Source organism: Salmo salar, chromosome 09 (genome assembly GCF_965601325.2).
Source record: "Salmo salar chromosome 09, fSalSal1, whole genome shotgun sequence".
Classification (NCBI taxonomy): domain Eukaryota; kingdom Metazoa; phylum Chordata; class Actinopteri; order Salmoniformes; family Salmonidae; genus Salmo; species Salmo salar.
Genome location: NC_138299.1, coordinates 21259166 through 21385000, shown reverse-complemented (window position 1 = coordinate 21385000; position 125835 = coordinate 21259166). Strand labels below are relative to the sequence as shown.

Here is a 125835-nt window from a genome sequence, read left to right as displayed (position 1 = left end):
TTGGTGAAGTAGGCTTTAATTCGATGATAAATTAACAGGCACCGCATTGATTATATGCAACGCAGGACAAGCTAGTTAACCTAGTAATATCATCAACCATGTGTAGTTAACTGGTGATTATGTTAAATTTGTTTTTTTATAAAATAAGTTTAATGCTAGCTAGCAACTTACTTTGGCTCCTTGCTGCACTCACGTAACAGGTGGTCAGCCTGCCATGCAGTTTCCTCGTGGAATGCAATGTAATCGGCCATAATCGGCGTCCAAAAATACCGATTGTTATGAAAACTTGAAATCGGCCCTAATTAATTGGCCATGCTGATTAATCGGTCGACCTCTAAATGATATGCTATGAGGTTCGTAAGGATAGTGTAGCCAACAGATTGTCATCCAACATAACGTGTAGCGTAACTTATTTGAAAGTCATTACTTTATTATATTGCTCAACATTTTCTTAACATTTGTCAGAATTAGTTAAAGCAATGAATTTGTATCCGCTCTCGTCGGACATCGGCTGGTTGTGAAGCCACGCCCCTTTCCTGAAGAATTGCATTATGGGCCCGAAAAGTACGGAAATGGTGTCCACTGTGTGTAAACTTCGTATTTTGGTGAATGTAGTACGACATCCGGGAACTTCTGGCATACCTATCTAAATCCATACTTTGACCAATAAGCATACTATATACTCCAATTTACATCACAAATAGTAGGGTTAGTGCGGTTTGTATGAGTATTCGAACACAGCTATGGATTGTGTATTATGTGTGCCATTCAGAGGGTGAATGGGCAAGACAAAGGATTTTTTTTTTTTTTTCAAGACAACTGCTTTTGAACAGGGTATGGTAGTAGGTGCCTGGCACAGGAGGTTGGTGGCCCCTTACTTAGGGAGGATGGGCTCACTGTAATGGCTGTAGTGGAATGGTATCAAATACAGCCAACATATGGTTTCTATCTGTTTGATGCCATTCAATACGCTCAGTTCCAGACATTATGAGTTGTCCAGCAGCCTCTTGTGTTGTCAGGTACATCGGTTTGTGTAAAGAACTGCAACGCTGCTGGGGTTTTCACACTCAACAGTTTCCTGTGTCTATAAAGAATGGTCCACTACCCAAAGGACATCCAGCCAACTTGACACAACTGTGGGAAGCATTGCAGTCAACATGGGCCAGCATCCCTGTAGAACCCTTTCAACACATTGTAGAGTCCATGCCCTGAGGAATTGAGGCTGTTCGGTAGGCAAAAGGGGTAAATGCCACTCAATATTAGAAAGGTGTTCCTAATGTTTGGTATACTCAGTGTAAATATACATGTTTTTTTTATGTCTTAACATAAATGTAATATGGGAGTATGTGAGTTTCAACATAGATAATATCAGTTTCAATCAGGGGTTTTCCAATTGTTTAGTTTTGAACAGTTAGTTCTGAGCTGGTTCAAAATTAAACAATATTCCGGTTTATATTGTCCCTTTCTGTTCCTTTTTAAACCTCAGAAATGTACTTTTAGCTTGACATTAAATTACTTCTCCAATCACTGCAGATAGAGCAGCTTGCTATAGGTTGCGAGATGTGACAGAAATTTTGCGAGTGAGGAGAGGGCGAGAATGATCAGCTTTACTATTGCAGATTGTGGGTTCTATCAATGTAATTGTGTGCATCATTCCATTCCCGCATATATTTTTTAAAACATTTTTTCCTTTATTATTTTCCCCTAACGCTACCACCCCTCCCCTAATTAGGCTTGTACTTTCAGCTTATACATACTATATACATTTTACGGACTCAGTATATTTTCTATGAGTTCTCTTTTTTCTTTTTTAGTCGCATCCTTCAGCTACCCTCAACACCTCCCATCTATCTCTGAAAACAATCCAGTTTTGATTTCTCATCGCCATATATTTTTCAACTGTGCTGTAATGTTTCACAAAAGTTCTGAACATTTCTATTCTCATAGTTTCTACAGATTGTAAATTAAAGATGAAAATGTTTACTAAGAGTATGATATTATTGATCAATTGACTATGGCTTTTTAAATCACCCAGCAGTGCTATTTGCAGAGTTAGCTCCAGGTAAATGTTGCAATACTTCAGCTGTTCCTGAACCTGCGACCAAAAACAAGCTGCAGTACCAAAACAAGTGATCTAATGATTCTGTCTCTTCGCAGCAAAATCTGCAAAACTGGGATGGTTGTATCCCAAAATTCTTGCAACCAATAGAATGATATATATATATATATATATATCATTCTATTGGTTGCAAGAATTTTGTATAGTATTACTGATGGTGACTCCTGATAGTGGCTAATATTTAACCTGATACAAATTGTAAAATAAATCTGAGAAAAGCCAGTTCTCTTTCATCCCTGCAAATGATCAAGACATACAATAATGCCACAGCTATTTATAGCCTACTTCACTGTGGAAAACAGGCCGCAATATGTCATGTTGATATGATTTCCAGTTTGCTTCCATATGACTGGTTTCACATTAGTGCCCAAGGATCATAAGGAAAAATCATAAAAAAATATAAAATATTGGGTCAAGAGCCATACGTCCTCCAAAACACAACCCTGCCCTGGATTCAACCCAGGGTCTGTAGTGACACCTCTCCTCCACTCAGGAGGTCCCAGTGCATGGAGAAAATATATGCTTTTTCGACCTTATTCATTTTCCTTGAGCTTGGAATTATTCGGGAATTAAGTCAAATACAGATACAAGGTATTCTGAAGACACACTTCTACCACACAATTTATTTTATCTCCACCCCAAACAAATAGCATAGCATGCTATTGTAACTGGTATGAAATGGATAGCTAGTTAGCGGGGGCGCGCTAATAGCGTTTCAATCGGTGACGTCACTCGCTCTGAGACCTTGAAGTAATTGTTCCCCTTGCTCTGCAAGGGCCGCGTTTTTTGTGGAGCGATGGGTAACGATGCTTCGAGGGTGACTGTTGTTGATGTGTGCAGAGGGTCCCTGGTTTGAGACCAGGTTGGGGGTGAGGAGAGGGACGGAAGCAAAACTGTTACATTGATGCTGTTGACCCGGATTACTGGTTGCTGCGGAAAAGGAGGAGGTAAAATGGGCATCAAAGGGTGGAGGGGGGGGGGGGGGTGAGTGTAACTGCTGTGAAATGGCTAGCTAGTTACCCGGGGTGCGCGCTAATAGCGTTTAAATTGGTGACGTCACTCTGAGACCTTGAAGTAGTTGTTTCCCTTGCTCTGTAAGGCAGGTAACGATGCTTCGTGGGAGACTGTCTGTGTGCAGAGGGTTTCTGGTTTGAGACCAGGTAGAGGGACGAAAGCAACACTGCTACACTATTCTCATGCTTAAATGCAAGGTCAGAGAAAAGTACATTAAAGACAATTATGTTCCATTTACGCACGCTTAACTCAGGTCGGAATTCCCCCCTAAGGGAATAGTATGGTCACATCAATATGAATGTGAAAAAAGAACAAACAGAAAAAACGAATTAACATAAAACAGTATTTATTCATCATGTACATATTCATATTAAGGATTTATGTTTGTGTATATTAAAATATTTGTAAGACATATAAGAAAACATTATTTTGAAGTTAAAATTACATTCTTTGCCAATATAAAAAACATATTTTTCCTAAACTGCTTTACACACTCCAGTCAGCAGATGGTGATGTGAGTCTTTCAGGTGCTTCTTGGATTTTTTTTATTTATTTTTATTTCACCTTTATTTAACCAGGTAGGCAAGTTGAGAACAAGTTCTCATTTACAATTGCGACCTGGCCAAGATAAAGCAAAGCAGTTCGACAACATACAAAAACACAGAGTTACACATGGAGTAAAACAACATACAATCAATGATGCAGTAGAAAAAAAAAAAAAAAATAAGACTATATACAATGTGAGCAAATGATGTGAGATAAGGGAGGTAAAGGCAAAAAAAATGCCATGGTGGCAAAGTAAATAAAGTATAGCAAGAAAAACACTGGAATGGTAGATTTGTAGTTTGAAGAAAGTTCAGAGATAAAATATAAATAATATGATGCAAAGGAGCAAAATAAATAAAATAAATAAATACAGTAGGGGATGAGGTAGTATTTTGGGCTAAATTATAGATGGGCTATGTACAGGTGCAGTGATCTGTGAGCTGCTCTGACATCTGGTGCTTAAAGCTAGTGAGGGAGATAAGTGTTTCCAGTTTCAGAGATTTTTGTAGTTCGTTCCAGTCATTGGCAGCAGAGAACTGGAAGGAGAGACGACCAAAGGAGGAGTTGGCTTTAGGGGTGACCAGAGAGATATACCTGCTGGAGCGCGTGCTACAGGTGGGTGCTGCTATGGTGACCAGTGAGCGGAGATAAGGGGGGACTTTACCTAGCAGGGTCTTGTAGATGACCTGGAGCCAATGTGTTTGGCGACGATTATGAAGCGAAGGCCAGCCAACGAGAGCGTACAGGTCGCAGTGGTGGGTAGTATATGGGGCTTTGGTGACAAAACGGATGGCACTGTGATAACAAGCTGGATGCAGTGCTGAGTAGGGTATTGGAAGCTATTTTGTAAATGACATCGCCGAAGTCGAGGATTGGTAGGATGGTCAGTTTTACGAGGGTATGTTTGGCAGCATGAGTGAAGGATGCTTTGTTGCGAAATAGGAAGCCAATTCGAGATTTCACTTTGGATTGGAGATGATTGATGTGAGTCTGGAAGGAGAGTTTACAGTCTAACCAGACACCTAGGTATTTGTAGTTGTCCACAAATTCTAAGTTAGAACCGTCCAGAGAAGTGATGCTGGACAGGCGGGCAGGTGCAGGCAGCGATCGGTTGAAGAGCATGCATTTAGTTTTACTTGTGTTTAGGAGCAGTTGGAGACCACGGAAGGAGAGTTGAATGGCATTGAAGCTCGTCTGGAGGGTTGTTAACACGTGTCCAAAGAAGGGCCAGAAGTGTACAGAATGGTGTTGTCTGCGTAGAGGTGGATCAGAGATTCACCAGCAGCAAGAGCGACATCATTTATGTATACAGAGAAAAGAGTTGGCCCAAGAATTGAACCCTGTGGTACCCCCATAGAGACTGCCAGAGGTCCAGACAGTAGGCCCTCCGATTTGACACACTGAACTCTGTCAGAGAAGTAGTTGGTGAACCAGGCGACGCAATCGTTTGAGAAACCAAGGCTACTGAGTCTGCCGATGAGGATGTGGTGATTAACAGAGTCAAAAGCTTTGGCCAGGTCAATGAATACGGCAGCACAGTATTGTTTCTTATCGATGGCGGTTACGATGTCATTTAGGACCTTGAGCGTGGCTGAGGTGCACCCATGACCAGCTCTGAAACCAGATTGCATAGCGGAGAGGGTGCGGTGGGATTCGAAATGGTCGGTAATCTGTTTGTTGACTTGGCTTTCGAAGACCTTAGAAAGGCAGGGTAGGATGGATATAGGTCTGTAGCAATTTGGGTCAAGAGTGTCACCTCCTTTGAAGAGGGGGATGACAGCAGCTGCTTTCCAATCTATGGGAATCTCAGACGACATGAAAGAGAGGTTGAACAGGCTAGTAATAGGGGTTGCAATAATTTCGGCAGATAATTTTAGAAAGAAAGGGTCCAGATTGTCAAGCCCAGCTGATTTGTAGGGGTCCAGATTTTGCAGCTCTTTCAGAACATCAGCTGAATGGATTTGGGAGAAGGAGAAATGGGGGAGGCTTGGGCGAGTAGCTGTGGGGGGTGCAGTGCTGTTGAATGCAGTAGGGGTAGTTAGGTGGAAAGCATGGCCAGCCGTAGAAAAATGCTTATTGAAATTCTCAATTATAGTGGGCTTATCGGTGGTGACAGAGTTTCCTATCCTCAGTGCAGTGGGCAGTTGGGAGGAGGTGTTCTTATTCTCCATGGACTTTACAATGTCCCAGAACTTTTTAGAGTTGGAGTTGCACGAAGCGAATTTCTGTTTGAAAAAGCTAGCCTTGGCGTTTCTAACTGCCTGTGTGTATTGGTTTCTAACTTCCCTAAAAAGTTGCATATCACGGGGGCAGTTCGATGCTAATGCAGAACGCCACAGGATATTTTTGTGTTGGTTAAGGGCAGTCAGGTCTGGGGAGAACCAAGGGCTATATCTGTTCCTGGTTCTAAATTTCTTGAAAGGGGCATGCTTATTTAAGATGGAGAGGAAGGCATTTTTAAAAAATAACCAGGCATCCTCTACTGACGGGATGAGGTCAATATCCTTCCAGGATACCAGGGCCAGGTCGAATAGAAAGGCTTGCTCATTGAAATGTTTCAGGGAGCGTTTGACAGTGATGAGTGGAGGTCGTTTGACCGCTGACCCATTACGGGTGCAGGCAATGAGGCAGTGATCGCTGAGATCTTGGTTGAAAACAGCAGAGGTGTATTTAGAGGGCACGTTGGTTAGGATGATATCTATGAGGGTGCCAGTGTTTGCGGCTTTGGGGTTGTACCTGGTGGGTTCATTAATAATTTGTGTGAGATTGAGGGCATCAAGCTTGGATTGTAGGATGGCTGGGGTGTTAAGCATGTCCCAGTTTAGGTCACCTAGTAGCACGAGCTCTGAAGATAGATGGGGGGCAATCAGTTCACATATGGTGTCCAGAGCACAACTAGGGGCCGAGGGGGGTCTATAGCAGGCGGCAACGGTGAGAGACTTGTTTTTGGAGAGGTGGATTTTTAAAAGTAGAAGTTCAAATTGTTTGGGTACAGACCTGGATAGCAGGACAGAACTCTGCAGGCTATCTCTGCAGTAGATTGCAACACCGCCCCCTTTGGTCGTTCTATCTTGTCTGAAAACGTTGTAGTTAGGGATGAAGATTTCAGAGTTTTTGGTGGACTTCCTAAGCCAAGATTCAGACACAGCTAGGACATCCGGGTTGGCAGAGTGTGCTAAAGCAGTGAATAAAACAAACTTAGGGAGGAGGCTTCTAATGTTAACATGCATGAAACCAAGGTTATTACGGTTACAGAAGTCATCAAAAGAGAGCGCCTGGGGAGTAGGAGTGGAGCCAGGCACTGCAGGGCCTGGATTCACCTCTACATCCCCAGAGGAGCAGAGAATAATAAGTATGAGGGTACGGCTAAAAGCTATAAGAATTGGTCGTCTGTGACGTCCAGAATAGAGAGAAAAAGGAGCCGGTTTCTGGGGGCGATAAAATAGCTTCAAGGTATAATGTACAGACAAAGGTATGGTGGGATGTGAGTACAGAGGAGGTAAACCTAGGCATTTAGTGATTATGAGAGAGTATTGTCTCTAGAAACATCATTGAAACCAGAAGATGTCATAGCATGTGTGGGTGGAGGAACTGAGAGGTTGGATAAGGTATAATGAGCAGGGCTAGAGGCTCTACAGTGAAATAAGCCAATAAACACTAACCAGAACAGCAATGGAGAAGGCATATTGACATTAAGGAGAGGCATGCTTAGCCGAGTGATCAAAGGGTCCAGTGAGATTCAGACAGCTAGCCGGGCCATAGGTAGCAAGCTGGTGGAAGATGGGAGGGAGGTCTGTTTTTAGCCACCTCGTGCGTTTCCGTCTGTGGGTTAGTGGGGTTCCGTGTGGAAGGGGGGACCAGTCCAAGTTGGCAAAATAGTTAGTTATAGTGGCCCAAGAAAAGTGTCCGATAGACCTATTCAGATCGCAGCCGAAAAGACAGCTAACGATTAGCGGGCCGCAGATGGGCGATCAGGTTACGTCGCGACGGAGGGGCCAGTTGGATAACTCCCTCGGGCAGATAACGTCGGTGGTCCAGTCGTGAAGACCCGATGGGGCTCCGCATCGGCAGTAAAACGGGTCAGGATAGGTGAGTTGTAGCCCAGGAGACACTTCAGCTGGCTAGCTCAGGAATAGCCAAGGAGTGGCTGACGGAACTCTTCAGCTGGCTAGCTGGCGCCCGTAATAATGTGTGTTAATTCCGTGACCGACGTTGCCAATAGTCACTCAGGTAGCAGCTAGTTAGCTGCAAGATCCAGGTGTAAATGTCCAGAGCCTGCGGTAGAAATCGGGGAAAGGAGAGAGAATAGGTCCGGTGTGCTCTGGTCTGAGTCGCGCTGTACAAAAACTGGCGATAGCTTTTCGAGCTAATGGATAGCTGAGGACAGCTAACCATGGCTAGCTGAACTTCAACGTTAGCCAGTGAAAATGGCTAAACACTTGCTAGCTTCTGTTGTGGAATTCAGATGAGGTAAATAATACTTTCTTTTTTTAAATTGGTGAGGCGGGTTGCAGGAGAGTGCTTTGAGGTTGAGTTTTTAGAATTAAAAAAATATATATATAAAAAGATAAGTGAAGAAAAAAAAAAAAATATATGTAAATATATATATACACGGGACACGACAAGAGGAGGGTAGAGGACGTCTGAACTGCTACGCCATCTTGGAAAAAAAGATGACGTAAAATCTAGTGGACGGGACGCTTCTTCAAGGCTCTGTGCTATCTGGGATCGCCATGAAAAATCTCCATTGAAGTTGAAATGTTTAGGGTAGGGATGTCCAAAGGAGACAGGATAGAACTGACCTTTCCTCAAGGCTTCCACTAGTTACCACAGCCACAAAGTCAAAATCGGCTATATTGTAAAAATTTAATAAAAACAAAAAATCGCTTTTTGGTCTTAATTTAAGATTAGGCATATGGTTAGCAGTGTGGTTAAGATTTAAAATCACATTTTAAGAAGATACATTTTATAAATGGGTGGGGTGTGTGACTGTGTGGCTGTGGTAATTAGTCATCCTGTTGTGTTTCATGTTAATTCATTTTGTGTTCCCGGTCCAAAATGACCGCCCCATTATAGCTGATTATAAATCCATAATAATACATATATAATCACCTAATGTTGTGTTAGATCTTTGTATCAAGTTCTTGTTAACATTACAAGTTTTGAACTTCTGTTTGCTATTTATGGCCTGTAGGCCTCATTGACCTGAGCTCATACAACTCGTTTTTGAGTAAAAAAAAGCATAATGTATGTATTATATATTGACTATAATAAATACTCAGATGAAATATATTGTGCTATTTATCACAGACTACTTTGTGTCAAAGTTTAACAAGGACTTTCACCTCACCAGTGTCATGATCAAAGATATGATCAAAAGCCTCACATACAGTATATCGTTTGGTCATTGTGCTGCCACAGAATGAATTGTGAGCAAGGCCTCAAAAAAGCTTTATATACCAGAGCTGCGAGAAAAGTTCTATATATTATTGAATTTTTTTTGCAATTGTTTGTGAGAATGTCAAATCAAATGTATTTATATAGCCCTTCTGATATCTCAAAGTGCCGTACAGAAACCCAGCCTAAAACCCCAAACAGCAAGCAATGCAGGTGTAGAAGCACGGTGGCTATGAAAAACTCCCTAGAAAGGCCAAAACCTAGGAAGAAACCTAGAGAGGAACCAGGCTATGAGGGGTGGCCAGTCTTCTTCTGGCTGTGCCGAGTGGAGATTATAACAGAACATGGCCAAGATCTTCAAATGTTCATAAATGACCAGCATGGTCAAATAATAATAATCACAGTAGTTGTCGAGGGTGCAACAAGTCAGCGCTTCAAGAGTAAATGTCAGTTGGCTTTTCATAGCCGATCATTGAGAGTATCTCTACCGCTCCTGCTGTCTCTAGAGAGTTGAAAACAGCAGGTCTGGGACAGGTAGCACGTCCGGTGAACAGGTCAGGGTTCCATAGCCGCAAGCAGAACAGTTAAAACTGGAGCAGCAGCACAGCCAGGTGGACTGGGGACAGCAAGGAGTCATCATGCCAGGTAGTCCTGAGGCATGGTCCTAGGGCTCAGGTCCTCCGAGAGAGAGAAAGAAAGAGAGAATTAGAGAGAGCATACTTAAATTCACACAGGACACCGGATAAGACAGGAGAAATATTCCAGATATAACAGACTGACCCTAGCCCCCCGACACATAAACTACTGCAGCATAAATACTGGAGACTGAGACAGGAGGGGTCAGGAGACACTGTGGCCCCATCCGATGATACCCCCGGACAAGGCCAACAGGTGTGGTTCCTGTGGGGGAAAGATTCTATTGGGGAAAGGTTCCCGTGGGGGTTGCCATGGAAGCCAAGAAGGGGAGTGACGTGTGTGTGTGTGCGTGCCAAACACACATGCATGTGGGGGTCTGGGAGAGGAAGTATGTCCATCTGATGAATGGGCATGTGCCTGAACTCAATTTTAAACACTAATTGTAGTCTCACCCATTCATTTCTAATGACTGGTCATTTTAGACTGGAACACCACAGGTGTACAAAAGTTAAATAAAACACCCACAATGTAATGAAAATCATCAAAATGTATTTTGTGTGTTCAGATGCCCTGTGTGGACAAAGTCATGGAACCTTATGACAATCAGATTAAATGAACTACATTTTTCAGAGAGAGAACTTGTAAATCAGTCCAATTTGACCGGAACACAGCAGTAGTGTTAACTACCCTTCAACAACAAAACAGCTTCTATTTCAGCCACCTCGGCAACTTGCTAGACAACATAAGCGAAACATTGAAGCTAAATGACTAAAATGTAAAAATGTATCTAAACTATTTTGTGTGTATTAACCTGTTTAAACACAGTCTGCGAATTTAACTACGAGTTAATCCATTTCATATGTACATTCTTAGTTAGTGATGCTAGCTGGTTAACATAGCACTAAGAAGCTAATCGCTAGTAATGCTAAATTACTAGCTAACATCCCAGACCATGAGCTCAATAAGCTACTCCCCCCTTGCTAATGAAGAGGAGGTCTGCTGGACAGAGGAAGACTCTTTAAAGAGAAGGAAGAGGAGGCTGTCACCGTTAAAAAAGAAGTAGCGGGTGAGGCTGTTACAGTGAAAGTGGAAGAGGAATACGTTACAGTGAAAGAGGAAGACGTTACAGTAAAATAAGAGGAAGAAACTTGCAGAGCGAGAGGTGGACGATTTTACGGTGAAATAAGTGCTCGTATCGTCGAATTTCACCTGATCGAGTTATATCATCACACCGGGACGGTCCTGGGAACTCACTTCACATTTACTGAAAAAATTAAATGACAAGACCCGGGAAATTACAAATCTTTCCCCCAATGTCGTACTAATGCAATTCCATAAAATACACAACATGTGCAGCAGTATATTAGCAAAAAATTAAATAGCACATTGTCGCTTGGAAGCCTAGTGTATTTACTTCACACAAAGTTGCCATAAATTCAAAGCACACACATAATTGACACTGCCGGACTGCACACTCGACCCAAATGCAGAGTTACACACGAGTACCCGTTTTATCAGCCTCGTCTCATAGACTAGACGTGACATAGTAAATGTAAATCCGGGACACTCAAATGATTATGATATGGTACGTTTGTTATGGTTACATAAGAGATGGTTACTTAAGGTGGGGTGGATAGGTGGGCGTATAACACAAACATCTAGCAATCTCATCATGGACAACTTTAGCAACTTTTCTACTACTTTTTAGCTACTTTGCATGTTAGCTAACCCTTCCCCTAACCTTAACCCTGACTCCTAAATTTAACCCTAATCCCCAGTTTAGCTAGCACTAGTTCAATTGCTAAATAGCTTTAGCGCAATGATTGGAAGTCAAGATGCCCATAAACTTCCAGTCATTGGATTAATGCTAGTTAGCATTGGGTCGCAAAACTACCTCTAACTTCATTCATACTGGACACAGATAAGAATGGTATCCACAAGTTCAGCTGACTCTGGGAATTAGATACTTCAGGATCGTTGCCAAAATCCTGAAGTATCCCTCTAACAAATCACATAAATTACAGTGCATTCAAAAAGTATTCAGACCGCTTGACTTTTTCCACATTTTGTTACGTTTGTATTAAAATGTTTTTTCCCCATCAATCTTCACACAATACCCCATAATGACAAAGCAAAAACTGTTTTTTAGGCCTTTGCAAATGTATTAAAACAAATCTGATATCACATTTACATAAGTAAATGTATCATTTAGGTGCCTTTTGGCAAACTACAAGCGGGCAGTCATGTGCATTTTACTGAGGAGTGGCTTCCGTCTGGCCACTCTATCATAAAGGCCTGATTGGTGGAGTGCTGCAGAGATGGTTGTCCTTCTGGAAGGTTCTCCCATCTCCACAGAGGAACTCTGGAGCTCTGTCAGAGTGAACATCGGGTTCTTGGTCACCTCCCTGACCAAGGGCCTTCTCCCCCGATTGCTCAGTTTGGCCAGGCGGCCAGCTCTAGGAAGAGTCTTGGTGGTTCCAAACTTCTTCCATTTAAGAATGAAGGAGGCAACTGTGTTCTTGGGGAACTTCAAGACTGCAGGAATTTTTTGGTACCCTTCCCCAGTTCTGTGCCTCGACACAATCCTGTCTCAGAGCTCTACAGACAATTCCTTCAACCTCATGGCTTGGTTTTTGCTCTGACATGCACTTTCAACTGTGGGACGTTATATAGACAGGTGTGTGCCTTTACAAATTGTCACGTTTGTCATAGGAATGAGCGGACCAAAGTGCAGCATGTGTGTCGTTCCACATTTTATTTTCAATGAGAAACTATGCGATACATAAACAATAAACTGAACTAACAAAAACAACAAACCGTGACGCAGAGGTGAAACATACACTACTCAAAAATAATCTCCCACAAACCCAGGTGGGAAAAAAAAAACTACTTAAGTATGATCTCCAATTAGAGACAACGAGAACCAGCTGCCTCTAATTGGAGATCATCCCAAACAAAACCAACATAGAAATACAAAACTAGAACATGAACATAGAAATACTAAACATAGAAAAACACCCCCTGTCACGCCCTGACCTACTCTACCATAGAAAATAACATCTTACTATGGTCAGGACGTGATACAAATCATGCCCAGTCAATTGAATATACCACAGGTGGACTCCAATCAAGTTCTAGAAACATCTCAAGGATGATCAATGGAAACAGGATAAACCTGAGCTCAATTTCGAGTCTCATAGCAAAGGGTCTGAATACTGTAAGTAAAGTATTTGTTTTTATTTTTAATACATTTGCAAAAATGTATTGAACATTTTTTGCTTTGTCATGGGTATTGTGTGTAGATTGAGGAAAAACAATTCAATCAATTTTAGAATAAGGCTGTAACGTAACAATGTGGATGAAGTTGAGGGGTCTGAATACTTTCCGAATGCACTGTATATGGACTCAGTGTGTGAAATGATACGGGTTGACATGATTTTTGAATTACCCCTTCCTCTGTCCCCCATACATACATACAGTTGAAATCGGAAGTTTACATACAACTTAGCCAAATACATTTAAACTCAGTTTTTCACAATTCCTGACATTTAATCCTAGTAAATATTCCCTGTTTAGGTCAATTAGGATCACCACTTTATTTTTAGAATGTGAAATGTCAGAATAATAGTACAGAGTATGATTTATTTCAGCTTTTATTTCTTTCATCACATTCCCAGTGGGTCAGAAGTTTACATACACTCAATTAGTATTTGGCAGCATTGCCTTTAAATTGCTTAACTTGGGTCAAACGTTTCGGGTAGCCTTCCACAAGCTTCCCACAAAAAGTTGGGTGAATTTTGGCCCATTCCTCCTGTCAGAGCAGGTGTAACTGAGTCAGGTTTGTAGGCCTCCTCGCTCGCACACGCTTTTTCAGTTCTGCCAACAAATGTTCTATTGGACTGAGGTCAGGGCTTTGTGATGGCCACTCCAATACCTTGACTTTGTTGTCCTTAAGCCATTTTGCCACAACTTTGGAAGTATGCTTGGGGTCATTGTCCATTTGGAAGACCCATTTGCGACCAAGCTTTAACTTCCTGACTGATGTCTTGAGATGTTGCTTCAATATATCCACAGCATTTTCCTGCCTCATGATGCCATCTATTTTGTGAAGTGCACCAGTCCCTCCTGCAGCAAAGCACCCCAAATACATGATGCTGCCACCCACGTGCTTCACAGTTGGGATGGTGTTCTTCGGCTTGCAAGCCTCCCCCTTTTTCCTACAAACATAACGATGTTCATTATGGCCAAACAGTTCTATTTTTGTTTCATCAGACCAGAGGACATTTTTCAAAAAAGTACGATCTTTGTCCCCATGTGCAATTGCAAACCGTAGTCTGGCTTTTTTATGGCGGTTTTGGAGCAGTGGCTCCTTCCTTTCTGAAACTGGAAACACTTATCTCCCTCACTAGCTTTAAGCACCCGATGTCAGAGCAGTTCACAGATCACTGCACCTGTACATAAGCCTATAACTTAGCCCAAACAACTACCTCCCATACTGTATTTATTTATTTATTTTCCTTCTTTGCACCCCATTATTTTTATTTCTACTACCAGTGTTTTACTTGCTATATTGTATTTACTTTGCCGCCATGGCATTTTTTGCCTTTACCTCCCTTATCTCACCTCATTTGCTCACATTGTATATAGACTTATTTTTCTACTGTATTATTGACTGTATGTTTGCTCCATGTGTAACTCTGTGTTGTTGTATGTGTCGAACTGCTTTGCTTTATCTTGGACAGGTCGCAATTGTAAATGAGAACTTGTTCTCAACTTGCCTACCTGGTTAAATAAAGGTTAAATAAAATAAATAAATACATTTGGACACTGTGTTAACAAACCTCCAGACGAGCTTCAATGCCGTACAACTCTCCTTCTGTGGCCTCCAACTGCTCTTAAATGCAAGTAAAACTAAATGCATGCTCTTCAACCGATCGCTGCATGCACCTGCCCGCCTGACTAGCAATCACTACTCTGGACGGTTCATATTTAGTACTGTGCACCTTCCATAGTCTGTTCTGGACTTTGGGACTGTGAAGAGACCTCTTGTGGCATGTCTTGTGGGGTATGCATGGGTGTCCAAGCTGTGCGCCAGTAGTTCAAACAGACACCACGGTGCATTCAACATGTCAATACCTCTCATAAATACAAGCAGTGATGAAGTCAATCTCTCCTCCACTTTGAGCCAGGAGAGATTGACCTGCATATTATTAACATTTGCGCTTTGTGTACATCCAAGGGCCAGTTGTGCTGCCCTGTTCTGAACCAATTGCAATTTTCCTAAATCCTTTTTTGGGGCACCTGACCACACGACTGAACAGTAGTCCAGGTGCGACAAAACTAGGGTAGGTAGGACCTGCCTTGTTGACAGTGCTGTCAAGAAAGTAGAGCCTTATCATGGACATATTTCTCCCCATCTTAGCTACTGTTGTATCAATATGTTTGACCATGACAGTTTACAATCCAGGGTTACTCCAAGCAGTTTAGTCACCTCAACTTGCTCAATTTCCAGATTATTTATTACAAGATTTAGTTCAGGTTTAGGGTTTAGTGAATGATTTGTCCCAAATACAATGCTTTCAGTTGTAGAAATATTTAGGACAAACTTATTCCTTGCCATCCACTCTGAAACTAACTGCAACTCTTTGTTAAATGTTGCAGTCATTTCAGTCGCTGTAGTAGCTGACATGTATAGTGTTGAGTCATCTGCATACATTGACACTCTGGCTTTCCTCAAAGCCAGTGGAAATTCATTAGTAAAGATTGAAAAAGTAAAGGGCCTAGACAGCTGCCTTAGGGATTTCCTGATTTTACCTGGATTATGTTGGAGAGGCTTCCATTAAAAGAAAACCCTCTGTGTTCTGTTAGACAGGTAATGCATTATCATATCACCTCCACCTTACCTGACACCCTAGACCCACATCAATTTGTATACCGCCCCAAAAGATCCACAGATGATGCAATAGCCCTATCCCATCTGGACAAGAGGAATACCTATGTAAGAATGCTGTTCATTGACTATAGCTCAGCCTTCAACACCATAGTACCCTCCAAGCTCATCATTAAGCTTGGGGCCCTGGGTCTGAACCCCGCCCTGTGCAACTGGGTCCTGAACTTCCTGATGGGCTGCCCCCAGGTGGTGAAGGTAGGAAACACCTCTTCGCTGATCCTCAACACTAGGGCCACACAAGGGTGCGTGCTCATCCCCCTCCTATTCACCCATGACAGTGTGGCCACGCACGCCTCCAACTCAATCAGCAAGTTTGTAGATTACACAACAGTAGTAGGCCTGATCACCAACAATGACGAGACAGCCTACAGGGAGGAGGTGAGGGCCCTGGCGGAGTGGTGCCAGGAAAATAACCTCAACAAAACGAAGGAGCTTTTCGTGGACTTCAAATCAAAGTTTATTTGTCACGTGCGCTGAATACAACAGGTGTAGACCTTACAGTGAAATGCTTACTTACAGGCTCTAACCAATAGTGCAAAAAGGTATTAGGTGAACAATAGGTAGGTAAAGAAATAAAACAACAGTAAAAAGCGAGGCTATAACAGTAGCGAGGCTACATACAGACACCGGTTAGTCAGACTGATTGAGGTAGTATGTACATGTAGATATGGTTAAAGTGACTATGCATATATGATGAACAGAGAGTAGCAGTAGCGTAAAAGAGGGGTTGGCGGGTGGTGGGTGGGACACAATACAGATAGCCCGGTTAGCCAATGTGCGGGAGCACTGGTTGGTCGGCCCAATTGAGGTAGTATGTACATGAATGTATAGTTAAAGTGACTATGCATATATGATAAACAGAGAGTAGCAGCAGCGTAAAAAGAGGGGTTGGGGGGTGGGGTTGGGGGTTGGGGGGGGCACACAATGCAAATAGTCCGGTTAGCCATTTGATTACCTGTTCAGGAGTCTTATGGCTTGGGGGTAAAAACTGTTGAGAAGCCTTTTTGTCCTAGACTTGGCACTCCGGTACCGCTTGCCATGCGGTAGTAGAGAGAATATTCTATGACTGGGGTGGCTGGGGTCTTTGACAATTTTTAAGGCCTTCCTCTGACACCGCCTGGTGTAGAGGTCCTGGATGGCAGGCAGCTTAGCTCCAGTGATGTACTGGGCCGTACGCACTACCCTGTGTAGTGCTTGCGGTCAGAGGCCAAGAAATTGCCGTACCAGGCAGGTTGTGTCGACTTCAGAAGACAACAGAGAGAGCATGGCCCTTTTCACATTGACAGGACCAAAGTAGAGAAGGTGAAAAGCTTCAAGTTCCTCTGCGTACACATAAATGACAATCTGAAATGGTCCACCCACACAGACAGTGTGGTGAAGAAGGCGCAACAAGGTAGAATTGAGAGTATCCTGTCGGGCTGTATCACCGCCTGGTACGACAACTGCACAACCCGCCACTGCAGGGGTCTCCAGAGGGTGGTACGGTTTGCCCAACGCATCACCGGGGGCATACTACCTGCCTTCCAGGACACCTACAGCACCCGATGTCACAGGAAGGCCAAAAAGATCATCAAGGACATCCACCACCTGAGCCACGGCCTGTTCACCCCGCTCTCATCCAGAAGGCGAGGTCAGTACAGGTGCATCAAAGCTGGGACCGAGAGACTGAAAAACAGCTTCTATCTCAAGGCCATCAGACTGTTAAATAGCCATCACTAGCCGGCTTCCACCCGGTTACTCAACCCTGCACCTTTGAGGCTGCTGCCCTATGTACATAGACATGGAATGACTGGTCACTTTTAATGGAACACTAGTCACTTTAATAATGTTTACATACTGTTTAACTCATTTCATATGTATATACTGTACTCTACTGTATTTTAGTCAATGCTACTCTGACATTGCGCATCCTAATATTTATATACTTCTTAATTCCATTCTTTTACTTTTAGATTAGTGTGTATTGTTGTGAATTGTTTGATACTACTGCACTGTTGGAGCTAGGAACGCAAGCATTTCGCTACACCCACAATATCATCTGCTAAATATGTCTATGTGACCAAAAAATTGGAATTGATACCTAGCTTTTGGTTTTTTTGTATTCTAGGGAGTCTCGTGAGTAGACTGGACCCTGGTTTTATGGATACAAAATCAATCGTTTTTCCTGTACAGTGAAATTTGTTTGTGCCACACAACAGAAATAAAGACTTTTCTTAAACATTACATCTGTAAATTAAGAATAATTACACAATCAAAATAATGATTTCTTATTTTTTAATTGTATATTTTCTGTCAGTAGGCTAATGTACCTAACCTTCATTTACTTAAGCTACATCCGTTTCTCAATGTGCTCCACCTTATTTAAAAAATCTATATGTAATTTAACTAGACAAGTCAGTAAAGAACAAATTCTTAATTACAATGACGGCCTACCCCGGATGACGCTGGGCCAATTGTGCACTGCCCTGTGGGACTCCCAATCATGGCCAGATGTGATACAGTCTGGATTCGAACCAGACTCCTCTTGCACAGTGACACCTCTTGCATTGAGATGTAATGCCTTAGACCGCGGCGCCACTCGGGGAGCCCTTATTATATTCTTTATCTTATATGAAGTAGAAATGCTCGTAAACATTTTCCCTGATTTGGATATACTTTTTTTTAACCACATTTTTACATTACGCACTATGCAATGCTGCAAAAAAGATTGATTTCGTTTCATACACATAGCGTTTTACCTCGGACTTGTATTTTGAAGGCAAAATCTGAAAACGGGAAGTCATGTGGACAGATGCTTCTACGTGTTGCGTCTGTGAAGCTAATGTTAGTGCAATCTGCAATCCTTGGGACGTCCCTACTCTAAACCCATATACCCTAACTATAACCATAACCTAACCCTACCATTTTAAATGTCAACTTCCCAAGGATTCCAGATTGCACCAACCGTGATACTAATAATACATATGGCTAGTATTCAAAGTTTGTAGTTACCACATCCGGGTCTTTTGCGTCCTTAGATACCACTCCGAAAGAAAAACATTACCACGCCTGCCTACACCGCTATCAGGTATCTAGACTATATTTATCATTTAACGAAAAATACAAAAGAACATTTGATTTATTTACCTATATACTTATTGCAAAATGCTCTATTCTAATATTGGGTTGCGTTAACGTTACCAGAGCACCCATGGATATTACGAGAGGCAGTTTAGATGATATCTCCCGCCCGGCATACAACGAGCGTTCTCGCCCGGGTAGCCGTGTATCAACTGTGTCACTGCCTGAAGTCGGGAGAGTTTTTCATCCCAGCCCGACGTCCCTGGTGGTCCTGAGCGATGATGCCCCCAACAATAAGCAGGTAATGTACTTGCATGCACACTTTGTGTGTGTAGAACAAGATGACCTAACATATGCTCCTCAAGAAGTAAAGGGTCAAGTCAAGAAAACACATTTGGAATAATGTGTCAAGAAGGGGACACAGTTTGAACCTGATAGTATTTGGTCAATGTTTCACAATTTCCTTTGGGTGGTGGACCATTCTGGATACACACAGGAAACTGTTGAGCGTGAAAAACCCAGCAGCATTGCAGTTCTTGACACAAATCTACTACCATACCCGGTTCAAAGGCACTTAAAGTTTTTGTCTTGCCCATTCACCCTCTGAATGAGACACATACACAATTCATTCAAAGGTTAAAGAATGATTTTTAAGCCATCGCCTCCCCTTCAGCTACACTGATTTTAAGTCGATGTAACAAGTGACATCAATAAGGGATCATACTGTAGCTTTCACCTGGTCAGCCTATGTCATGGAAAGAGCAGGCTTTCTTAATGTTTTGTATACTCAGTGTATAAAAGCACCACCGTATTTGGTTCTGTTAGCTAACTGTCCAGGTGGGAGCTTTGTACCTGAAGGTCCCATGTGTAGAGGCTGTGTTGTGTGGTTGCTGTGCATGTTTGTTCAAGAACCATTTGAGGACCTTAGAATAATTTGGTGTGGTGGAGTTTCTTACACTTTTGTACTGTGTTTGGAGGCTTTGATGATGGCTTTTGGGTCTGGGTAGACAAAAATATCCACAGGAAGGGATTATTAAACCGACTTCAACACACAAGTCTCAGTGTGTGGTGAATATATGTTTGCTCGAGACCTAAGACACATGCATGTAATTCATGCATATTAACTGAAGTCTTGCAGCTGTTTTACATGGTTTTGTGCATGTGACAGAAATTTAAACAGCAGTACTTTAAATAATACTTTCCTATGGATAATTTGGCAAAAATGTTGACCCACTGAAGGACCAACCGCACACAGACAACCGGTAGAGTAAGTTCAAATGTAACCTCATCCCCAGGCTATTGCGCATATAAGCCTGGGATATCAATGATTCAGTGTTGGCCTTAGTGGGAGTGACCATAGAAGTCTATGGAAGTGACCTACTGAGTAAAGTATTTGAATCACAACATTTTTGTGAATCACACAACTGCGAGGCGTGTTGTGGGAGATGATTGGTTGGCAGATTAAGCCAAAGGCAATATGTCCAGGTCTTTCTGTTTTGGCAAACAAAGGCCAAGTTTGATACGTTGGATCATCAGACATTTGGGTGGAAGTGTCTGGGAACGAGATTAGTTCAAATGTAATTCGATTCAACATTCTGGCTTGTAAGGAAACTTTCCACGTTTTTGCAGTGCTCTGTTTCAGACTGTATACCAATAATTGGTATCACAGTCTGATTTATTACATTTTAGTCGATGCTCTTATCCAGAGCAACTTACAGGAGTAATTAGGGTTAAGTGCCTTGCTCAAGGGCACAATCCCTGCTCAGGGAATCGAATCAGCAACCTTTCAGTTACTGGCCAAATGCTCTTAACCGCTAGGCTACCTGCCGCCCTTATTATTAGGCAAGGGTCCGAGCAGTTTGAGAGCAGTGTAGCCTATATTCAACCAGTAGAAAATGAATGGTGGCAGAAGGCGGTAAACTAACGCTTTGGAAACTTTGATACCTTTCTGAACTATACAGAAATAGTAAGAGCATCTTGGTGTGTTCTCTTAACTTGTCTTTTTGTCTTTTACTGTTACCTAGTCCTTACAAGGCAAGCCAACCCTAACCTTTATCCTAAACGTTGCTTTAAATATACTACCATTCAAAAGTTGAGAGAATGTCAAGAGTGTGCAAAGCTGTCATCAAGTCAAAGGGTGGCTACTTTGAAGAATCTCAAATATTACATATATTTTGATTTGTTTAACACTTTTTTTGCTTGGTTCCATGTGTTATTTCATAGTTTTGATGCCTTCACCATTATTCTACAATGTAGAAATATAGTAAAAATAAAGAAAAATCCTTGAATGAGTAGGTGTGTCCAAACTTTTGACTGGTACTGCATATATATCTGCCTGTAGTAAGGTTTCTTATTGTAACATATATCCACCTTGCTGGTTATTTCTTGATCCGTGCCTGTTTGGCAACACTTTTCCCACCTCCGAAGGTACAGTATATCCATAATCGGTAGACTTTTCTGATTTGAAAAGTCGTCATTTGCGTCACCAAGGTGTGCCCAAGAAAGATTTAAATAATATTGAGTAGTTATTTATGATGCAAGGTGATTTGTAGATGAGTCAGTTTCGACTCGCCTTTAAAGCCGGCTGCAATGTTGAAAGCGCAAAAGCGAAATTCATGGGAAACTCTGCCTCCGCTTCTTGTCTGGAAAGCCCTTAAGACGGCATGTTAATGTTAAAATAAATATACTGTTTTTAACTGTAAACATGACTGCCTCTTGACTTTCCCCATCAACGGGCCTAGAACCTGTGGTTTGAATAGATGTTACATTTACTTTCCTAGGATCACAGCAACTCACATGAAAACCTCAAGTCTCCAGATGAAAGTCTTCCTGAGAAAGGTAGGCATAAGTACATATCACTATGACATTTTAGGAAGTAGAATACTGAAAAGAAAACGGATGAACATATTTGTATGCATGCATTTCTTTGAATGAATTTCCAGATCACTCCATTGGAGATGTATTTGATGAGCTGAACGAAGATCCAGAACTCCAGAAGGCCATCAAGAAAATGAAAATACTTGACACAATCTTGGCTTCAAGGATCTCAAATGAAAAAGAGGTCAAGAGAAAAGGAAAGGAGCTCCGTCAAAAACTATGGCAGGAACTATTGGTAAGCACAGGGATATGCAGAATACACACATTAAATTACATTTTAAGAATGTCTATATGTTAAAGGATATTTCCTACCTATTTCTGTGCAGCAGATAAAGCCCAACAGCTCTTCAGAATGGGCAGATGAAGCAGAAAATACAAGTATGTTTTTGGCCCTGGCTCCTTCCAGTAGTAAGTGAAATATTAAACAGTAATTCCAGAACGCAGATCAATGTGGATACTGTTTACAATGCACATTAGCTGGAGCTTTGAGGACAATGTAGTCATATGCCAAATTACTATTCCAAGATATACAGTATAAATCACTTTTTTTTTTGGTTTTATCACCATTTTTGATCAGCTTTTTTTGTATGGAATATGTCACCGCAAATTGATAACATTATTTAGATTCAGTCTCAGAATTTGAATATGGTAATTTACTATGCATATACCGGCTATGTGTAATAATCCATTTTCATTCACCCTAGCTCACGGATCCAGTGAAGAATTGGACTTTGCTCCTGTGTTTGGGACTCAAGTGCCTGACAAAGAGTATGAAAGACACAACAGACAAGTGGAGGAAAGTGAGTTTGTTTAAAAATGCTGGAACACAATTATACACTTTACATCATTAAGTTGCTCATATATGTGTATGTAGGCCAATGTACACTGTAACTAGTCCTGTAACAACGTTAGAATAATAAAACTACATTGCAATATAGTCCTACGCTAGATGGCAGTATAACCCTAGGAAACAAATGTAACTATTTTGTACTTTCACTGTGTATTCAGTTTTCTTGGTGCTTTCATTCCTGAAAACACTGCATAGGCTACATCTTTCCCTCCAAACTATCCATGAACAACTTTTCCCATCTTTTGAATTTGCTGTTTGCTGGATGACATGTCACAGTCATAGTTTGAGAGCCATGAACATTGTGGAGTGGGCCCTTTTCAATTGCATGTATTTCAGTGGTCCAGAAACATAACATGCATCAAGTTTAATTGATACATGGTCATTTGGAATACTTCCTTAGATTGTTGACAATGTCTCTCCAAAACTTCTCAGGATGATATTAGACAGAGCCTTCTAATGGTTCTTAAACTCCTAAGTTTACACGTTTACCTGCTGGAATTCAAAAATGCATGAACAGCTCCCAGCAGTGGAGGATCCTCAGAAGAGGAAGGGGAGGACCATCCTTAGTAAATTTAATAAAAATAGTGAAACATTTAAAAAAGTAATCCTTTTTAGATAAAACTATACTAAATACAGTGCATTCACAATGTATTCAGACCCCTTGACTTTTTCCACATTTTGTTATGTTACAGCCTTATTTTAAAATTGAGAAATTGTTTATTTCTCCTCGTAAATCAACACAAAATATCCCATAATGACAAAGCAAAACCAGGTTTTTAGAAATGTTTGCAAATGTATTAAAAATAAACTCAAATATCACTTTACATCAGTATTCAGACCCTTTACTCACTATTTTGTTGAAGCACCTTTGGCAGCGATTACAGCCTCAAGTCTTCTTGGGTATGAAGCTACAAGCTTGGCACACCTGTATTTGGGGATTTTCTCCCATTCTTCTCTGCAGATCCTCTCAAGCTCTGTCAGGTTGGATGGGGAGCGTCACTGCACAGCTATTTTCAGGTCTCTCCAGAGATGCTCGATTGGGTTCAAGTCTTGGCTCTGGCTGGGCCACTCAAGGACATTCAGAGACTTGTCCCGAAGCCACTCCTGCGTTGTCTTTGCTGTGCGCTTAGTGTCGTTGTCCCAGTCTGAGGTCCTGAGCGCTCTGGAGCAGGTTTTCAACAAGGATCTCTCTGTACTTTGCTCCATTCATCTTTCCCTCAATCCTAACTAGTCTCCCAGCCCCTGCCGCTGAAAAACATCCCCACAGCATGATGCTGCCACCACCATGCTTCACCGTAGATATGGTGCCAGATTTCCTCCAGACGTGACGCTTGGCATTCAGGCCAAAGAGTTCAATCTTGGTTTCATCAGACCAGAAAATCTTGTTTCTCATGGTCAGAGTCCTTTAGGGGCCTTTTGGCAAACTCCAAGCGGGCTGTCATGTGCCTTTTACTGAGGCGTGGCTTCTGTCTGGCCACTCTACCATAAAGGCCTGATTGGTGGAATGCTGCAGAGATGGTTGTCCTTCTGGAAGGTTCTCCCATCTCCACAGAGGAACTCTGGAGCTCTGTCAGAGGGACCATCGGGTTCTTGGTCACCTCCCTTCTCCCCTGATTTCTCAGTTTGGCCAGGCAGCCAGCTCTAGGAAGATTTTTGGTGGTTCCAAACTTCTTCCATTTAAGAATGATGGAGGCCACTGTGTTCTTGGGGACCTTCAATGCTGCACAAATGTTTTGGTACCCTTCCCGAGATCTGTGCCTCGACACAATCAGGTCTCGGAGCTCTATGGACAATTCCTTCGACCTCATGGCTTGGTTTTTGCTCTGACATGCACTGTCAACTGTGGGACATACATACATACATACATACATACATACATACATACATACATACACAGGTGTGTGCCTTTCCAAATCCTGTCCAATCAATTGAATTTTCCCCAGGTGGACTCCAATCAAGTTGTAGAAACATCTCAAGGATGATCAATTGAAACAGGATGAGCTCAATTTTTCGAGTCTCATAGCAAAGGGCCTGAATACTTATGTAAATATATATATTTTTTTATATTAAAACCAGTTTTTACTTTCTCATTATGGGGTATTGTGTGTAGATTGATGAGGACTTTTTATTTATTTAATCCATTTGAGAATTAGGCTGTAACGTAACAATGTGGAAAAAGTGAAGGGTTCTGAATACTTTCCGAATGCACTGTATAACCACATGTCACCAAATAATTGATTTAAACACACTGTTTTGCAATGAAGTTCTACAGTAGCTTCAACAGCACTCTGTAGGGTAGCACCGTGGTGTACTTCCGTCCTCCTCTGGGTACATTTACTTCAATACAAAACCTAGGAGGCTCATGGTTCTCACCCCCTTCCATAGACTTACACAGTAATTATGACAAAATCCTGAGGACGGCCTCCAACCTATCAGAGCTCTTGCAGCATGAACTGACATGTTGTCCACCCAATCAAAGGATCAGAGAATTAATCTAGTATTGAAAGCATAAGCTACAGCTAGCTAGCACTGCAGTGTATAAAATGTGGTCAGTAGTTGACTGAAAGAGAGAGAAAGACAATAGTTGAACAATTTCAAACAAATTAATTTCTTTAAAAAATGAAGGAGAAGCGAGAGAGAGCGAAAGAAAGGGGACATAGCTATATTTCATCATTTTTTTCCCACTTACTTAGCTAGCAAATGCAGCTAACTAGTTTAGCCTACTCAAACACCCGGCTGAAACGAAGGGATACTATGTTAGCTAGCTGGCTATAACTATCCAACACAACACTGGAACTCTTCCAAGTTAAGGTAAGCTTTTGGTTTTACTAATTTATTGCCACCGGGGACTGACTGTGAAACTGCTTACTGACTGTACACTGTACTACATGATTGTAGCGGGTTTACTAACGCATTAGTTATATTAACTATGTTGACTATGACGTTACTTTAGCTAATATGGTGACAACAATGTAGGCTGTTTGTAGCTGTTATTTGGTTTGGTTTGGCTTGGAATGTTTTTCTCGCCTGGTCATATACAGCTGATGTGTTGTGTATTGAAGTCCGCAAGCGAAGGGAAAAGGTGAGAGGAGGAGAACGCATAGATGCGAGAAGGAATACAACCTGGCTGCTATGAAAGTGAACTGTGTTTATGTGTGGTCAGGGGTCTATTCATTCCCCCGATTCTGTTAAAAACATTTCTAAAACGGAAGCAAATGGAACAAAACGGGGATAAACATACTTGAATTTGTCCACCATCAGCTAGATGCAGGCAAAATGTTCTCTTGACCTGTGTGCATCTACATTGTAAACTTTCATTCATAGGCTAGGTTGTAGCAACCTCATGATGGGTATATGGAAAATTTGAGTATCATTCATGTAGTAGCCTATCAATGTTACATTGAACTGGGTGAATGGAATATGAATGACAGTCATCCAATATGCTGTAATAGAAATAAGGCCATGCTCATGAAAAAAACAACAACATCCTCCTTCAACTAAAACTGTACCAACCGCCACTGACTCCCACACAGGTGAAAAGGACACAGCAGCAGACTTGGCTGAAGTGGGTCACGAAGAGAGGGCAGACGAGTCAGAAGGCAGCCAGAGTGGGGTTCCCAGGGGCAAAAATAAACAAGACTTTGTGAAGAAAAATATTGAGGTATGTCAAAGTTCATGTTGGGCAAAGTGCAGTGTCAGACTGTCACATGACTTTAGAGTCTCACATTACTCATGTTATTCTTTTTTCAATGGGAAATATATATAGTTCTTCAACTCAAAGACTCGGGCCTTATTTGAAAGTAACTACAATCTGATCTGATGAATGATTGTTGTCACTACTTTGTCAAACATGACAGTTGGCGAGTGGTGCTGGAGGCCCAGTGCAGATGACACAGGAGGAGAAGTATCGTCTCGAGGAGCTGCTCAGAGACATGGAGGAAGGGGACAATGCTGGGAAGGCAGGCTGTGAGGTAGGCCAAAATACAGCGCTGATGGTGAGCATGTGGTGTAGGAGGACTCATGTTTTCAAGTGTCTAAATATGTCAAACAGAGTTCATCTAGACTGCACCATTTGTCTCTCTCGCACAGCACTAGGTCTACACACAAACATTTCACTTATTATGTTTAGGGTAGTAGTAGCCAGTAATCACTCGTTATCATGGTGTGAATAGTTTGTAATGTATTGAGCAACATCTTTCAAGCACTGTGTTACTCACATAGCTGTTATGGTTGTTGCTATGGCCATTACTCATGAGTACACAGAGAAACTGTTTAAATGATCTACCGTTTTGAAGTAATTTGCTAGTCAAATTGAAGTGGCCTAACTAAACTGGCCTAAACGCTGACCTACTTTACAATTACAGCATATGTTGTAATATACCCTACCGTTCAAAAGTTTGGGGTCACTTAGAATGTCCTTGTTTTTGAAAGAAAAGCACAAAAAAAATGTCCATTAAAATAACGTAAAATTGATCAGAAATACAGTGAAGACATTGTTAATGTTGTAAATGACTATTGTAGCTGGAATATTTTATGGAATATCTACATAGGCGTACAGAGGCCCATTATCAGCAACCGTCACTCCTGTGTTCCAATGGCATGTTGTGTTTGCTAATCCAAGTTGATCACTGGCAGCTTCATTAAATAGTACCCGCAAAACACCACTCTCAACATCAACAGGGGGTGACACTCTAGACCCAAACTGCTACAGACCTATATCTATCCTACCCTGTCTTTCTAAGGTCTACGAAACCCAAGTTAACAAACAGATTACCGACCATTTCGAATCCCACCGTACCTTCTCCGCTATGCAATCTGGTTTCAGAGCTGGTCATGGGTGCACCTCAGCCACGCTCAAGGTCCTAAACGACATCATAACCGCCATCGATAAGAGACATTACTGTGCAGCCGTATTCATCAACCTGGCCAAGGCTTTCGACTCTGTCAATCACCACATTCTTATCGGCAGACTCAACAGCCTTGGTTTCTCAAATGATTGCCTCAAATTGGTTCACCAACTACTTCTCCGATAGAGTTCAGTATGTCAAATCGGAGGGCCTGTTGTCCGGACCTCTGGCAGTCTCTATGGGGGTGCCACAGGGTTCAATTCTCGGTCCGACTCTCTTCTCTGTGTACGTCAATGATGTTGCTCTTGCTGCTGGTGATTCGCTGATCCACCTCTACGCAGACGACACCATTCTGTATACTTCTGGCCCCTCTTTGGACACTGTGTTAACTAACCTCCAGACGAGCTTCAATGCCATACAACTCTCCTTCCGTGGCCTCCAACTGCTCTTAAACCCAAGTAAAACTAAATGCATGCTTCTCAATCGATCACTGCCCGCACCTGCTCGCCCATCTAGCATCACTACTCTGGACGGCTCTGACTTAGAATACGTGGACAACTACAAATACTTGGGTGTCTGGTTAGACTGTAAACTCTCCTTCCAGACTCACATTAAGCATCTCCAATCCAAAATTAAATCTAGAATCGGCTTCCTATATCGCAACAAAGCATCCTTCACTCATGCTGCCAAACATACCCTCGTAAAACTGACCATCCTACCGATCCTCGACTTCGGTGATGTCATCTATAAAATAGCCTCCAACACTCTACTCAACAAACTGGATGCAGTCTATCACAGTGCCATCCGTTTTGTCACCAAAGCCCCATACACTACCCACCATTGCGACCTGTACGCTCTCGTTGGTTGGCCCTCGCTTCATACTCGTCGCCAAACCCACTGGCTACAGGTTATCTACAAGTCTCTGCTAGATAAAGCCCCGACTTATCTCAGCTCACTGGTCACCATAGCAGCACCCACTCGTAGCACACGCTCCAGCAGGTATATCTCACTGGTCACCCCCAAAGCCAATTCCTCCTTTGGTTGTCTTTCCTTCCAGTTCTCTGCTGCCAATGACTGGAACGAACTGCAAAAATCTCTGAAGCTGGAGACTCATATCTCCCTCACTAGCTTTAAGCACCAGCTGTCAGAGCAGCTCACAGATCACTGCACCTGTACATCTGTAAATAGCCCATCCAACTACCTCATCCCCATACTGTATTTATTTATTTATCTTGCTCCTTTGCACCCCAGTATCTCTACTTGCACATTCATCTTCTGCACATCTACCATTCCAGTGTTTAATTGCTATATTGTAATTACTTCGCCACCATGGCCTATTTATTGCCTTAACTTACATCATTTGCACTTCCTGTATATAGACTTTTTGTTTTCTTTTGTTGTACTGTATTATTGACTGTATGTTTTGTCTATTCCATGTGTTGTTGAATGTGTCGAATTGCTATGCTTTATCTTGGCCAGGTCGCAGTTGCAAATGAGAACTTGTTCTCAACTAGCCTACCTGGTGAAATAAAAATAAATAAAAACAGTGAAGAGGCATCCCCGGGATGCTGGCCTTCTAGGCAGAGTTGCAAAGAAAAAGCAATATCTCAGACTGGCAAATAAAAAGAAAAGATTAAGATGGGCAAAAGAACACGGATACTGGACAGAGGAACTCTGCCTAGAAGGCCAGCATCCCGGAGTTGCCTCTTCACTGTTGACGTTGAGACTGTTGTTTTGCGGGTACTATGTTTAGGGTAGCTGCCAGTTGAGGACTTGTGAGGCTTCTGTTTCTCAAACTAGACACTCAAATGTACTTGTCCTCTTGCACAGTTGTGCACTGGGGCCTCCCACTCCTCTTTCTATTCTGGTTAGGGCCAGTTTGCGCTGTTCTGTGAATGGAGTAGTACACAGCATTGTACGAGATCTTCAGTTTCTTGGTAATTTCTCGCATGGAATAGCCTTCATTTCTCAGAACAAGAATAGACTGAGGACTTTCAGAAGAAAGTCCTTTGTTTCTGCCCATTTTGAGCCTGTAATCGAACCCACAAATGCTGATGCTCCAGATACTCAACTAGTCTAAAGGCCAGTTTTATTGCTTCTTTAATCAGAACAACAGTTTTCAGCTGTGCTAACAATTGTAAAAGGGTTTTCTAATTATCAATTAGCCTTTTAAAGTGATAAACTGGGATTAGCTAACACAACGTGCCATTGGAACACAGGAGTGATGGTTGCTGATAATGGGCCTCTGTACGCCTATGTAGATATTCCATAAAAAATCTGCTGCTTCCAGCTGCAATAGTAATTTACTACATTAACAATGTCTACACTGTATTTCTGATCAATTTGATGTTATTTTAATGGACCAAAAAAATTGCTTTTCTTTCAAAAACAAGGACATTTCTAAGTCACCCAAAACTTTTGAATGGTAGTGAATGTCAGAGCGGCATTGGACTTAGTCATAGTGGCATAGTATAGAATACAGTATATACATATGAGATGGATGATGCATATTTACCAGCAATTAAAGTGACTAAGATACCATAGAATAGTATAGAGGACATATGAGATGAGTAATGCAAGATACAGAGGCATTATTAAAGTGGCTAGTGTTTCATTTCCTTAAAGTGTCTACACTGTATTTCTGATCAATTTGATGTTATTTTAATGGGCAAAAAATGTGCTGTTTTTTCAAAAACAAGGACATTTCTAAGTAACCCCAAATTTTTTAATGGTAGTGTAGTTTAGATTTGGGCAAATCCACGGTAACAGAGTGATGCTGAGACTGAGATTTTTCACTTTAAAATGTATGTCAAACTAAACACAATGGTTGCAAAGTTAAACAAGCCAAAGTGAAATATCTGAGTCTCTGCATCACTCTGTTACTGTGCCCATATGCATGTTTTGAAACAATGACTACTTGGCAGCTACGGTAGCTGATTTTGACTCCCCATAGTCGTTATTTACCAGATGCCCTGTGCCATGCAAAGGTCACAGGGATTGCCACCTCTTCTGAATATTAGACAGCAATCTTATTCAGTATTATGGTTTATTCGTATGTGCAGAACATTTGTGCTTATGCAGTGCCAGGTGCATTTGAATAACCCCCTGTATTCCTATGTTTAATATAATTTGTGAGAGTGTTTGCCACCTGGAGCAGACAGTTTTCTGTTCTGCAGCCACCCACTGACCCACACCCTGTAAACTTCAAATGGTTGATTTTCAGGTGCAATTTTCCACAATTGGCTTAGCTGGCAGCTGTGGCTGCAAAGCCTGAATTTTGAGGTCAGTTATGATGAACCTTGCCCGTCTGGTGAGAGGACCTAGACTAGCACTTCTCTCACATACGGTACCATTTAGTCTGACCTGGACTGCCATGCATCCCTGGAACATCTTGCCAACGTTTTGAAGTCTGGCTGCTGTATTTATGATGGTTTCCTTTACTTTTTAGAACAATACTGCTGTAATTACGTGGCGGATATCAAACCGAGAGGAGCATACATGTAGATGCTGGGGTCTTTTATTGGTTAGAATTAGACTTCCTGTTATTGCGTGGCGTGCTGTTATGAATGGCTGTTGAATAGGGAGCACGTATTTCATGTTGATTGTCAGGAATCCACAGTGACCATGCGGGCAAGTGCACCGACAGGGAACTTGGCAGGGCCAAGTAGGACTCATAATCAGTTACAGGCCATAGCGCTGCGTCTGTGTCTCTCTTCCTGAAACACTTTCATGATGGCCTTGCCTCCATTACTAGTACGATCCTCAACTGCGTATTGTACTAGAAACCTGGGGTGATAAACATGGCATCACACTGAGTGCTCTTTGAAAGGCTGCCTTTCCATAAACACAGGAAGACTTCTCTCTTTAGAAAGTGAATCGCTTAGGCCTACCTCAGGTACCACTGTGTTTTCAGTGTAGGACAGGACACAATGTTCCTCAGATTTGGCTGTAGTTTTTCCTTAAATTAATCTTACAGATCATAGGTACAGTAATACAGTATATAGGCCTTTCAATACAGGGTGTTGAAGAACAACTTTGTGCGTCATTCTCTATGCCTCAACAGTATAAATAAATGAAGTGTGTCCAAGACCCTGGATAGCTCTGTTTCATCATGTCTCTTCCTAGATCAATCCTGTTGTGCTGCACATCCAGTAGCTGACCGATTTGTCTGTTAATGTGTCAATTTGTGCTCCTAGCAATTAGACTGTCCTCTTTTTACATTCACATTCTATCATTATACTGTATTCACATTCGATTGGTCAACTATATTACTACATATTTTTATCACGAAGTAATCACACACAAAAAACAACTAACTGGGCATATAACTAATGGGTTATAATTTTATTCAGATGGGTCATTTTGAAGTCCTTGGTTTGTGCTAGGTGGTAGTGGAAGCTTTATGGCTCTGTTTGTTGATAAAATATTATCCTGTTCACTCCTCTTAATGCACTGAGATCATAGCGTGAAAGGGTTTGGCTCTCTCTGTGGAGCCGCTACTGAGATCTCTGAGCTTAGCAGTAGGGCTGCTGGACAAGTCTTAGCTCATTACTGGGCCCAAAATGAGCTCACCATCCATCTGCTGTTTCATATGATATAATGTAAGCCTTACGAGACAGTCCCTCATTGTGAGGCAGAGGCAATTGTTAAATATTTGGCATTTTGAGGAGTTCTTGGCAAGACCCATGGAGCAGAGTGACCAGTAGTCTGTCTTCTCTCCAAAAGCGAATTCTGGGTGCAAGAAAGAGTTGTATTTAGAGTACCTTTTGTAAAGAGTGTAATTTGTGACAGTAGTTTGGATGGGAGGTCAAGTAGTCCAATTTTGTATTTGAATAATAACCGGAGGGTAGATTTAACTTGGACATGGCTTCGGTCCAGTTTTGAAGATATAGGGTTTGCCAAGTATTTCTGACAGAATTCTCAGTTGGGAGTCTGTTTTTTGTGCTCAACCTTTTTTCTTTTGTTGTTATTTGGGGGACATTTTTGTGCCCTTTCTACTTGGAGGGAGGGACCGCTTGTCATATACTACAGCCTATATGTTGTCTTCTTCCTAGGGAGACCTGTGGGCCGCTCCAGTACAAGCGGGTGAGGGTTACACCCCCGAACCAACAGAACGAGACCAGCTAATTCACATTGACTCCAGACTGCAGCTTCTCCTTCCTGTTGAAGACTTCCTGTCTGTGCGAAGCCCCTACCCTGACCACAGTCTGCCCCAGGCCCAGGTATGTACTGTACAGCCCAAATGTCTACTGCCTAATAGGCCTGGGTTCACAAAGGTGCCATTAACTACTCAAAACACCATCTCTACCTGCAAAGAGCCAAGATCATTAACATGGTCAACACAGTGGGACATCAACTACAGACTCTTGTAAAAGCTTTGTTCATTGGACCTCAGGCAGACCCACTTTCATAAAATGGGAAAATTTGTGATTTTGTGTTGTTAGTTTGCACCCTAACTTTAGTACTCACATGTTGAGTCATATTACCCCAACACCCATGCTAAATGCAACAGAATTGCATAGTTTACCCCTTGTAAATTGTAAAAAAATAAAATTACAAAATTTGTCTGAACATTAGCAAATTGTAGGCTACTTTAAGTTTCTGCGAGGCTGAGCTTGAGAATTGCCCAATAAATGTTCATTCACTTTTCTTATGTTGCATGCACAAATCTATCTGGCTCTTACCCATACTAATGCAGTACAGCAAAGTACTGTAAATTCCGGACTATAAGCCGCAACTTTTTTCCCAGGCTTGGAACCTCGCGGCTTAAACAATGACGCGGCTAATATATGGATTTTTCCCGCTTTCAAAAAGATTTTTCTCCAAAAAAACACATTCTGTGACATGCTCAGTTTTTTTGGCGGCATGAAGCTTTCATTAGACCAATGAAATTGCCGAACGGGTTAAGGTCAAACAACTTTTTTGTTTACTGTTTAGATTAAATCGAGCGCTCTCAAACTTCCCATCATTCTGATTACGGTAGTCATTTTGTCACCCTCATCATGGCAAAGACACGGAGAAATGCATATGATGCAGCTTTCAAGTTGAAGGCGATTGATCTGGCTGTTGGAAAAGGAAATAGAGCTGCTGCCCGGGAGCTTGGTCTTAATGAGTCGATGATAAGACGTTGGAAACAGCAGCGTGAAGAATTGACTCAGTGCAAAAAGACAACTAAAGCTTACTGCTAATTTTTTATTTTTTGTTACAAGCCGTGTTTCGTTAAAGCCTGTGTAAAGTTCATTTGTTTAAATGTACTGGTAGGCACCTGTGGCTTATAGACATGTGCGGCTTATTTATGTTCAAAATAATTATCATTTTTAAATTCAGTGGGTGCGGCTTATATTCAGGTGCGCTTAATAGTCCGGAAATTACGGTATATGCAAAATCTACAAAAATCAGGGTTTGAGGCGAAGGATGATGGGAACGATTTCCCTTCTTAAAACTACCACAATGGAAGAGGAACATTGTGTCCATTGATGCACATGAGGATTCCAACATCTCCTTGTGTGCTGTTTGAACGTACTGTTCTGGAGTGGCATGGTCATTTATCTGCTCATTGAAACCCTATGTGCTACTTGAAAGTCAACTCTCAACTGTTTACCATTTCATCACTGAATATATCATTTATCTTAGATTTGAATTTCAATGACAGAATAATAAGGCTAATTTATTCAGCTTCTACATTAGGAAAGCAGAAGCTGTACTTTTTCTTCAGGTTAGGTAGTTGAGACAGCTTGTTGAGGAGCCTAGATAAGACTTGGCAAGGCATGACTCCTGTGGCTCTCCTCGTTTACTGGGTCTTTGCAGAAGAGGAATCAACACAATAAAAGACAACAATAGTCATAATCAGTATTGATACCCCTTCCGTAAAGACCATTTTTGAGGACATTTAAGTTCATTGTATTGGCACCAGATTATCTTTTGTCCTCACTTTAGTGACTTCTCCCAGACATGAGCTCACTCAGAATTATCTCAGAACCTTATTGCTAAATTCACTAGGCCAGATGGCATCCTCATTAGTGTCTTCTGTTGAGGCTGTGTTCCTGGGGAAGATGTTTTTGAAGTCATAAAATGTTTTGGGATAAGAATTTTGAGCATCTAGGGTATCATTTCATTCTGTCACTGATTGGATCAGTTTGGAAAAAGAATGGCCATGGAATCCCAGCCTTTCAATGTCAAGTTCACGTTGTATTTCGTAATGTCCTGAGTATTTATTGTGCTGGAGAAGAGTAGATGAATCTCTGCCTGTCCGATTTGACTTTTTCTCATGCTCCCACCAGAGGCCTAGATCTTTTCAACCATTCAAAGAATATTAGTAACAGAATGTGACACTGAAGGGACCATACAAAGTTTGATTTCGAAAGGCAAAAATAATATATGCGGTGCGATGTTGCAAGCGGCTGTGCCCATAAAAGAGTTTTTAGCAGTTTGATTGCCATGTCTGAGGGGGCAGGGACTTGAAGCTATGGTCACAGTTATGGCATGCGCATTAAAGCTGGACTACATTGTCAATAAACCAAGAGCTTGGGACTATAAGGTTCTGTCAGCATTTTTGTCCAATTTTTGCTATTGACCTGTTCAATGTTCTCGACCTATATAGTACTCTGAATACCCCAATTTAGTGTTGTTAAGTTCAAAAGAATACAATATAAAAATTGATGACACCATTCAAACTAATGAGGGTTTGGAACTTTAAAGCCAATTATATCAGAATCATCTTTTGGCAGATAGAACGTTATAGTCCCAAGCTCTCTAAATCACTATATACACCAGCCCTTCATTCTGCCTCAGTGGCGGTAAATCCAAGGGTGGTCGTAAAATGATATGCTTTTGTTTTGTGGTTGCCTTTCTTCTCGGCAGTAGCTTGCACAAGTCTGACTCCTAATTGAAACCGTTTGGATGCACTGTAGTAACCTGCTTACGTGCCGTACACACACCGCCAAGTTATCGGAAAAAGTTATTTATTGGAAAGTTCTTCCTTGCTCACACTATACAAAATGAAACATAGTGTGTCTTTTTAAGCAGCACATGTTAACCTTCAACTAACAGATTGCTGTTGGAACAATCTCATTTCAGATCGATGACCTTCTACATTTGACATGGAAGAGGCAACTGTTTTAACACCCCATCATGCCCAGAGCTTAATGACAGGGCTGCTCAACATAGAGGCATCAGGGCATACAGTTACAGCATACTACATGTAGATGATGTGGAATAGTGTCTCCTTAATAGTATTCTTAATCTCATCATACCGCAGTGATATTTTTTACTATTTTGGAGTCCGGTGTCTCAGACCAAGGCAGAAGATACATTTTAAATGCCTTTTTTTGTTACTGAGACGTTCTACCATGCACACATATCTTTAGTTAGGGTGTGGTCTTGTCTACATCCTGTTTTTTAGCCAGACATGCAGCCTTTGGTTTAGTGGTGGACCTAGCCCAAGTTGAGTTACTTGAGGCTGACGTTTGATTTTGAAGTTCTCTTTTATACATACCTCCACTCTATTGTAAAACACTGGCATGCAGGCCTTGGTGGATATTGCACTGATTTAAATGAAAGATGCATGGATTCCTGAAAAATCAATTTTGTTAAATGGACCTGATTCTAAGAAACATCCGTCAAATGGCCCTTTCACGGCAAGGGTGTCTCAGGTGGAGGGCTTACATAAGAGAGGCCCTGAACTCTTTCCCCTTCCATTTTTTGCTCTTTATTCTAGGAAGTGGCCATGTATCATATCAATCTCATACCTGTGTTATAAACATATAGTTAACCTCACCTTGTTGCAAATAGGATGTGGTACTAAGAAGTTGTGGACATGGTTGTCTATCATTACTGTATATGCACCAGCCCCTTACAGTGTGTTTGTGTGGGAATGTGTGTACCACCCAAAGGTAAAATCTAGAGGTGGGGACTCAGTTATGAGCATCAGCTGTTGAGTGGTGCAGCTTTTACATTTCCTTATGACACATGCTATTCCTGCAAGAGGTGGCTGGTAGGGAATGTAGTGGTCAAAAGGGGTGGTCACCATGGCAGCAGATGCAGTGGGATTTGACTATGGAACAGTTTCCTTAGTGACCATTGCGATTGCACCTGATCTTTCCCCCAAGAATATCAAGGCCTTGTTAACGTTTGCCTCCTAACTCCAGCATTGCTATTGTTGTGTGCTGGCAGGCTATTTCTGCTATAAGGCTATGAGGTCACTTTCTGGGTTTTGAAGAAACCTATGGTTTCACTGCACTGAATGGTGAGTCAGAGACCAACACAGAAAACGCCCTGCTGACCACCACATGAGCAGAGTGTTTACTAGGCCTATACTTTGCAAACTCAGCTTATTTGATATCTTAAAACCCGTTAGCAGCTTTGGCAATGTGTACTAGCCCGTCTTGCCATGCCATCGCTACAGGAGTAACAAATCCCACCGAGGCTTTGGAGATAGTGTCATCTCTCAAGCAATCACAGATATTCCTTAGTCCTAGAATGACTTAGAACGTTGTATGAGGAGGTGTTTTGTTCCACGTTTTGAGCACTTCTGTTTGTTTTTCTTTCCCAAGACCCACTGTGTGCCTTGCCCTCAATAGGACTAAAGTAATTGATATGACAAAATGGGGCCGGTGTAGATTTCAACAGAACAATATCAGTTCCTCTAATCCTTTGCCAATAGGAAGATGGGAGTAGAATTCTTTGCCTTAATATTAGAAGAAAATGTCCTCCTTGATATATTAAAAACACTACCAAAGGCAACAATACAAAAGGTATGTTCTGTTTCTGGACAACTGCTTTAGTTTTAAAGTCCAACTTGTAGTACATTGCACATTGTTAAACCAATCTGACACAGTTGAGCACCAAGCCATTTAGACTAGCACGACCAAGGCAAGAGATGACAAGGCGGTCAACCTATGGTCTGGTATCAACCTTAATTTGAGGATAAAGTACAAAACAGGACGGTAAAGAGAGCTTGGCCTTGGGAGCAGTGAGATGTCATCTGGTGGCACTTTAATGTTTCTTGCCTGGGTAAAGAGACCGTAATCCACACCCTTCCCTTCCCTGTAATTCCCATGAAACAGGTTTATAGGCTCTTTATAAACACGTTTCCCATTGGTGTTATCCACAGGAACACTGGTGTTTATTTATTTGGTTAACTTTCTTTGTTTTCTTTTTTATTCCGATGTTAAGACTCATGAGTTTGATATAGGCCTGGGCCTATACTAGTGATACAATGATACATGGATTTAAGAAACAAAGGCACTGCAAGCCATTTAAAATATGCCTTCTAATAGCCTAAAGCAGGCAATCCTTTCCTTTCCCTAGTTACTTGCACATTTACATTTACGTCATTTAGCAGACGCTCTTATCCAGAGCGACTTACAGTAGTGAATGCATGCATTTTTTTATTTTTATTTGTTTTTGTACTGGCCCCCCGTGGGAATCGAACCCACAACCCTGGCGTTGCACACGCCATGCTGGAGTTGCAAACACCATGCTCTACCAACTGAGCCACAGGGAAGACTTGCCTTGCCTGATACAGTTGTAATAATATTATAGATATAGCTGTTCATTCAGCAGTAGGACAGGAAATGATGACAGGAAATTATCACATTCCCCTGCAGTCACTACTTGTCTGAATGTATGGCCCTGGCCAGCTATACATTAACTACTGGCACTGCTCCCCTGTTCAGCAATCTGTGTCCTTTAATAAACGTCATTGTATAATTAAGCAATGAGGCCCAACGGGGTGCGGTATATGGCCAATATACCACTGCTAAGGGCTGTTCTTAAGCCCTGAATGCTGATTGGCTGACAAAACATTTATTTTTACTGCTAAAATTACGTTTGTAACCAGTTTATAATAGCAATAAGGCACCTCAGGGATTGGCCAATATACCACGGCTAAGGGCTGTATCCAGACACTCGTTGCATCCTGTGTAAGAACAGCCTATTGGCAATATTCCACAAACCCCCGAGGTGCCTTATAAGTTTCTCAATTTATTCATGTGCGTCATTCTTTGGCTAAAGTTATCTCTACTTCATATTGTTGAAGGGTCTAAAGGGGGGATGTCGTTGGTTAGTGGTCTCCAATGTATCCCTATGCTTTAGCTGAAGTGTTGTGATGTGTTGGTGAGAGAATAGCGTAAACACAGAGGCAATTTCTGGATGTTAGTATAGGTCCTCCTTTGCCGAGAAATGTGTAGAACATATTACCCATGCAAGACTTCAAAAAGATTGCACACTAATTTCCTCCAAGCTTTACATATGGTTTAATTGTATTGCATGCCTGTTATAAGACATAATATTTGTGCAATATTGTATTCCATGTTCTTTTTGGGTAGTAGATAAGCCATGAGGTTTTGATCTACGGAACAATGATTGCTCCAGACCACCCTCAGTTCCCCAGGAAGGAACTATAAAGTCCAGATGACCCACGAGTACATCTTCTAATACCTCAGGAATGTCCAGCAATCAGAATGTCATCTGCTGATGATCCAGCATGCTGTTGTAAAAGCTGAACTCTTGTGTGAGGGAAGGAAAAGGTCAACTTCGACACAAGCTAATATAGAAACTAGGACATTTGAAAGATGTAAATATATACTGATCAAAAAATATAAACGCAACATGTAAATTGTTGGTTTCATGAGCTGAAATAAAAGATCACAGAAATTTTCCATACGCACAAAAAGCTAATTTGCCATGATAATCTATCCACCTGACAGGTATAGCATATCAAGAAGCTGATTAAATAGCATGATCATTACACAGGTACACCTTGTGCTGGAGACAATAAAAGGCCACTCGAAAATGTGCAGTTTTGTCACACAACACAATACCACAAATGTCTCAAAGTTTTATGGATCATGAAATTGTCATGCTGACTGCAGTAATGTCCACCAGAGCTTTTGCCAGAGAATGTAATGTTAATTTCTCTACCATAAGCCGCCTCCAACGTCGTTTTAGAGAATTTGGCAGTACGTCCAACCGGTCTCACAACCGCAGACCACGTGTAACCACGCCAGCCCAGGACCTTCACATCCGGCTTCTTCACTTGCGGGATCATTTGAGGGGGTGCTGAGGAGTATTTCTGTTTGTAATAAAGCCCTTTTGTGGGGAAAAACTCATTCTGATTGGCTTGGCCTGGCTCCCAAGTGGGTGGGCCCTTGCCCAGTCATGTGAAATCCATAGATTAGGGCCTAATGAATGTATTTCAATTGACTGATTTCCTTATATGAACTGTAACTCAGTCAGATCTTTGAAATTGTTGCATGTTGCGTTTATATTTTTGTTCACTCAGTATATGATCCGACATTGTCCTCTTTTTATTATTTTTTTATATTAAGTGTATATGTTTTTCTATATGAGTCAGGTCTCTAGTAAGTAGAGGGATACTGAGAGAGATCAGTGTGGGCTGCAGTGTATGTCTTTGTAGGTTGATTAGTGTGGGGTTATGGGGTTGTTGCTGTTGGATTGACCTCCATGTCCAGGCATCACTGTGCAGGTGGTGCTGACAGGCCACATCTGCATTTCACACCTCTGTCTGTGAGGCCGGGAGAAGGATTATGGGTCATGGCTGGGCAAAGCATCAGTCTGACAAAGGATCTCAGCCAGTGCTTCCGCACGGCAGACCCCAGAGCTCTCGCAGCGCAGAGCTCTTGGCGAGGCATGTGGAAAGACCTTGGCAGATAGCCAGAGTCCACGTGGCACAGCCCAAATACGAAGCTCCGCTGTAGCCTAGCCTGAGAGGGGAGCATGCTTTTCTAAGAAACAACCGCTCTGAATGAGTCAGACAGGCTACGTCCTGTTTTCATTAGTACACATTCATCTTTCACTGCTTACAATGAAGAGCCCTGTCAGGTCACCTGCAAGACAACACAATGTTGTTAATTTATTAGATATGCAAAACAGTGAATATACTTTTTCAAGCTAGACATGGTCGATCATGGTTAGCACTAGGATGAGAGTTTAAGCCTCTGCAAGAGCATTAGTCCTATAATTGTATGATATGTATGCATTCACTACTGTAAGTCGCTCTGGATAAGAGCGTCTGCTAAATGACTAAAATGTAAATGTAAATGTATCATGAGTATTGTTTTTAGCATTATCAGTGATCAGAATGCACTGTGGTCCTTACTGCATTATTGCTGCATTATTGGTTATTGGGCAGCGTGCCATGTCTTTGTTTATCTTATTTCCTACTATGTTCGGAAAAAAACAGGCCCTGTTTGGCTCCTCTTCAGTCTGTTGACAAGGGAATGGTGCAGTTTCGGTGGCTCTTGTTATTCTTACCTGAATCTGGACTCCTGTAGTCAAGAATAAATCTACCATCAATATGCTTTCAAGCTGCTGCCATGTATCGACTGTAAGAATAAATATATGGCTCCTATGTGAATACACGTGCTGACAGATAGTAAGTGCAAATGTGACCTAATTAGTTGTCTTGTTGCAGTGGGTGGGCTATGCAGTGGTGTCTGTATCAATAGGGATCCAGCTGTTGATCTAACCTGGCAAGCAGCAGGACAGATGGGACCCACATTGGACTCTTGCAGGCACTGCTCAGTATCAGTCGCAGTGGCTGTTCTTCACTCCTGAAAAATAAAACATTCGCACAACGACATGTCACTTGTTCAGGTACAGGACCTAAAAAATATGAAAAATGTCCACACCTCTGATATGATGCCAGGAGTTATCTTTACTCGTACCACTCTGATTGATTGTATTTTAATTTTGTCTTGAGTAGGGCTGTGGCGGTCATGAAATTTGGTCGGCCGGTTATTGTCATGAAAAAGTCTACTGGTCTCATTGTAACTGACCGTTAATGAACTGAAACACCTTTAGCATCTCCAGGCCTCCATGCATACAAGCTGCGTACAAGCCTCAGATGCACGCCTTTGGAACATCAATTTAATATCCATTATTTATTTTAGTCAGGGCTAAAGAAACATTATAATATGAAGAAAATGTGTTTCAGAAAATGAGTTGGCCTAACCTCTACCCTATGTTATCTGGCTATGCTCCATGCCATAGGCTGTAGGCTTTTTCATTTATCTGACAAGATATGCTTAAGTCCTGTGCCATTTTTATATTATATGATTGTAAAGAAAGAATAATATAATTTAATATTAATATAGTATCATATAATAAGGATATTTTTCCCATTCGGGAGTGACTGCACATATGAAGTGGCTCTGTTGAGCGTAAAAGTTATCATTTGAAATAACTCTAAATCTAGCATATAGGACCTATTTGGCAACTTTAGTTGTGAATGATACAAACCTTAGAATGTCTAAGAAATCAAAACATAGATGGGCTGCATGATACGACTATAGGCTATTCATGATTTGAGAAAGTTGGGGAAAAAAGCTTGCGCTCTGTTCCTTGCCTCAGGCTGGAAAGCTGTTCTCTCTTCAAATGATCATATTTTCACCCATCAGACTATTCTCAATTGAATCTTGTCTTCACTAATATGTCAAATTAGTTTGGATTTAGAATGGCCCATTATAAAGTCGGCAGGAACAGGGGTGGGGGAACAGGGGCAGGAACAGGGCTGGGGCGAAAAAAGACATGGCATCTGTATGCACTCAAATAGCAAATGGAGGCCGAGCGCTTTCCCGCCGATATGTTTTTCTATGATGCCGGGTAGGCTACTTCGGTTTTATAGTGGAGCTGTGCTTAATATGAGCTGCTGAGAAATAAATATAACTTATTGCACTCCATGCATCAACCACTGAGGAAAATGCGCTCGCCGCACAAACTGTGTATGCCATGGGCTCTCCAATCCTTTTCCTGCAGCTTCCCAGTGCTTCATTTGGGAAACCAAGTGAAATCTGTTCGGGAACATCAATAGGAACATGTTTTCGCGACTGTTGACAGCCCCTCTGCACACTTGAGAAAGGAATAAAGGAGAGCGAGGAAGAAGCCACCCAATCTACCTACCTCATCCCCATACTGTTTTTATTTTATTTACTTTTCTGCTCTTTTGCACACCAGTATTTCTACTTGCGCTTCATCATATGCTCATTTATCGCTCCAGTGTTAATCTGCTAAATTGTAGTTATTCGCTCCTACGGCCTATTTATTGCCTACCTCCTCATGCCTTTTGCACACACTGTATATAGACTTTCTTTTTTTTCTAATGTGACATTGACTTGTTTATTGTATAATTGGCTTGTTTATTGTTTACTCCATGTGTAACTCTGTGTTGTTGTCTGTGTCACACTGCTTTGCTTTATCTTGGCCAGGTCGCAGTTGTAAATGAGAACTTGTTCTCAACTTGCCTACCTGGTTAAATAAAGGTGAAATATAAAAAATAAATAGAAACGCATGGTGGTGAGATATTCTGTATAGCTAAAGGTAATGTGTCACCCAATTTAGTTATGGAAATTGAAAAAAAATCCCTATTACTAGACTATTGAAAACAAAATAAAATTTCACTATACTTGTAGGCTAACTGGAAGCCGCCCTGCACAATCAATGAACCAACAGCATTGCCTAGGGCTCTGCGTTCTCTCCCAGAGTCGTGGATAGACATTTTGGAGTGTAGCATAAGGTAACCGGTTCATCCAGTATGCATAATAATACAGTCCACACTCAAAGGTGATTTACTCAAATTTGTTTAATTTTAGAGTATAGGCTAGACCAGTGGTTTTCAAATGTTTTATAGTCCCGTACCCCTTCAAATATTCAACCTCCAGCTTCGTACCCCCTCCAGCACCAGGGTCAGCGCACTCTCAAATGTTTTTTGCCACCATTGTAAGCCTGCCACACACACACTATATGATACACTCATTCTTATGTTTAATAAATGTGAGTTTTTGGCACAACCCGGCTCATGGGAAGTGACAAAGAGCTTTTATAGGACCAGGGCACAAATAATAATAATAATCAATAATGTTGCTCTTTATTTAGCCATCTTACATATGAAACATTATTTGTTCATCAAAAATTGTGAATAACTCACCACAGGTTAATGAGAAGGACGTACTTGAAAGGATGCACATAACTCTGCAATGTTGTATTGGAGAGAGTCTCAGTCTTAAATCATTTTCCACACACAGTCTGTGCCTGTATTTAGTTTTCATGCTAGTGAGGACCGAGAATCCACTCTCACATAGGTACGTGGTTGCAAAGAGCATCAGTGTCTTAACAGCGTGAAACTCTGAGCACAGCCCTATCCAGAAATCTGGCAGCGGCTTCTGATTAAATTCAATTTTCACAGAACCGCTTGTTGCAATCTCGATGAGGCTCTCTTGTTCAGATATCGGTAAGGGGACTGGAGGTAGGGCATGAAAGGGATAATGAATCCAGTTGTTTCGGGGAAAGTACCTGTGTAATTGCCCACCCAGATCACTCAGGTGCTTCGCAATATATCACATTTGACATTGTCAGTAAGCTTGAATTCATTTGCACACAAAAAAATCATACAATGATGGAAAGACCTGTGTGTTGTCCTTGTTATTGCAGACAGAGAAGAGCTCCAGCTTCTTAATCATAGCCTCAATTTTGTCCCGCACATTGAATATAGTTGCAGAGAGTCTCTGTAATCCTAGATTCAGATCATTCAGGTGTGAAAAAACATCACCCACATAGGCCAGTCGTGTGAGAAACTCGTCATGATGCAAGCAGTCAGACAAGTGAAAATTGTCAGTAAAGAAAACTAAGCTAGTCTCTCAACTTAAAAATCATGTCAATACTTTGCCACTTGATAACCAGCGCACTTCTGTATGTTGTAAAAGCGTTACAAGGTCGCTGACCATATCATTGCATAATACACGAGAGTTCAGGAGCCTTGCTTTCACAAAGTTAACCATTTTCACTAGTGTCCAAAACATCTTTCAAGCTGTCAGGCATTCCCTTGGCAGCAAGGGCCTCTCGGTGGATGCTGCAGTGTACCCAAGTGGCGTCGGGAGCAACTGCTTGCACGCGCGTTACCACTCCACTATGTCTCCCTGTCATGGCTTTTGCGCCATCAGTACAGACACCAACACATCTTGACCACCAAAGTCCATTTGATGTCACAAAGCTGTCCAGTACTTAAAAAATATGTTGTCTCTCATGTTGTCCTGGTTTCCAGTGGTTTGCAGAAAAGGATGTCTTCCTTAATTGACCCCCCCATAAACATAACGGACATATGCCGTTGAAGTCGGAAGTTTACATACACTTATGTTGGACTCATTGAAACTCGTTTTTCAACCACTCCACAAATTTCTTGTTAACCTCTCTAGGGTCGGCGGGACGAAATCGTCCCACCTACTCAACAGCCAGTTGAATCCCGTGGCGCGTTATTCAAATACCTTAGAAATGCTATTACTTCAATTTCTCAAACATATTACTATTTTACACCATTTTAAAGACAAGACTCTCGTTAATCTAACCACACTGTCCGATTTCAAAAAGGCTTTACAACGAAAGCAAAACATTAGATTATGTCAGCAGAGTACCCACCCATTTTTCAAGCTAGCATATAATGTCACATAAACCCAAACCACAGCTAAATGCAGCACTAACCTTTGATGATCTTCATCAGATGACACACCTAGGACATTATGTTATACAATACATGCATGTTTTGTTCAATCAAGTTCATATTTATATCAAAAACCAGCTTTTTACATTAGCATGTGACGTTCAGAACTAGCAAACTTCCGGTGAATTTACTAAATTACTCACGATAAACGTTCACAAAAAACATAATTATTTTAAGAATTATAGATACAGAACTCCTCTATGCACTCACTATGTCCGGGCTATCTACTGAGAATATTGCTTTCACCGAAAAGCTATTTTGCAATATTCTCAGTAGATAGCCCGGCATCACAGGGCTAGCTATTTAGACACCCAGCAAGTTTAGCCCTGACCAAAATCAGATTTACTATAAGAAAAATGTTATTACCTTTGCTGTCTTCGTCAGAATGCACTCCCAGGACTTCTACTTCAATAACAAATGTTGGTTTGGTTCAAAATAATCCATAGTTATATCCAAATATCCTCTGTTTTGTTCGTGCGTTCAAGACACTATCCGAATGGTAAAGAAGGGTGACGTGCACGACGCATTTCGTGACAAAAAAATTCTAAATATTCCATTACCGTACTTCGAAGCATGTCAACCGCTGTTTAAAATCAATTTTTATGCAATTTTTCTCGTAAAAAAGCGATAATATTCCGACCGGGAATCTGTGTTTAGGTTCAAAGACGATAGAAAATAAAAACATGGGGTCGACTCGTGCACGCGCCTCAGCCCATTGTCCTCTGATAGAGCACTTGCCAAAAGCGCTAATGTGTTTCAGCCTGGGGCTGGAATTACATCATTCAGCTTTTTCCCGCCTTCTGAGAGCCTATGGGAGCCGTAGGAAGTGTCACGTTACAGCAAAGATCCTCAGTCTTCAATAAACAGAGTCAAGAAGCTCAAGGAATGGTCAGAGAGGGCACTTCCTGTTTGGAATCTTCTCAGGTTTTTGCCTGCCATATGAGTTCTGTTATACTCACAGACACCATTCAAACAGTTTTAGAAACTTTAGGGTGTTTTCTATCCAAAGCCAATAATTATATGCATATTCTAGTTTCTGGGCAGTAGTAATAACCAGACTAAATCGGGTATGTTTTTTATCCGGCCGTGTAAATACTGCCCCCTACCCCCAACAGGTTAACAAACTATAGTTTTGTCAAGTCGAAGAAATTTGTCCAACAATTGTTTACAGACAGATTATTTCACTTATAATCCACTGATGTTTACATACACTAAGTTGACTGTGCCTTTAAACAGCTTGGAAAATTCCAGAAAATGATGTCATGGCTTTAGAAGCTTCTGATAGGCTAATTGACACAATTTGAGTCAATTGGAGGTGTACCTGTGGATGTAAGTCTGGTTCGTCCTTGGGAGCAATTTCCAAATGCCTGAAGGTACCACGTTCATCTGTACAAACAATAGTACGGAAGTATAAACACCATAGGACCACGCAGCCGTCATACCGCTCAGGAAGGAGACGCATTCTGTCTCCTAGAGATGAACGTACTTTCGTGCGAAAATAGCAAATCAATCCCATAACAACAGCAAAGGACCTTGTGAAGATGCTGGAGGAAACGGGTACAAAAGTATCTATATCCACAGTAAAACGAGTCCTATATCGTCATAACCTGAAAGGCAGCTCAGCAAGGAAAAAGCCACTGGTCCAAAACCGCCATAAAAAGGCTACCCAAAACGTTTGACCCAAGTTAAACAATTTAAAGGCAATGCTGCCAAATACTAATTGAGTGTATGTAAACTTCTGACCCACTGGGAATGTGATGAAAGAAATAAAAGCTGAAATAAATAATTCTCTCTACTATTATTTCACATTCTTAAAATATAGTGGTGATCCTAACTGACCTAAAACAGGGAATTCTTACTAGGATTGAATGTCAGGAATTGTGAAAAACTGAGTTTAAATGTATTTGGCTAAAGTGTATGTAAACTTCCGACTTCAACTGTACCAGGAGCTGTGCCAGGCCCGCCATGTCAGTTGACTCATCGAGCTGTAACGCATATAAATCACTGGCTTGTATGCCAAGCAGTAATTGTTTCAAAACATCTCCTGCCATGTCATTGATGCGTCATGAAACAGTGTTGTTTAATGAAGGCATTGTCTGTCTAGTTTTTTTGGCCTTTTCCCCCAGCATTGTCCCAGCCGTATCCGCGGCAGCTGGAAGAATGAAGTCCTCCACAATAGTATGGGGCTTGCCTGTCCTAGCCACTCACCATATAAGATGCTTCTAGACCCTTCTTATTAATGGTATCTGTATCTTTTATATATGTCTTACTACTCGAAAGTCGTCTTTATTCTCGCTCAAAAACCTCCCGTGGCTTATTTTTCAAATTGTCATGTTTCGTTTCTAAATGTCTGTACAAGAGTGAAGGTTTCCTGCGAGAAAGTAACGGTTAATGTGATTGGATGTTCATTATTTGACTAGGCTACCTGTATTTGACATTGTTATTTCGCTGAACACTAGATGGTTCAATTTTGTTTTTGGTAGTGAAATCGAGGCTACTCGGGCGAGAGAAAAAACCTCACCCAAATGTATAGCCTCGTTGGAAAATATAAATGTACTGTTTGAAAATGTGAAGAACATTTTTATTTTTCATATATATTCATTCTTTATAAAAAATTAATATATGTGAATCACATTTTAATTTGCCGTACCCCCGACGGCCAGGGGTACCCTAGTTTTGGAATACCTGGGCTAGACCAGTTATGTACCAAAGACATCTTAAATCAGTTTTGTTTTATGTTTTTCTGCCAATGCGTAATATGCGGTAGGCGAGCATATTACACATTGTATAATGGTGCAAGCATAATTTTAATGATGTTTTTTTTCGTGCTTGGGCTTATATGCATATGCATAAACACTCATTCTTCCAAACAAGCTATTGTCCAATAGATTGATGATCATATTATGAGCAAAAAAGCATGCTATTTTACTCTACAAATGGTGTCAGTAGAGGTGTTAAATCTATTGAAGTCATTACCCAATGGTAAATCTAAAGGTTATGATCTTATGACATTTTTTTTACTTTGCTTTGCTGCTCCCCAGATTGTAGCTCCACTGAAATACATATTTAATTGGTCACTGGAAAAGGGAACATTTGCAAATGAATGGAAGCATGCTAAACTGTGACCAATCCCGAAAGACTCCTGCCAATAGTCGACCAATTAGTCTACTCCCTTCACTCAGTAAGATATTGGAAGGTATTGTGAGTAGACACATATGGGAGTAATGGAAAAGAATGATCTGATTACAGCCAATCAGCATGCTTATCGCAAAAAACATTCCACCACCACTGCATTGGTTGACATGACTGACCAGAGGCTCAATGCTATGGATAATGGCAGGTTTGTGGAGTACTATTTTTACATTTTAGTGCAGCATTTGATTTAGTGGATCATGAAATAATTTTGACAAAATGATAACATTATGGGTTTAAAGAAGCAGCATTGAATTGGGTACAGTCATATCTAACTGACAGGAAACAGTCCCTATATCAATGGGTTGTTTTCTTCCCCTCGTGCTTTAAACTGTGGAATACCACAGGGCAGCTGCCAAGGGCCACTTATTTACGCTGCTCTGGCACCCCAATGGTGGAACAAGCTCCCTCACGACGCCAGGACAGCGGAGTCAATCACCACCTTCCGGAGACACCTGAAACCCCACCTCTTTAAGGAATACCTAGGATAGGATAAAGTAATCCTTCTAACCCCCCCCCCCCCCCTTAAAAGATTTAGATGCACTATTGTAAAGTGGTTGTTCCACTGGATATCATAAGGTGAATGCACCATTTTGTAAGTCGCTCTGGATAAGAGCGTCTGCTAAATGACTTAAATGTAAATGTAAAATTTACTTAATATATACCATCAACCTTCCTTATGCCTTATCTGAAACTCAAGCTGCTATATTTGCTGATGATACTACAATTTATACAGCAAGACAATCGGTTCAACAGATACAGCAAGCTCTACAAGTAGATCTGGGAAATATCAGGGATTTGCCGGAACAAACTTGTTTTGAACACCAAGAAAACCATGGTTATGTTGGTCTGTCCCACCAGGAAAATGCCAACACAGCATGGGATGCAATTAAGTATGGGGGAGTACAAATTGAGGAAGTGGCAGAAACCAAACTAGGGGTGCATCTAGACAACTGCTTATCATGGTCGTCTCAAATAACTAATCTATGTAAAAATAATTTAAACTGCATGCATGGTAAGAAGGATAGCTAAATATTTACCAGGAAAGATTCTTAAGCAAACAACCCAAGCATTAATTCAGTCAGGTAAACTACTGTTCTGTGGTCTGGGTAAATGCATCAGCAAGTGAAATTAGGAGGCTGCAGATTGAATAGAACAAAGCAGCAAGGATTGTTTTAAGGTGGAGATACGGTTCTTCTGTGTAGTCATGCTCAATGATCTTGGTTGGTCATCAATCAACAAGATAATTGACAAAAACATGCTTATTTTCACAACATTCTATTCCAAGATGGCGTAGCAGTCAGACGTCTTTGTCTTGTCTCGTCCCATGTATATATCTTTTTACATCTTTTTCTTTGCATTCTTTTGAATATTTTTCCTAAACCTCAACTTCAAAATACTCTCCTGAAACCCGCCTCACCCAATGTGGTGTGGATCTGTTTTTTTTCCTAAAGTATTTCGATTTACCTCCGAACTGGAATACCTCAACTGAAGCTAGCTAGCCAGCCCAACCACTCACTGGACCCATACGATCACTTGGCTACGCATGCCTCTCCCTAATATCAATATGCCTTATCCATTACTGTCCTGGCTAGTGATTGTCTTATTTCACTGTAGAGCCTCTATCCCTGCTCAATATGCCTTAACCAACCATGTTGTTCCACCTCCCACATATCGAATGACATCACCTGGTTTAAACGTCTCTAGAGACTATATCTCTCTCATCATTACTCAATGCCTAGGTTTACCTCCAATGTACTCGCTTCCTGCCATACCTTTGTCTGTACATTATGCCTTGAATCTATGCTATCGTGCCCAGAAACCTGCTCCCTTTACTCTCTGTTCCAAACGTGCTAGACGGCCAGTTCTTATAGCCTTTAGCCGTACCCTTATCCTACTTCTCCTCTGTTCCTCTGGTGATGTAGAGGTTAATCTAGGACCTTTTCAGTGCCTAGCTCCACGCCTACTCCCCAGGTGCTCTCATTTGTTGACTTCTGTAACCGTAAAAGCCTTGGTTTCATGCATGTTAACATTAGAAGCCTACTCCCTAAGTTTGCTTTATTCACTGCTTTAGCACATTCTGCCAACCCGGATGTCTTAGCCGTGTCTGAATCCTGGCTTAGGAAAACCACCAAAAATCCTGAAATTTCCATTCCTAACTATAACATTTCCCGCCAAGATAGAACTGCCAAAGGGGGCGGTGTTGCAATCTACTGCAGAGATAGCATGCAGAGTTCTGTCTTACTATCCACGTCTGTACCAAAACAATTCGAGCTTCTACTTCTAAAAATTCACCTTTCCAGAAACAAGTCTCTCACCGTTGCCGCTTGCTATAGACCACCCTCTGCCCCCAGCTGTGCCCTGGACACCATATGTGAATTGATTGCCCCCATCTATCTTCTGAGCTCGTGCTTCTAGGTGACCTAAACTGGGACATGCTTAACACCCCGGCCATCCTACAATCTAAGCTTGATGCCCTCAATCTCACACAAATTATCAATGAACCTACCAAGTACAACCCCAAATCCGTAAACACGGGCACCCTCATAGATATCATCTTAACTAACTCGCCCTCCAAATACACCTCTGCTGTTTTCAACCAAGATCTCAGTGATCACTGCCTCATTGCCTGCATCCGTAATGGGTCTGCGGTCAAACGACCACCCCTCATCACTGTCAAACGCTCCCTAAAGCACTTCAGCGAACAGGCCTTTCTTATCGGCCTGGCCGGGGTATCCTGGAATGACATTGACCTCATCCCGTCAGTAGAGGAAGCCTGGTTATTCTTTAAAAGTGCCTTCCCCACCATCTTAAATAAGCATGCTCCATTAAAAAAATGTAGAACTAGGAATAGATATAGCCCTTTGTCCACTCCAGACCTGTCTGCCCTTGACCAGCACAAAAACATCCTGTGGCGTTCTGCATTAGCATCGAATAGCCCCCGTGATATGCAACTTTTCAGGGACGTTAGGATCCAATATACACAGGCAGTTAGGAAAGCTAAGGCTAGCTTTTTCAAAGAGAAATTTTCATCCTGTAGTACAAACTCAAAAAAGTTCTGGGACACTGTAAACCCATGGAGAACAGTAGCACCTCCTCCCAGCTGCCTACTGCACTGAGGCTAGGAAACACTGTCACTACCGATAAACCACAATAATTGAGAATTTCAATAAGCATTTTTCTACGGCTGACCATGCTTTCCACCTGGCTACCCCTACCCCGGTCAACAGCCCTGCGCTCCCCACAGCAACTCGCCCAAACCTCCCCCACTTCTCCTTCACCCAAATCCAGATAGCTGATGTTCTGAAAGAGCTGCAAAATCTGGACCCCTATAAATCAGCCGGGCTAGACAATCTGGACCCTCTCTTTCTAAAATTGTCTGCTGAAATTATTGCATCCCCTATTACTATTGGCAGACTCAACAGCCTTGGTTTCTGAAATGATTGCCTCGCTTGGTTCACCAACTACTTCACCGGTAGACTTCAGTATGTCAAATCGGAGGGCCTGTTGTCCTGACCTCTGGCAGTCTCTATGGGGGTGCCACAGGGTTCAATTATCGTTCCGACTCTCTTCTCTGTATACATCAGTGATGTCGCTCTCGCTGCTGGTGATTCTCTGATCCACCTCTACAAGGACAACACCGTTCTGTATACCTCTGGCCATTCGTTGGACACTGTGTTAACTAACCTCCAGATGAGCTTCAATGCCATACAACTCTCCTTCTGTGGCCTCCAACTGCTCTTAAATGCAAGTAAAACTAAATGCATGCTCTTCAACCGATCGCTGCCTACACCTGCCCGCCCGTCCAGCATCACTACTCTGGACGGTTCTGACTTAGAATTTGTTGACAACTACAAATACCTAGGTGTCTGGTTAGACTGTAAACTCTCCTTCCAGACTCACATTAAACATCTCCAATCCAAAATTAAATCTAGAATCGGCTTCCTATTTCGCAACAAAGCATCCTTCACTCATGCTGCCAAACATACCCTCGTAAAACTGACCATCCTACCGATCCTCGACTTCGGCGATGTCATTTACAAAATAGCCTCCAACACTCCACTCAACAAATTGGATGCAGTCTATCACAGTGCCATCCGTTTTGTCACCAACGCCCCATATACTACCCACCATTGCGACCTGTATGCTCTCGTTAGCTGGCCCTCGCTTCATATTCGTCGCCAAACCCACTGGCTCCAGGTCATCTACAAGTCTCTGCTAGGTAAAGCCCTGCCTTATCTCAGCTCACTGGTCACCATAGCAGCACCCACTCGTACCACGTGCTCCAGCAGGTATATCTCACTGGTCACCCCCAAAAGCCAATTCTTCCTTTGGCCGCCTCTCCTTCCAGTTCTCTGCTGCCATTGACTGAAACAAACTGCAAAAAATCTCTGGAGCTGGAGACTCTTACCTCCCTCACTAGCTTTAAGCTCCAGCTCACAGATCACTGCACCTGTACATGGCTCATCTGTAAATAGCCCGTCCAATCTATCTCATCCCCATACTGTATTTATTTATTCATCTTGCTCCTTTGCACCCCAGTATCTGAACTTGCACATTCATCTTCTGCACATCCTACCATTCCAGTGTTTAATTGCTATATTGTAATTAATTTTCCACCATAACCTATTTATTGCCTTACCTCTCTTATCCTATCTCATTTGCACATACTGTATATAGACTTTTTCTACTGTGTTATTGACTGTACTTTTATTCCATGTGTAACTCTGTGTTGTTGTGTGTCGAACTGCTTTGCTTTATCTTGGCCAGGTCGCAGTTGCAAATGAGAACTTGTTCTCAACTAGCCTACCTGGTTAAATAAAGGTGAAATAAAACAATAAACAATGTACACCATTTAAAACAGCCAAACTCTATTCACAACAGTATTCAGTTGGTAAGAGACAGACATTTAGTAAATACTAGGAATATATTGTCCACCATCTGTGTTATCCAGACAGAAAAGAGAAATAGGCTAAATAACATTTAGATTTAGAGCAATAAAGACATTGAATCATTTATCTGAGCAAACCAGAAACATTTCGATATATACATTCAAACAATACTTTAGAACCATTTAAATATAATACATTTGAAGGTTGTGCTGGACTATGGTTGATGAAGTAATCAATCTATCTTTTCAGACTGTTAGAGTATTTATCTGGTCAATATATCAGTGTATTATTTCTGTTTGAAACAGTGTGTTATGTAAAAATGTGATCATATTATAAATTGTATTTGAATGTTTAAGGACTTTTGGAAGATTAGTCCGAATGAGGACTAAAAGAGATCATAATAAAATAAAACTATGCGCACCTGTGGCGGTCGGTGCCGTTTAAGATGAGGGAGGACGATTTGTATTTTTTTACGAACCTGGCCTCATTTCTGTTACAGCATATAGGATGACTGTCATTCATATTCCATTTACCCAGCTCAATGTAACATCAATAGATTTAGGCTACTACATGATACTAGAATTTTCCCTATACCCATCATGAGGTTGCTACAACAGGTCGAAAGAAATTTGATTAATCAAGGTGACTGACAGTGACATATTCAATACTGCCTTGCATACTTTTGCCTGCATCTAGCTGATCTAGGTGGTAATCATTAGTCCAACAGTTGCAAACAAGAGTTTCTATTGGACAAATTCAGGTATGTTTTTCCCCGTTCCGTTTGCTTCCGTTTAAGAAACGTTTTTTCAACAAAATCGGCGGAATGAATACACCCCTGATCACACACAAACAGAGCCACATACAGTGCATTCGGAAAGTATTCAGACCCCTTGACTTTTTCCACATTTTGTTACGTTACAGCCTTATTCTAAAATGGATTACATTTTTTCTTTTTTTCTCTCATCAATCTACACAGAATATCCCATAATGACAAAGCAAAAACAGGTTTTTAGAATTTCTTTCAAGAAAACAATACGAAAATATCACCTTACATAAGTATTCAGACACTTTACTCAGTACTTTGTTGAAGCACCTTTGACAGCGATTACAGCCTCAAGTCTTCTTGGGTATGACGCTACAAGCTTGGCAGTCTTGTATTTGGGGAGTTTCTCCCATTCTTCTCTGCAGATCCTCTCAAGCTCTGTCAGGTTGGATGGGGAGCTTCGCTGCACAGCTATTTTCAGGTCTCTCCAGAGATGTTCGCTCGGGTTCAAGTCTTGGCTCTGGCTGGGCCACTCAAGGACATTCAGAGACTTGTCCCGAAGTCACTTCTGCATTGTCTTGGTTGTGTGCCTAGGGTTGTTGTCTTGTTGGTAGGTGAACCTTCGCCCCAGTCTGAGGTCCTGAGTGCTCTGGAGCAGGTTTTCATCAAGGATTTCTCTGTACTTTGCTCCATTCATCTTTCCCTAAATACTGACTAGTCTCCCAGTCCCTGCTACTGAAAAACATCCCCACAGCATGATGCTACCACCACCATGCTTCACCGTAGGGATGGTGCCAGGTTTCCTCCAGACGTGACGCTTGACATTCAGGCCAAAGAGTTCCATCTTGGTTTCATCAGACTAGGTGAATCTTGTTTCTTACGGTCTGAGAGTCATTTTAGGGGCTTTTTGGCAAACTCCAAGCCGGCTGTCATATGCCTTTTACTGAGGAGTGGCTTCCATCTGGCCACTCTTCCATAAAGACCTGATTGGTAGAGTGCTGCAGAGATAGTTGTCCTTCTGGAAGGTTCTCTCATCTCCACAGAGAAACTCTGGAGCTCTGTCGGGGTGACCATTGGATTCTTGGTCACCTCCCTGACCAAGGCCCTTCTCCACCAATTGCTCAGTTTGGCTGGGCGGACAACTCTAGGAAGAGTCTTGGTGGTTCCAAACGTCTTCCATTTAAGAATGATGGAGGCCACTGTGTTCTTGTGGACCTTCGATGCTGCAGAAATGTTTTGGTACTCTTCTCGAGATCTGTGCCTCAACAGAATCCTATCTCGGAGCTCTACGGGCAATTCCTTCAAACTCATGGCTTGGTTTTTGCTCAGCCATGCACTGTCAACTGTGGGACCTTTTATATATACAGGTGTGTGTGCCTTTCCAAATCCTGTCCAATCAATTGAATTTACCACAGGTGTAAAACCATCTCAAGGATGATCAATGGAAATGGGATGCACCTGAGCTCAATTTCGAGTCTCATAGCAAAGGGTCTGAATACTAATGTAAGTAAGATGTTTCTGTTTTTTGCTTTTTTATACATTTGCAAACATTTCTTAACCTGTTTTTGCTTTGTCATTATGGGGTATTGTATGTAAATTAATGAGGATTTGTTTTATTTAATTCATTTTAGAATAAGGCTGTAACATAACAAAATGTGGAAAAAGGGAAAGGGTAAGAATTATTTCCCGAATGAACTGTATAAACAGCATGATCACTTTGCTCATTGTGTATATAATTCTTTCTCGCATTGACGCTCTCCTCCTCTCATCTATTCCCTTAATTTGTGGACTTCAGTGCACAATATAACAGCTGTCTGTGACCAGGCAACAAAAAAAAAACTTTCCAAGCCAAACTTTCATACCAAAACCGCTAACTGCTACACACAGCCTACATCGTTGTCACCATATTGATGTCATAGTCAACATAACTACTAGAACTAACACGTTAGTAAACCCGCTACAATCATGCAGTATAGTGTACAGCAATCAGTTTACCACTTACACCGGCGGGCCCTGGTGGCAATAAATTAATAAAACCAAAAGCTTACCTTGACTTGGAAGAGTTCCAGTGTTGGATAGCCATTGCCAGTTAGCTAACATAGCATTCCTCTCTGTTTGAACCGGGTGTTTGAGTAGGCTAAACTAGCTAGCTGCATTTGTTAGCTAAGTAAGTGAAAGTAAAAAAATACTGTGTGTACATGCATGCATACACACACACACACACACACACACACACACACACACACACACACACAGTACTGTGCAAAAGTTTTAGGCAGGTGTGAAAAAATGCTGTAAAGTAAGAATGCCTTCGAAACAGCATAATTTCTTGTAGATACACTTGCACAAAGTCAGGTCTATGATTAAACAATTATGCCAAACCGGTGCTAATGATCATCAATTCAATATGTAGGTTGAAGCACAATCATTAACTGAAACAGAAACAGCTGTGTAGGAGGAATAAACTGGGTGAGGAACAGCCAAACTCAGCTAACAAGGTGAGGTTGCTGAAGACAGTTTACTGTTAAAAGTCATACACCATGACAAGACTGAGCACAGCAACAAGACACAAGTTATACTGCATCAGCAAGGTCTCTCCCAGGTAGACATTTCAAGGCAGACAGGGGTTTCCAGATGTGCTGTCCAAGCTTTTGAAGAAGCACAAAGAAACGGGCAACGTTGAGGACCGTAGACGCAGTGGTCGGCCAAAGAAACTTACTGCAGCAGATGAAAGACACATCATGCTTACTTCCCTTTGCAATCGGAAGATGTCCAGCAGTGCCATCAGCTCAGAATTGGCAGAAAACAGTGGGACCCTGGTACACCCATCTACTGTCTGGAGAAGTCTGGTCAGAAGTGGCCTTCATGGAAGACTTGTGGCCAAAAAGCCATACCTCCGACGTGGAAACAAGGCCAAACAACTCAACTATGCACGAAAACACAGGAACTGGGGTGCAGAAAAATTTCAACAGGTGGTCTCGACTGACGAGTCTCCTCAGTTTTGTATAGAAATCAATGTACCCAGAGGTGGACGGAAGTTAGCTGTCCTCCGGCTACACCATGGTGCTACTCTACAGAGTGCTGTTGAGGCTACTGTAGAGCTTCTTTGAAAAACAATGTGTTTTAATCAAGTATTTGGTGACATGAATATATTTAAAAGGATAACTTTTTAATGTTTCACTTTTTATTTTTCTGAAATTCACTGAGGATGGTCCTCCCCTTCCTCCTCTGAGAAGCCTCCACTGGTGCACACTTCCTAAGTAATATCAATGCGCTTTTATTACTTCAACTATAACAGGGCTATTCAACTTAGAATTTAGAATGGCCTTTTGATCAATTCAGAACATCATTTTTTTAAATCAGCCTAACAATCCCTACAAAAATGCAGATGTTTAGTGCCAAAAGGAGCCCTCTTTCAATATTCTCCAATGGGAGAATATATTTCTTGTAGTCCCGCCCATTAAGTGCTGTCAATCAATATCACCCAACATTTCTTTTACAGCCAATCAGAGCTGCTAACAGGGGAACAGGGTCTGTCTGCCTACCTATCGGCTCTTTCATCTCAGAACATCATTTAACATAATGATGTTCGGTGGCAAAGCAAGGGTAATAACGCTCTCGAGGGCAGTCTATATGAGTTTATGGAGGAGATAGTTGCTTTTCTCCTCGATTGCCACCACAAGAAAGAAAACCCATATCTAGCAAAAATGCATGATGAGGAGTTGGTATCAGATGTGGGTTTTTTTTTTGTGACATCTTCAATCAATTCAGTGGACTTAATTTGGGACAACAGGGGAGGGATAAAACAGTTGTTGACATGATTGAAAAATGGACTTCTTTTAAAATAATGTTATTTTCTCCTTGAAACCAAACAAAACGCTCAATTGCTATACACTTCAACTATATTCAGTCATCATCAGTACAGATCACTCCCGTGATGTCAGAGTTTTTAGGTAACTGAAAGCTAACTTTCCAACGAGATTTTATGAACTGGGGGGGGGGGGGCATTTTGTTATAGGGACCCGTTCTTTACTGATGTGGGGGAGAGAGACTTCTCCGCAAAAGCTAGTCAACTGAGATATGCCTAAAACGGTTTCAATGTAAAAAATAATAATAATAACGTCAGAGAAATGAACAACATGATAAAGAAATAGAAAATAGAACAGAATATCATGCTGGTCAAATGAGATATGCCATGCATAAAATGTTGAAAAAATATAAAGTTATGTATGTAAAACAGACATTTTAATAAAATTGTATTAATGTGATGCAGATCAACTGTGTTATAAGTACAAATGTGTTCCATTATTTAAACAATTTGATGCATTGAATTAAGCTAATCTTAAAGAACTTAAAATGAACTTTTAACAATATGTCATGCATAAAAGGTTTCTATGTTTAAAAAAAACAACAAAGCAAGTTAGAGAAAATAATGAAGTAATAGAAAATACAGTGGCTTCAGAAAGTATTCATACCCCTTGAGTTATTGTTGAATTCAAAATTGATTGAATATATTTTTCTCAAGTGATTTTTTTTTTATAAAGAAAAATTACATTTTGGCACATTTATTGAAAATGAAATAGTGATGTACTGGGCCGTACGCACTACCCTCTGTAGTGCCATGAGGTCGGAGGCCGAGCAGTTGCTATATCAGGCGGTGATGCAACCGGTCAGGATGCTCTCGATGGTGCAGCTGTAGAACTTTGAGGATCTGGTGACCCATGCCAAATCTTTTCAGTCTCCTGAGGGGGAAAAGGTCTTGTCATGCCCTCTTTACGACTGTCTTGGTGTGTTTGAACCATGATAGTTTGTTGGTGATGTGGACACCAAGGAACTTGAAACTCTTGACCCGCTCCACTACAGCCCCGTCGATGTTAATGGCTTTTCCTGTTGTCCATGATCAGCTCCTTTGTCTTGCTGACATTGAGGGAGAGGTTGTTGTCCTGGCACTACACTGCCAGGTCTCTGACATCCTTAGAGGCTGTCTCATTGTTGTCGGTGACTAGGCCTACCACAGTTGTCGTCAGCAAACTTAATTATGCTGTTGGAGTCATGCTTCGCCACGCGGTCGTGGGTGAACAGGGAGTACAGGAGGGGAATAAGCATACACCCCTGAGGGGCCCCAGTGTTGAGGTTCACCGTGGCAGATGTGTTGTTGCCTACCATTACCACCTGGGGGCGGCCTGTCAGGAAGACCAGGATCCAGTTGCAGAAGATCTTTAGTCCCAGGGTCCTTAGCTTAGTGATGAGCTTTGTGGGCACTTTGGTGTTGAACACTGAGCTGCAGTCAATGAACAGCATTCTCACATAGGTGTTCCTTTTGTCCAGGTGGGAAAGGGCAGTGTGGAGTTCGATTGAGATTGCGTCATCTGTGGATCTGTTGGGGCGGTATGCGAATTGGAGTCGGTCTAGGGTTTCCGGGATGATGGCGTTGATGTGAGTCATGACCAGCCTTTCAAAGCACTTCAAGGCTACTGACGTGAGTGCTACGGGGCGGTAGTCATTTAGGCAGGTTACCTTTGCTTCCTTGGGTACAGGGACTATGGTGGTCTGCTTGAAACATATAGGAATTACAGACTCGGTCAGGGAAAGGTTGAAAATGTCAGTGAAGACACTTGCCAGTTGGTCCGCGCATGCTCTGAGTACACGTCCTGGTAATCCTTCTGGCCCCGCGGCCTTGTGAATGTAGACCTGTTTAAAGGTCTTGTTCACATCGGCTACGGAGAGCGTGATCAAACAGTCACCCGGAACAGCAGTTGCTCTCATGCATGCTTGAGTGTTGCTTGTCTCGAAGCAAGCAAAAAATGCATTTAGCTCGTCTGGTAGGTTCGCTTCAGTGGGCAGCTCTCGCCTGGGTTTCCCTTTGTAGACCATAATAGTTTGCAAGCCCTGCCACATATGACGAGCGTCAGAGACGGTTTAGTAGGATTCAATCTTAGTCCTGTATTGACCCTTTGCCTGTTTGATGGTTCGTCTGAGGTATAGTGACATTTCTTGTAAGCGTCCGGATTAGTGTCCCGCTCCTTGAAAGCAGCAGCTCTAGCCTTTAGCTCTTGCGGATGTTGCCTGCAATCCATGGCTTCTGGTTGGGATATGTACACACAGTAACTGTGGGGACGATGTTGTCAATGCACTTATTGATGCCGGTGGAATAAGCCGGTGACTGAGGGGGTATACTCCTCAATGCCATTGGTTGAATCCCGGAACATATTCCAGTCTGTGCTAGCAAAACAGTCTTGTAGCATAGCATCCGCGTCATCTGACCACTTTTGTATTGAGCAAGACACTGGTACTTCCTGGTTTAGTTTTTGCTTGAAAGCAGGAATCAGGAGGAAAGAATTATGGTCAGATTTGCCAAATGGAGGGCGAGGGAGAGCTTTGTATGCATCTCTGTGTGTGGAGCAAAGGTGGTCTAGAGGTTTTTTTTCTGGTTGCATATGTGAAATGCTGGTAGAAATTAGGTAAAACGGTTTTACGTTTGCCTGCATTAAAGTCCCCGGCCACTAGGAGCGCCACTTCTGGATGAGCATTTTCTTGTTTGCTTATGGCCTTGTACAGCTTGTTGAGTGCAGTCTTAGTGCCAGCATCAGTTTGTGGTGGTAAATGGATGGCTTCAAATAATGTAGATGAAAACTGTCTTGGTAGATAGTGTGTTCTACAGCTTATCATGAGGTACTCTACCTCAGGCGACCAATACCTCAAGACTTCTTTAATATTCGACATTGCGCACCAGCTGTTATTGACAAATAGAAGCACACACCCACCTACCTCTCGTCTTACCAGATGTAGCTGTTCTGTTCTGCCGATGCACGGAAAACCCAGCCAACTGTATATTATCCATGTCGTCGTTCAGCCACGACTCGTTTAAACATAAGATATTACAGTTTTTAATGTCCAGTTTGTAGGATAGTCTCGAACAGAGATCATCAAGTTTATTTTCCAACGATAGCACGTTCGCCAATAGAACGGATGGTAGAGGCGGGTTACTCACTCTCCGAAGAATTCTCACAAGGCACCCCGATATCCGTCCGCTGTATTTCTGTCTTTTCTTCACGTGAATGATATGTATTTGGGCCTGGTGTCGGGAAGCAGTATATCCTTCGCGTCGGACTCATTAAGTAAAAAATCTTCGTCCAGTTCGAGGTGAGTAATCGCTGTTCTGATATCCAGAAGATATTTTTGTTCCTAAGAGATGGTAGCAGCAACATTATGTACAAATAAGTTACAAACAATAGGGAAAAAAATTGCAGTCTGTTAGGAGCCCGTAAAACTGGAGTCATCCCCTCCGGTGCCATTACTCCAGTGACTTGCTGCAAGCAGGATAGATTTTAAAAATATATTTTATTCTGAACAGGCTTCCTTTTCACTCAATTAGGTTAGTATTGTGGAGTAACAACAATGTTGTTGTTCCATCCTCAGTTTTATCCTATCCACAGCTATTAAACTCTAACTGTTTTAAAGTCACCATTGGCCTTATGGTGAAATCCCTGAGCGGTTTCCTTTCTCTCCGGCACCTGAGTTAGGAAGGACACCTGTATCTTTGTAGTGGCTGGGTGTATTGATACACCATACAAAGTGTAATTAATAACTTCACCATGTTCAAAGGGATATTCAATGCATTTTCTATTTTTACCCATCTACCAATTGGTGCCCTTAGGGAGACATTGGAATACCTCCCTGGTCTTTGTTGTTGAATCTGTGTTTGAAATTCACTGCTCGACTGAGGGACCTTACAGATAATTGGGGTAGAGAGATGAGGTAGTCATTCAAAAATCACAAACACTATTGTTGCACACAGAGTGAGTCCATGCAACGTATTATGTGACTTGCTAACCCCAGCAAAGACACCTGTCGACAACTTCCGGTGAAATTGGAGGGCGCGCAATTCAAATATATAATCATACAAATGATGGATATTAAACATTTAGGTATATACAAGTGACTTATATCGGTTAAAAGCTTAAATTCTTGTTAATCTAACTGCATTGTCTGATTTACAATAGGCTTTACAGCGAAAGCATGAAATGCGATTGTTTGAGGACGCCCCACGTCAAAATATTTTTCAACCAGCACAGGATTCATAAATTCACAAATAGCGATTAAATATTCATGTACTTTTTGAAAATCTTCCTCTGATTGGCAATCCAAAGGGTCCCAGCTACAACATGTAGTGTCGTTTTGTTAGATAAAATCCTTCTTTATATCCCAAAAAGTCTGTTTAGTTGGCCCCAGCAATTTGAGTAATCCACTCGTTCAACATGCAGAGAAAGGAATCCAAAAATCTACCGCTAAACTTTATTAAAACAAGTCAAAATACGTTTCTATTTAATCCTCAGGTACCCTAAAATGTAATTAAACTAATATTTCATACGGAAAGAAGTATGTTCAATAAGAAAGTGATATTAGCCGGTACGCGTCCTCTTCATTGCGCGCGCACAGACTGATTTCCAACTCTGAGTCCCAGTACTAAAACTCATAATTCTTCCTCGTTTTGGAAGAAACAAGCCTGAAACCTTGAACAAAGACTGTTGACATCTAGTGGAAGCCATAGGAACTGCAATCTGGGAGCTGGATATTAATATGCCCCTATACTTTCCATTGTAAGCCATGGGCTCTCAAAAAAAAGAAAATTACGTTTGGTTTATCAATATATTGTGTTATAGTCTCATACATTATTTTAACATTTCTACAAACTTCAAAGTTTTTTCTATCCAATGGTACCAATTATATGCATATCCTGGCTTCTGGGCCTGAGTAACATGCAGTTTACTTTGGGCACATCAGTCAGGCGGAAATTGAGAAAAAAGAACCCTAGCCTGAAGAAGTTCTTGAATGTATTTAAGCTTGCCATAACAAAGCGGTTGAATACTTAATTATTATTATTTTTTTACATAATTCCACTTTAACATTATGGGGTATTGTGTGTAGGCCAGTGACCAGAAATGTCAATTTAATCCATTTTAAATTCAGGCTGTAACATAACAAAATGTGGAAAGGTCAAGGGGTGTGAATACTTTCTGAAGGCACTGTAGAAAATAATGTGATGCTGCTTGGTTAACTGAGATATTCCATGCAAAAAAGGTTTCATATGTGTAAATAAAAACAAAAGATGAAGCTATGTTCAGTTGAAGTCGGAACTTTACATACACTTTGGTTTTTCAACCACTCCACAAATTTCTTGTTAACAAAGTATAGTTTTGGCAAGTTGGTTAGGACATCTACTTTGTTCATGACACAAGTAATTTTTCCAACAATTGTTCACAGACAGATTATTTCACTTAACTCACTGTATCACAATTCCAGTGGGTCAGAAGTTTACATACACTATGTTGACTGTGCCTTTAAACAGCTTGGAACATTCCAGAAAATGATGTCATGGCTTTAGAAGCTTCCGATTGACATCATTTGATTCAATTGGAGGTGTACCTGTGGATGTATTTCAAGACCTGCCTTCAAACTCGGTGCCTCTTTTCTTGACATCATGGGAAAATCAAAAGAAATCAGCCAAGACCTCAGAAAAAAATTGTAGACCTCCACAAGTCTGGTTCATCCTTGGGAGCAATTTCCAAACGCATGAAGGCACCACGTTCATCTGTACAAACAATAGTACGCAAGTATAAACACCATGGGACCACGCAGCCGTCATACCGCTCAGGAAGGAGACGCGTTCTGTCTCCTAGAGATGAACGTACTTTGGTACGAAAAGTGCAAATCAATCCCAGAACAAGAGCAAAGGACCTTGTGAAGATGCTGGAGGAAACGGGTACGAAAGTATCTATATCCACAGTAAAACGAGTCCTATATCGACATAACCTGAAAGGCCGCTCAGCAAGGAAGAAGCCTCTGCTCCAAAACTGACATAAAAAAGCCAGACTACGGTTTGCAACTGCACATGGGGACAAAGATCGTACTTTTTTGAAAAATGTCCTCTGGTCTGATGAAACAAAAATAGAACTGTTTGGCCATAATGAACATCGTTATGTTTGGAGGAAAAAGGGGGAGGTTTGCAAGCCGAAGAACACCATCCCAACCGTGAAGCATGTGGGTGGCAGCATCATGTTTTTGGGGTGCTTTGCTGCAGGAGGGACTGGTGCACTTCACAAAATAGATCGCATTATGAGGTAGGAAAATTCTATGGATATATTGAAGCAACATCTCAAGACATCAGTCAGGAAGTTAAAGCTTGGTCACAAATGGGTCCTCCAAATGGACAATGACCCCAAGCATACTTCCAAAGTTGTGGCAAAATGACTTAAGGACAACAAAGTCAAGGTATTGGAGTGGCCATCACAAAGCCCTGACCTCAATCCCATAGAAAATTTGTTGTCAGAACTGAAAAGGCGTGTGTGAGCAAGGAGGCCTACAAACCTGACTCAGTTACACCAGCTCTGTCAGGAGGAGTGGGCCAAAATTCACCCAACTTATTGTGGGAAGCTTGTGGAAGTCTACCCGAAACATTTGACCCAAGTTAAACAATTGAAAGGCAATGCTACCAAATACTAATTGAGTGTATGTAAACTTCTGACCCACTGGGAATGTGATGAAAGAAATAAAAGCTGAAATAAATCATTCTCTCCACTATTATTCTGACATTTCACATTCTTAAAATAAAGTGGTGATCCTAACTGACCTCAGACAGGGAATTTTTACTAAGATTAAATGTCAGGAATTGTGAAAAACTGAGTTTTAATGTATTTGGCTAAGGTGAATGTGAACTTCCGACTTCAACTGTATGTAAAATGGACAGGAAAGTACAAATTAATGTGATGCAGATAAACTGTGTTAAAAATGTGTTCCATTATTTAAACAATTTGATGCACTGAATTAAGCTAATCTTAAAGCACTTAATATGAACTTTTAGCAACATTTAATTTTAATAAAAGTGCTTCATAAGATTATAATTGTGTTTGTGAATGTTTTCTTTCTACTGGTTTTAGGAATAGTAATCCCATGTAGAAAATATCTGCCCCCCTATAAATATCCTTTTTCATATCTGGCCCCCGTAAGAATCTAGTTGAATGGCCCTGAACTATAAGGTGTTTTTTTTTAATCTCCTAGCTGTGCCATTGAGGAACTAGAGCAAGCACATTTGTTTAGTTTGGAGCACAACCCTTCCTCCCCGCCATCACACAATTACTGGCGCAATTCAAAAGTGGCCCATTATAAATCGCAATCTGGGTCAGGTGGGCATCATTGGAAAGCTTGTTCTATTGCCAACATAACTAGCTAAGTTATAAAATATGATCTTACAGTGTTAGGCTTTCGAAAGGCAATTCAGAGAAACATATCGTTATTTTGGTGCGCATGGAAAGGAGTCATGATTCAGGTGCGTGCATTCACAATAGACAAACAGGCTCATTCTGTTCAGAACAACCCAGGGTATGATGACATGTCATCTATTAACTGTATATCAAACATAGTGGTCATAAACGTTGACACTGTATATGGCATGAGATTTATGATATGCACATTTGGACTCACGTCGCATCTTTCAAAATACATTGAGTCCTCTTAATTTACAGCATTTCCCTCACTCGGACAACAAAACATTTGCAAAGGTTGGCCAATTAGTGGGAGGGATGGGGGCAACTTATTGTTGCTTGCATTGCTCAAGCTCAAGTTCTGAATGTCTGACAGTCAAAACCTATACAGCGTTGTGGAGCGCAGAGCCTGAGCTCTGACGTCATGTATACATGTTACTGTACAGCCACTGTATTCCAATGTAGGCGCTTATCAGTGCCTAAATCTGCCATTCAACCCTTATGAGGGTACAAGTGTACAGGGCTACAGTGAGTTATGTTGCAACTGAAAATAATACTTAATAAATGAGAGATGGAATCTCTTGCTCAGGTTAGGCATATCTTAATCAGACACATGCTAAGTTGTCTTTCCACTGTGAAGAAATGCTGTTGAATGGATAAAATATGTGCACATGCTGTGGACTCCATAGTGTATATATTGATAGCTCTAGCCTTAATTACAGTACATGCAATAGAAATAGCACAGGATACCCATGTAGCCTATGTGGCTATTATAAGTGATAAAAAGTCAATGGTATTTGAAGCCTAAATGTATGTCTCATCTAGTCTTCTGACGATGGTTGTGATTTCTTGAAAGTAGGGCAGAATAAGCTGTCTTTTCCAAATTAATGGTCTGTCTTTCCCAACGATTTTTGAGAAAACATTTTTTAGAAACATGTAGTTAGTGGTGTGAATAAGGTAGTAAAACTAGACTTTAATTTGTATTTTGCCTAGTTGGGTCGGCGTGTTTCTCACTCAAGTGCACGAGAGCAACCTGATCCCACGGTGGTAGTCCGTTGTGAGTGAGTCTGAAGGGCTCTAATAACAACCACTTAAAAGAGACATCACACGGAGGTTGTCATCGTTTCCCTCAGGCTCAGGGAAACTACAGGGCATTTATAGGTGAAGCCACACACATGCCATGTGTTAAAAGAGGGCCTTTCTATGTTCAAATCTAAAATTGATCAAATAATCTCATAGTGCTTGATGATTTCGTGGACAGAAACGTGGATATCAATAGAATTGCGATTGACACTTATTCTGTTAAGTTTACTACTTATGGAAGTTGTTATGAGGTCTTATATCAGACATACATTTACAAAATGTGTGTAATGCGTCGTTACTGAGCTCTCAACTCTGAACTCAGCTTGTATATGAAATCATAAATGTGTCATAACAATTATTTACTTTTTTTGTTTTGTTGCAAAGAACAGTCCTCTCCCATAACCTACAATGAGCGAATCTCACTCAAAATGTCTATTTTTCATCATATTTCCATCAATTTCACATGATTAGATCATAAATAGTGCTGCATGTCAAGCTGACCAGAGGATATGGAGACTTTAACCGCGTATCACTGGTTAGACACACGAAGAACCCTGTGGTTGGCTACATCCTCTTAAAACCAACCATTATTTTACTTAGTTAGGTCTTAAATGTGCACTCATATATTTTAGGGGTTGGATTGTGACCTTACTACAGGTCATCTATTAGTCACTCAAAGCAGGAAAGAAAGACCTCTCCAGGACACCCTTTGGAACCTAAGTACAAGTGTATTTTCTGAAATATTTTGTACGATGTGTCAGAACCCATTGCTGTGAATCACCTTAATTATAATTTACAAGAAAGCACTGTAATGTAAACATTATAAACATATGTGATCTATGGATTTCTGGGGTAGATATCTGTCTCTATGGAGTCTAGACCTCATGATGATGCCTGCTCAGAGTTTCTCTCCTCTGTAACCAAGACCTACCTAGACCTATGTTCTACCCATGAAACAGATCCCATGGTCATGACAAGCTCTCGAGGCCTTCTCATTCATCAGCCCTGGATAGTCCTCCAGGCATGATTCATCCATTTCCTCCTGACCCATTTTCAACATTTGCTTTGGATGTAGCATACTGCAGTCTGTGTCCCCAGCTTACAAGTCCATGCCATAAATATGAGATTTATGTTGGACCCCATGAGAAGTGGAATGGGGTTATTCAGTTTCCTCAGCTCTTACGACGGTTTGGTTTCAACTCTCCTATGTCTCAGATTTTTTCCCATAAATCTAAAACATTGTACAGAAATCTGCCATTGGGATTCATTGCATTGTATTGTATTGATTACAGTGCATCATTACAGTGAAGTTCTACAGACAGACTAATTAGACTTTAGGATGATGGCATTTTTATACAATGTAGTTAGTTATTGGTTTAAGTGGAAGTCTTTTGATGGCTGTTTCCTCTGTGACAGTTTCAACTCTGCCTCATGGAAGTCCCCTCTGCTTTTATGGTCAAGTGAATGTCTCCTTCTACATGTGTGATGATTAGGGGTGTGTTCCTCATGAGAACATTACTGTCTGTTGTGTGTGTCAGGATCTGGAGGCTGGCTGGGACAGGTTACCAGGAGAGAAGGTCCTGCAGGATATAAGGGAGAAGAGAGGGCAGGAGAGGCGCCTCCAAGAGATCCAGCTGCAGCTAGAGCTGCTGGGCCAGGGCCAAGAAATGACTGTGAGTTCAAAGCAGCCACACACACACACCACAGCGCACACACACACACATTCATATACAGTCACTAATACACACATATGCTCAAAGTGGACAATTGACTCCACAGTGGGAATTCCACATGCAGAGATATGCATGCACACGCACTGACACAATTACATATAGTTTGTAGGGGAATTGAAAAGAGCCTTATCACTGCTGGCAAAAATGTCACAGGGCATTGGGCAATTAACCTTAGGTCAGATTAAGCATTACATTATACTGTAGGCAAGTCATTATTTTATTGCACTGTGCCTAGAGTTACAGGTAGCTGCCAAAATAAAGGAAACACTTGAGCCAATGAGGGATACCACACAGGTGTGGCCCCTGAGCAATTAAAACATCCCATCATGCTTAGGGTCATGTATAAAAATGCCCTGTTTCCCAATATTTTGGCTACCATGGCTAGAAGAGATCTCAGTGACTATAAAAGAGGGGTCTCAAAGGAGCATAGGAGGTTTAAAGGGTGTGTCAGTCACCAGATTTCAAACCAATTGAACACTTATGTGAGATTCTGGAGCGCCGCCTGAGAAAGCGGTTTCCACCACCATCAACAAAACACAAAATGATGGAATTGTTCGTGGAAGAATGGTGTCGCAGCCCTCCAATAGAGTTCCAGACACTTGTAGAATATATGCCAAGGTGCATTGAAGCTGTGCTGGAGGCTCGTGGTGCCCAACACCCTATTAAGACACTATGTTTTTTGTTTCCTTTATTTTGTCAGTTACCTGTAAATCCAATGACTTTACTTTTAATGCTGTATCACTTTTTAGGTCTTTAACGGCCTTATTTATGAATGCTGAACACATTTTACTCTTCATTTGGGAACTCGTTAATTCCATTGATTGTCTGTGCCCAAGGTTCCTTTTTAGTGTTTAATGGCTCACTGCAATTCTTCCCTCAAATTCTATTTCCCCAATGTCCCCTGGAAACAATTGAGCATGGCCTCGTTCTGGGACTCTGTAGAGTTACAACCACAACTATTACAAATGGCAAAAATGCTGGTTTCTAGGGGCAAAAACGCGTGAACACAGGAATGTCCCTGCAACAAAGGGTGATGGATTTGTTTCCTCCATCCACTGACGTTTGTGACTTTCATTTATTGTGTAGCAAAAGAGGGCATCAGCCGTCGATTCAGTGATTTTGCCATGTCATTTTTCAAAGTGGCAGCTCTTTACAACCCCACACATTATGGCTTTCAATGGTACCTGCCTTATCACCATTTGGTAGTATGGATGTTTATTGTAGGTGTTACTTTTGGAGTCTATGAAATATGCCTTGATCTCATTTAGGGCTACCACTTTACCAACTGGTTGTACACTTTGCCATGGTGAACCACAACTCAACTTATCCATGCTTAATTAAAGCATCAGTAGATACTATTATGCTAAACAATTAAAGGTCCAATGCAGCCATTTTTATCTCAATATCAAATCATTTCTGGGTAACAATTAAGTACCTTGCAGTGATTGTTTTCAATTAAAATTGTCAAAAATAAACAAAAATAGCTTCATACCATTTCTCTAGCAAGAATTTTGCTAGGAGTGGTCTGAGTAGGAAGTGGAAAACTGAAAATTTGCTGTTATTGGCAGAGAGGTTTGGAACTCTCTTTCTTATTGGTCTATTAACTCATTTATTGCATGGTGATGTCACCATGGAAGGCCAAAACTCCATCCAACCAAAATAGGTGGACATTTCAGGCGGTCTTTCAGCTCTTACACTAAAAGGGCATTATCATAATTTTAACAATTTCACAGTATTATTCCAACCTATAGTGTGGATATACAGTACCAGTCAAAAGTTTGGACACACCTACTCATTCCATGGTTTTTCTATATTTTTACTATTTTCTACATTGTAGAATAATAGTGGAGACATCAAAACTAGGAAATAACACATATGGAATCATGTAGTAACCAACAAAGTGTTAAACAAATCAAAATATATTTTATATTTAAGATTCTTTAAAGTAGCCACCCTTTGCCTTGATGACAGCTTTGTTTCATAGTTTTAATGTCTTCATTATTATTCTACAACGTAGAACATAGTACAAATACAGAAAACCCTGGAATGACTGGTACTGTATATATAACACAGGAAAATCACTTTTTGACTGCACTAGGCCTCTAAGTTAACCATACTCTAAATTATATTATAAGATACAAAGTCTGTTTTTAGCCTCATTTTTGAGGAACAAATAGGATTTTATGTTAGCTAATTAAGGCCAAATCTTCTGGAGGATACTCTCATTATGAAAACCACCACCTAAACAACGACATGATTCTGTTCTCAGACTAGATTTATGTGTTCTACCTCTAGATTTACCCCTAAACTAATCAGAACCCACTCATTTAGATCTTGTAAGAGTATGGTTCTAGAGTTTGATTGTATTGGTCAGAAATAGAAGCAAGCGTATAGGGAGACTAGGTTCACAGCATTGACATGGTGAGTTTGCTTGGTCCAAACTCAGCTGAGTGCTTCATGTTGATGTTCCTGCAGCCTGGTTACAGCTCTTTTGGTACCAGACAATTGTGTCTGTCCTTAGGTCTTTATTTTGCCATCCATTCTGCATAGTTATTGCCCTGGTTAATGTGCCAGGAACAAGCCTGTAAAGAGAGGCAACATAAGCTTCATCTAGGGGACTAGGGATCCTGTAAAAACTGGGATAAATCAAAAACATAATTCTGCGTATGCTGCAATGAACGGGAAAAGATCTGCCTTCCAGATCAATAGATCCTAAATAAATTGCTTATAACTACCTGGAGCAGTAGCAGTGGTTTCTCTCCCAAGACTTTGTAGAGGGAGGAAAAGAGGTATGCTCTCTCATATTGTTTAGTCTTGAGTCTCTGGAATTCAGCACTTTTTGGAGAGGAGGAAAATCTTAAAAGCTTTGGTGAACTAAATTGTTGATGTAACTCACAGATTAATGACCAGAGACGACCTGTGTCCCGTCACATCACATTTGATGGAATTCATTGTGGTTGACAGAATTTTAGGTGATTTAGTCTTATCTGTATGGATCATGGAAACACACATTCACCCATTTTACTCCAATACAGTGCTATGTACAGGTAACTGCCAAAGTAAAGGAAACGCAAACAAAAAGTGTCTTAATGGGGCGTTGGGTCAGAACAGCTTTAATACACATTGGCATAGATTCTACAAGTGTCTAGAACTTTATTGGAGGGATGCAAGCGACACCATTCTTACTCCCATAAGTGTTCAGTTGGGTTGAGATCTGGTGACTGAGACAGGCATATGGTTTACATCATTTTTATGCTCATAACACTATTTCATGACTACTCATGCCCTGTGGATGGGCCATTGCCATCCTAAGGGGGCATAGCTATGTTAGCAAAAATAATGGCCAAACTAATGCCCTGCCCAGCATTTTTATAGATAACCCTATGCATGATAGGATGTTAATTGCAGATTTAACTCAGGAACCACACCTGTGTGGAAGCACCTGCTTTCAATATACTTTGTATCGCTCATTTACTCAAGTGTTTCCATTATTTTGGCATTTACTTGTATATGTCATATTTTTGCTTCCTACTTTTTTCTGGAATCAGATCTGAGGTTAGCTTTATTGGCGTCAGTGAAGCTTCCCTGTTCCAAATTCTCCTGAACCCCCAACTCCTCTCTCATCGAAGTCTTTCATTTCTCCCACCTTTTGTTCCCAATCTTGCTGGAATGCCTCTGTATCATGTTGATATACATGCACCTTTAAATATCGTCTCATTCATTTATTATGACCATCTATTTGGTCCATTGTGTGATGACCCCCCCCCCTCTCTGAGTTTCTCAGTAACAAAAACATAAAAAGTATACTTGTTGAGAAGTGATAACCCTGCTCTTTAGCTGTCTGCAACAGGTCAAGCTAAAATGTTATTCCCACACCCTCTTCTGGCTCTGTCCCAATATCAACAGTATGAATAAGCACAATCACAGAATTTACAGTAAGACAGGATACATCCAATGGGGCACTCCTCATTTTATCACTAATACATCATTAATACTGTCATTAGCCATTGTCTCAGATTTTATAAATGACAATCCAAAGGCCATGTTTATACACACACTTACACTTTTGATAAAAAATATTACATGTTAGATCTCTGTGAAGTATTGTTGTAGTTGATATATTTTTCACACAGTAGTTGTTGACTGACTAGTACAGGCTCAGACTGTGCTGATTAGAAAATAAGCCTGTCTTATGTGGAATGTGTTTGCTCTGGGCAGGTGGAGGTATGAGGGAAGGGAGTAGCTAGAGGCTATGGCTCTGACACATCGTGGGTGGAAGGCTGGCTCTGCTGTCAGAGACCTGTTATGCTCAGTATTCAGGTGGTTTAGTATATGGGCTCTTTGTTCTGACAATCTGGTAGTTTCATAACAGTTTTCCACATAAGAGCGGTCAAGCTGTCCAGAAAGGCCTGTTTGTCTGTGTCTGTGGGGAGGAAAGCACAGGAATGTGAATGACGGGTGCTGCTGCACACTGCACTGCTACACACCCTGGATGAGTATAAAAAAATTATTTTATATATATATATATATATATGTAATGTATGTATGTATGTATGTATGTATGTATGTATGTATGTATGTATGTATGTATGTATGTATGTATGTATGTATGTATGTATGTATGTATGTATGTATGTATGTATGTATGTATGTATGTATGTATGTCCCACAGTTGACAGTGCATGTCAGAGCAAAAACCAAGCCAAAAACCAAGCCATATATATATATATGTGTATATATATGTGTAAATATTTGTATGAACAGAACAAGATTCAACAACTGAGACATAAACTGAACAAGTTCCACAGACATGTGACTAACAGAAAAGGAATAATGTGTCCTTGAACAAAGGGGGGGGGGGGGGGGTCAAAATCAAAAGTAACAGTCAGTATCTGGTGTGGCCACCAGCTGCATTAAGTACTGCAGTGCATCTCCTCCTCATGGACTGCACCAGATTTGCCAGTTCTTGCTGTGAGATGTTACCCCACTCTTCCACCAAGGTACCTGCAAGTTCCCGGACATTTCTGGGGGGAATGGCCCTAGCCCTCACCCTCCGATCCAGCAGGTTCCAGACGTGCTCAATGGGATTGAGATCCAGGTTCTTCGCTGGCCATGGCAGAACACTGACATTCCTGTCTTGCAGGAAATCACGCACAGAACGAGCAGTATGGCTGGTGGCATTGTCATGCTGGAGGGTCATGCCAGGATGAGCCTGCAGGAAGGTTACCACATGAGGGAGGAGGATGTCTTCCCTTTAACGCACAGTGTTGAGATTGCCTGCAATGACAACAAGCTCAGTCCGATGATGCTGTGACACCCCGCCCCAGACCATGACGGACCCTCCACCTCCAAATTGATCCCGCTCCAGAATACAGACCTTGGTGTAACACTCATTCCTTCGACGATAAACGCGAATCCAACCATCAGGCTAAACCGCGACTCGTCAGTGAAGAGCCCTTTTTGCCAGTCCTGTCTGGTCCAGTGACGGTGGGTTTGTGCCCATAGGTGACGTTGTTGCTGGTGATGTCGGGTGAGGACCTGCCTTACAACAGGCCTACAAGCCCTCAGTCCAGCCTCTCTCAGCCTATTGCGGACAGTCTGAGCATTGATGGAGGGATTGTGCGTTCCTGGTGTAACTCAGGCAGTTGTTTTTGCCATCCTGTACCTGTCCCGCAGGTGTGATGTTCAGATGTACCGATCCTGTGCAGTGTTGTTAAACGTGGTCTGCCACTGTGAGGACGATCAGCTGTCCGTCCTGTCTCCCTGTAGCGCTGTTTTAGGCGTCTCACAGTGCGGACATTGCAATTTATTGCCCTGGCCACATCTGCAAGTCCTCATGCCTCCTTGCAGGATGCCTAAGGCACGTTCACGCAGATGAGCAGGGACCCTGGGCATCTTTCTTTTGGTTTTTTTCAGAGTCAGTAGAAAGGCCTCTTTAGTGTCCTACGTTTTCATAACTGTGACCTTAATTGCATACCGTCTGTAAGCTGTTAGTGTCTTAACGACAATTCCACAGGTGCATGTTCATTAATTGTTTATGGTTCATTGAACAAGCATGGGAAACAGTGTTTAAACCCTTTACAATGAAGATATTTGGATTTTTACAAATTATCTTTGAAGGACAGAGTCCTGAAAATATATATAATTCTGTTGATGTGCCCTTGAGCAAGGCACCCTAATTGCTCCTGTAAGTTGCTCTGGATAGGAGCATCTGCTAAATTACTAAAATGTTGGAGGGGAGGATTCTCCCTGAATCTAATTCTGACTAAATCAGAGTGGGTTTGTTTTGGGCTCTGGCCAAGTGGCCACTGCCTGCCACTGGGCGAGACATCTAATGAAAGATTTAATGGAGCACTTTACCATTTAGCAGAAATTAATCATATTTCCATAAAGACTCTCCTGCCGGAGTGTGAATAAGGCTTACTCACCCTTGTATTCACACCCAAAATACTACAGTTCTATAGTTCAACCGTCCTTCTGGTCATTATGTATACCTGTAGCTGTAAACCCACTTGAAGCATTTCGCTACACTCGCAATAACATCTGCTAACCATTTGTATGTGACCAATAGAATTTGATTTGACATTTATCCAAGTCAGGTCAAAGTGCATGTGTCATAATCTCACTAAACGAGTGCCTTGTCATACTGAGCCATCCCTCAGCAGCCCTCTACTGATGAAGACCAGAAGAGGGCTCCCTGTTGTATCTTATCTGTTGGACTTACAGAAGCAAGTAGGGTTAAGTTCCTTGCTCAAGCGCACATCAACAGATTTTTCACCTAGTTGGCTTGGGGATTAAAATGGCTACCCAGACTATCCCCCCCCCCCCCCCCCCCCCCCCACACACACACATACACACTGCTGCTACTCTCTGTTATTGTCTATGCTTAGCCACTTTAATACCCTACCCTCATGTACATAGTTACCTCAGTTACCTCGACACCGGTACCGATACCCCCTGTATATAGCCCCGCTATTGTTATTTACTGCTGCTCTTTAATTATTTGTTTTTCTTATCTCTTACTTTATTATTATTTGTATTTTTAGGTATTTTTAGGTATTTTCTTAAAACTGCATTGTTGGTTAAGGGCTTGTAAGTAAGCATTTCACTGTAAGGTCTACACCTGTTTTATTCGGCGCATGTGACAATTATTTTGTTGATTTGATTCAAACCAGTTGACCTTTTGTTTACTGGCCCAACGCTATCCGCTAGGATATCCCAGACCTAACCTTATCCCCAGGCTAAGTTGGCCTTAGTGGGAGTGACCATATAATTATATGGGAGGGAACTTATTGAGTAAAGCATTTGTCCTCATTTAATTTTAGCGAGTCACACATCCCTCCCTTTATTAGAGTAGCATTGGCCACAGGTTACTTTGGCTGAAGAAAAAAGTGGAGGTTTGTGACTGAAGCCTGTGACCTTGTAACTTGAGCAGTCCACAATGTGGGAAGCTAGCACCGAACCCTGCGTGTACAGGATCTCAACAGTGAGCCCTCCGAGGTGATGTAGTCCAGGCTGGGATGGGGTGGGCTGGCCTGGGCTAGGTGAGGTTGGAGGTAGGGGGTGGCTGGAGAGTTTGAGGGGTGTTGAAAGATGCAACTCCAGTGGGCCACCTGTGTGAAGGGGAAGCTATGATCTGTTGACAGCTGACGTTGTTGTTTGTTTGAAAAACTTGAACGCAAGGAAGAATTTGACTTACCTGGATGGCGGATGACACATTGGTGGGTGCTTATATTTGTCCTGTTTGTCCAATGATCTTAGAGTTACAGTGCTATACAATACAAGTACATGGGGATGACTGATTTTACAGTGTATCAACTAGCCCTGTAAGGTAGAGCTTTGATATGTCTTTCACTTTCTTTTATAAAGTGTGAGAAAAAGAGTTGCGGATGGTATTTCACTGTGACAATGTTTAATGAGATAGAAATAGATATTATAACACCTATATCATTAGGAGAGGCAGTCACTAATCATCTGAATCCAGGGTCTCCTCTTACTCGCAATTCAAATTCGACAATAAACAAATTTACCACTTCCCGAATTTACCCTGCAAGTGTAATATATGCATGGCCAAGGTTCAGCTGGTGTTATATGGATTTTGTTATATGAATTTTGAAAGGTTTAGAATATTTGACTGTCTGAAATGAATTATATGGGTCTGTCTGGTGTGCATGTGGTGCAACCAGAGTTGGGAACATGGAGAGATGTCAGTCGGTCTGTCCGTCTCTCTGTCTGGCCCAGCCTCATTAGGATTCTGTAACAACCGCCAGACATATGGCCTGGATCTATACTCCATGTCTCGTTCTAATCCTTCAGACCTCCAAGTCTTCCCTTCTCTAGAATATAGTTGATCCTCGGCAGCATCACATTTATGTAGAAGTATTTTTGTTCTTCGTAGTTGATGTCTTTATAGCCCATACACTATCAGAATTTTGCAATTTTCTTTCCACAGTGTTACGTACAAATTGATTAGAAAGTTGTAGTTCATGTTTTTTTTTCATTGTGCCATTGGCAGCTTCAGTCAGAAACTAGATCAAGAAATCTGTCACCTCTGCCTTATATTTCACATGTCCGTGTGGAGGTTGTATCGCTGTGAGGAAGCTGACCACAACGGGTCCGCAATTGCCCACTTCCTGACTGGCTCAGAGTTGGTCAAAAGCAAACATGTATTATTAACTTTTATTTATTCAGGGTAGCCCAATTGAGACCAGGGTCTTATTCCCAGTGGTGCCCTGAGTTCATTTCTTATTTTTTTTACAAACAGGAAGAAACATCTGCATTACAAAAAAAAACAAGAAGAGTACAAATAACCACAAGGCACAACCTCAACAAAATGTCAGCAAATAAACCATTACAATCAATCAAAACAACTACAATCCTCACTGAGTTCATTCAACACCAGAGTCCTAAACTGCTCTAGCTGTCACGCCCTGACCTTAGAGAGACATTTTATTTCCTCTAGTTTGGTTAGGTCAGGGTGTGATGTGGGGTGGGCAATCTAGTTTTTGTATTTCTTTGTGTTTGGCCGAGTATGGTTCCTAATCAGAGGCAGCTGTCTATCGTTGTCTCTGATTGGGAATCATACTTAGGCAGCCTTTTCCCCACCTGTGTTTGTGGGTAATTATTATTTCTGTGAGTGTTTTGTGTGCACCACAGTTGCGTCACGTTTATTACTGTTTATTGTTTTGTTCGGTTATCTTCAAATAAAGAATGTGGAATTACCGGCACGCTGCGCCTTGGCTGATTTATGACAGGGAGTTTGAGGACAGTGAACGTGACACTAGCGGCACCAGGGAATCATGATGTAAGGAATTTTGTAGGTTATTCCAAAAATGGGGGGCACTAAAACTAAAGAGGGATTTACCTAAATTGGTCGAGACCAGAGAGACCTCAAGAGTTAAACAAACCTTTTGATACAAGATGTAGTGGTAATTATTAAATCTGTCACCTGTGATAAAGCGAAAGGTGCTATGGTAGACGCCATCGAAAGGTTTAAGAGTAGAGGCTGTTGTAATCTGGTACATGGTGTCACCATAGTCAAGAACTGGCAGGAAAGTTGACTGTACAATCTGCTTCCTGCTATTTAAGGAGAGGGGACAAGATCCATTTTTTAGAAAGAAGCCCCCTTCAAATCTTGGATTTTTAACTAGCTTATCCATATGTTTTTTAAACGTTGTCTTTATCAATCCAAATGCCCAGATATTTCTAGGCGGGAACCCGATCGATGAGAGAACCATCTAATGAATAAAGATGTAGTTCATCTGAAACATGTTTGAGAAATTAGAAAACAACATATATTTAGTCTTGCCCACCTTAAGTACAAGTTTTAAACTGACCAGGGCTTTCTGTAAGGCAACAAAGTCGCATTGCAGCTGTAACAGCCTGGTCAACATACATAATATTGTGCCATAAATGTTTCCCAGCTCACTCCCCAGAGCGTTCAAACGGATTGTCTCACAAAGACATTCATTCTCCAGGCTGTCCTTTTCCCAACGGAACCAGCGTTTGATTGCTTTGCTCTGCATTACAAATGCCCAAGCAGGCCTGACGGCCTTATTCCCCACTCAATGATAACCCTGTGAGAGAGTGCAGTCCCAAAACACAGCACCTCATTGAAACAAGTCACTTTTCATTTCTTTTGGATAGGGTTCCTCACTTTCCTGTCAACGCAGCACTTTCTCTGTTTGCTGGAATGTGGTCTCTGGGCTGCTGGACGGCATCCCAGAAGCCCCGGCTGCAGCACAGGCCTTAACGAGTGGGTGCTGTGGAGAGCAGACTGGGCAGAGACAGACTAGTTAGAGACACACTAGGCAGAGACAGACTGGGTACAGACTTGGCAAAGAGACTGGGCAGTGACAGACAGGGGAACATACATCAGTCACCCAGCAACACCACCGGCCCGCATGGCAGAGGGGCATCTAGGGTCAGCCGCTCCGTCGGATCAGAGCACTTTGTTATAGCCATTAAGGCTTCTCTCTCTCCATAGGGGAAGCTCACATGTGCTTCCCATGTCCAACGCACATGGTATTGGTAAGCCTAGAGCCAGAGGTACCCATTACTGCAGGCTGACCATGGAGTGTGTTTTATTGCCTCATCCATGAGCACTCAAACGCTAACGTGCTTGTAATTGACCGATGGCGATGTGTTTTAATTACAATGGTTTCAAGTTGAAGTAATGGCTCATTTACAGTCCAGCACATGTATTTCTAGTCACTGTCGTTCCCTCATGGCCCTTATCTTTTAGTGTGTGAGTCAAACACACCAGTCAAAAAATGATAGTGTAGACGGGTTGAGAGAAAGGTTAAGTGTGTAATGTTTTACTTAGTGTTATCACCATATATTCTGTACACACCATCAAGAGGCCCTAAGCCAGGGCCAGGAACATGCCCCATGCATCCTCGCCCCTCAGTGCAGGGGTTTCCTCAGGGCCCCTTAGCCATGCTAGGGTTGAAGGTCAAGTCCACAGGCGGAGCAGCATGGGGTGCTTAATGCATGGGGTAGGGCAGGAATGTGTCCGTGGAGTGTACACCTATGGCCGTTGTCAGCAGGGAAAAGACGATATGCTGTGCGGGTAATTACAGGGGTCGTAAATGAGTAACACCGCCCACCCTGTAATGGCCTAAAGCATTGGTATTCAAAGTTGGGGTCGTGGGGGAATGGCAGTGGTGTTGCCAAATAAAAATGAGGAGTACAGATTATTTTATGGGACAATATACAAACGTTTTGAGAAAGATAATTTGATTTTATTGAGTAAATGTATTTATTGGTTCTCTTCATTTTTATTTGAGAGATTCAAATGTAAGGAATTTAAGGTTATTTGTTGGTGTGAACATTTTTATTTGGCGATTTGTAAGGTTGTGTCATTAGATGTGGGGTGGGCAGAATTTCTAGTGAAAAAACAAATGGGGTCTCGGCTGAAAAAGTTTGAATACCACTGGCCTAAAGGGGGTCATTTAAGCAATAAGGCCTGAGGAGGTGTGGAACATGGCCAATCTACCACAGCTAAGGGCTGTTCTTATGCACAACGTAACGCGTAACGCGGAGTTGGCCATATACCACAAACCCCTGAGGTGCCTTATTGCTATAATAAACTGGTTACCAACGTAATTGGATCAGTAAATAGTAATTGTTTGTCATACCCGTGGTATACTTAAGCATTAAGGCACGAGGAGGTATGGTATATGGCCAAAATGCCACGTCTAAGGGCTGTTCTTAAGCACAACGCAACACAGAGCGCCTGGATACAGCACTTAGCCGTGGTATATTGGCTATATACCACAAATCCCTGAGGTGCCTTATTGCTATTATCAATTGGTTACCAACGTAATTAAAAATACATGTTTTGTCATACCTGTGGTATGCGATATACCATAGCTGTCAGCCAATCAGCATTCAGTACTCGAACCACCCAGTTTATAAAGTCTGATATACCACGGCTTTTAGCCAATGAGCATTCATGGCTCTAACCACCTGGTTTATAATACATTTTAGAGGACGTTCAACATACACAGGTAAGCTGAGGGAGAGACATCTAGCAAGCAACTGGGTCATGAGGGGCTGGTGAGTTTCAAAGGCTGGAAAGAGAAGGGACATTGATGAGCGATTAGGCCGTGTTCCCATTACGAGATATCAAGGAGAGTTTAAGGAGCGGGGTAGCGAAAGAGAATTCAACTTTTCAATTCGCATTACATTCTTGCCTTACCTATCATTGTGGCTAGACATTTTTGGTCCGCACCTCAAATTGAACTTAAATATCCCAGTAGCGAACTGCCAGTAAGCACAAACTGTTCAACAATGACAAAAACTTTTCTTCCAAAACATATTACATATTGAATAATGCAGCCAAACCATATTACTCTCTTGAATAATGCAAACAATTCACAAGCTGTACAGTTGAAGTCGGAAGTTTACATACACCTTAGCCAAATACATTTAAACTCAGTTTTTCACAATTCCTGACATTTAATCCTAGTAAAAATTCCCTGTCTTAGGTCAGTTAGGGTCACCACATTATTTAAATAATGTGAAATGTCAAAATAATAGTAGAGAGAATTATTTATTTCAGCTTTTATTTCTTTCATCACATTCCCAGTGGGTCAGAAGTTTACATACACTCAATTAGTATTTGGTAGCATTGCAATTCAATTGTTTAACTTGGGTCAAACGTTTCGAGTAGCCTTCCACAAGCTTCCCACAATAAGTTGGGTGAATTTTGGCCCATCTCTCCTGACAGAGCTGTTGTAACTGAGTCAGGTTTGTAGGCCTCCTTGCTCGCACAAGCTTTTTCAGATCTGCCCACAAATGTTCTATGGGATTGAGGTCAGGGCTTTGTGATGGCCACTCCAATACCTTGACTTTGTTGTCCTTAAGCCATTTTGCCACAACTTTGGAAGTATGCTTGGGGTCATTGTCCATTTGGAAGACCCATTCACGACCAAGCTTTAACTTCCTGACTGATGTCTTGAGATGTTGCTTCAATATATCCACATCATTTTCCTACCTCATGATGCCATCTATTTTGTGAAGTGCACCAGTCCCTCCTGCAGCAAAGCACCCCCACAACATGATGCTGCCACCCCTGTGCTTCACGGTTGGGATGGTGTTCTTCGGCTTGCAAGCCTCCCCCTTTTCCCTCCAAACATAATGATGGTCATTATGGCCAAACAGTTCTATTTTTGTTTCATCAGACCAGAGGACATTTCTCCAAAAAGTATGAAATTTGTCCCCATGTGCAGTTGCAAACCGTAGTCTGGCTTTTTTTATGGCGGTTTTGGAGCAGTGGCTTCTTCCTTGCTGAGCGGCCTTTCAGGTTATGTCGATATAGGACTCGTTTTACTGTGGATATATATACTTTTGTACCTGTTTCCTCCAGCATCTTCACATGGTCCTTTGCTGTTGTTCTGGGATTGATTTGCACTTTTCGCACCAAAGTACGTTCATCTCTAGGAGACAGAACGCGTCTCTTTCCTGAGCGGTATGACGGTGTCATACTTGCGTACTATTGTTTGTATAGATGAACGTGGTACCTTCAGGGGTTTGGAAATTGCTCCCAAGGATGAACCAGACATGTGGAGGTCTACAATTTTTTTGCTGAGGTCTTGGCTGATTTCTTTTGATTTTCCCATGATGTCAAGCAAAGAGGCACTGAGTTTGAAGGTAGGCCTTGAAATACATCCACAGGTACACCTCCAATTGACTCAAATGATGTCAATTAGCCTATCAGAAGCTTCTAAAGCCATGACATTTTCTGGAATTTTCCAAGCTGTTTAAAGGCACAGTCAACTTAGTGTATGTAAACTTCTGACCTACTGGAATTGTGAATTATAGTGAATTATAAGTGAAATAATCTGTCTGTAAACAATTGTTGGAAAAATTACTTGTGTCATGCACAAAGTAGATGTCCACAACTATAGTTTGTTAACAAGAAATGTGTGGAGTGGTTGAAAAGCGAGTTTTAATGACTCCAACCTAAGTATAAACTTCCGACTTCAACTGTACATGCATATGATACGTCTAACACAATACATTAATTCGACCTGGTGAAAATCAGTTTTTGGGACCTTACTTGCTTACCACTTTTTCCATGTGCTTTCGTCCTTCACAGAAAAGGATGACCTCTTCCTAAATATTTGGTCAAATTATGCATTTTTAAAGATGGTTTCCAAGAAATAAGGTTATCCTCAACTTACCCCTTTTGCTCAACTTACCCCACTTTGAAAATGAATCCTCATTGTTAAGTTAAGAAAAAGAGCCTTGCTAATACAGAAGTTGCCAAACAGTTGACATTTGATTTCTGTCATTTGTGTAACCCATTTCTGTGCATTGGCTATCTCCTTGAACGCCCTGCATTTCCAAAAGGCTCTTGAAAAACAACCTCTCGTCCAACTAGAAGTGTTTTAGGCAACTGGAAATTTGTTTAGTTGGATTGTCCAACTATTTTGTGGGACGCAGTCCCGCCAAGCACAGAGACGTCTGTGGCAGGTTCATTTATCATCTTGAAATACCACTGCTATCAATGGTAGAGCATTTTCATCAGAGCTTATCGGAACCAAGTCATCGGCCTATTGAACAATGACTGCAGTAGGAATACTGCTGGGAAGTGATCTTAGACATCTTCAGTGTTTCTTGTTCAGTATAGTATTTTGTCTCTCTGTCTTTGTCACTGTCTCTCTCTCTCTTGCCCTCTCTTTTTCTAGTTTGACAAACCAATACTACTGGAGGAGCAGCTAATGACTCTGTTGGAGGAGTATGAGATATCACAGAGCTGGGGACATGGTCTGGGGACAAGGGACACATCACCCAGGGACAACTCTGATACGGAGAGCCTGCCGGACAGCACCCCCCGTCTCTCTGACTATATCCTGTCAGAGTTGCTTAAAGATGCATACACCACCAGCTTTAGCCAGTTGGACAAAGCCACCACTATGTGTTCACCATAGGGTATTAATACATATGTTGGGTGTGACAAATATAGAAATGTGTATATTTACTGTGCATTCGGGAAAGTATTCAGAACCCCTTTTTCCACATTTTATTACATTACAGCCTTATACTAAAATGGATGAAATACGTGTCTTGCCTCATCAATCTACATACAATACCCCATAATGACAAAGCAAAAACAGTTTTTTTTTATTATTTTGCAAATGTATATTTATAAAAAAAATAAAACACATTTACATAAGTATGCAGACCCTTTACTCAGTACTTTGTTTAAGCACCTTTGGCAGCAATTACAGCCTCGAGTCTTCTTGGGTAGGACGCTACAAGCTTGGCACACCTGTATTTGGGGAGTTTCTCCTATTCTTCTCTGCAGATCCTCTCAAGCTCTTTCAGGTTGGATGGGTAGCGTTCCTGCACAGCTATTTTCAGGTCTCTCCAGAGATGTTCGCTCGGGTTCAAGTCCAGGCTCTGGCTGGGCCACCTAAGGACATTCAGAGACTTGTCCCGAAGCCTCTCCTGCGTTGTCTTGGCTGTGTGCTTAGTGTCATTGTCCTGTTGGAAGGTGAACCTTCGCCCCAGTCTGAGGTCCTGAGTGCTCTGGAGAAGGTTTTCATCAAGGATCTCTCTGTACTTTGGTCCTTTCATCTTTCCATCGATCCTGACTAGTCTCCCAGCCCCTGCCGCTGAAAAACATCCCCACAGCTTGATGCTGCCCCCACCATGCTTCACCGTAGGAATGGTGCCAGATTTCCTCCAGACTTGACGCTTGGCATTCAGGCCAAAGAGTTCAATCATCAGACCAGAGAATCTTGTTTCTCATGGTCTGAGAGTCCTTTAGGTGCCTTTTGGCCAACTCCAATCATGGAATGTGCCTTTTACTGAGGCGTGGCTTCCGTCTGGCCGCTCTACAATAAAGGCCTGATTCGTGGAGTGCTGCAGAGATGGTTGTCTTTATGGAAAGTTCTTCCATCTCCACAGAGGAACTCTGGAGCTCTGTCAGAGTGACCATCGGGTTCTTGGTCACCTCCCTGACCAAGGCTCTTCTCCCCGATTGCTCAGTTTGACCGGGCGGACAGCTCTAGGAAGAGTCTTGGTGGTTCCAAACGTCTTCCATTTAAGAATGATGGAGGCCACTGTGTTCTTGGGGACCTTCAATGCTGCATAACTATTTTGGTACCCTTCCCTAGACCTGTGGCTCGACACAATCCTGTCTCGGAGCGCTACGGACAATGCCTTCGACCTCATGGCTTGTTTTTTGCTCTGACCTGCACTGTCAACTGTGGGACCTTATATAGACAGGTGTGTGCCTTTCCAAATCATGTCCAATCAATTGAATTTACCACAGTTGGACTCCAAGTTGTAGAAACTTCTCAAGGATGATCAATGTAAACAGGATGCACCTGTGCTCAATTTCGAGTCTCATAGCAAAGGGTCTGAATATCTATGTAAATAAGATATTTCCGTTTTTTTTTAATTATACATTTGCCCAAATTTCTAAAAACATGTTTTCGCTTTGTCATTATGGGCTATTGTGAGTAGATTGAGGGCAAAAACAACATTTTAATTCATTTAAGAATAATGCTGTAACGTAACAAAATGTGGAAAAAGGAAGGGGTCTGAATACTTTCCGAATACGCTGTGTATGGTTATATGGTGCAAACAACCAGGCCTGCGGTCATGTCACCAGAAGGGCAGCAAAATGGATTTCTTCCAGACACTCTCCCACACCAACTAACACACAATGCCTGTATGAATCACTGAGTCTTGTTAAACTGTGTAGTGTATAATCATAAGAATATAGAGAAATAACCATATTATACAAGTATTTTGATGTTTGTCAAGGTTTTATACAATGTCTTAAGATTTCCTAAAAAGCGTGATACATTATGAAACATTTAAACCTGTAACAAATGTTTTAATCGCTCTATTGTGCCTTTTTACAATGATTGCTCCCCTAGGTCTGTATATTCTACTTGAGTATTTCCATTTATTTACACTTTCCTGTAGCTCCAAATGAGGTGTCAGAACAGTAGGAGAGCCCATTGTATTAACCCTGCTAATGTAGATGAGAACAGACCGTTTCTGGTCTCTTTAAACTTAACAACGGATTTATTTGACACAATGTACTACATGCATAACCATTTAGCTGTGAGCAGTTGGAGTGTGGGCCTGTTGGACAGACAGACCCCCAGGAACCAAACTGCCCAATGATTTCACTACAACAGTTTCACTCCAATTCACTTAGTCAATCTATATGTGCAGTTGAAGTCGGAAGTTTACATACACTTAGGTTGGAGTCATTAAAACTCGTTTTCAACCACTCCACAAATTTCTTGTTAACAAACTATAGTTTTGGCAAGTCGGTTAGGACATATACTTTGTGCATGACAAGTAATTTTGCCAACAATTGTTTACAGACACATTATTTCACTTATAATTCACTGTATCACAATTCCAGTTTGTCAGAAGTTTACATACACTATGTTGACTGTACTTTTAAACCGCTTGGAAAATTCCAGAAAATGATCTCATGGCTTTAGAAGCTTCTGATAGGCTAATTGACATCATTTGAGTCAGTTGGAGGTGTACCTGTGGATGTATTTCAAGGCCTACCTTCAAACTCAGTGCCTCTTTGCTTGATATCATGGGAAAATTAAAAGAAATCAGCCAAGACCTCAGCAAAAAAACTGTAGACCTCCACATGTCTAGTTCATCCTTGGGAGCAATTTTCAAACGCCTGAAGGCACCACGTTCATCTGTACAAACAATAGTACGCAAGTATAAACCCCATGGGACCACGCAGCCGTCATACCGCTCAGGAAGGAGACACGTTCTGTGTCCTAGAGATGAACGTATTTTGGTGCGAAATGTGCAAATCAATGCCAGAACAACAGCAAAGGACCTTGTGAAGATGCTGGAGGAAACAGGTACAAAAGTATCAATATCCACAGTGAAACGAGTCCTATATCGACATAACCTGAAAGGCCGCTCAGCAAGGAAGAATCCAAAACCGCCATAAAAAAGCCAGACTACGGTTTGAAACTGCACATGGGGACAAAAACACCATCCCAACCGTGAAGCACGTGGGTGGCAGCATCATGTTGTGGGTGTGCTTTGCTGCAGGAGGGACTGGTGCACTTCACAAAATACAGGGCATCATGAGGCAGGAAAATTCTGTGGATATATTGAAGCAACATCTCAAGACATCAGTCAGGAAGTTAAAGCTTGGTTGTGAATGGGTCTTCCAAATGGACAATGACCCCAAGCATACTTCCAAAGTTGTGGCAAAATGGCTTAAGGACAACAAAGTATTGGAGTGGCCATCACAAAGCCCTGACCTCAATCCCATAGAAAATTTGTGGGCAGAACTGAAAAAGCTTGTGCGAGCAAGGAGGCCTACAAACCTGACTCAGTTACACAAGCTCTGTCAGGAGGAATGGGCCAAAATTCACCCAACTTATTGTGGGAAGCTTGTGGAAGGCTACCCGAAATGTTTAACCCAAGTCAAACAATTTAAAGGCAATGCTACCAAATACTAATTGAGTGTATGTAAACTTCTGACCCACTGGGAATGTGATGAAAGAAATAAAAGCTGAAATAAATCATTCTCTCTACTATTATTCTGACATTTCACATTCTTAAAATAAAGTGGTGATCCTAACTGACCTAAGACAAGGAACTTTTACTAGGATTAAATGTCAGGAATTGTGAAAAACTGAGTTTTAATGTATTTGGCTATGGTGTATGTAAACTTCCGACTTCAACTGTATCTGCAGGGACACAGATGTTCTAATCTATCAAATCATTATTGCAGTTATTGGCAGAATACTACGGTTCAATCAGAGTGATTTGAGGAGCCAATGATGTCCTCTAGGTATGGTCTGTTTACCTTCATTCCATAACAATGAGGTCAACTCTGAGGTTAAGGGAGCAGTAGCAAGCTGGGGCTGTCTGGATTTGGATTTGGCATGAACTTGCAGTGTTGCCATTCGCTGTCAGAGATGTGCCCTGGTAAATGACTGAATCAACATTCTATTTGTAGACAATAGAAAGTACAAGCTCAGTGTCTCTTCTACAAAAGCCAAACAGCAAAGGCTGTAGGTCTGTGTGGAATGCCTCAGATAGGTGTGGCTGTAAGCTATTTGAGGTTTCATTCACTGGGCAATTCCAAGAAAAATAGACAGTGCTATGTGGGTTATATTGTGTAATAGCTCTACATTAGTAATAGTATTCTAATGGTGGCACACATTCCCATAACACAGTCATTTAGAAGGCTTTTGGTGCTAAAGTCCTATGGCTCCTGAGCAATGTTCACTCAAAAAAAAATTCAGCTTTGAGAAAATGTCAGGTCTGCTGAGTGCAAACTTGAACATTGTGAGCATTCTGTGTGGTGTTCAATGACTACATTCCATGAGACTTAAAAAATAGAAAATACATCCAGGGCTTGACATAAACCTGTTCAGGAGGTGACTTAAAATGTTATGTTTGATGCAATAAACCACTTTACAAAATAAATGCGTTATTATTCCCATATCATTATTACAGACAAATTATGCTACGCACTGCCTATTGGTTACTTACCTTATTCAAAACCGTCTCAAAATACAACACTTCCCCTAAGACATAAAATAGGTTTTTACCTGATTTGCCTTTCAAAAATGGATAGAAATACACACGTTTTGTGCTCTTGTTGGAAGCAACCACTCCCCTATTGTTGACACAAAATGAGCTATAACTTCTTACTACTCGAAAGTCATCTTTATTCTCGCTCAGAAAACTCCCATGGCTTATTTTTCAAATTGTCATGTTTCGTTTCTAAATGTCTGCGCAAGAGTGAAGGTTTCCTGCAAGAGAGTAACGGTTAATGTAATTTGATGTTAATTATTTGACTAGGCTACCTGTATTTGACATTGTTTTGTTATTTCGCTGAACACTAGATGGTTTAATTTTATTTTTGGCAGTGAAACGAGGCTACTCAGGCGAGAGAAAAAACTCACCCAAATGTATAGCCCAGTTGGAAAACTATTAATGTAGTGTTTAAAAAAAAGAATGGGAATCACATTTTTATTTGGCGTACGCCTGATGGCATTGCGCGTACCCCTGGGGGCTTGCATACCTCAGTGGCCAAGTCAATAAAAATAGCAGCACAACATTGCTTAGAATCAATGGCAATGGTGACATCATTAAGGACCTTTTAAGGTTGCAGTGACACATCCATAACCTGAGTGGGAACCAGAGTGCATACCAGAGAGAATACTATAGACATCAAGAAAGCCAGTCAGTTGATTATTAACAACACTTTTGATGAACAGGGCAAAATAGAAATAGGTCTATAACAGTTAGGATCAGCTTGATCTTCCCCTTTAAATAAAGGATGAACCGTGGCTGCCTTGCAAGCAATAGGAACCTCCCCAGGAAGGAGAGACAGGCTTGGCGATGATAGGGGCAGCAACCTTAAAGAAGAAAGGGTCTAAAATATCTGACCCAGATGGTTTTTTTGGGGTCAAGTTTTATGAGCTCGTTTTGCACCTCATGACTGCCTGCAGGGAGAAACTTTGTAGCGGGGTAGGGGAAAAAGAGGGAGAAGTATCGGGGATAGTCACATTAGAAGGAGTGGTAGATGAGGAAATATGGGACGGGCAAGGAGGCATGGCTGAGTCAAATAGGAATCATGACTTAAGAGCTCAGCTATGTGCTTCTTATCAGTAACAACCACATCATCAACATGAAGGGACATGGTTAGCTGTGATGAGGAGGTTTTATTATCCAGGTCTTTAACCGTTTCCAGAACTTCTTGTGAGAGAACTGCCCCTTAAAGTAACTAACGTTGGCCTTCCAGATAACCTGAGTGGACGTATTTCTCATTTGCCTGAACGAGAGCCAGTCAGCTTGAGTATGCGTGTGCCGAGCGTTTCGCCAAATGCAATTCTTGAGGTGGAGTAACTCTGGTCGAACCAGGGGCTGAACCTGTTTTTAATTCTCCTTTTCTTTATGGGGGCGTTTGTTAAAACCTGTTGGGGATCTTATCCCGATATCGGGATTCATTGTCAAGAGACCAGGGCGGGAAATTCAAAAACTGCAAGAATCTAATAATTTCAATTTCTCAAACAATCAACTATTTCTCACAATTTGAAAGATAAACATCTCCTAAATCCAACCACATTGTCCGATTTCAAAGAGGCTTTACGGCGAAAGCATAAAGTTAGGTTATGTTAGGAGAGTACATTGAAAATAGCTGTGTGTAATGTTTTGTCAATTCAAAGACAGGCGTCACCATAAGCGGATAACCAGCTAGAATTATGCACCAACCTTTGACAATCTTCCTCAGATGACACTCCTAAGACATTATGTTACACAATACATGCATTTTTTGTTCCATCAAGTTCATATTTATATCCAAAAACAGCATTTTACCGAAGCGGTGAAAATCAGATTTTTTTTTTCTCTCAAATGCTTCCGGTGAACAACGTTACAAATCACAAAATTACTATTCGATAACATTGGTAAATTATATTATTGTCATTCAAATATTCATAGTTTAACATTTCGTAAATGCTACTGCAATGCCAGATTTCAAAATAACTTTACTGGGAAATCACAATTTGCAATAAACCGGGTGCTGTGCTAAGAACAATAGGCTAGGCTATACAGGTTAGCACCATCTTGTACCCATGTAATATCAAAATTACTATTGTCAATATTCCCTTACCTTTGATTCTCTTCATCCATTGGCAATTCCACGCATCCCAGGTCCACTGCAAATGTGGTTTCTTTCAACAAAGTTCATAATTGATGTCCAAATAACTCCAAGTTGTTCCATGTTGTTAGCGCTTCGGTAGGCACCGGAGGCTCTGAACTGCCGACCGCCGCTGAAGACTCTGGGCTGCAGGCAGTCGCTGAAGACTCGGGGCTGCAGACCATCGCTGAAGACTCCGGACTGGACAGCGTCGCTGGAGGCACCGGACTGAATAGCGTCTCTGTAGGTTCCGGACTGGGGACCTTCACTGCAGGCTCCGCGCCATGGATCATCACTACTGGTTCCGCGCCATGGATCATCACTGGAGGCTTTGTGCCAGTGTACTACTCCAAATGCAGGAAACGCGCGAAAATGTCACGATGAAACATTTAAAAAAGTTCTATTTACGTTCGTAGAAATATGTCAAACGATGTATAGCATCAATCTTTAGGATGTTTTTAACATAAATCTTCAGTAATATTCCAACCGGACAATTCCAATGTCTTCAGAAAAGAAAAGGAACACTCACGTGAGCGTGCGCCTCTGAGCTCATGTCATTTCCTCACTCATCAACTTCCAGGCCCTCTTGTTCACTCCATATTCACAGTAGAAGTATGAAACAACGTTCTAAAGACTGTTGACATCTAGTGGAAGCCTTAGGAAGTGCAAAATGAACCCTAAGTCACTGTATACTGTATAGGCAATCACTTGAAAAAACTACAAACCTCAGATTTCCACACTTCCTGGTTGGATTTGTCTCAGGTTTTTGCCTGCCATATGAGTTCTGTTATACTCACAGACATCATTCAAACAGTTGTAGAAACTACAGAGTGTTTTCTATCGAAAACTACTAATAATATGCATATCCTACCGTCCGAGCCTGAGTAGCAGGCAGTTTAATTTGGGCACGCCTTTCATCCGGACGTCAAAATACTGCCCCCTACCCTAAAGAAGTTAAGCATGTCCCAATTTAGGTCACCTAGCAGGACAAATTCAGACTTAGTGTAAGGGGCCAGGAGAGAGCTTAAGGTAGGTAGGGTACAGGCCAGTGCTGCTGGAGGACAATAGCACCCAGCAACAGTCAACAAAGAGCTATTTGAAAGTTTAATGCTTTAAAACCAGCAAATCAAATTGTTTGGGGAACCGAGCACTGAAGGTGATCCTTGGTAAAGATTGCCACTACCCCACCTTTGGAAGATCTGTCTTGCCGAAAAAGCTTATAACCAGAAAGGTTAACATCAGTATTCAAAACACTCTTCCTTAACCACGTCTCAGTAATAAACAACACATCTGGATTGTAGCTGTGTTGGAGCATATAGGCCTACTTCAGCTCTGATTGGTAATTGTGCACTGGTCTGTGTAGAGTACTGCCTGTCCATGCAATAAAATCTTAGTCCAATGCGCTGTGCCTACAAGAAAAGCTCTTGCACACTTAGTTCTGCATACTAAATCTTGCATAGTTCGTTTTGTTTCAGTATATTACATTGAAAGTGGCTAATATTGCGTTGATTCGATCACAATTCCCACAGTAGAGCGAAACGTTGATAGTGTTAACTAAAGGGGAAAACTGTCAAGTTGAGTGAAGTTTGATCTCGTGCTTCTCTGCAGGGGCTCATGTTTCTTCTGTGTGGTCGTCCTAGGGGAGCTGTGTGCCCATGTGCAGCTTAAAGGGAACATTGCTCCTGTGATTGTTGAATGTGGATAATGTTCTAAAACTGGGCCTTAGTTCATCTTAAATTATCATGCTGTTGACTCTCAAGGATACTCCCTTTCTCACAGGGCTCCCAGGAATCAAGTAATAGATTCCAGCAGTTGACAGAATATGGCATCTTTCCCTGTAATGCTTTGTAATACTGTAGTTATTAAAACTGAGAATATATCCACAAGCAAGCAAAGGACACTCAAACTATTTTTTTCCCTCGTGTATTTATTGTTTGGTTGAGATTACAAAATAACTGACAGAAGTATAAACAACATTTGGGGAGTAAAAATATGGTAAAAATGTTTATAGACAAGCATCACTAACAGTAAAAAAAGAAAGGAAATATACAAAACAAAACAATATTCAAAGACATCCTCATGTCAGTGTGCAAACAAGTTTATACAAACAGAAACACAGGTCACGTTTCTTGATAAATTATTTAAATAGCATTTATCTACACATATGAAATAACCTCTTAACATAGAACAGACAATCCTAACAATAATTTATCCATTACAAATGCACAGGACATATATAAAACAAATCATATTTATGAAAACGTTTTTATCAATTGCTTTCTTGTTGAAGAATTTTCTGCTACAAAAATATCTTACAGCATACAAATTATTGTACTACAGTGAAACACACAAAAAAAGCCAACCAAATTCTGCTGCTAAAAGGTACTATCATGTTTTGTTGGTTTCAATAAAAAAAAGAATGAGGTAATATTTGTACATAAAGGTTTTCCTTTGTTTTTACCATCAGAAATGTACACACATTCTCAAGCACACAAGTCAGACATACTGTGCAAAAGAACAATGAGATTTAAATGACACCTAATTAGTCTATTTTGGAAGGTTGGAATGAGGGATAATACTGATAGTACTGAACACTGTTATTAGAGGACTTTTTAGAGGGATTTATCCCGGTTTCAAGATTTCAATTATTTAGAACAGGTTTCTATGAAAATAAGACACAGAGATGAATAAAGACAAGAGATATCCTAACTCTAGGATCATGTGTCAATACTCTCAAATGGTAACAAACAAAATATGTAATAAGTTATATACAACCTTAGTAACCATAGTCCTTTCTCTTTTCAAGGCAGGTTAGACTGACCCATGTGGTTTTTGTCTTTCCACTTATGTCTAAACTAAGATGAGAGAAAACCAAAAATATCTTCCTGGAATTCTGGCGAAATAGCAATTGTGTTGTTGTTCGCTAGTAGTCTATATTGGCTTTTGGTGCAACTCCTGGTTCTATGCTCCTTTCATATATCATCTAGAGTTCTTTCCTGAAAAGCCACTTGGCAAGCCTGGTCAAACCCTGAGGACATACTTCATACTGAGCTGAACTTCAAGGGTCTACTTAAAGCCAATTAGTTACCAAATATAACAATTTGTAGACTCGGGGGGAATTTAAAGTTATCTAGAATTTGAAATTGCTAATGCATTGACTACAACTGGCTTAGGTGCCTTTATCACAAAGCTCTTCATGGGTAGCATTCACTCTCTTTGATGGTAACAGTCAATCCATACTGTCAATGATGCCTCCACAGTTCCTTCAACAGGTATCTCTGGCCCATCTGTAGAACATCTACTGCTTTCTTCATTTGGAAACAACTCAAGTCATTTTGAGTCCACAGCAGATCTGAAGTAATGCTCAAAAATAAAGAAAATACTCTTCCCTTTGGACCTCCATCCAGAGAGGGATAACAACTAGTTCAGAAGTGCAGAGATGTCTGAGTACAGCTAGAGAAACAGAAACTTCAGAGACAGAGAGAGACCGATTTCTTCACTGAGCAAAGTTATGCTCAACCTGCTGTTAGTGCAGGGGTCTAGTCATCACAGGGCAGTCAGTTGGCCTATGTCCTGAGGTCAGTCTGCCTCAATGCTGCACACTCGCTCTCCATTATACCAATGTGCGCGTCACAAAGTAAAGAGTAATAAAGATATGGTCCCAGGTCATACGTTACATGTATATTTGAGCAGGTAGATACATTCTTCTAAAAGCCTCTGTCTGGTCTGATTTAAGAATCTGGAGGAAAAAGAGAAGAAAAAAATCTGTTAAATCCCTGTAAAAATGCAGACTCAAAGTACGTTTTTTGTTTGCCAAAACATTAATAAAAAGCATCTTACCTCTGCATTCGTATTTGAGGTCTGAGAAGTATGTCATCTCCTGAGAGAAGACATACATGCCTAGTCTTCCACCAGCATAAGTCTTGTCGTAGATATTTCCAGAATCCGCCATGATTCTCTTGCCTTCATACATCACAACTCTAAAAGGAGGGAAGATGACATGAGATCATTAGCTCATGAAAGCAGGAGTTTATGTGGCCTTGGTAAAGGCGGAGGACATTCAGAGCTAAAGGTAATCTGAGCTCACCTGATGAGTCCAGACTTGGGCCTGTGGACCAGGTGCCATCTGTAGGCGGTGTAGTCTTTCCAGCCAATGTTCTTGGGGTCGTGCCACAGAGTACGCACCTAAGAGGAGGAATAACAAAAATACATGAGACATGTTTCCTACCCAGTAGTTTTCTCTCTCACTGCTCTTAGATATGGCATGTGCTCTTAATGTGGAAGGAAGCTAAGCGTACCTGTTCAGCAGTGTCACCGGTGTGCCAAAGGGCGTTCCTCAGATGCTCCCCAGGTCCTGTGGTGGAGTTGACTACTTTGATGGACACTCCGGAGTAGCCCTGAGCTCTGGTCGGGGTGTGGGACCAGTAGGTCTGTGTGATCTGCTTCCACATCACCACATAGAACCTGGAGCTGGACTGGTAGCCAAACACAAAGCCAGCGTAGTCATCATCCCTGTCTGTGTTGATGAAGAACGTTCCACTGAAGTCCACTGCATTAAACTCATCGAACCCTATAGACAACAAAGAGAGATGATTAGGACTTTTCTCAATGGACCCATGATCTAGAAATGGTAGTTATTTTTGTAGTTGTTTTCCTTAGTTCCAAAGGTGTTATATTATTGGTGTAGTACATACCAACAGCGATGCCAGGGTCACAGTTGACAGTCTGCACCAGCTCTTTGCCCTGGTGGCGGACCACCCAGTTGGGGTCGATCTGGGAGGTGCCCTTGGGGTCCAGTGGTACCATCTGGAACCTGCGGAAGTCTGTCTCGCTGATGGCAAAGTTCTCAGGGCACACATCGTAGATATCAAGTATGTTGTCTTGGTCAAAGTCATCTTTGCAAACATCTCCACGACCATCACCTGACAGGAGGAGGCAGAGAAAAACACTTAGACACTTTGGCATGGAGACAACAGGCTGACCCTATGTTAATCTCTGTGACACTGCACTTCTGTAGCGAGTACTGTATCTTTCTAGATGAATCGTTCTATATGTCAGTTGAATCGAGCTACTGGAGAGTGTGACTCACCATCAGAGTCCACCTGGTCAGGGTTAAAGGCCAGCCTGCAGTTGTCCTTGTCGTCAGGGATACCGTCGTTGTCGTCATCGTGGTCGCAGGCGTCACCCTTGCCGTCTTTGTCGTGGTCGGCCTGGTTGGCGTTGGGGATATAGGGACAGTTGTCCAAGTTGTTCTGATGACCGTCCTCATCAATGTCCTGGTTGTTGTCGCACTTGTCTCCCACACGATCTGAGTCAGAGTCAATCTGGAGGACAACACAATTCATTTAGTCTTCACAAAAGCACATTCTTACACACTTGTATAAGAGAAACTTCTCTCTACTTCAATGCACTCAGACATGATGAATGTATTTCACCACTCATCTCCCTTAACATGAGGCCTACTCATCTTAAATGTACCCCATTGTCTTCAGGTATTCTAGCAATGCCTCTTCAAACAAGAATCCTGTGTCCTTGCACCTTGGCAAGACTACACACACATACACATTCATATCTCTTCAAAAAGGGGGAATGAATAAGGGGAGGAGGAGCATTGCACTCATTTGTCTCGCAGCTTTCTCATTCCTGTCTTTCATTAAAACTGACCACTGATGCAATATGTGGCTACTGTCCTAAAAGGCAGGGGGGCCTATGAAAGTTCTACATCCCTCTAAGGAAGATATTTGATAAGATTGGGTTCTTATGTATTAGAAGATGAAAGCTGCAGTTACCTGGTCTGGGTTGTGCTCAAGAGGGCAGTTGTCGCAGTGGTCTCCCACTCCGTCCCCGTCAGTGTCTCTCTGGTCCACATTGTAGACATAGGGGCAGTTATCCCTCTCATTTAGAATACCTGTGAAGTGAACACACACTTACATCAATCTATGATACCTTTTAATAAGGACTTTGATAATGACTGACAGCACTGAGAAATGTAATTGTCTGGTGCTGGAGGAATGATGATCTCTTACCATCACCGTCAATGTCAATAGCACAGGCATCTCCCTCTCCGTTGTTGTCTGTGTCGACTTGGTCAGGGTTGCTCTCATGCACACAGTTATCACAGCGATCACCAACGTCATCTGTGTCCACATCATACTGAGCGGGGTTGTAGACCATTGGGCAGTTGTCCTATTATTAAAATGTTTGTTAAAGAATACCATTAGTTCATTGAAAATACAGTATTAGAGAGGCTATTGTATTGGAAATGGGAAAAACTCTGACTTTACAGCTGGCTAGTGTGTAAGTGAGTGTGCTGGAATCTGATATTTCACTCTGAGAAAGCTAGTGTTTGCTTACCACACCATTTCTCCCTGGCCTATTTGCAGTATGCACACTATGAATTATGGGCATAAGGCCATGCTGTTTTGCACTTTTGGCCACAAGCCCAAAATGATATTATTTCTCACATTTCTCCCTGACTCCTCCACTTTCTCTAGCCTAGAAGAGAAATGCCTACTGATTGCTATGTTTAGTTTCTCTGTGGATACCAAAGTCCTGAGAGAGAGGATGTTTTGATGTCTCACCCTATCATCAGGGATCCCATCATTGTCATCATCGTGATCGCAAGCGTCACCAAGCCCATCTTTGTCATGGTCCTCCTGCCCAGAGTTGGGAAGGTTTGGACAGTTGTCCTGCAAAACAAAAGGGTTGGTTAGAGAGCCATAACCACAATAACACAGTGGAGAAGCTAGGAATAGACTGTGTGTAGTGGGGTCCTTCCTACTTTCTTGCAGTGGTAGGTGGCGTTCTCCACACACAGGAGGTCTTTGTTGGGCCATCCATCCAGGTCGGTGTCATCTCCACAGATGTGGCCATTGCCAGCGTAACCAGGTTTGCACTCACAGCGGAACATGGTGTCACTGAACTGACCCAGGTAGATACAGTTAGCATTCTTGTTGCAATCATGGCTGCCATCTTGGCAGGGGTTACGGGGTGTGCACACCTAGGGGGAAGGGAGAGATATGTAGGGTTAAGATGTGCTTCTGAGCTCCTAGCATCAGAATAAAAACGAATCCTCGCATTCTTGTATTTTGTCGCAGTAGTCAAAGGCTGTCTCACCTGTTTCTTGGCTGTGGCCTGCTCCACTCCCCTCCCGAAGGGCTGTGGTCCTGAGTAGCGGGAGGGGCAAGCAAGGCAGTTGTAGCCAGGCTCAGTGTTCTCACAGCGGTGGACTCCGTTGAGTGTGAAGCACGCGTCAGGGACCTCCTTGCACTCGTCGATGTCCTTGCAGTTGATGCCGTCTCCGGTGTAGCCCACTGGGCATGAGCCACACTTCCAGGAACCATCATCAAAGCTGGTACACTTAGCGCCAGCAAAGCACGGGTTGGACAGACAGCCATCTGTAGACAGAAGCATGTTGATTTTAAATACTGAACAATATTAGATTTGTACACTGTTAGGTAAAAAGAACAAATGCCATAATCTATTGATAAAAATGCTTACTGATAGGGCAGTCCTCTTTGCCACACAATTGGGATGTTTTGCTGTCACCCTGACATTCCTTCCCTTTGTACTTGGGGGCGGGGTTGTTACAGAGACGCTGGCGAGTCTGGAGTCCACCTCCACAGGTGACAGAGCAGGTGTCCCACAGAGACCAGGGTCCCCAGCCTCCGTTAACTAAAGGACAGAGAGAGAGAGATGAGTTACACCTGTATCTACAGACAGATGGATAGATATGTGCATGTGTTAAGATGCTGCTCTTCTGCTTACTTGGACAAGGTGATTCCTGGCAAACCTCTGTCTCTCGGCCCTGTCCTTGACAGTCTCTGCCTCCCATCTGGGGAGTGGGGGAGTTGCAGAGGCGGATGCGGGTGATGACTCCCTCACCACAGGTCACAGAGCAGGAGGACCAGGGAGACCAGTGGCTCCAGCCACCATCCTGCTTAACTGTAGAGGACAGACATGTAATTATTAATGAATGTGCTATTACAGTACATATGAGAAGGATGTTACTGAGAGAGACTGTAGAGTAGAAATGGTAGGTTTACTCACAGCGCTTGTCACATTCCTGAGGGTAGCAGTCGCGGGTCTGCACAGAAGTGCCTTCGCAGTTACTGTTGATGCGGTCGCAGGAGCGACCTCGCTGCTGGATTCCCCGTCCACAAGACACAGAACAATGGGTCCATTCAGACCAGGGGGACCAGCCATCCTCAGCATAGTTACTCGCTGGGGGCAGAGAGATAATGGGAGAGCTATTACCACAGCAGAGCTCAGCCAGGGGGGCAAAGGATTTGTGAAGAACAGTGCCTTTTTAGAATCAGTTTAACCCAGGAGATTTGAGACTTGGCATTCCAAGGTCAGGGAATGTGAAGGACTGAGAAAAGTTCATGAAAAGTGAAATGGAAGACATTTTGCAAGTTAAAATACACCTATAAGCAGGTTGTTAAAAAAGTTAAACTTCTAGGGCCTCCTAAGTGGCGCAGCGGTCTAAGGCACTGCATGGCATCACTACAGACCCGAGTTCTATCCCAGGCTGGGTCGTAACCGGGAGACCCATAGGGTGGCACACAATTGGCTCAGCGTCGTCCGGGTTAGGGGAGGGTTTGGCCGGGGGGCTTTACTTGGCTCATCGCACTCTAGCAACTCCTTGTAGCGAGCTGGGTGCCTGTAGGCCGACTCCAGTCGTCTGTGTTTCCTCCTACACATTGGTGCAGCTGGCTTCCGGTTTAAGGGGGCTGGTGTTAAGAAGCGCGGATAGGCGGGTCATGTTTCGGAGGATGCACGACTCGAACTTCGCCTGTCCCGAGCGCTTTGGGGAGTTGCAGCGATGAGACAAGATCGTAATTGCATCGCAATTGGATATCACGAAATTGGGGGGGGGATTATAGTAAAACATCTTGAATGAGTAGGTGTCCAAACTTTTGACTGGTACTATATATATATATATATATATATATATATATATATATATATATATATATATATATATATATATATAAAGTTCAACTTCTAGTTCAAAGTCCAGCTCACAAAAAAGAACTACGAAGAAAAATACTCACGGTTTCCACAACGTGGGCAGCACTCTCCATCAGGCACGGTGGCGTTGGCACAGGGCATCAGGGGGCAAGAGATTTTGCGACACACAGTGGCAGAGTTCTGTAGGGAGGATTGCTGGGATTAGTAATGGGTTTGTCTCCAGAGCAGAGAGTCTGGCAACAGCAATGGAAAAGAATCTGGATCATTAACTTTGCGTTATGCAAAAGCGCTTGCTGCTTTGCCAGGATTAATTGCTATGTTTGGGAACATTGGGATGGTCTCTGGTTAGGGCAGGGGGTTCACCGCTATGCTACCACCCCAGTTCTGTGCACCTGCACTGGGTTCAGGCAAGCAATGAGCTGGGGGGGAAGGATAGTGGCAGTGGGAAAGGCAGAACAGAGGGTCTCAGCAAATGTCCTAATTAAAGACACATTCTTGATACCTATCCAAATAGATAACCCTTAGTGAGAGAGTAGGTGAGAAAGAGAGGGGTTTGACAGGGCAGACCCCCCCCCCCCCTACTTTATTGCCATTCTCTCTAACATCTCATTAGAGGTGATGGATAGCAGACGGACACTGCCTGGTCACACAGAGGCTTTGGTTAAGTCTATAAACATAAGAGCCCATTAGCACCTTATTACAGAAGGGGTTTAGGAGCTGCTGCCTGGTTTTCACACAGCTTACTACTGGCCGGATTACTGGATAACTGCATTCCAACAAGTGTGATGACACCTACCTGGCAGGTACACTCTGTGCAGTCGTCCACAGTCCACTCATCTTTGTCCTTGTGCACAATGCCGTTGTGAAGACAGACCCCTCTGTGGATGTTCATCTGGTTCATGAGCAGAGTGCTCTCCTTATTCTGCACACAGAGGGGAGGTAGAGAAAGGAGCATGGTTTCAGACACGAGGATGGAAACTTTTACATAGCCAAGGTTCCAGTAGAAATGAATCACCTACCAACATTGTGATTAAAACATAGCTTGATTTAACTGAAGTAAATACAAATTAAATGACAGTCAAACATATTTGTGTCCTCATGGGAGTCATTAGGGATCTGGCAGGGAATGCCATTCCAGGGACAAGTGGCTGTGCAGTGGAAAGGTTTTAACTGGGAACAGATAGACTAGAGAGGGAGGGAGAAAGGATGACAGTGCGCAGACCAAGCTGCTTCCTGTGCTTACCACTCTGTTGAGCTCATTTGACAGCTGCTTAACAATCACACCAAGTCCCTTGAGCTCCTTGAACATGCTAATGATATCCTCACAGGAAAAACCACAGACCTGCTGAATATCTGGAGAGGAGAAAAGCAATCAGTTAGTTACCTACCTCCTTCACATGAACAGTTGTACACAGACCAGTATTAAGCAAATTACTTTGTCCATGGAGTGTGAAGTCTGGTCTCACCTTTAGTTTTGTGGCCAGTGTAATCAGTCCTTATTGCTGGGCTGGACCCATTTACTGGGTTGTCCAGTGTCATGACATCAGTCAAAGTTACAGCTGGAGAAGAACAGACATATTCATTTCCACAAACAGCATAATAACACCCACTGTGAATTGACTTTAATGACCAAAGCAATATAATTACTATTAATTATATTTGTTAATGGAATGCATTTAGATGTGTACAATTAACAAGCATTGGATAACATATACCATACACAGTAACTCCAACATTTAAATGCAAAAATAACGTTTATATTTTGTAATTTACACTTACAGCTTTGGCATCCCTTATTGCGTAAAATCGCCTCCAAAGTGGTTCCAAAAACAAAGCGCACGTTCTGAAGCACTCCCTGCAGACGTACACATTGCACTTGGAGTTATTCCATATCCACGCATTTACATATTTTCAATACATTTCCTAAAGGATCATAATAGCGTATTTTAAGTTTGATGTCAAACATTAGGCTACATGTCTGTGAGTGTGACTATCCTCGCGCACCAAACGCTGCGCTGCTCGCAATAGCCTCTGGACAAGGTTAGACTTACTCAGACTAGGCTATAACTGTAACATTTATATGTATACAATTACAACATTATTTGCAATGTATTTATGAACTCATAAATCAGTTCATATTTACCATAAATCTATCTTTCACAGCTCCTTTTCCGATCCTCAGACGGGCAATGTCGGAAGCCTCATGCGTCAGGACCTTTTGGATGGGCACATCCATTTCTGATATATTGATCTCTTCACACCCGACGAACAGCTGGGCACGATCCTCCTGAATGAACAGCGTGATATTCTTCCAATGTCCTGTCGCTAGATCCGCATCTTCTATGGACACTACCTGTTGCTTGTTCCCGGTGGAGTATACCACATCCAGAGTTTGCGCCTTGCCATTAGAAATTATTTCGAATAACGGTCCTGATCCGTCATCCTTCTCCACAGTCAAAAGACTACCCCTGGTTTTCTTGAACTGCTTGAAGTTGACCAGGAGAAGGAATCCCCTCTCAGCTTGTATTGAATCAATGAGGTCCCTGAAGGAGATCTCGGGAACCGGGGGGATCAGGTCTGCGTTCAGGATCTTATAGGCTGGGCTGTAAGGATCTGCGCCTTTTACCAAGGTAACTCCTTGGTGCCTTTTGTTCACTTTCACCAGCTCGAATAGGTCGTATACACTGTTATCATCTCTACTCTCTGTGAAGGGAGAAACTGTAGTGAGTCTCAATGGGCAACTTTAAGTTCACAGATAAACTATTGCCAGACCTTTTAACAGAATAATTCCATTGTTGATTTTAATATTTATATATTTAATAAAACATTTACAAAAACTCACCTGCCACCCTGCTGCCCTCACAATTCCAAAGCACCAAAAGGAGAAAGACTCCTGTCAGCTTCATCTTGAAACCTCAGAAATCTGTTTAAACCAGAAGTTAGAAACACAGTTAAATAGGTATTGTCATTTACACACTTCTAAAAATTACAGTCCAATTATAAAAACGTAATAAAAAGCTTATAATATATTATTAGAAGAAAATATTATGATTAGAATTGACCGACCTGAATAAAATAAAATAAAATAAATAAGTCACAGATGGATAAATTGAAGAAACTCCTTGATTGTCAGAGCTTCGTTGTCCCGTTATTTCTTCTTTAATTCTCCAATTTATTCCATGTGTTAAATAGTCTTAGAAAAGTTAATGCTCGCTAAAAACTCTCAAGTTCATTCTGTCTTTATTCCGATGCTCAGACTATTCTACTAACACTGTGGACATAAGTGCTATTTAAATAGTTTCGTGACATTCCTGAGACAACACTTCCTCCAATCAGAGCGCAGAAGGAAAAAGGGACGAGCTTATTACCTCAAGAAGCTGAGCGTAATATCCGAGACATACTTTCAGAGCCGATTTCCATCAGCGGATAAATATTTTATAGATGGACAGGGGCCAAGTGGGGCAACCCGTCATTTCCTGTAAAAAGGAGCCTACCTTATTTGTGAAATATGCTTCTCTCTTTATTTTCATTGTCACTTTTTAATACATTTCATATAAAATGGATCAGAATAAACCATGTAGATCCCCTTATAAAAACATGTGGGTGAAGTTGTTAGGCCATATGTTATCGAGGGAATCATATATAAATGGAAAAACCTTTACTTTAATAAGCTATAATGGAAAATATATAATATCAATGTGTGTGAATAGGCCTATGTCTGCTTTTTGAGAGGATGCGTATTGCTGGTCTATTCATCTTGCCATTCACAGTTCATCCACCGAGAGCCGTTGTGAGTTTAGGCTACACCTTCGTGTTGGACAGACTTTTCACTAACACATACACAAAGTATACAAAACATTAAGAACACCTGCTCTTTCCATGACAGTATACAGTGGCTTCTGTAATTATTGGGACAGTGAAGACTACTTTCTTCTTTTGGCTCTACACTCCAAAAGACTTTAAATCAAACAATGAATATGAGGTTAAAGTGCAGACTGTCAGCTTTCATTTGAGGATATTTTAATCCATATCGGGTGAACCATTTTGAAATTACTGGACTTTTTGTACATAGTCCCCCCTATTTTAGGGGAGCAAAAGTATTTGGTGCCATATTCATAGCACGCAATGACTACATCAAGCTTGTGACCCTATCTTGAATAATGATGAGTTAGAAAGTACAGACACACAAATATCATACCCCCAAGACATGCTATCCTCTCACAATTACAATAACAGGGGAGATTACCATTTTGGGGTGGGTATGATATTTGTGCGTTTGTAACTTTCTCACTCATCCTTATTCACGATTCATTCTGGATTATCCATAATAGTGGTAGCATCCACATTCATGTAGAAGTGTTTAGAAACATATTACATTCTTATTTACAATAAAAGTGACTTAAAAATGACACAATACATGATTTACAAATAATTTCGATTGGGCACAAAATATTCTGAAACAACCAAAACCAACAGAAATGCATCCAACAAATATGTATTGGGTCACAAGCTTGATATAATCATTGTGTACTATGAATATGCGATGAAATACTTCACTTTTTACTACTTCAATGCATATATAAGTGAATTTGTCCCATTACTTCTGTTCCCCTAAAATGGGGGGACTATGTACAACAAAGTGCTGTAATTTCTAATTTCTTTTAATCCATATGGTTCACCCGATATGGATTAAAATACCCTCAAATGAAAGCTGACAGTCTGCACTTTAACCTCACAGTCATTGTAAAATTTGAAATCCAAACTTTTGAAGTATAGAGACAAAAGAAGAAGAAATTACTGTCCCAATAATTATGGAGGAAATTGTAGGTAGGAGTAAAGTGACAAGGCAACAGGATAGATAATAGACCGCGCTGTGACAGCATCGTATGTGTAGTAGTAGCAGCAGCATATGTGGTGAGTATGGAAATGTGAGTGTATGCATGTGTGCGCATGTTATGTGTGTGTGGGTGTATGTAGTGTGTGTGTATGTGTGCATTGGGGTGTCAGTGTAAGTATGTGTGAGTGTGGGGGTAGAGTCCAGTGTGTGTGCATAGAGTCAGTGCAAGAGAGTTAGTATAAAAAAAGGGTCAATGCAGGTAGTCTGGGTAGCCATTTGATTAGCTATTTAGCAGCCTTGTTTAGCAGTCTTATGGCTTTCGGATAGAAGCTGTTCAGGGTCATGTTAGTTCTAGACTTGGTGCACTGGTACCACTTTCCGTGTGGAAGCAGAGCGAACAGTCTGTGGCTTGGGTGGCTGAGGTCTTTGCCAATTTTTTAGGCCTTCTTCTGACACCGCCTGGTATAGAGTGATGTACTGGGCTGTACTCACCACCCTTTGTAGTGGTTTAGTATTCGCTTCATTAGACCACTTCCTTATTGAGCGTGTCACTGGTACTTCCTTTTTTAGTTTTGCTTGTAAGCAGGAAGCAGGAGGATAGAGTAATGGTCTGATTTGCCAAAGGGAGGGCGAGGGAGAGCCTTGTATATGTTTCTGGGTGTAGAATAAAGGTGATCTAGAGTGTTGTCACCTCTAGTTGCACAGGTGACAAGCTGGTAAAAATGTGGTAAACAGATTTTAGTTTTCCTGCATTAAAATCACCAGCCTCGGGAAATGCAGCCTCTGAATGTGCATTTTCTTGTTTGCTTATGCCCCTATACAGCTCGTTGAGTGCGGTCTTAGTGCCAGCATCGGTGTGTGGTGGTAAATAGACAGCAACGAAAAATAATAGATGAAAACCCTCTTGGTAAATACTATGGTCTGCATTTTTTTATCAAGGTATTCTAACTCAGGCGAGCAAATACTAGAGACTTCCTTAACATTAGAGATTGTGCACCAGCTGTTGTTAATGAAGAGATACACCCCTTCTCCCTTGATCTTACCCAAGTCTGCCATCTGGTCGATGCATAAAAAAACTGTGAGATGTATATCCATGTCCTTGTTCACCCATGATTCTGAGAAACATAGGATATGTTTTTCAGGTCCCATTGAAAGGATAGTCTCGAACGGAGCTCATCCAGTTTGTTCTCCAGTGATTGCACGTTCTCCAATAGAGCAGAGTGTAATGGGAGTCTTTTTGTTCACCTTGGTATTTTCATCAGGATGCCGGCTTGCCTGCACTCTTTCGCCGCCGCTTCCTCTTTCGAGTCCCAGGGTTAAGGCCTCGTCCGGAGTAAGCAAAACATCCAGACCGGCAAATGTTAGTCCAAATCGCAGTTAGCAATGGCTGTTATAATGTCCAGAAGCTGTTTCGGTCATAGTAAGTGATGGCGGTGACAATTATGTACAATTTTTTTTAAAGATCTGCTTAAAAAAACACAGTTCACGTGAAAGGTAAAGCCATGCAGTAGCCTCGGAGTCCTTCCTAAACTCTCTAAAGCCCTTTTCACTGCATCTGTCTCCTCTCTTTCGGTGTCAACTCAGACGCTAGACCCCTGCTATGTAATGACAGCTTCCCCCCTTCCTGATTGAGACTTATTTCACTTTTGGCAGGAGATTATGTATTTTAGCCCAAATCAATGTTAGCTAATTCTTGGAATAGTAACTTCCCTCCAGATGTGGATGAGGAGCAGAGATTAGGAGGAGACAATGACAGTGATAGAAACACTCTGGACTAACAGCAGGGGACTCACAGCCTACGCATCATCACTTATTGATGTAGGATCTTAATTTGATCCCCCTGTTTCAGGATAACTTTCCTGCAATGCAGGACATTTAAAACTTGTAGTGTATTTTTAGGTTGAAAAAGGCGTCAACCCCTACAAAATTGTCCATTAATTGTAATCCACATATTAATTAGCGGTTAATGTGAAACCTATTGTCATTATTATTTTTTTTAAATATCTTTTTTTCTTACGTGACTGGGAGCCCTCGCTGGAGGCTCCGGACTGCGGACCGTCGCTGGAGGCTCTGGACCGTCGCTGGAGACTCCGGACTGCAGACCGTCGCTGAAGACTCCGGACCTTGGCTCATCACTGGAGGCTTTGGGCCATGGATCACCACTGGAGGCTTCGGGCCATGGATCACCACTGGAGGCTTCGGGCCATGGATCACCACTGGAGGCTTCGGGCCATGGATCACCACTGGAGGCTTCGGGCCATGGATCACCACTGGAGGCTTCGGGCCATGGATCATCACTGGAGGCTTCGGGCCATGGATCATCACTGGAGGCTTCGGGCCATGGATCACCACTGGAGGCTTCGGGCCATGGATCATCACTGGAGGCTTCGGGCCATGGATCACCACTAGAGGCTTGCGTGGAGCAGGCACAGGGCGTACCAGGCTGGAGATATGCACTGGAGGCCGGGTGCGTGGAGCAGGCACATGGCGTACCAGGGTGGAGAGACGCACTAGAGGCCGGGTGCGTGGAGCAGGCACAGTTTGTACCGGGCTGGGGAGACGCACTGGAGACCGGGTGTGCAGAGCTGGCACAGGATATACTGGGCCGTGGAGGCGCACTGGAGGTCTGGAGCGTAGAGCTGGCACAACCCGTCCTGGCTGGATGCTCACTTTCGCACCGCAAGTGCGAGGAGCTGGCACAGAATGCACCGGGCTGTGGATGCGCACTGGAGACACATTGCGTATCTCCGCAAAACATGGTGCCTGAAAGGTCACACGCTCCTCAAAGCGACTGTCTTGCTCCAGACTCCAACAAGAAAATGCAAAACCGAACGTAACGGTCTGCAGGGCTAGACAGCACAATGCAAAAACAACATCCCACAATCTCAGGTGGGAAAAAGGGCTGCCTAAGTATGATCCCCAATCAGAGACAACGATAAACAGCTGCCTCTGATTGGGAACCATACTAGGCCAACAAAGAAATATAAACATAGATTTGCCCACCCAAGTCACACCCTGACCTAACCAAAAGGAGAATAAAACAGACTCTCTAAGGTCAAGGCGTGACACATATGTTGATGTTGGGCTCCTGCTGGAGATTGGAAAATTATTTTATATTCCCCTTTAAGAGGTGGCTGAGTTAATGATAAATCAGAAAATCTACATGTCCATTTAAATCCTTTGTAAATCCACTTCACAATGGCATGTCAACTTGAAACGTTTTAGGGTCATCAAAGACATTACCATGATAAACTGTGCTCAGTTGATATGGCATTGATATCTTAAAAAATAAGGAAACTATTAACAATTAATTTTTTGTTTGACTATGTAACGCTAAAATAATCATATACAATCTTCTCATGGACTAAAAGTCAGATTCACTCCAAATTTGGTCTTTGGACTCATCACAATAGTCCCCAAAGAGTTTGAGAAAATAATGTTGATGCATTTAATGACGGCCACACTATGATATCCATGCAAAAAAATATTTGTTTTTGGGAGTTCTGGGTTATCACATACTCGGTCACAAAATGTAGTGTGCAGAGTCATTGTTCGACATTGCAGCCGAGAGTGCAGGCGACTGCTGCATCAGATGACCTGGCCTCCACAATCACCCGACCTAAACCCAACTGAGATGGCTTGGGATGAGTTGGACCGCAGAGTGAAGGAAAAGCAGCCAACAAGTGCTCAGCATATGTGGGACCTCCTTCAATACTGTTGGAAAAGCGTTCCTCATAAAGCTGGTTGAGAGAATGCCAAGAGTGTGCAAAGCTGTCATCAAGGCAAAGAGTGGCTACTTTGAAGAACCTCAAATATAAAATATATTTCGATTTGTTTAACACTTTTTTGCTTACTACATGATTCCATATGTGTTTTTTCATAGTGCTGATGTCTTCACTATTATTCTACAATGTAGAAAATAGTGAAACTAAATAAAAAGGGAAGTATGGCTTTTACCATGGCATTGGAACTGCCTAGCACGGCTTGATCTAAATGAAGTACTATGAAATAACGTCATGATCGCCTATTCAATCTTTTCACCATAACACTACCATAGAGCCTGGCAAACAGCATGTTCTGATCTAGATATAGGTTATCATTGCGTATCCATGTGCACTATACTTGTATGTATCTATGTATGTATGTATACAAGTCTAGGCAACATGTTTGGAGGTAACTTAGCGAAAGCACTTCCAATGCAGTGTGTTAGCATTGTTAGCATTGTTAACATTGGAGTCCTTCTGGATCCATGCTTGGAAGAAGATGATTAATTGGTTGCAGTGACTCTGTCCGATTCCTGTAAGTGAGGTCATACTGTGAATATGTTGGATGCACTTCTCTCAAAGGTCTTGTCTTCATCCATTGTTTATAGACAGATGCCAGACAGACGCCAAGTCATCCGCAGTGCTCCGTGTGCGCCAACGATGCAAGCCCAGAACATTCTAGCTAATTGGCTCAGAGTTGGTGATAATGGACGATCAGCTGCCTTTCAGGGTATAGGCATGTCCTACTGTGTTTTGCCATGTGCTGTACTAAATATATGGATGAATAATGCCCCTCAACTCTCAGTCCATTGAATCCAGGAATGTAAAAAACGTATTTTGAAAGTCACCCTGAAACACAGTGTGCCGTTTGTAAATGAATTGTAAAGCATTACGATATGCAGAGCAACAAGGTGTCTCATCACATCATTACATTAGAGGTCCTCCTGGCGACCACACATGTGGATAAGGATGACATTGTCTGAGTGCCGTGGACATGCAGACTGTATTTCACTACTTCAGTTGACTGACTGGCACCAGTGGAACAGAATGATTCTGAGAATCCCATCCTGACACTGATGAGGTCTAGAAGGAAAGTTATTGGAAAGGTAACTCATAGGATCACTAATGATATTGTTCTGAGACGTCCGTTCAAGCTTAGTGAAAATTGCATTTTTGGGTAATAGCAAAAACACAAGAACATACCATGATCGTTGTTACTACAGAATATGGAATTAAGTTCTTCCAAAAAACCCAATGCAGATATATATGTAATCATTACTAGTACAAAGCAAAATAATTTTCACTATAATCATACATCATGTTTTTTAGGGAACATGTCCTGTTCCATTGCTCAGTTTCCAGTGGATATTGTACAAACTTCTGTTTCATCAGTTTATTCAGTTCGATTAGAGAAAGACCAAGCAGCTCTAGGGATTATCTTATTGTGTTTGTTTGCTTTTTCGGTATGTAAACACATCTGTACCACCAATATTATGTCATTTCAAATCTTATTGACATGGTACCGTACCTCAGAGTATTGCCAAACTATCGTAGTTTAATAATATGGCATGAATGTAATCTGAGGGACTGGTCATAGCTGTTCATGACTTAATAATTGAGTAGTTGATAAGAGTGCATTAGTAGAGTGTTGCACACAGTGAACAAATATGCACACACAAACAGACAGCCCTTTCACTGTACAGAACACCAGCATAGCCTGCCTTTCCCACTAGCCAACACTGATTTGAATGAAAGTCAATTCTTCAGTGAGGGTTTGCAGAACGAATCAAAGGTCAACAATGGCATTTCATCCTCCCACATATACTTCCAGTTTTATTTGCTGTGGCTACTCTGCTTTCGACCATTCTGATAGTATGGGCGTTTGTGCAATTTTAGCTGCTCAGGCGCTGGATGATGTTGAGACCCATGCATCGAAACTGCTTTGAATAATGGCAACGGATTGAAGTCAAACCTCTCCCTTGTGCCACCCCCCAGACACTGAGCGCCCATTAACAGCCAGTCGGCCATAGCTCTCCACAGTGCGCCAGCATACATCATTCCCCTGACATCATAGTAATCTGCTGATGTAGAGGTTCTAGTTCTGACAAAGTCACATAACAGATCTGGATATGAGTCCATGGGGAGCTCTGGCTCTCAATGCTCCTACAGTATGTGTGTAAACACTTCCAGTGCTTTTTATTGGGCCCTTTACAGTGCCAGAGTGCTCTGAGGGGAAAGAAAAGAGCACAGACAGCTCACAGGTCTTTTAACTGCTTTAGGCATTGGGCTAGTTCTGTCTTTGGGTTTGGAAACCAAAGGTACTGCACACAACACTGAGTCTTACTACAACACATGCTTTTATCTGCACTTTTTGCACCCCACAAAAACCTTATGAACTAGGCTTTGGATAAATCAAATATGATGACTGATCTACGTAGCTGAACAATATAAGGTTATTATGACCATCCACGTGTAGTTAACAATGTAGGGTTATGAAACAGTGTAGGCTTATGACCATCCACGTGTATGATTTACTCAAACTGTAAAAACATCTGCTTTCGATTGTTGGATCAAAAGCCTTTGTTGCAAATCACTTGATCATATCACACCGTGCGCCGGCACATAATAGGAGAAAAAGTGTCAAATGAAAGCCACGCGATGGAAACTTTAATCATTTGGAAAATAAAAGCGATGTTCACTTGCATTACGATGCATCATCCATACATATCACGTAGCCAAGGCAGTCTCTGTTGCCATGTATCATCCATACACAAGTCACAGGTAGTTCAGTAGTGTAAGCTATCTCTGAATAGAAACAACTGGGAAAAACCAAGGGGAATTCCTCGGACATTGATGGCTCGGGAATCCCTTTTATCCCAGGTTTCAAGAGTGTGCAAATTAACAGAACAAGATCATCGCTCATTTACAGGAAGCATATGTTCTTTGCGATATAAGTCAGAGTATCAGAGGGGATCCCTCATTGTGGGCTTTAGGAGTTCCCCCCTCTTGCATAGCTGAGGTACTCTGGGAAGTGAGATCTGCTGTACATGTTTTACTATCGTGATTTGTGGCACATGACTGATCAATTTTTAAAAAACTACCCCCTTCTTCTGTGAAAGTATTTATTGTCATTTTGGACTATGAAAACGACCATGAAAACCTGTGAAAGCATGCCGTACTGTCCGCCCTTCCTATTTGTGGGGAGCTCTCAGTCTGTCACGTCAGATATTATTATTTGTATAGAGAAGTAACTAATTGGAATAGTTTTATGACGCATATCTCCATAGTGCCCTCCAAGCTCAGGGTCTGAACCCCTTCCTGTGCTACTGGGTCCTGGACTTCCTGATGGGCCAACACCAGATGGTGAAGGTAGGCAACAACACCTCCACCACACTGATTCTCAACACAGGGTCCCCACAGGGGTGAGTGCTCAGCCCCTTCCTGTACACCAGGGGAGAGCAATTCCAACCCTCTGGGGCCTGATTGGTGTCACAGTTTTGCCCCAGCCCCAGCTAACACACCTGACTCCAATAATCAACTAATCATGATCTTCAGTTTAGAATGCAATTTGATTAATCAGCTGTGTTTACTAGGGATGGAGAAAAAGTGTGACACCCATCAGGCCCCTGAGGACTGGATTTGCACACCCCTGCTGTACACCCATGACTGCGTGGTCATGCACATCTACAACTCAATAATCAAGTTTACTGATGACACAACAGTGGTAGGCCTGATTACCAACAACGACAAGAAAGCCTACATGGAGGAGGTGAGAGCCCTGGCAGAATGATACCAGGAAAATGTACATTTAGTCATTTTTAAAAACACTTTAATCATTTAGCAGACACTCTTATCCAGAGAAACTTACAGTAGTGATTACATACAATTTCATACTTGTCCCCCATGGGAATCAAACCCACAACCCTGGCATTGCAAGCAGCCATGCTCTACCAACTGAGCCACACAGTACACCTCTCCCTCAATGTCAACAAAACTAAGGAGCTGATTGTGGACTGCAGAGAGAGCATGCCCCCATCCACATCAACGGGGAGAGGGTCAAATACTTCAAGTTCCTCGGCGTGCACATCACTGACGACCTGAAATTATCCCTTCACAATGTGTTGAAGAAGGCTTGCCATCTAAGACCCTCGCACACTTCTATAGATGCACCATTGAGAGCATCCTGTTGGGCTGTATCACCGCCTGGTACAGCAATTGCACCGTCTGCAACTGCAGAGCTCTCCAGAGGAGGGTGTGGTCAGCCCAACAAATCCCCGGGTGCACACTGCCTGCCCTCCAGGACATCTACAGCAACCAGTGTTCACAGGAAGGCCAAGAAGATCATCAAGGACCTCAGCCATCCGAGCCACAGCATGTTCATCCCGCTTCCATCTAGAATGTGGAGACAATACAGGTGCATCAAAGCAGGGACCGAGAGACTGAAAAACAGCTTCTGTCTCCAGGCCATCAGACTGTTAACAGTCACCACTAGCCAGCCATCGCCCAATACCCTGACCTGAACCTTAGTCACTGTTACTAGCCGCCTACCACCCGGTACTCTGCCCTGTTCCTTAGAGACTGCTGCCCAATGTACATAGAATCATTCTATATAACTACTGCTGTACACACATTTTCTATTCATATACTGTATATACACACCATTATGACCAAAAGTATGTGGACACCTGCTCGTCGAACATCTCATTCCAAAATCATGGGCATTAATATGGAGTTGGTTCCACCTTTGCTGCCTCCACTCTTCTGGGAAGGCTTTCCACTAGATGTTGGAACATTGCTGCGGGGACTTGCATCCATTCAGCCACAAGAGCATTTGTAACAGTCTCTTTCGCAGATGAGCCCTGCATCCATGAGGAACTATGATTTGTAAGGCCTCTTTGGATAAGGCTTGGGAATGTCTACCCATCTCCAGCCCCAAAAAATACAGAAATTGTCAGGGGGTTTGGTGCGTACTGGTAGCGAAGTCAGGTGCAGGAGAGCAGAGAGTTGTGAACAGGCGCACACTTTATTGAGGCAGGAGAAAACAGCAGACGGACGCAACTGCGTCAAAACCTCCAGCCACAATAGCAAAAGTGCAGAGCGCAAAACACAGTCACAAAAGCTAATGATATCAAATAAACATACTACGTGCAATAACATGGATCATAAACACCAGCCTGGCGCGTAACCTCAAACACGTAACACGAAACAATTTCACACAAAGACATGGGGGGGGGGGGGGGGGGGGGAACAGAGGAATAAATACATGCAGTGTGATTGGGAATGTAAACCAGATGTGCAGGGAACAAGACAAAACAAATGGAACAATGAAAAATGGAGCGGCGATGGCTAGAAAGCCGGTGACGTCGACCGCCGAACGCCGCCCGAACAAGGAGAGGAGCCAACTTCGGCGGAAGTCATGACAGAAATGTAGGAAGAAGGTTTGATTATCTTCATCTTGATTCATGATTAAGTTGGCTGGGTGTCATAAACAGCAAGTAACCGCCCGTCCAAATAGGGCTTCTGTTTTGGTATCAGTCTATGGCTTACACTTGGTTCCATCTCCTACTGTTTATATGGTTTCCATGCAGATAGGTAGGTAGTACACTCTTCGAAAAAAGGGTTCCAAAAGGGTTCTTCGGCTGTTCCCCATAGGAGAGCCCTTTTTGGTTCCAGGTAGAACCCTCTGTAGAAAGGATCCTACATGGAACCCAAAGGAACAGATGGCGCCGGAAGAAATAGCAGCAGTTTTACGGGCGCCTAACCAATTGTGCTATTATGTGTTGTTTTTGGTGTTATTTGCAACTTATTTTGTACATAATGTTTCTGCCACCGTATCTTATGGCAAAAAAAGAGCTGCTGGATATCAGGACAGTGATCACTCACCTCGGATTAGACAAACAAATATTATTCAACAAGCAGGACGCACAGGATGTACTTCAGACACCCGACAAGGCCGAAATCCCCGTCATTGACAAGAGAAAGAGACGCAGGTATAGAGGACACAGGGCGGGGTGCCTTGTAAGGATCTATATTTGTAAACAACAGCTGGTGCACGAAATCTAAGGAAGTTTCTAGATTTTGTTCACCTGACGTAGAGTATCTCATGATAAGCTGTAGACCACACTATTTGCCAAGAGACATTTCATCTATTTTTTTCGTGGCTGTTTATTTACCACCACAGACGGATGCTGGCACTAAGACCGCACTCAGTCAGCTGTATAAGGAAATAAGCAAACAGGAAACCGCTCACTCAGAGGCGGCACTCCTGGTGGCCGGGGACTTTAATGCAGGGAAACTTAAATCAGTTTTACCTAATTTCTATCAGCATGTTAAATGCGCAACGAGAGGGGAAAAAAATTCAAGATCACCTTTACTCCGCACACAGAGACGCATACAAAGCTCTCCCTCGCCCTCCATTTGGCAAATCTGACCATAATTCTATCCTCCTGATTCCTGCTTACAAGCAAAAATTAAAGCAGGAAGCACCAGTGACTCAGTCTATAAGAAAAGTGGTCAGATGAAGTAGACGCTAAACTACAGGACTGTTTTGCTAGCACAGACTGGAATATGTTCCGGGATTCTTCCGGCATTGAGGAGAACACCAGATCAGTCAATGGCTTTATCAATAAGTGCATCGAGGACGTTGTTCCCACAGTGACCGTACGTACATACCCCAACCAGAACCCATGGATTACAGGCAACATTCTCACTGAGCTAAAGGGTAGAGCTGCCGCTTTCAAGGTGCGGGACTCTAACCCGGAAGCTTAAAAGAAAACCTGCTATTCCCACCGACGAACCATCAAACAGGCAAAGCGCCAGTACAGGACTAAGATTGAATCGTACTACACAGGCTCTGACGCTCGTCGGACTATTAAAGACTACAAAGGGAAACTATTAAAGACTACAAAGGGAAGCACAGCCGCGAGCTGCCCAGTGAAACGAGTTTACCAGACGAGCTAAATCACTTCTATGCTCGCTTCGAGGCAAGCGACACTAAGGCATGCATGAGAGCATCAGCTGTTCCGGACGACTGTGTGATCACTCTCTCCGTAGCCGATGTGAGTAAGACCTTTTTAACAGGTCAACATTCACAAGGCCGCTAGGCCAGATGGTTTACGGATTACATTTTCAACATGTCCCTGATTGAGTCTATAATACCAACATGTTTCAAGCATCGATAGTCCCTGTGCCTAAGAACACTAAGGTAACCTGCCTAAATGACTACAGACCCGTAGCACTCATGTCTGCAGCCATGAAGTGCTTTGAAAGTCTAGAAATGGCTCACGTTAACACCATTATCCCAGAAACCCTAGACCCACTCAAATATGCATACAGCTCAAACAGATCCACAGATGATGTAATCTCTATTGCACTCCACACTGCCCTTTCCCACCTGGACAAAAGGAACACCTACGTGACAATACTATTCATTGACTACAGTTCAGAGTAAGCTAAGGATCCTGGGACTAAACACCTCCCTCTGCAACTGGATCCTGGACTTCCTGACGGGCCGCCCCCAGGTGGTGAGGGTAGGTAGCAACACATCTGCCACGCTGATCCTCAACACTGGAGCTCCTCAGGGGTGCGATCTCAGTCCCCTCCTGTACTCCCTATTCACCCACGACTGCATGGCCAGGCATGACTCCAACACCATCATTGAATTTGCAGACGACACAACAGTGGTAGGCCTGATCACTGACAACGACGAGACAGCCTGTAGGGAGGAGGTCAGAGACCTGGCCGGCTGGTGCCAGAATAACAACCTCACCCTCAACGTAATCAAGACATAATAGGTGATTATGGACTACAGGAAAAGGAGGATTGAGCACGCCCCCATTCTCATCATTGGGGCTGTAGTGGAGCAGGTTGAGAGCTTCAAGTTCCTTGGTGTCCACATCACCAACAAACTAGAATGGTCCAAACCCGCCAAGACAATCGTGAAGTGGGCACGACAAAACATATTCCCCCTCAGGAGACTGAAAATATTTGGCATGGGTCCTCAGATCCTCAAAAGCTGCAACATTGAGAGCATCCTGACTGGTTGCATCACTGCCTGGTAGTGCAACTGCTCGGCCTCCGACCGCAAGGCACTATAGAGGGTAGTGCGTACGGCCCAGTACATTGCTGGGGCTAAGCTGCCTGCCAACCAGGACCTCTACACCAGGCAATGTCAGAGGAAGGCCCTAAAAACTGTCAAAGACCCCAGCCACCCCAGTCATAGACTGTTCTCTCTGATACCGCATGGCAAGCGGTAACGGAGCGCCAAGTCTAGGACCAAAAGGCTTCTCAACAGCTTTTACCCCCAAGCCACAAGACTCCTGAACAGGTAATCAAAAGGCTACCCGGACTATTTGCATTGTGTCCCGCCCCCCCTCCCCCTTCCCCCATCCCACCTGCCAACCCCTCTTTAATGCTGCTGCTACTCTCTGTTTATCATCTATGCATAGTCACTTTAACTATACATTCATGTACATATTACCTCAATTAGCCCGACTAACCGGTGCCCCTGCACATTGACTCTGTACCGGTACCACCTGTATATAGCCTCGCAACTGTTATTTTAACTGTCATTTTACAGTTTTTTTTCCTTTCTTTACTTATCTATTGTTACCTAATGCCTATTTTTTACTTAAAACTTGCACTGTTGGTTAGGGCTTGTAAGTAAGCATTTCACTGTAAGGTCTACTACACCTGTTGTATTCAGCGCACGGGACAAATACACTTTGATTTGATTTGATTACCTAAGAGGACACTAAAGACAGGCTCAGCTTTGAATAATTTATTTTTGGTCTCCTCACAGTAAATGTACCTTAAACTCATGATCAATGAAGCAATACCTGTCCTCAAGCACTCACATTCAGAATAACATGATACTAAGCACAGACATCTGGTATAGCCATGAATTGAACACATTTCGAAATAACACTGTGTTTTCATAAGAAAGACGAGGAATTACACAACTGAATTATACCTTTAAGGTATTTTACAGATGTTAGCACCACAGCCACATTTGCTTTCACTGAAACCCTGCACATCAAAGAAGGGGAGGAATGAATTGGCTTGGCTGGATTGCATCAGATCCCGATTGATTGATTGATTTTTGATGTTGGATCATGTATGTATTCCATCCTCTTTTAAATTTCGACAATGATTTTGTCTAAATGTATTTTTTCAGCTTCTCGTTTTCTCCGGACTAGTTATCTATAACCAACAACATGTTGTTGATTCACCTTCAATAATGTCCCAATGGACAGGCATAGCTTGACGTAGATGGATTGTACCTCAAGTTTCTACTAGAATAAGCCTGTTTCTAGTGTAAAATATAGTCATACTTTATACACCAGTTAAGAGTTCAGTGAGACCTGGCATTAGACTGGAGGTCATGTAGGCTCTCCCCAGTGATTCATGCCAAAGCTCAAAGAGGTCGCCATGGAACTCTCCAAGACTTAGTGTGCATAATTTCCGGTCATTTGTTACAGGGAATTGGCCAGTAGAAGCAGATGTTCATTGGATGGGTCCTAACTAGGATCTCAGCACAAGCAGCATGACTATTTATCACTGGTTATCCATACTGAATGTTTGAACACATTAGCAGACTATGAATGTCATCGTTTTATGATAGTCAGGAGCAGAAAACCCTCCTCAGCTACAGAATAGGGGAGTTGACCAACGTAGCAACTAGGCTTATTTTGTGTGTCTAGTCCCTTCATACGAAGCCCTTGAATGTGATTTACTACCTTTTCCTGTCAACATTGAAATTCGAGGTACAATGTTTTTTCTCTAATCTACCATTTCTAAACATGGGAGGTAGGTATGCAGACAGTTGGCCACAAAAACAGTGAAGGTTATCTGCAAGATCTAGTGACACGTGCCTGCTATGTGCTCATGTCTAGATTAACTCCCAGTTCTCTCCCACATTGGACGTTAGATTACAGTATGTGTTCTTAGTCACCATTCAAAAAGAATGACGACTATTATTCACATGTGTGTGTGTGTGGAAGATTAAATAAATATTTGGTCTGCATAAATAGTCTGTCTGTATTTGTTCATATTTAGCAGCGATTAGAATCTTAAGACTCCTAAGCTACAAGGGCTGTAAACAAGACATAAACCATGTGTTCCGCACATACTGTATATAGTTTCCCATATTTGGAGTAAGAATCACATCCCATGGAGGATCCCAAGGATAACACATGAAACTCAAACCTGCATTTGAACAAGTATGCCTATCCATTAGATTTACTGGAACATACGCTAGATTTATTGGAACAAGCAGGAAAGCGGTTGAGTGAGGCAGTGCATTGAGCTATAAAAGAACTGGAGACTGCGTCCAAGATGGCTGACTGTTGTTTTCAACGTGATCTACCCATGTTCGCATACCCCGTTTCGTGGTTGCAGCCATGTTTCTAGATCCGGTTTTACTGGGACGTCTACATCTACACACTAGCACTCAGTGCGCACTGGGACCCTCCACGAGTATCGATGACGTCATCACATCATCCAGAAGCATGACAGACAATGGATGACTATAACATTGATGAATAAAGTGTCTTATTAGGAATTTTCTCATTATACTTCTCTCTGGGGCCGAATGGGAATTGTCTTTCTGAGCCAGACTTCAGTTAAACTGCAATTCCGAAACTGTCCTCTTGGTACAGTGGAAAGTGTGCTTCGAGACCGGAACCCTGGGGCCTTAAGGCAGTCTGGGCTCTGCTAGACAAACTAAAGCCTTGTTCACATTGGCAGTTTGAAGTGACTCAAATCCAATTTTTTTTGCATATCCAATTCGAATCTGTTCTTTTTCCTGCAGATTTGAACAGCCAAAAAGCACATGGAATCAGATATTTTAAGCCACATTTCAAACCACCTTCGTAAGTGGTTTGAAGTCAGATAGAAATCTGATTCCTGGCAATGTTACTAAAAGGTGATTTGGCAATAAAAAATTAAATAAAAATCCCTTCCATTGATTGTTAACTTGTGATTGATAAAGTTAGCTGAACTTTGTAGTGGCTGTTTAAAAAAAATTACAGTTTCTCCTCGCCCATACACTACGTTCAGGGTGAGTAACCATCTAGTTTTAAGTTGTAAAATAGTGAACAACTTCTTTAATTGTTTACAAACAAATTAGTGAATGTGCTAGAAAGCTCAACAGCTTCCTAGCTAGCTAAGTGACTGCTCTGGCTAGCCAAAAAATACTAGTTTTGAAAGTTGGATCATTATATCTTTTGAGGCTTTAAAAGTGTTATTACACTATGATTCTGAACATTCAAAGCAAATGGGAAACATCCACGGCAGGCATTGTTGTCACTTTAGTTTGCTACATAACTTCTGAGCGATAGGAAGCAGGAGAATTTGATGTTTGGACAGTCAGTATTAAAAAGTATTCGCTATTTCAATGCTTCCCGGTCTTAAGTTTGGTTTTTGCCTTTTTTAATTTTGGTTTGGTACACAAACTTTAACCTGTCTGGGAACGTGGGACGCTTGCGTCCCACCCTAGTCAACAGCCAGTGGAATCGCGTCGCGCAAAATACAAAACCTCATAAATGCTATAACTTCAATTTCTCAAACATATGACTATTTTACACCATTTTATAGATACACCTCTCCTGAATCGAACCACGTTGTCCGATTTCAAAAAGGTTTTACAGCAAAAGCAAAACATTAGATTATGTTAGGAGAGTACCCTGCCAAAAAAAAATCACACTGCCATTTTCAAAGCAACTAGCATGCATCACAAATACCCAAAACACAGCTAAATGCAGCACTAACCTTTGACAATCTTCATCAGATGACACTCCTAGGACATCATGTTACACAATACATGCATTTTTTGTTCGATAAAGTTTATATTTATATATAAAAACAGCATTTTACATCGGCGCGTGACGTTCAGAAAATATTTTCCCTCAAATGCTTCCGGTGAATCAGGGCTACAATTTACAAAATTACTATTCAAAAACATTGTTAATATGTAATATTGTCATTCAAAGAATTATAGATCAACATCTCGTGAATGCAACCGCATTGCAAGATTTAAAAATAACTTTACTGGGAAATCACACTTTGCAATAAACGACGTGGTATGCTCAGAAAAATAGGCTAGGCGATACATGTTAGCGCCATCTTGGAACCATCTAAAATCAAATATACTATTGTAAATATTCCTTTACCTTTTGATTATCTTCATCAGAAGGCACTTCCAGGAATCCCAGGTCCACAACAAATGTAATTTTGTTCGAAAAAGTTAATAATTTATGTCCCAATAGTTCTTTCTTGTTAGCGCGTTCCGAAGGCTACTCATAATGTACTCATAATGTTCGTTCAAACATGTCAAACGTTGTATAACATAAATCTTTAGGGCCTTTTTCAACCAGAGCTTCAATAATATTCAAGGCGGACGATTGCATTGTCTTACTAAACGTTTCGGAACAAAAGGGTTCCCATGGGCGCCCGCGTCATAGTAGTAATGGCCCTCCCCCTGTGACCAACTTCCCAAGCCTCTCTTTGGGTCAGTTTCTACCATAGAAGACTCAAACCACTTTGTAAACACTGTTGACATCTAGTGGAAGCCTTAGGAAGTGCTAAATGATTAATAAGTCCCTGTGTGTTTCAATGGCAAAGGCTTGAAAGTGATTCCACAAATCAGATTTCCACTTCCTGTTAGGATTTGTCTCAGTGTTTTGACTGCCATATGAGTTCTGTTATACTCACAGACACCATTCAAACTGTTTTAGAAACTTTAGAGTGTTTTCTATCCAAAGGAGTAGTAACCAGATTAAATCGGATACGTTTTTTATCCGGCTGTGCAAATACTGCCCCCTATCCCCAACAGGTTTTAAACAGTTGAAAATACTATATGTTTGTGTTATGGAAAATATATTTCACAGCGGTTTAGATTGTACAATGATTCTCTACACTATACCTGCTTATTTTGTCACATAAACTGAAATTAGGTGAAGTATTAGAATTTTTGTAACCAGGAAATGGCGGAGTGTGACCAAGGCAGTGTGACCAAGGCTTATGAGGCTTTCTCAGATGAGGGGAGAAGAACTGGGGGATCTCTCTATAGTGCCCTCACACACACACAGGGTGTTTCTCAATATACATACTACCGTGCTCCACACTCTCATGCTCCAAGTGCATTCTCCGAGGATGTTCTCTTGAGTACGTTCTTGTGAGGATGAGAGTGTGGAGTATGCAGAAAACATTACATTTGAGAAGCACTTGCACTCCCCCTAGTGTATTACCTCACTCTGCACCTCCCCATTCACTGAACCTTCTTCCAGCCAGGACAAAGGCAACAATAGAGGAAAAACAAGATATGCACAAAGCAAACGGTTACTTCATAATTATCAGCTAGCTATATGTGAATCGTAATAATCTATCTAAGCTGCTAAGGTAACAGGCAAAAAAATGCCTAAAACTAATGTAATGCAAGGTAGCTGTTAATTATTTGTGGCTAGCTAGCCAGTTAGCCCTATTGACTTACTATGGACTTACCCGTTCACTGAACCTTCTTCCAGCCAGGACAATGGCAAAAGAGACTAAACAAAATATACACAAATCAAATGTTTTACTTCATAACTAATCAGCTCCTCACATCAGCTCCTCACATCCTCACATATGTAAATTGTAATAATCTACTGTAGATAACAAGGTAGTTTAACAGGCAAAAATGACCTAAATGAATGTTATGCAAGGTAGATGTCAATTCTTTGCGTGTAGCTAGCTACCAATTCTTTGTGGCTATCTAGATAGCTGACAGTAGTAGCTAGTTATCCCTATTGACTTACTATGGGATGTATGCGCATTACAGCCAAAACATGCCAAAATTAACACAGTATGTATTTATTAATGTAGTAGAGGTCGACCGATTAATCGGACTGGCCGATTATTTAGGGCCGATATCAAGTTTTCATAACAATCGGTATTTTTGGCCACCGATTTGCCAAATTTGTAAAAAAATTTTTTAACTAGGCAAGTCAGATTAAGAACACATTCTCATTTACAATGACGGCCTAGAAACGGGGGTTAACTGCCTTGTTCAGGGGGGGTTCGTTTTTGCAACCTTCAGTTACCAGTCAAAACGCTCTAACCACCTGCCTTACATTGCACTCCACAAGGATTAACAGGCTGACTACTTGTTACGCGAGGGCAGCAAGAAGCAAAGGTAAGTTGCTAGCTAGCATTAGACTTATAAAAAACTATCAATCTTAACCTGTTGGGGCTACAGGTTAGCAATGAACCCCGAGTCGGGATTGCTAACAAGGCTGGAAATTCAAAACATCAAAAATCTAATAATTTCAATTTCTCAAACAATCAACTATTTTACACAATTTAAAAGATAAACATCTCCTTAATCTAACCACATTGTTCGATTTTCAAAGAGGCTTTACGGGCAAAAGCATAAAGTTAGATTATGTTAGGACAGTACATAGCCACAAAAGTACAAACATCCATTTTCAATTCAAGGTCAGGCGTCACCAAAAGCAGAAACCAGCTAGAATTATGCACTAACCTTTGTCAATCTCCATCAGATGACACTCCTAGGACATTATGTTATACAATACATGCATTTTTTGTTCCATCAAGTTCATATTTATATCCAAAAACAGCATTTTACAGTAGCGTGAAATTCAGATTTTTTTCTTCTCTGAAATGCTTCCGGTGAACATAACAAAATTATTATTCGAAAACATTGGTAAATTATAATATTGTCATTCAAAGAATAATATATTATCATCTCGTAATTGCTACCGAATGGCCAGATCTCAAAATAACTTTACTGGGAAATCACATTTTGCAATAAACGGGGTGCTATGCTAAGAACAATAAGCTATGCTATACAGTTAGCATCATCTAATATCGATAATAACATTGTAAATATCCCCTTACCTTTGATTATCTCCATCAGAAGGCACTGCCAGGAATTCCCAGGTCCGGAACAAATGTGGTTTCTTTTGACAAAGTTCATAATTTATGTCCAAATAACACCAAGTAGTTAGCGTTCATTATGCTCCCACAAAACGTGGTGGGGGGGGTTGTAAAATCACGCCGAAAAGCTAAAAAAACCTAGTAAATAATCTATTGACGTTCGTTCAAACATGTCAAACGTTGTTTAGCATTAATCTTTTGGTCCATTTTTAACGTTAAACATCAGTAATATTTTCACACAACCTATCCTATGTCTTGATAAACAATTAATGACAAACTCACGCTTCTCAGATTTATGCGCAGGTGCAAAAAATGAAGTGACGACATGTCAACTTCCTTGCATTCTAATTTGCTCTCTGTTTATCATAGAAGCTTCAAACAACTTTATAAAGATCGTTGACATCTAGTGGAAGCCGTAGGTGTTGCGAAATGAATCCTTTCTCACTATGGTATCTATAAAACAATGACACTAAATAGTACAGTCACAAAATTCACATTTTTTTGGATCTATTTTTCACAGGTTTTTGCCTGCAATATGAGTTTTGTTATACTTACAGACACCATTTAAACTGTTTTAGAAAATTCAGAGTGTTTTCTATCCGAATGTGTTAATAATATGCATATCCTAGCTTCTGAGTTGGTGTAGGAGGCAGTTAAAAATGGGCACATATTTTTTTCAAAATTTCTCAATACTGCCCCCGAGCCCCAACAGGTTAACATAATCACTAGTTAACTACACATGGTTGATGATATTACTAGTTTATCTAACGTGTCCTGCGTTGTATATAATCGATGCGGTGCCTGTTAATTTTCATTGAATCACAGCCTACTTCGACAAACGGGTGTTGATTTAACAAGCACATTTGCGAAAAAAGTACTGTCGTTGCACCAATGTACCTAACCATAAACATCAATGCCTAACAGGAATATTTAGACTTAGCCACCCGTTAGATAAAATACGGAACGGTTCCGTATGTCACTGAAAGAAAAAAACTTTTGTTTTCGAGATGATAGTTTCCGGATTCGACCATATTAATGACCTAAGGCTCGTATTTCTGTGTGTTTATTATATTATAATTAAGTCTATGATTTGATAGAGCAGTCTGACTGAGCGGTGGTAGGCAGCAGCAGGCTCGTAAGCATTCATTCAAACAACCCTTCGCTGTGCTTCAAGCATTGCGCTGTTAATGACTTCAACCTGGGTGGGTATAATTTGTGGAACGTTCCAACAGGAATCTATTCCAAAAACTTCGTAAATAACAAGGTTTCCAAAAAACAACGCATACAAAGTTGTATAGCGGCAGAATAAGATACCGGGTAGGGAGTGGTCTATTTCATTGCGTTTTTCACTCATCACGTTTATTCCAAAAAATGTCTCTCCTCACATGTCTGTTTGCCTATGGACAAACATTAAGAATAAGCTACGTGGTGAGTTGATGCCTATTCGGCAGCTAGTTAGCTAGGTTTGTATGCGTTGCTACTTTGTATGCGTTGTTGGTTGGCAACCTTTTACTTTACGTTTTTTGGAACAGATTCCTGTTGGAACATTCCACAAATTATACCCACCCCTTCAAGCCTGTCAACTCCCAAGATTAGGCTGGTGTAACCGATGTGAAAGGGCTAGCTAGTTAGCCGGGTGCACGCTAATAGCGTTTCAAACGTCACTCGCTCTGAGACTTGGAGTAGTTGTTTCCCTTCCTCTGCATGGGTAACGCTGCTTCGAGGGTGGCTGTTGTCGATGTGTTCCTGGTTTGAGCCCAGGTAGGAGCGAGGAGAGGGACGGAAGCTATACTGTTACACTGGCAATACTAAAGTGCCTATAAGAACATCCAATAGTCAAAGGTATATGAAATACAAATCGTATAGAGAGAAATAGTCCTATAATTCCTATAATAACTACAACCTAAAACTTCTTACCTGGGAATATTGAAGACTCATGTTAAAATGAACCACCAGCTTTCATATGTTCCCATGTTCTGAGCAAGGCACTTAAACATTAGCTTTCTTACATGGCACATATTGCACTTTTACTTTCTTCTCCAACACTTTGTTTTGCATTATTTAAACCAAATTGAACATGTTTCATTATTTATTTGAGGCTAAATTGATTTTATTGATGTATTATATTAACTTAAAATAAGTGTTCATTCAGTATTGTTGTAATTGTCATTATTACAAAAAAATAATAACAATAATCGGCCGATTAATCGGTACCGGCTTTTTTTGGGGCCTCCAATAATCGGTATCGGTATCGGCGTTGAAAAATCATAATCGGTCGACCTCTAGTATCAAGATAAAATATTGTAGTCATGCGACTTATGAGATGTGAATGTGAATTTTTTTTTCTTGCTTCAGCTCAAATATTGGACACCATTCATTTCAATATATTTTGCATCCTTTTTTACTTGATTGCGTCATATACTGCTCAAAAAAATAAAGGGAACACTTAAACAACACATCCTAGATCTGAATGAAAGAAATAATCTTATTAAATACTTTTTTCTTTACATAGTTGAATGTGCTGACAACAAAATCACACAAAAATAATCAATGGAAATCCAATTTATCAACCCATGGAGGTCTGGATTTGGAGTCACACTCAAAATTAAAGTGGAAAACCACACTACAGGCTGATCCAACTTTGATGTAATGTCCTCAGTAGTGTGTGTGGCCTCCACGTGCCTGTATGACCTCCCTACAATGCCTGGGCCTGCTCCTGATGAGGTGGCGGATGGTCTCCTGAGGGATCTCCTCCCAGACCTGGACTAAAGCATCCGCCAACTCCTGCACAGGCTGTGGTGCAACGTGGCGTTGGTGGATGGAGCGAGACATGATGTCCCAGATGTGCTCAATTGGATTCAGGTCTGGGGAACGGGCGGGCCAGTCCATAGCATCAATGCCTTCCTCTTGCAGGAACTGCTGACACACTCCAGCCACATGAGGTCTAGCATTGTCTTGCATTAGGAGGAACCCAGGGCCAACCGCACCAGCATATGGTCTCACAAGGGGTCTGAGGATCTCATCTCGGTACCTAATGGCAGTCAGGCTACCTCTGGCGAGCACATGGAGGGCTGTGCGGCCCCCCCAAAGAAATGCCACCCCACACCATGACTGACCCACCGCCAAACTGGTCATGCTGGAGGATGTTGCAGGCAGCAAAACGTTCTCCACAGCGTCTCCAGACTCTGTCACGTCTGTCACGTGCTCAGTGTGAACCTGCTTTCATCTGTGAAGAGCACAGGGCGCTAGTGGCGAATTTGCCAATCTTGGTGTTCTCTGGCAAATGCCAAACGTCCTGCACGGTGTTGGGCTGTAAGCACAACCCCCACCTGTGGACGTCGGGCCCTCATACCACCCTCATGGAGTCTGTTTCTGACCGTTTGAGCAGACACATGCACATTTGTGGCCTGCTGGAGGTCATTTTGCAGGGCTCTGGCAGTGCTTCTCCTGCTCCTCCTTGCACAAAGGCGGAGGTAGCGGTCCTGCTGCTGGGTTGTTGCCCTCCTACGGCCTCCTCCACGTCTCCTGATGTACTGGCCTGTCTCCTGGTAGCGCCTCCATGCTCTGGACACTACGCTGACAGACACAGCAAACCTTCTTGCCACAGCTCGCATTGATGTGCCATCCTGGATGAGCTGCACTACCTGAGCCACTTGTGTGGGTTGTAGACTCCGTCTCATGCTACCACTAGAGTGAAAGCACCGCCAGCATTCAAAAGTGACCAAAACATCAGCCAGGAAGCATAGGAACTGAGAAGTGGTCTGTGGTCCCCACCTGCAGAACCACTCCTTTATTGGGGGTGTCTTGCTAATTGCCCATAATTTCCACCTGTTGTCTATTCCATTTGCACAAGAGCATGTGAAATGTATTGTCAATCAGTGTTGCTTCCTAAGTGGACAGTTTGATTTCACAGAAG

At 42.0% G+C, this 125835-nt stretch overlaps 2 protein-coding genes across 4 annotated transcripts; one reads left to right on the top strand and one right to left on the bottom strand.

Moving 5' to 3' along the window:
- Positions 1-18458: 18458 nt before the first annotated feature.
- fsip1 (fibrous sheath interacting protein 1) lies at positions 18459-87184 on the top strand. Of its 3 annotated transcripts, none has more exons than XM_014210447.3 (11): positions 18459-18729; positions 18846-19023; positions 21503-21560; positions 21665-21834; positions 21929-22007; positions 22304-22399; positions 25983-26110; positions 26307-26420; positions 32351-32518; positions 67538-67672; positions 82429-87184. In XM_014210447.3, exons 2-11 carry the CDS (start codon positions 18853-18855, stop codon positions 82669-82671), a joined length of 1362 nt encoding a protein of 453 aa, XP_014065922.3. In that variant the 5' UTR covers positions 18459-18729; positions 18846-18852; the 3' UTR covers positions 82672-87184. The 3 variants fall into 3 exon arrangements, with proteins under 3 accessions (XP_014065922.3, XP_082811784.1, XP_014065921.3); XM_082955658.1 differs by having other exon boundaries at positions 21926-21977; XM_014210446.3 differs by having other exon boundaries at positions 21926-22007.
- A 4134-nt stretch (positions 87185-91318) lies between these two features.
- LOC106610834 (thrombospondin-1) lies at positions 91319-101653 on the bottom strand. Its single transcript, XM_014210450.3, has 22 exons — positions 101451-101653; positions 101227-101307; positions 100528-101087; positions 100164-100239; positions 99851-99943; positions 99628-99737; positions 99181-99306; positions 98468-98564; positions 97461-97634; positions 97179-97355; positions 96912-97085; positions 96528-96808; positions 96193-96411; positions 95993-96100; positions 95438-95597; positions 95201-95319; positions 94501-94735; positions 94106-94333; positions 93710-93981; positions 93499-93596; positions 93252-93391; positions 91319-93150 (listed from the first exon to the last, which is right to left on the bottom strand). Exons 2-22 carry the CDS (start codon positions 101288-101290, stop codon positions 93143-93145), a joined length of 3519 nt encoding a protein of 1172 aa, XP_014065925.3. The 5' UTR covers positions 101291-101307; positions 101451-101653; the 3' UTR covers positions 91319-93142.
- Between the last annotated feature and the right edge of the window lie 24182 nt (positions 101654-125835).

Coding starts and splice junctions, on each gene's coding strand:
- LOC106610834 (XM_014210450.3), bottom strand. CDS start 101,290: ATGAAGCTGACAGGAGTCTTTCTCCTTTTGGTGCTTTGGAATTGTGAG. Junction 96,809..96,911: donor CAAAGAGGACTGCCCTATCA/GTAAGCATTTTT, acceptor TTCTGTCTACAG/ATGGCTGTCTGTCCAACCCG. Junction 93,597..93,709: donor CCGGTGACACTGCTGAACAG/GTACGCTTAGCT, acceptor TCCTCCTCTTAG/GTGCGTACTCTGTGGCACGA.
- fsip1 (XM_014210446.3), top strand. CDS start 18,853: ATGGATATTACGAGAGGCAGTTTAGATGATATCTCCCGCCCGGCATAC. Junction 19,024..21,502: donor ATGCCCCCAACAATAAGCAG/GTAATGTACTTG, acceptor TTACTTTCCTAG/GATCACAGCAACTCACATGA. Junction 22,400..25,982: donor CAACAGACAAGTGGAGGAAA/GTGAGTTTGTTT, acceptor ACTCCCACACAG/GTGAAAAGGACACAGCAGCA.